The sequence below is a fragment of the Magnolia sinica genome, chromosome 9 (genome assembly GCF_029962835.1).
Source record: "Magnolia sinica isolate HGM2019 chromosome 9, MsV1, whole genome shotgun sequence".
NCBI classification, from domain to species: Eukaryota; Viridiplantae; Streptophyta; class Magnoliopsida; order Magnoliales; family Magnoliaceae; genus Magnolia; species Magnolia sinica.
The window spans coordinates 6,431,996-6,549,093 of record NC_080581.1 but is presented as its reverse complement, the minus strand read 5'-3'; the positions used below and the strand labels follow the sequence as shown (position 1 = coordinate 6,549,093).

At 41.1% G+C, this 117,098-nt stretch overlaps 5 protein-coding genes across 8 annotated transcripts; 2 read left to right on the top strand and 3 right to left on the bottom strand.

Annotated features, from left to right (window-relative positions):
* Nucleotides 1–18,993: 18,993 nt before the first annotated feature.
* LOC131256332 (anthocyanidin 3-O-glucosyltransferase 7-like) lies at nt 18,994–22,310 on the bottom strand. Its single transcript, XM_058257284.1, has 4 exons — nt 22,263–22,310; nt 21,688–21,968; nt 20,244–20,247; nt 18,994–19,566 (listed from the first exon to the last, which is right to left on the bottom strand). The coding sequence occupies exons 1-4, from the start codon at nt 22,308–22,310 to the stop codon at nt 18,994–18,996; spliced, it is 906 nt and encodes a 301-aa protein (XP_058113267.1).
* A 1,527-nt stretch (nt 22,311–23,837) lies between these two features.
* Nucleotides 23,838–26,543, bottom strand: LOC131256770 (anthocyanidin 3-O-glucosyltransferase 7-like). The gene is made up of 2 exons (XM_058257811.1): nt 26,034–26,543; nt 23,838–24,823 (listed from the first exon to the last, which is right to left on the bottom strand). Exons 1-2 carry the CDS (start codon nt 26,506–26,508, stop codon nt 23,955–23,957), a joined length of 1,344 nt encoding a protein of 447 aa, XP_058113794.1. The 5' UTR covers nt 26,509–26,543; the 3' UTR covers nt 23,838–23,954.
* Nucleotides 26,544–51,089: 24,546 nt separating this feature from the next.
* LOC131256769 (serine/threonine-protein phosphatase 2A 65 kDa regulatory subunit A beta isoform) lies at nt 51,090–66,624 on the top strand. Of its 3 annotated transcripts, XM_058257809.1 has the most exons (14): nt 51,112–51,228; nt 51,337–51,578; nt 53,731–54,153; nt 57,371–57,617; nt 58,109–58,221; nt 58,905–58,984; nt 60,096–60,237; nt 60,390–60,470; nt 61,049–61,153; nt 63,849–64,031; nt 64,799–64,891; nt 65,528–65,667; nt 65,781–65,847; nt 66,262–66,624. In XM_058257809.1, exons 3-14 carry the CDS (start codon nt 53,761–53,763, stop codon nt 66,379–66,381), a joined length of 1,764 nt encoding a protein of 587 aa, XP_058113792.1. In that variant the 5' UTR covers nt 51,112–51,228; nt 51,337–51,578; nt 53,731–53,760; the 3' UTR covers nt 66,382–66,624. The 3 variants fall into 3 exon arrangements, with proteins under 3 accessions (XP_058113791.1, XP_058113793.1, XP_058113792.1); XM_058257808.1 differs by lacking the exon at nt 51,337–51,578 and having other exon boundaries at nt 51,090–51,228; XM_058257810.1 differs by lacking the exons at nt 51,337–51,578; nt 63,849–64,031 and having other exon boundaries at nt 51,090–51,228.
* A 3,458-nt stretch (nt 66,625–70,082) lies between these two features.
* On the top strand, nt 70,083–80,912 carry LOC131256768 (26S proteasome regulatory subunit 4 homolog B). 2 transcript variants are annotated; one of them, XM_058257806.1, is made up of 6 exons: nt 70,085–70,614; nt 74,203–74,448; nt 76,953–77,122; nt 77,212–77,428; nt 78,573–78,713; nt 80,682–80,912. In XM_058257806.1, exons 1-6 carry the CDS (start codon nt 70,138–70,140, stop codon nt 80,763–80,765), a joined length of 1,335 nt encoding a protein of 444 aa, XP_058113789.1. In that variant the 5' UTR covers nt 70,085–70,137; the 3' UTR covers nt 80,766–80,912. The 2 variants fall into 2 exon arrangements, with proteins under 2 accessions (XP_058113790.1, XP_058113789.1); XM_058257807.1 differs by lacking the exon at nt 78,573–78,713 and having other exon boundaries at nt 70,083–70,614.
* A 6,546-nt stretch (nt 80,913–87,458) lies between these two features.
* LOC131256767 (F-box protein AFR) lies at nt 87,459–89,182 on the bottom strand. The gene has a single exon (XM_058257805.1). It carries the CDS (start codon nt 88,854–88,856, stop codon nt 87,777–87,779), a length of 1,080 nt encoding a protein of 359 aa, XP_058113788.1. The 5' UTR covers nt 88,857–89,182; the 3' UTR covers nt 87,459–87,776.
* Between the last annotated feature and the right edge of the window lie 27,916 nt (nt 89,183–117,098).

Here is a 117,098-nt window from a genome sequence, read left to right as displayed (position 1 = left end):
GTGTCGTGGTCGGTTGGGAGGGGGTGTGGCCTTACCCGCTCGAGGGTAGGGGGCATTACTAGGCTGAGTTTGACCAGCTCGTGAATGGGTCCGCTATCGACGTGCCGGATAAGTATTGTCAGACTATTGGCCAGGCGGATAGTGAGGTTTCTTACGCTCACTTGGACTGTGCTGCTGGGAGAGAGACAGTGCCATTTGGAGTGTACTAAACCCCGGTGATGATCCCAGAGATGAACTGTACTGATATGTGGATTTAGTGAGCAGGAGTTGCATACTCATTCATGCATTCATTCATTCACTATCCACTCGGGTTGGTGGTGCGCAACTATTTGTTACGTGTGCCCTCGCAATGGCCAGGATTTCGGTTGGGGCGCGCGACTAACCTGAGATCAGGAGTTTACCACATTGAGTCTGACTATCCAAATTTAGGTATGGGACTGGTTTGGATATAAGTCCCTTGTGATGGACCCCATAGCCCGCGATACTACGTATTACCATCCCGACTTCACACTCCAGTATGGTCATTCCATTCGCTCCGCATATTGCATGACATTCGCGGCATACAACATTTTAGGTTATTGTGTCCCTGCATTTGTATGGTCTAGGTACGGCTGACGCTATTTGTGTTACTCATCAGGAATGTATATTGTATTGCACCATCTGCATCTGATATTTGGCTATCTATGATTCCTCGTTTGCATAGTTGTTCTACATTGCATATTCTTACATTGATTGACTCATGGACTTGTCCGTATTTTCGCTTACTCTGTTATCATATGATTTATGATCTTGTCAATATTCTGTCTACTATGATAATTCATGCTCTTGTCAGTATTTCTGCTTATTTCGACATTATACAATTTATGGATTACCAGTACTTTCGATATTGTGTGATTTATGACATTGTATCCTCGGCATCTAATATTTGGCTCGCTTTGACTCCTCATTTGTATAGTTGATTTGTGTTGTGTACCCTGATATTGTATGATCCATGGACTTGTCAGTACTTCCGCTTAATTTGATTACTTTGATATGGAATACTTGGCACTTACCTTGTGCACACACTTACACAACCCTCTAAGCTTTCTATAAGCTTATGCACGATAGATGCGTGCAGGTGATGTTAGGTTGCAACAATGTTGAGCTTGGAGTGTGCGGCGGTCTTCTGGAGCTTAGTTTTTATTTATGTATTTCCTTTTAGCATTGTACTCAACTGATTATATTAGTGGATATGCGATGATGATGTTGCCTTTATGAATTGGGTAATCTTGTGGTTATGCTTATTACGAATTAAATGTAAAAATAAAAAAATAAAAAAATCCTCCTTGTAGGATCCCAGGATCGGAATCTGGCATATGGAGCTGAGAATGGGGTACTACGGAGGCTGTCGGCACCAGATTCGGTGATCGGGATTCCTGTGAATCCGATTTCTGAGTTTGGGGCATGACATGAGGCAAGCGTGAGAATCCTCTGACAGGAGTGGGGAGATGAGGTTGAGTGGGCCCACCGCAAGGCAGCTGCAGAACTTGGACCTGAGGTAGGTTAGGGTGGTGGAATCCAAGCCATTAAAGTTGTTGAGGACCACAGCCGTTGCACGTGCCGATTCCTCACCCATGCGGTGGAGGAGGCGCGAGAAGAAGGAATCTAGGTCGCCGAAGACAATTTCTTTGGTCAGGTCGCCTACTCGCAGCATCGAGAAGCCCGGGACAAAGTATAGTGGATCATCATGCCGTGTCGCCAACACTGCCACTTGTCAGCGCAAGTAAAATGAGAAACGAAAATTTCGCAAACAACTAGCTAATTAATGAATTTCTTTTTTCTTTTTTTGAAAAAGCTATTATTGGTCGGTTGTGTGCGACTGGGAGCAAAATAGCAAATGTTCCTAGTGCTTGCGTGGGCTCATGTTTATGTAAAATCTCCTCACACGTTAGGAATTTAAAAAACAATAGCCCTTAATGGTAGTTTCGAGCTAATCATGGAAGGGATCGTGAATATCGAACGCGGATTCCCTCTAACCCTTGTCTCCGAGAATATCCCTGGAGGAGGACGTGGTCTATGCGGGTACCGTAATATATATATGTTTTATCTAAGCCATCCATCCATTTTATCAGCTCATTTTATATCATAATCTAAAAAATGAGGCTGATCCAAAGGTCAAATGGACCACACCACATGAAAAAGCGGGGATAGTGACATCCACCGTTGATACATTTTTAGGGCTAGCCATGATGTTTATTTTCCATCCAACATGGTCATAAGGTCATACAAACCTGGATAAAGGAAAAAATATATATATCAGATTGATCCAAGACTTCTGTTGTTCCCGAGGAGTTTTTAACGGTGGGCGTTCAATCCACAACTGTTTCCTGTGGTGTGGTCCACTTGATCTTGTGATATGATTAATTTTTTGGATCATGCTATAAATAGATCTGGTAAATGGATGGACGATGTGGATACACATACATCAATGTGGGCCCATTTGCATCGTGGTTTGCATGGGTCGTAGTCATGTGCACGGATCGTAATTGTCATGTTGCATTGATCGTGGTTTGCAACGTGTTCACTTCCTCTTCTACTAATCCTTTAGTACCATTGCGTATGGCCCACAACGGAGTAATCTGAGCCATCCACCTTGTCAGCCAGCTTGTCATGGGCCCAACAAGTCCTGACTTGGGCAGTATCCACTTCTAACAAACATCACAGTGAGCCTGGAAAGTTTAAACAATCAACAATATTTTCTATTTTGTGCCCCACACGAGCGATGGATCAGGCTAATATTTGTGCCCTGCCCCTAAATTGACACTGCAAAAAGGATGGGCGGCATGGATTATTCACATACAACCACAACCCATATAATTGACAACCACGACCCATATAACTTCACAACTATGACCCATATAATATGACAACCTCGACCCTTGCTACATGACAACCACAATCCATATAAAGGGTCATGGTTCACATGCACAATGGATCGTGGTTTTCATTCACAAAGGGTCGTGGTTGATATTTGACCCTACCCCTAAAATGACACAACAAAAAGGATGGGCGGCATGGATTATTCACATACATCAATGTCCAATCATTTGGGTCATGGTTTGCATGGGTCGTAGTTGCCATGTTATATGGGTCGTGGTTGTCATGTTGGATGGATCATGGTTTTCAAAGTATTCATTTCCTTTTCTACTAAACCATTGGTACCATAGCTTAAGGCCCACAATGGGGTGATCCGATCCATCCACCTTGTTGGCCAGATTGCCGTGGGCCCAAAAAATCCTTCCTTTTCCACCAAACCATTGATACCATAACTTAAGGCCCACCATTATTTTCAATTTTGTGGCCCACACGAGCACCAGATCAGACTTATATTTAGGCCCTACCCCTAAAATGACACGACAAAAAGGATGGGCGGCATAGATTATACACACACATCAATGTGGTCCCATTTGGGTCGTGATTTGCATGGGTCATAGTTGCCATGTTATATGGGTCGTGAATGTCATGTTTAATGGATCGTGGTTTTCAACGTGTTCACTTCCTTTTTTACCAAACCATTGGTACCATAGTTTAAGGCCTACATTGGTGTAATCTGATCCATCCACCTTGTTCGCCAGCTCGCCGTGGGCCCAAAAAATCCTGACAGCCATGACCCATATAACATGACAACTACGACCCATGACAATCACGACCCATAGACAACCACGACCCATATAACTTGGTAACTACGACCCATGACAACCACGACCCATATGACTTCACAACCATGACCCATAAAATATGACAACTTCAACCCTTGCTACATGACAACCATGATCCATATAAAGGGTCGTGGTTCATATGCACAATGGATCGTGGTTTTCATCCACAAAGGGTCGTGGTTGATATTTGACCATACCCCTAAAATGACCCAACAAAAAAGGATGGGCAGCATAGATTATACACATACATCAATGTGGGCCCATGGGTCGTAGTTGTCATGTTATATGGGTCGTGATTGTCATGTTGCATGGATCGTGGTATCCACGTGTTCACTTCCTCATCTACCAAACCATTGGTACCATAGCTTAAGGTCCACAATGGGATGATCCGATCCATCCACCTTGTCAGCTAGCTCGTCGTGGGCCCAAAAAATCCTGACATAGGGTGATCTGATCCATCCACCTAGCCATAAAATGACACAACAAAAAGGATGGGCGGCATGGATTATTCACATACATCAATGTAGGCCCCACTAGATAGTCCTTGCCAAGGCCTATAAAATGAAGACTTCGACCCGTATAGCATGACAACCATGAACCTTACCTCATGACAACTACGACCCTTACTTCATGGCAACCACAACCCACACCCGGGTCATGGTTATAATGTGGTAAGGGTCGTGGTTGTAATGTGGTAAGGGTCGTAGTTGTCATGGGTTGTGATTCTCATGTTATATGGGTTGTAGTTCTCATGGGTCGTGGTTTGCACGTTATATGGGTCGTGGTTGTTACATGTTCACTTCCTTTACTACCAAATGAAAGGATAGCCGTTGGTACAATGCCTAAGGCCAACAATGGGGTGATCCATTCCGTCCACCTTGTTGGCTTGCTCATCGTGGGCCCAAGAAGTCCTGACTTGTGTAGTGTGCACTTTTAACAAGCATCATAGCGAGCCTAGAAAGTTTCAACAGTGGGTTCCATTGTCGCCATTATTTTCTATTATGTGGCCCACACGAGCTCTGGCTAAGGCTAATATTTGGGCCCTAACCCTAAAATGACACGACAAAAAGGATGGGTGGCATGGATTATACATAAACATCAATGTGGGCCCCACTAGTTTGGTCCTTGCCCATGCGCAAAAAAAAGGTTCCGTACACATTACTTTCCTGACATTAAATACAACGTAACTTCTTATTCCCTAGAAAACCGTACAACTTCTGAAACAAGGACAAGGGCATTTTCGTTCGAAACAATCTCCAAAAGATATCATAAGACCCTTCTAAGAATATATGGAATGACCTAGCTTTCTAGGTAATTTTTCCAAATTTCGAGGCGAGTACGGTCAATTTCCCTTTCATATATTAAGAAGGAAGAAAAAAAAAAGCCTTTCAACCACCAGGGACTAGTAGTATTCCCAACAACTTATTGAAATTTTCCACCGAACTCCCATTTCCAACAGATTCCTTACCCAACTCTCTCAGCTTACAAGCCCTCTCTCTCATTACCCTCCCTTCATCCTTCCTTAGCACCATCTCGATGGAGTTCACCACCTCATCCCTCATCAGCACCCCACCATCCACTTCCACCCTAATCCGCCACGCATGAGACACCAACCGAGTATTTAGCTTCTAGTCCGCGAGTGTCACGCCCCAAACTCGGAAACCGGGCTCACAAAATTCCCAATCGTCGAATCCGGCGCCGACAGCCTCCGTAGAACCCCATTCTCGGCTCCCAGCGCCCATTCGCCAGGTTCCGATCCTGGGATGCTACAAGGAGGATTTTCAACATTAGTTTGATTCGTAATAAGCATAATCAAAGGCATAACCCACAAACAACAACAAAAAAAACTCCATCAAATATCCACTATGATAAAAAACTTTACAAGTACAATGAGCATAAAGGGAAATACAGTGAAGATGAACAAAACTCCAAAATGATCCGATAAGTGCTCCCGCCTCAGCGCTGCTGCGATCCAATGTCACCTGCACGCAACGGTCGTGCATAAGCTTATAGAAAGTTTAGAGGGTGGTGAAAGTGTATGCTCAAGGTGGTAATGCAGTTATGCAGTATCAGAGTAATGCGGAACATGCTGATGAGTGCCAAGAATACCATTAGCCGTACCAAGGCCATGCGGTGCAAAGAATGATGTCGGCCATACCAAGGCCATGTAATGCGAAATGCAACTCAAGCATACAAATCCTCATCTAAGTCCACATATCGATACAGCTCAAAATCTGAAATATCACCGGGGTCTAGTACACTCCAAGTCAGATTACCGCCCCATCACGCGCAATAAGGTGAGTGAAAAAGACCTCACTATCCGCCTGCCAATATCGGGCTCGGCTCGTCAATAGGAGACCCATTCCTCGAGCTAGTCAGATTCAGCCTAGCATTGCCCCCTACTCTCGGACGGGTAAGGCCGCACCCCCTTCCAACCGACCACGACACAGTGGAAAGCGCAACCGTCTGGTAATCGGCACTCAGCGCTCATGCACTCACTCAGTCTAGACGTTGGAGCAACCTCTTGGTACCATAAGGGTTTAGGGACTTTCACCCAGGGATATCTATCGCACCCCATATAGAACAGTATTTTCGGTATCCAATCCTGCCAACCACGATACACTTGTGGAGGCCACGGCCCTGATATCGCTAGGGCGTACAATAACCATATCACACAATGCGAATGCATGAATCACACTATCCAGTCATACAGCAATCTTGCACATATCATGCGCTTATGTAGGGCAACACCCCCTATCCGGGAGCCCCTAAACAATCTGCCCGAAGGCATATGCTATGATCAGTCACTTCTCATATCAAGCATACATATGATGCGTATGATCGTGAATCATGAAACCATACTAAGCAGGTCATATGGTAATGGATACAGTTCATAACGAAGATGGGCTTAGACAGCCTACACATTACATGTACGAGCCTAACAATGGGCCTTAGGAAAAGTCATAATGCGGACATTTAACCACACTATACTTGCAATATGGACGTCAAACCACCATTACTCCCAAGGCATAGCCCGACGTAAACATCATTACATAACCCATGTTGGGATTGTACATTGCAATGGACCTTAGGTACATCCCATTGGGCCTTAAATACATCAAATGGGCCATATCACATGGGCCTTATATTCATTAAGTGGGCCACATCAATGGGCCGCACTAATGGGCCTTATGTACATTGCAATGGGCCATAGCCCATGGGCCTTACAATACATCACAATGGGCCTAATCACATGGGCCTTATGTGTATCAAATGGGCCACATCAATTGGGCCCCATAAGTACATCAAATGGGCCTCAACCCATAGGCCCCAATACATTTTAATGGGCCTTAACCCATGGGCCCCTAATACATCAAATGGGCCTCGACCCATGGGCCCTACATATATATCAAAGAGGGCCCCAACCATGGGCCACAAGTAAACTGAGGTGGGCCTCCCACCACCAGTGAATCATATATAATATAATATATATATATATATATATATATATATATATATATATATATATATATATATATATATCTTACATACAACATTATATATATATATATATATATATATAAAATACACACACGCATGCACAGATCACACCCACCGTCCCTGGACGGTGGGGATACAACACATTCACAGTGGGCTCCACCACAGCCCACCGTCCGCCTGACGGTGGCCATAAAACACATAAACCACTGTGGGCTCCATGTGGGGCCCACCATAACATTTATACCCCATCCAACCCGTTGATAAGGTCAAGTAGACCTACATGAAGGGTGAAAACAAATTTCACCCTGATCCAAAACTTCTGTGGACCCAAAAAGGGTTTCAAAGGTAGAGGTTCAATCCCACTGTTTCATACGGTGTGGGCCACCTGAGCTTTAGATCATGCTGATTTTTTTGGGTGGGCCCACTTCAGAGAGTGGCCCACCCGATGAACGGGTTAGATGATGGAAAAACATCAAGGTGGGGCCCACGGCTACAGCCGTGGGTTGCTGACCGCCAGCCCGCCCGTCCGTCCGCTGGGCGCTAGCGCGCAGGCAGCGCCTGCTGCCCTTACTGACACAGCAGCAACGCCTGCTTCTGCTGTTGCTATTATTTTTTTTTGATTTCTTGCGGTTTTCACAAGTGGGGTCCACATCTAGCCAATCCACTCCGTCCAATGGCTCTCCATGGCCCCAGACAAGCAAAACAAGTCCAATATTGGGCATATTTCGGCGTATAGATAATCAGGGAAGATTTCAATGGTGAAAACTGCCATTTGGTATGGTATGACCCACCAAGACCTCGAGTTGACACCATCTTTTGGTTCAACGCCTAAAAGAAGGTTGGGGACGGAATGGACGGCGTGTATTGAAGACATACATCAAGGTGGGGCCAAAATAAGTGGGCCTCCTCCATTGTCTTGGAACCAAGCCAACATTTGTGTTTTTCCAGTAAACGTCCAGCGTCCCTGGACGCTGGACTTAACAACTACATTAGAGGTGGGCCCTGCTTAGGTGGGCCACCTCATGGACGGGTGGTGTAGATACTACACACAAAGTGGGCCCCACTTGTGAATGGTTTGGATAGAATACATACCTCGTGGTGGGGTTCATTCAAGTGGGCCATACAATCATATCAAGATCAAAAAAAGAAATGAAAGAGATAGGGAGAGAGATAGAGAGTGGGACACGCTTGATGGAGGGACCCCGGCACTATGGGCCCTCCCTTCGATGATCTACAACATAAATCAAGTGGGCCATTACATGTGGGCCCAAAAAATTGAAATCCAACGGTGGAGATCCCTTCTCCACTAGATTAGACGGTCTAGATGAACTTAAGTATGCAAGAAAAATAAACATCATGATGGGGTCCATGGAGAATGGCCCCATCATGGAATGATCATGATGATCCAAGTGGGCCATCGGCCACATCTTAGGGTTCAAAGTGAGATCCAAACCATTGATCGGTTGGCCTCACTTGGCCCATAAAAAAAAGATTAAAACTACCCTATCAAAGCACCCACCGCTTGATCTTCTTGCTCCCTTGGCTTCCTTAGCTCCTTGTGCTTCTCTTTGATAGAGGAAGATGAGAAATGGATGGCTAGGATGGGAGATCTAGGGATGAAAAGGTGGGCCACACTTGATGCTTGGGAAGCTTGGAGAGGTCATACGTATGGGATTTTTCTTGCTTATGGGAGAGTTTGAAAATGAGAGAGACTTGTAAAGGGAGAGAGAGAGAGAGAGAGAGAGAGAGAGAGAGAGAGAGAGGGAGTGATGGGTGATGGAGTGATGGATGTGGTGGTAATGGGTGTAAGAGGCTCTTTTTGACTTTTTTGGCAAAAGTTGTAAGAGAAGGTATGGGCTTGTATAAGAACTTTTTGACTTTTGGGGCTTGCTTGGGAAAGGGTGAAAGGTGATGTGTACTTGACATGATGGGATTGATGGGTTGATTGATTGATGTGACACCTTGTAGAGATTCTCTCGAAATTTACATGCGCGGCATTTTCCTCGCATCGAACGCTGGCCCACATCTCTCAACCAGGGTATCGCCTCGACACGCAAGTCGCGGCATCGGAACCGCGGCAACGACGCAGTCGCTAAGGGATAAATCCTGGGTTGAGTCGACTCGGGTTGACGGCATGAGAATTAAGGTCGCGCGCAAATACCGGTTAAGGGTCGAAGGTTGCTGGAATTCGACCGGAAAGACCGCGGAAGCCTATGGAACGGTACGGTCTAGGATACGGGGCTTACAGCTCTCCCCTCCTAATAAAAATTTCGTCCTCGAAATTTTCATAATCATCGCAACTAAGCAGAACTCATAAGGAAGAAGAAACATATTCATCATCATATAACATCAGAGATAACATACAAAATACAACACAATCAATCATCAAAAAGATGGGGATAACGCTCTCGAATCTCAGCCTCATGCTCCCAAGAAGCCTCCTCAACAGAATGGTGACCCCACTGAACCTTCACCAACGGAATGACCTTAGTCCGGAGGACCTGCTCCTTCCGATCAAGGATACGGACTGGCTGCTCGATGTAAGAAGCGTCCTCCCGAACCTCTAACGGCTGCCAATCTGTAACAGGAACGATGTCTGACCCACACTTCCTCAACATGGAGACATGAAAAACGTTGTGGACACCAGACAACTGAGACAGCAAGGTAAGCCGATAGGCCACGGCGCCAACGCGCCCAGTGATCTTAAAAGGCCCTATGAAGCTCGGGGCAAGCTTGCCCTTCGCTCCAAATCGAACTACGCCCTTCATGAGCGAGACCTTGAGATACACATGGTCCCCTACATCAAACTCCAAGGGACGACGCCGACGATCAGCAAAACTCTTCTTCCGGCTCTGAGCTGTGCGCATCCTCTACCTGATGATATCAATAGCCTCTAACGTCTCCTGCACAAGCTCGGGACCTAGGAGACGATGCTCTCCAACCTCAGTCCAACAACTCGGTGATCTGCATGGTCTGCCATATAGTGCCTCAAAAGGAGTCATGCCGATGCTTGCCTGATAGCAGTTATTGTATGCGAACTCAGCCAATCGCAGATGCTCATCCCAGCTACCCTCAAAATCAATCGCGCAGGCCCGAAGCATATCCTCAAGGATCTGGTTGACCCTCTCGGTCTGGCCATCGGTCTGCGGATGGTACGCGGTGCTGAGCTGTAAATCAGAACACATCTCTCTCTGGAAGCTTCCCCAAAATTGAAACGTGAACCTCGGGTCTCGGTCAGAAACTATCGAGACTGGAACGCCATGCAGTCTCACAATATCCTCGATGAATAATCTCGCAAGCCGGTCCAAAGGCCAAGTCGCACGAATCGCAATAAAGTGTTCCGACTTCGTCAGACGATCCACAACAACCTAGATGGCATCATGACCGCGCTGAGTCCTTGGCAAGCCCATAATGAAATCTGTCGACAAGTGCTCCCACTTCCACATCGGGACACTCAACGGCTGCAATAGACCAGGGGGTCTTTGATGATCGGCCTTGACACGCTGGCACATGTCACAGTCGGTCACAAAACTGGCGATCTAGAGCTTCATCCCCGCCCAAAAATACTGTCGCCTCATATCGCGGTACATCTTCATCGAGCTAGGATGGATAGAAAACCACGATCGATGTGCCTCGGTCATAAGATCTCTACGTAAATCAGGAATATCCGGGACACATAATCGGCCTCTGAAGCGAAGTCCACCATCTGTACCAATCTGCCAATCTGCCTGACTCTCAGATGCTGCCTCTGCTTGGTAATCCTGTAATGACTCGTCTGCCTGTTAAGCCTCGATCACCCTTGCAACAAGAGAGGGTTGAATCGACAGGCTCGATAACTGCACAATAGAAGACTGCAAGCCAAACTCAAAGTCGTACTCTGCTATATTCTCGAGCATCCGCCACTCCTGAATCATCATATGTGCCACCAGGCCTCGTGGCTGACGGCTGAGGGCATCCGCCACCACGTTCAACTTACCCGGGTGGTACTGAAGATCGAAATCATAGTCCTTCAGGAGTTCCATCCAGCGCCTCTACCTCATGTTCAACTCAGACTGTGAGAAGAGGTACTTCAAGCTCTTGTGGTCAGAAAAGAACTCGAACCTAACCCCATAGAGATAGTGTCTCCACACCTTCAGTGCGAAGACAACTGCAGCCAACTCTAAATCATGCGTGGGGTAGTTCAGCTCATGGACCTTGAGCTGGCGAGACGCGAAGGCCACTGGTCTCCCGTGCTGCATCAGGACAGCACCCAAACCAATATGCGAGGCATCAATAAATACAATAAATCCGCCACTCCCAGAGGGAAGAGTGAGGACAGGAGCGAACGTGAGACGGTTCTTTAACTCCGTAAATGCTCGCTCGCAGGCGTCACTCTAAATAAACTCCGCGCCCTTCTGGGTCAACCTGGTCAACGGGGCTGCAATACGAGAGAAGCCCTCAATAAAACGTCGGTAGTAGCCCGCTAAACCAAGAAAACTGCGGATCTCGGACGCAGTCGTGGGCTGGCCCCACTGACGCACTGCCTCAACCTTCGAGGGGTCCACCGCAACACCCTCCCTCGTCACCACGTGATCGAAGAACTTCACCTCCTCCTGCCAAAACTTGCACTTCTCCAGCTTCGCATACAACTGGTGTGCGTGGAGGGTCTGCAACGTAACCTCCAAATGCTGCTCGTGCTCCTCACGGGTCCTCGAATAGATTAAAATGTTGTCGATGAAGACTGCAACAAACTAATCGAGGTACGGACGGAAGACCTCGTTCATCAACTGCATGAACACTGCTGGCGCATTGGTCAATCCGAATGACATGACCTGAAACTCGAAATGACCATAACGCGTCCAAAATGCTGTCTTCGGAATGTCCTCCTCTCGGACCTGAATCTGATGATAACCGGAACGCAAGTCAATCTTTGAAAAGAACTGTGCACCCTGCAGCTGATCAAACAAATCATCAATCCTCGAGAGCGGGTACTTGTTCTTGATCGTGACCTTGTTGAGCTCGCGGTAATCTACGCAGAGCCTCAACGTGCCATCCTTCTTCTTCACGAAGAGTACCGGCGCTCCCCACGGCCAACTGCTCGGACAGATAAAGCCCAACTCGCGCAACTCGTCCAACTGCTTCTGCAGTTCCCACAACTCTAATGGTGCCATACGATATGGGGCCTTTGAAATAGTCGCAGTACCGGGCATGAGATCAATCTAAAACTCGGTGAGTCGACGAGGCGGTAATCCCAGAATCTCCTGAAACACATCGGGAAAATCGCAAACCACAGGCAACTGGTCGATGCTCACCGCTATGGGCTCCTCTATGGCACAAGACATCAAACAAGATAACGGCTCTCCTCTGGGCTTAGCAATGAACTGGAACTGCGGCAAGCCAGGTATACAAAACGTGACTGTCCTCGCGGAACAATCCAATATGGCGTGGTACTCGAAAGCCAATCCATGCCCAGGATGACGTCGAACTCGGACATAGGCAAAGCAAATAGATCGGCAGGCAAAAAGATATCCCCAACCAAAACGGGGCAAGACGAGCAAAATTGGCCCAACACTGCAGTCTTTTCCAAGGGAGTCGATACTGTCAACCCCTCATGAGCAGACTCCAATGGCAAACCAGTCGATCGGCCCACTGTGAATGTGTTGTATCCCCACCGTCCAGGGACGGTGGGTGTGATCTGTGCATGCGTGTGTGTGTATTATATATATATATATATATATATATATATATATTATATTATATATGATTCACTGGTGGTGGGAGGCCCACCTCAGTTTACTTGTCGCCCATGGTTGGGGCCCTCTTTGATATATATGTAGGGCCCATGGGTCGAGGCCCATGGGTTAAGGCCCATTAAAATGTATTGGGGCCTATGGGTTGAGGCCCATTTGATGTACTTATGGGGCCCAATTGATGTGGCTCATTTGATACACATAAGGCCCATATGATTAGGCCCATTGTGATGTATTGTAAGGCCCATGGGCTATGGCCCATTGTAATGTACATAAGGCCCATTGGTGCGGCCCATTGATGTGGCTCACTTGATGAATATAAGGCCCATGTGATATGGCCCATTTGATGTATTTAAGGCCCAATGGGATGTACCTAAGGTCCATTGCAATGTACAATCCCAACATGGGTTATGTAATGATGTTTACGTCGGGCTATGCCTTGGCAGCAATGGTGGTTTGACGTCCACATTGCAAGTATAGTGTGGTTAAATGTCTGCATTATGACTTTCCCTAAGGCCCATTGTTAGGCTCGTACATGTAATGTGTAGGCTGTCTAAGCCCATCTTCGTTATGAACTGTATCCATTACCATATGACCTGCTTAGTATGGTTCCATGATTCACGATCATATGCATCATATGTATGCTTGATATGAGAAGTGACTGATCATAGCATATGCCTTCGGGCAGATTGTTTAGGGGCTCTCGGATAGGGGATGTTGCCCTACATGAGCGCACGATACGCGCAGGATTGCTGTATGACTGGATAGTGTGATTCATGCATTCGCATTGTGTGATATGGTTACTGTACGCCCTAGCGACATCAGGGTCGTGGCCTCCACAGGCGTATCATGGTTGGCAAGATTGGATACCGAAAATACTGTTCTACATGGGGTGCGATAGATATCCCTGGGTGAAAGTCCCTAAACCCTTATGGTACCAAGAGGTTGCTCCAACGTCTAGACCGAGTGGGTGCATGAGCGCTGAGTGCCGATTACCGGACGGTTGCGCTTTCCACTGTGTCGTAGTCGGTTGGAAGGGAGTGCGGCCTTACCCGCCTGAGAGTAGGGGGCAATGCTAGGTTGAGTCTGACCAGCTCAAGGAATGAGTCCGCTATTGACGAGCCGAGCTCGATATTGGCAGGCGGATAGTGAGATCTTTTTCACTCACCTTATTGCGCGCGATGGGGCGGTAATCTGGCTTGGAGTGTACTAGACCCCAGTGATATTTTAGATTTTGAGCTGTATCGATATGTGGACTTAGATGAGGATTTGTATGCTTGAGTTGCATTTCGCATTGCATGGCCTTGGTATGGCCGACATCATTCTTTGCACCGCATGGCCTTGGTACGGCTAATGGTATTCTTGGCACTCATCAGCATGTTCCGCATTACTCTGATACTGCATAACTGCATTACCACCTTGAGCATACACTTTTACCACCCTCTAAGCTTTCTATAAGCTTATGCACGACCGTTGCCTGCAGGTGACGTTGGATCGCAGCAGCGCTGAGGTGGGAGCACTTATCGGATCATTTTGAAGTTTTATTCATCTTCACTGTATTTCCCTTTATGCTCATTGTACTTGTAAAGTTTTTTATCATAGTGGATATTTGATGGAGTTTTTTTGGTTGTTGTTTGTGGGTTATGCCTTTGGTTATGCTTATTACGAATCAAACTAATGTTGAAAATCCTCCTTGTAGCATCCCAGGATCGGAACCTGGCGAATGGGCGCTGGGAGCCGAGAATGGGGTTCGACGGAGGCTGTCAGCGCCGGATTCGGCGATTGAAAATTTTGTGAGCCCGGTTTTCGAGTTTGGGGTGTGACAGAAGTTGGTATCAGAGCATAACTCGGGAATAACTAAGAACAACATTACATGTCTGCTATGAATGATTAAGTCCTAAGTTCGGATAGCCTAAGCGATTTCTTATTACCGACCCTTAACGAGCGTGTCTTCGAGAGTTTTTAAAGTTGATTGGCGCCATAGCCCACAATGGGGTGATCTGATCCATCCACCTTGTCAGCCAACTTACCGTGGGCCCAAAAAGTCCTAACTTGGATAGTGTCCACTTCTAACAAACATCACAATGAGCATGGAAAGTTTCAACAGTTACCAATATTTTTTAGTTTGTGGCCCACACAAGCGCTAGATCAGGCTGATATTTGCGCCCTGCCCATAAAATGACACGACAAAAAGAATGGGTGGCATAGATTATACATATACATCAAAGTGGGCCCATTTGGGGTCGTGGTTTGCATGGGTCGTAGTTGTCATGTGCATGGATCATGGTTGTCACGTTGCATATGTTGCATGTATCGTAGTTTGTAACGTGTTCACTTCCTCTTCTACTAAATCTTTGGTACCATGGCTTATGGCCCATAGTGGAGTAATCCGAGCCATCCACCTTATCGACCAACTTGTCGTGGGCCCAAAAAGTCCTGACTTGGGTAGTGTCCACTTCTAACAAACATCACAGTGAGCCTGGAAAGTTTTAATAATCACCGATATTTTCTATTTTTTGGCCCACACGAGCGCTGGATCAGGCTGATATTTGTGCCCTGCCCATAAAATGACACGGCAAAAAGGATGGGTGGCATAGATTATACACATACATCAATGTGGGCCCATTTGGGTCGTGGTTTGCATGGGTCGTAGTTGTCATGTGCATGGATCGTGGTTGTCATGTTGCATATGTTGCATGGATCGTGGTTTGCAACGTGTTCACTTCCTCTTCTACTAAATCTTTGGTACCATGGCTTATGGCCCACAATGGAGTAATCCGAGCCATCCACCTTGTCGACCAGCTTGTCATGAGCCCAAAAAATCCTGACTTAGGCAGTGTCCACTTCTAACAAACATCACAATGAGCCTGGAAAGTTTTAACAATCACCAATATTTTCTATTTTGTGGCCCACATGATATTTGTGCCCTGCCCATAAAATGACATGGCAAAAAGGATGGGTGGTATAGATTATACACATACATCAATGTGGGCCCATTTGGGTCGTGGTTTGCATAGGTTGTAGTTGTCATGTGCATGGATCATGGTTGTCATGTTGCGTGGATTGTGGTTTACAACGTGTTCACTTCCTCTTCTACCAAACCATTGGTTCCATAGCTTATAGCCCACAATGGGGTGATCTGATCCATCCACCTTGTCAGCCAACTTGCCGTAAGCCTAAAAAGTCCTAACTTGGGCAGTGTGCACTTCTAACAAACATCACAGTGAGCGTGAAAAGTTTCAACAGTCACCAATATTTTATATTTTGTGGCCCACACGATGCTGGATCAGGCTGATATTTGTGCCCTGCCCATAAAATGACACGACAAAAAGGATGGGTGACATAGATTATACACATACATCAATGTGGGCCCATTTGGGTCGTGGTTTGCATGGGTCGCAGTTATGTGCATGGATCGTAGTTATCATTTTGCATGGATCGTGGTTTGCAACGTGTTCACTTCCTCTTTTACTAATCCTTTAGTACCATTACTTATGGGCCACAACGGAGTAATCTGAGTCATCCACCTTGTCAGCCAGCTTGTCGTGGGCCCAACAAGTCCTGACTTGGGCAGTGTCCACTTCTAACAAACATCACAGTGAGCCTCGAAAGTTTAAACAATCAATAATATTTTCTATTTTGTGGCCCACACAAGCGATGGATCAGGCTAATATTTGTACCCTGCCCCTAAATTGACACTGCAAAAAGGATGGGCGGCATGGATTATTCACATACAACCATGACCTATATAATATGACAACCACGACCCATATAACTTCACAACCACGACCCATGTAATATGACAACCTCGACCCTTGCTACATGACAACCACAATCCATATAAAGGGTCATGGTTCACATGCACAATGAATCGTGGTTTTCATCCACAAAGGGTCATGGTTGATATTTGACCCTATCCCTAAAATGACACAACAAAAAGGATAGACGGCATGGATTATTCACATACATCAATGTACACCCATTTGGGTCATGGTTTGCATGGGTCGTAGTTGCCATGTTATATGGGTCGTGGTTGTCATGTTGAATGGATCATGGCTTTCAAAGTGTTCACTTCCTTTTCTACTAAACCATTGGTACCATAGCTTAAGGCCCACAATAGGGTGATCCGATCCATTCACCTTATTGGCCAGATCACCGTGGGCCCAAAAAATCCTTCCTTTTCCACCAAACCATTGGTACCATAACTTAAGGCCCACCATTATTTTCTATTTTATGGCCCACACGAGCACCGGATCAGATTTATTTTTGGGCCCTACCCCTAAAATGACACGACAAAAAGGATGGGTGGCATAGATTATACACACACATCAATGTGGTCCCATTTGGGTCGTGGTTTGCATGGGTCATAGTTGCCATGTTATATGGGTCGTGGTTGTCATGTTGAATGGATCGTGGTTTTCAACGTGTTCACTTCCTTTTCTACCAAACCATTAGTACCATAGTTTAAGGCCCACAATGGTGTGATCTGATCCATCCACCTTGTTGGTGGGCCCAAAAAATCCTGACAGCCACGACCCATATAACATGACAACTATGACCATGACAATCACGACCTATATAACATGACAACCACAACCCATAAAACTTGGCAACTACGACCCATGACAACCACAACCCATATAACATGACAACCACGACCTATATGACTTCACAACCACGACCCATATAATACGACAACTTCAACCCTTGCTATATGACAACCATGATCCATATAAAGGGTCGTGGTTCATATGCACAATGGATCGTGGTTTTCATTCACAAAGGGTCGTGGTAGATATTTGACCATACCCCTAAAATGACCCAACAAAAAAGGATGGGCGACATAGATTATACACATACATCAATGTGGGCCCATGGGTCGTAGTTGTCATGTTATATGGGTCGTGATTAACATGTTGCATGTATCGTGGTATCCATGTGTTCACTTTCTCTTCTACCAAACCATTGGTACCATAGCTCAAGGCCCACACTGGGGTGATCCGATCCATCCACCTTGTCTGCCAGCTCATCGTGGGCCCAAAAAATCCTGACATGGGGTGATCTAATCCATCCACCTAACCCTAAAATGACACAATAAAAAGGATGGGTGGCATGGATTATTCACATACATCAATGTAGGCCCCACTAGATAGTCCTTGCCAAGGCCCATAAAATGAAGACTTCGACCCGTATAGCATGACAACCACAAACCTTACCTCATGACAACCACGACCCTTACCTCATGGCAACCACGACCCACACCCGGGTCGTGGTTGTAATGCAGTAAGGGTCGTGGTTGTAATGCGGTAAGGGTCGCAGTTGTCATGGGTTGTGGTTCTCATGTTATATGGGTCGTAGTTCTCATGGGTCGTGGTTTGCATGTTATATGGGTTGTGGTTCTCATGTTATATGGGTCGTAGTTCTTATGAGTCTTGGTTTGCACGTTATATGGGTCGCGGTTGTTACATGTTCACTTCCTTTACTACCAAATGAATGGATGGCCGTTGGTACAATAGCCTAAGGGCAACAATGAGGTGATCCGTTCCGTCCACCTTGTTGGTCTGATCATCGTGGGCCCAAAAAGTCCTGACTTGGGCAATGTGCACTTTTAACAAGCATCATAGTGAGCCTGGAAAGTTTCAACAGTGGGTTTCATTGTCACCATTATTTTCTATTATGTGGCCCACACGAGCTCTGGCTAAGGCTGATATTTGGGCCCTAACCCTAAAATGACACGACAAAAAGGATGGACGACATGGATTATACATAAACATCAATGTGGGCCCCACTAGTTTGGTCCTTGCCCATGCGCAAAAAAAAGGTTCCATACACATCACTTTCCTGGCATTAAATACGACGTAACTTCTTATTTCCTAGAAAATCGTACAACTACTAAAACAAGGACAAGAGCATTTTCGTTTGAAACAACCTCCAAAAGATATCAGAAGGCCCTTCTAAGGATATATGGAATGACCTAGCTTTCTAGGTAATTTTCCCAAACTTCGAGGCAAGTACGGTCAATTTCCCTTTCATATATTAAGAAGGAAGGAAAAAAAAAAAGCCTTTCAACCGCCAGGGACTAGAAGTATTCCCAACAACTTATTGAAAATTTCCACCGAACTCCCATTTCCAACAGATTCCTTACCCAACTCTCTCAACTTACAAGCCCTCTCTCTCATTACCCTCCCTTCATCCTTCCTCAGCACCAGCTCGATGGAGTTCACCACCTCATCCCTCGTCAACACCCCACCATCCACCTCCACCCCAATCCGCCACGCGTGAGACACCAACCGATTATTCAGCTTATAGTCCGCAAGAGTCGGGTAACAGATCATCGGCACCGTTCCCGCAATGCTCTCCATCATTGAGTTCCACCCATCGTGCGTCACGTGCACCCCCATAGCCACGTGGCCCAGCACCATTGATTGCAAGGCCCACGGGACAATGAGGCCCTTCCCAGCTGTCTGCTCTAGGAATCCAGCTGGAAAACCTTCCCTCGCTTTCAAGGACCATATGAAGGGGGCCCCACTCGACTCCAGACCCTCGGCCAGTGCCGCTACTTCAACGGGCGTGAACCTCATCACCATGCCAAAGCCAACGTAAGCTATGGAAGCAGGGTTATGGGCAAAGCGGTCGAGCTATGTGAGGTGTTGAGGGTTGAATATTGCATATTAGACCCCAGTTCTTACCTGATTTTACGAACCTGATACCGTTTAACACCCTACTTTAATCGTGTTTGTGATGCAAGGTGCATTTAGGAGCCTGTACTGGAAAAGGGTACTAAAAGCATGGGTTTAACGCTCAGACGTCACTAAGGCAAGAGACGAACCCTAAGGGACCGAGATCGAAGAAATTACACGACAGAAATTCGAGAAAATCAGGCCACTTACGTTAAACGGGCCCGAAAATCATCCAGAATACAAGATCATAGGGTTCCCACCATCTGTTTGGCTCGAAACTTCTTAAATGGCCTGATGCCTATAAATTAACCGTACAAGTCAAATTTCAGTTATTAGATCCTTGTGGAAGTAGCCTAATGGACAGATCAGCCCCTAAAATCCTGATTTGGGGCCCGCCTGGTATCTGGAAATGCTTCAATTTCAGTCTTAACACCTTAAATTATGCGGAGAAACGAATGGACGAAGCAGATATTGGATACACATCACAGTGGACCCCACATGTGTGCACGTGCACTGGCCGTGCACCAAATATCACAAAATCAGTCAGCACACGCTGAGCAACTCTAATCTCCAAAATACAAGAAGCTGTCCAGCGTCCTTACGCACGGAGGTCGTTTTTTGCTAGTGAGCCCCACCCATCTCATATTTTGATGATCTAGACCATTCATTGAGTCTTGGGGTGGGGGGGCACAATCCTCTCCTAGGTGTCCTTTTGGCCCTACACCTACATACACACATGGATCGTCGAAAAATGCATGATGAACGACGAATTGATTCTATACAGTGGATCGCACCAAAACCCAATAAAAACCACTCTTTTCCGACTGAAATTTCGCTAGGAATCCAATGAACATGGTGGATTTCTCAGAAAACATCAATATGGGCCCACCGAACACATCAGCGTATCTTGGATTCAAGATTAAATTGTCCGTCCATTTTTCTGTAGTGGGGCCCATCCATCATGAATTTCCATGATCTAGACCGTCCAACATGTCCAGAGGGTGTTCATGACCCTAGCCAAGAAGCCACAATGGACGGATGGGTGGATCACACGTCCCAAATCACTCCCAAACGCGGCTGTTTCGCTTTCACTGCGCACCTTGTTGCGAATCAGAGTTGGTCCGACTCTAGCACCTTTCAGCCAACCTAAAGCCTGTAAATAGGAAGGTTGGATGTGAGGAAAAAAGATCGAGGGCAGCCGTGAAGGCTGTGCACATGGGAAGAAAGATCAAAGAGAAGAGGAGAGGGAGAGAGATAGCATGGAGGTGGCGATCTTCAAAGAGTTTTTCTTCCGCTTCTCATTTAGTTTTCTTCTTTAATGCTTTTAAGACTTTTTAGCATGTCTATGACAGGCTAAACCTCTTAGCTAGGGCTAAGAGGTGAAGCTTGTAATGTGATGAGATTAGTTCTACGGCTTTAATTCATGTTACTTGAACTCTCTTTGATTATAGTTTGATTAATAGGAATGCTTTCGGTTTTTAATGGTTTATTGTGACTTAAATTACAATGGATCTGCGATAGCTTTGAGCATGTTCTTAACATTATAGGGATTATGACTTTGGGAACCCTGTTGTTCACCATTGTCTCCTGGGCATGGTTGGATGATGGAACCCTTCCTAATGTTTATAATTCCCTTGGATGGATTGTAGATTGGTTAACTTCTGTTGTTTGCTTTGTCTCATGGGCATGATTTTTTGATGTAATTAAGCCGAATTCACACCCTTCTCACCTCTTGAAAACTAGATCAAAAGGAAGTTCATATTTGATTTTTAATATAATATCTTCCAACTATATGAAGATGGGACTCTATATCCAGTTATTTTCTTGAATCAAGCGTAGATCTCCCTAATTGCGACAAGTGGATCCTTGGCACCCTAGTTCCCTACCTTTGAATTTCACGAGTTTTAATTAAATAAATTCACAATTATTCCCCTCATATTCGCCTGATTTAGATTTTATCTTATCCTAGTTCTAGTTCTGGTTATTTTCTGATTACGTACAGGTTTCAGTCCCTGTGAATTCGATCTCAATCTTACCGAGATTATTACAACATCACGACCCTATACTTGAGGGGTGAACATGAGGCAAGCGTGAGAATCCTCTGATAGGAGTGGGGAGATGAGGTTGAGTGAGCCCACCGCAAGGCAGCTACGGAACTTGGACATGAGGCCGGTTAGGGTGGTGGAATCCAAGCCATCAAAGGTGTTGAGGACCACAGCCATTGCACGCGCCGATTCCTCACCCATGCGGTGTAGGAGGCACGAGAAGAAGGATTTTAGGTCACCGAAGACAATTTCTTTGGTCAGGTCCCCTACTCGCAGCACGGAGAAGCCCGCGACAAAGTCTAGCGGATCATCATGCTATGTCACCAACACTACCACATGTCAGTGCAAGTAAAATAAGAAACGGAAATTTCGCAAACAACTAGCTAATTAATGAATTTCTTTTTTCTTTTTTTCTTTTTTTGAAAAAGCTTTTTAAAAGGCTATTAACAGTCGGTTGTGTGCGACTGGGAGCAAATGTTCCCAATGCTTGAGTGAGCTCACGTTTATGTAAAATCTACTTTGACTGAAGGCATGTTACCTGGTTATCACCTCATATTAGGTGAAAGGTGAAAATTCAGTGGCATTTGTGATCAAGTGATTCATGTGTACCACATCATTGGAAACCATGATCCCTGGAAATAGCCTCCCAACTTTCATGTGAATAACTTCCCAATTTTATGTGCGTGTGACATCCGACTTGTCAAATTTGTTTCCTTTGGTACCAAGATCACCTCGTGCAAAAGGGCTGATTTATAATGTACTTGATCCTCATGGGTGGCCAAACCATTATTGGAACGGTTGGATGAAGTTATCCTTCGATGAGCCACACCTTCTGGTCCAGCTGGTTTGATTTCAGATATTTTCAGTGAAAATAGAGAAAATCTTTAATAATTTGATGCAATGTGATGTGATGGATGATAGGATAGCTCAACCGTATAGAATTAATGATGTGTCTGATTTTTCAACTATCTCAGAAAATGAAAGATGGGCAATTAATAATTTACTGAAGGGTGATGTCATTTATATCTAACAATAAAGATAACATGCTTTAATTATTTATTTACTTAATAAAGTATTATAGAAAGCAGATTGCATCACAAGATGTATGGAATCTATATATGCCGTTCATCCATTTTTTTCCGATCATTTTATAATACGAGCTAAAAAATAAAATAGATCCAAGGTTTTGATGGACCACACCATAGGATGCACCTGTAATAATGATGCCCACTATTAAAACTTTCTTATGAGCTCATTATGATGTTTATTTTATATCCAACCTGTTCATAAGTTTGCACGAATCTAAATGAAAGGAAAACAAAAATTGTAACTTAATTTAAAAATTCTATTGGCGATCAATCCCTAATGCATCGACCACTTAGCTTTGGATTTCCTTTTCTTTTTTTACTCATGACCAAAAAATGATACGGAAAAATGGAAGATCCATGCATCACAATGGTCCCACATAGTTTACTCGGTATGCAAACCCACACACTTAAGTAACGGTTGAAAGTAGATCATAGTTACATGGCCCACGCAATGATGTATTTACTGTATGCACTTTGTTCATCCATTTGGCGAGATCATTTTAAATTACAAAAATGAGTCATATCCGAAGTTAAATTGGACCACACCACAAATAGCAGTGGGTTACAATGATTCTCACCATTAAAACCTTTGTAGGGCTCATCATAGCATTTATTTTTCATCTAACCTGTTCATAAGGTCACACATACATGTATGAAGAAGAAAAACAAATATCATATTGATCCAAAACTTCTGTGACCCCAAAATGGTTTAAATGGTAGATGTTCAATCCACCACTACGTTTTGTAGTGTGGTCCACTTTATATTTGGATCTGTTTTATTTTTCTGCCGAAGCATTACCAGAAGCTCGACAAATGGATGGACGGTTTGGATATAACAATTAACTAATGATTGGACCCACAAAACTTGGTTACGTCAACACACCAGCCATATTGGTGGTCTGTGGTACACCAGCCAATCCGCTTCCATCTGGATGGCAAAGAGTTATCAAATCACAGCCACCAATAGGGTGGCCCACCAATATAACGGTCCTGGTAGCCAAAAATAAGGAGAAAAAGAAAGAGCTGGAATCTGATCGATTACCATTAGGTCCAGTCCCTATCTTGCGCCGGAAGAAAAAGAAGAAGAAGAAGACGAAGAAGAAGAAAATTCTTTTTAGTGCAGCTCTTATTTAAAAAGGTCTTATTGAATTACACAAGGATAGCGCAAATGACCCTAATTTTCATATATTAAAAGGGAAGAAAAAAAAGCCTTTCAACCGCCAGGGACTAGTATTCCCAAAAGCTTGGTGAAATTTTCCACCGAACTCCCATTTTCAACAGATTCCTTACCCAACTCTCTCAGCTTACAAGCCCTCTCTCTCATTACCCTCCCTTCATCTTTCCTCAGCACCAGCTCGATAGATCTCACCACCCCATCCCTCGTCAACACCCCACCATCCACCTCCACCCCGATCCGCCACGCGTGAGACACCAACCGAGTATTCAGCTTTTGGTCGGCGAGAGTCGGGTAACAGATCATCGGCACCGTTCCCGCAATGCTCTCCATCACTGAATTCCACCCACCGTGCGTCACGTGCACCCCCACAGCCACGTGGCCCAGCACCATTGATTGCGGGGCCCACGGGACAACGAGACCCCTCCCAGCTGTCTGCTCTAAGAATCCAGCTGGCAAACCTTCCCTCGCTTTCAAGGACCATATGAAGGGGACCCCACTCGACTCCAGACCCTCGGCTAGTGCCGCTACTTGAGCGGGCGTGAGCCTCATCACCGTGCCAAAGCCAACGTAAGCTATGGAAGCAGGGTTATGGGCGAAGCGATCGAGCCATGTGAGGCAAGCGTGAGAATCCTCTGACAGGAGTGGGGAGATGAGGTTGAGTGGGCCCACTGCAAGGCAGCTGCGGAACTTGGACCTGAGATCGGTTAGGATTGTGGAATCCAAGCCATCAAAGGTCTTGAGGACCACAGCCGTTGCACGTGCCGACTCCTCACCCATGCGGTGGAGGAGGCGTGGGAAGAAGGAATCTAGGTCACCGAAGACAACTCCCTCGGGCAGGTCGCCTACTCGCAGCACAAAGAAGCCCGGGACGAAGTCTAGGGGCTCCTCATGCCGTGTCGCCAACACTGCCAGCAAGTTAAGTAAGAAACGGAAATTTCACAAACAACTGCTAAGTAAGGAATTTCTTTGTGTGGATCTATCTAGTTAGGATCTTTGTATGGTCCACTTAAGTCTCAAGTTAGCCTGATGTTTTTTTACTCTGGTCTAAATTGGGACAGTACATATAATGATTAGAGTAGATCTCGCATAAACATCACAATGTGAAGACAGTATTTATAAAAAGTGAAAGAAATTACATGGGAGGCTGCTATTGATTTTGACATGCCCTTCATGATTTGTATGTGATCCACTTTGAGCATTAGATATACCATGTTAGGTCATAGACAAAAATTTAGACCGGCCCGTGAATGTAATGGCTCACATCAAAAGAAACAGTTAAGAGATTAATGTTTACCCTTTATTTTCAGAGAGCCACATGATAATTATTGAAATCCACTTCAATCCTTAGATTCCAAGTGTTTGCCATAAATCATATCCATTCGTAATTCATACCATAATGGAAACAATTTGGAGGGCGAGTATTATTCTATATACTATTTCCAGTGCCCACTTGAATCAACGAGTCATGCGACCGTATCTTAAAATGATCTCTCAAAACGGAAGAACGGGGTGGATTTCTCGCGGACTTCACGGATTGGCCAGTGTACCACACACCACTGATCAGGCTAATGTGATGACAACACCAAGTTCTGTAGGTCCCATCATGAGGTATGTGTTTTATCGAAACCGTCCTTCCATTTGGCAAGCTCGCCGTTAGGCTTGATCCAAAGATCGAAATATTAATTGAACCACATTACAAAAAGCAATAGGGGATTGAACGTCTACCATTGAAACCCTTTTGGGGTCACAGAAATTTTGGGCTAATATGATATTTGTTTTTCCTCTCCATCCATTTCTGTGTGACCTTATAAAGAGATTTGATGGAAAATAAACATTATGTGGGCCTACGATTGTTTTAACGGTCGTCCCACTGATATTTATGGTGTGGCTCACCTGAGCTTTGTATACCAATCATTTTTGGTCTGACGCTCTAAAATGATCTCGCCAAATGCATGAACTGTGTGGATATAATAAATACATCATTGTGGGACCCATATAACTCGTCTTTGCACCAGCGAGATGGGTGGTGTATGGTACACCAGCCAATCCGCTTCCACCAAGATAACTGTCCTCGTACACAGAAACAAGGAAGAATGTTAGAAACTGATCTATTACCATCAGGTCCGGTCCCTATCTTTTTCCGGAAGAGCTCAGTGTAAAAATGTGCCGCGAGACTCCGAGCTCCGCTTACCCAGAACGTAACCCACGGCACGTCTCTCTCCTCCGCCATATGTCCCGCGAACCACAGAAACGAATCAGTTAGCAAGCAGGTAACCTCTCCCATCTCCTTCACCACACCCTCCAACGCATTTGCGAAATTCCCAGGCGTCGCTTTCATGAACAGCTCTACCTCTTCCGGCAGATTACCGAGCAGACCGTCCGACACGTCGTAGAACTTGAGATTGGGTAAGGGTCCGGATGCGGTGGCGATCGACGAAAGAAAGCCGTTGGATTTGGGAGTGCAGAAGAAGGAGAAGCTGGCGTCTGCGGCGTTAGTGGCGAGCTGGCGGGAGAGGGAGAGGAGAGGGGCGGCGTGGCCACCGAAGGGGAATGCGAAGATCGCGACGTGGGGTTTCTTGGGAGTCACCATGGGGTGCGCACGTTATGGAAGGGTGCGTCGGTTTAGCAGGGAAGGTGGGATTGCAGATAGGGCGTACATGGACTATAAAACAGGCCAATCAATGCTTGCTGGAAGCGGATCGGCTGGTGTACCACCAACCACCGATCTGGCTGGTGTGGAGATCAAAGTTATATGGTACTCAAAATGATGTATTTATTATATCCACACTGTTCATCCATTTTTCGAGATCATTATAGAGGATGATATCAAAAATTATTCATATCCAGCACTTAAGTGGACCACACCATAAATAGAAGTAGGATAATGATTCTCACCGTTAAAACATTCATAGGGTCCGTCATAACGTTTATTTTCCATCCAATCTATTCATATGGTCACAAAGACCTCGATGAACAGGAAAAAAATCATATTATCCAAAACTTCCGTGACATCCAATAGGGCTTCAATGGTAGACGTTCAATCACCCACTATTTTGTTCAGTGTGGTCCGCTTGATCATTGGATCTATATTTTTTTTTCCTGAAGTCTTATGACTAGCTCACCGAATGGAAGGACAGTTGGGATATAACACATACCTCATGATAGGATCCACAAAACTTGGTGATGTCAACACATCAGCCAGGTCGGTGGTGTGTGGTACATCACCCAATCCTCTTCCATGCTTTATTATCCCAGTTGTATAATGAAAGTACTGATTTCCACGTTGAAACATTGGTAAGGCACACATTGATATTTATTTGTCATCTAACCTGTTCATAAGATCATTACAGACTGCAGACATGAATGAAGGAAAAACACAAATATCAAGTTAATTTAAAATTTCTGTGGCCCCAAGAACTTTTCAATGGCAGATGATCAATTCAAACTGTTTCCTGTGGTGTAGTCCGCTTGAGCTTTGGATATCCTTCATATTTAGGAAACAGCCCTAAAATTATATGGTAAAATGGATGGACTGAGCGGATAAAATGCATGAATGATGGTAGGATCCACAGAGTTCACTCAGTACGCTAACGGTACTGGGTTACTCAGTACGCAATCCGCTTCCACGGCACGGGGGATTGCGTGGGTGGGAAACGGATTGGCGGATGGTCGGTGCTCTGTGGGCCTCACCATGATGTTTGTATTTCATCCATGCTGTTCATCTATTTTTCTAGATCATTTTATGGTATGAGACCAAAAATGAGGTATATCCCAATCTCAAGTAGACCACGTTACATGAAACAGTGTTGAATGAACGTGGACCATTAAAAACTTTTTAGGGGTTATAAAAGTTTTGGATCGCTAATATTTGTTTTTTCCCTTCATCTGGGTCGGCATGACCTAATCAACATATTGGATGTCAAATAAAAAGTACTGTGGGCCGTAGGAGCATTTAAATGTGGTGGATATCCAATTACTTTTGTTTTCCTGTTGTGTGGTGAACGGAATGGATGAAATACATACATAACGGTGGGGCTCACAGAGAACACTAGCGGGCGGGGAAGGGGGGCGCTCAATGTGATGTATGAATATTAAATCCATGCCGACCATCTATTTTGACGGCTCATTTTGAGGCATGATCCTAAAAAGTGAAGGAGATCCAACTCTGACGGGACTATACCACAAAACAGTGGTGATAGACCATTAAAGACTCCTCATGAGCCGCAAAAGTTCTCGATCAAGTTGATATTTGTGTCAATTACCATCGGGAAACTCCCTAGGTGTGTTCGTGGGTATGCAGGTGTGCAAGTATTGAATTAATTTTTTTTACACACGCACGCACACCCCACACACTCATGCTGGTGGAATTTCACCACCTATGGGTACTCGATGACTGGGAGTTTCCTGGCAGTCTACCACACGAGCAAGGGTAAGGACCCATGCAAGTATTGAATTTTGTTTGAACCAAACAGCTATGACCCTAAGCATCGAGATAAGAAGATACCCAATATATGATCAAGGTCCGATGAGATTGGCTCCTTATTCAATGGCTTGCTCAATGTGTAAACATGGTCAAGCAATATTCAAAGGATAGGGTTCATCCTCTGATGATGGGTTACACCTTTGCCTTCTGTACTAAAAGACTTTTCCACATATATAAAATAGCTGTGAGAAAGGGATTCTTACCATCAGTTGTGAAGGACAGCTATGAAACACCTCTCTTAATGCGGAATTGAATCCAATGTATGAGCTTGGACTCAAATTGTAACTAAGATTACCATCTACTTAATTAATGCTATGGATTACACTACGGACCATAAACAAGCAGAAAGTAAAGGATTATACTAACAAATGTAATTGACTTTTCAGATAGAGTAAAGTGATTTACACTTCAAAATGTAAAAAGGACTGGTAATTAAAAGATAATATTTGGGTTTGATTGGGGTTGGTATGAGACCAAATCTTTCTCTTGCATTCCTCTCCTATTTATACCTTTACCCTGATCATTCATATTCTTCACACATTCTGACAGTTGCCATAATCGTTCAACACTTCATGGCCTACTCTACTCCTATTCTTGCCACCTATCTTATAACTGCTTCTAGAAAGATCACTCCTTCATCGACCGCTTACAACGTTATAACGTCATCTGATGCGTTTTAGCTATATCGTCAACATGATCCTCTCTATATATCTTTGCGGATCTTCAAATACACCACGCGGATCGATCCAAATCGCACGTAACTTGATTTAATTAGTTCCCACGAGAAATGGCGACAATAGGGATGAACATTGCCCCTACGTCGTTTCACCTTCAGAAAAAGGTGAAAGCGACGTGCGACCCCCCAATTAATGTTATATTAATTGTCTGCACGTGGCGACATCCCGATAACTGTCTTCGGCCGATTCATCGCAACACATCAGTGATAACTACCATATTTCAAAGCAAGAGCTGAACCCTATTACGACACGTGTTCTTACATCATTTCTAACAAATAACAATGATGCCCTAATATATGCTCCATCACCTCGACTGATATAAGCATCATTCTTACATTCTTTCATCCCATGCTTTCCTTTTCTTCCCAAAATATTCTGATTTCGTATTACTCTCATCCTCGAGCAATGGTTGCCTCATCATCTTCATCTCCATTATTCTAGCAAGATGATCTAGTACCGTGATGGGCGCTCTCTCCGAAAAGTATTCTAGCAATATAGTCTTTAAAACTCCCATTGGAGATTACTACTGGATGGGTCTAGCATTTTCTCTTGTAACATATGCCAACAAGGTTAGCGTGATGGATTCTCTGTTTCCCATCTGCTTGGGTGAAACTCTATTGATCCATTATGGATCCATCCTCGAGCCTGCTAATGCTTTGAAGAATCCCCGGTCGTGGTCGAGACTGTTACCAAAATGAGATGCCTAGTTCGCTCGTGTCTCTTCTCGATATGAGGTAACATGGAGGCATTCAGGCATCTATGAATACATCAAGCTATCCATCCATGATTATATATCAGATCTCGCTCTTCTTACTACAGCTTCAACATTCTGGAGCTCTTCTACCAACACATTTTTCTTTGGTTGTGGCCACATGAGTCCGACTATCTTGGACAATTCAACCCTAACCTAACTCCTTCCCTTCGATGAGCCTATCTTCCCCAATTTCACTCAAAAGGAACCCAAATGGTTCATAAATAAAGCTGGCAAGGCTTATTCTCACTTCATGCAGACGTACCACAAGCATAGTCAACCGATCTATTACGAAGAGCATACGATTTTCCTATTAATCTAGATCTGCCGACATTTACTCTACGTGAATGCTTTGCAAGTTACAAATGAGAACGTCCATCTGGCTGAGACACTTGCTTAAGGTCGAAAACTTGCTTTAGCACCCTGTATATATAAGTAATTTATTTTTTTCTTTGGATAAAGGCAAATGGAATCGGTCGTTCATTCTGTTTCACAGCGGAGAATACGGCCCTGCCTGGTTCACTGGCTGCTACTACTAAGAGAACGATCAAGAGGTATCTCATATGCATCTCGCATGGGAAAGTTATCTTGTTTATAGGGATCTTCCATATGGTGGTACAACTGATACTGGCAAAAATGTTAAGGCCGGGATCGAACAGCACTGTCCGAATTTACATGCTCGACAATTTGACTTGGTCCAATGCATTCCTTGCTCATTTACTCAAATAATTTATAACCAAACTCCTTTCAGTCGGTCGATCGCTGATAACATCAATCTCTACTACTCCCTCAACTCCACTTTTTAGTCTACCGGTCTGACATGATTCATCAAATCATGCATTGAGATTAAATTAAGTTATCAAAGTGTTAAATCGTTATTTGAATCTTTAGATATACTTAATTAGTGAACTTTTTTAGGTGCCATGGACTAGGTAAGATTTACTTTAATACATCCACACCTATTTATATAGAATACATCCTAACTTTAATTTAGGTTCATTTTTCAATGATCTAGACTAATTATATGATAGACCTTGATTGGATGGGAGAGTAAGAAGATAAAAACTTTTAGACTAAAATATTTCAACCCCCTGGGCCATTTGACTTTTTTTCTTTGAACATGGATGGTCTTCATGACCTTTGAATAAATAAAGGATTAAAAATTTTCAATCTAAGAATTTTTCAGCATCCCCTGTCCATCACAAGACCATTATATTACCAATTAGTTTGGGTCATTAAAAAGGGCACACTCTAATGGTTCAAGTCGCAATATATCAATATGTGGGGATCTATTCTAGCCAACTTGGGCCAAGATTGCTAGCACCAACATTAATATTTCATGCAAAGTCTATCTATCTATATGGGAAATGGTACTATAAGGTCGACCTCAGGGGAACTTCCCATGAGGTCTAGCTGTGTAGGCCCCACCATGATGTGTGTCGAACATCAATACCATGCATTTGATGGTTCCCCTTTAGATTATGGGGTATCTCAAAGATCAGCGGTATATGGAACTCAAGTGAGCCATACCATCTAAAACCATATGAAGATATGCCTAAAACATATGAAAGTACTTGGTGTGGCTCACCTAAGTTTTGCGTGCGGTTGAAACTTAGTCTGACCCCTCATCCAAGTGGGACACACACAATACATAATTTGGATTTGTGAACCACACCTCGGAGGGTCCAATAAATGATTAGGAATGTTTTAATGGGAGGGTAACTCCTCTCAATTGTTGTATGTGGTATGGCCCACCCAAGTCTTAGATTGACTTGATTTTTAAGCCCATGGCCCACCAAATAATGATGCATCTAACTAATGGGATAGATGTTCGACTCACATCATAGTGAGGCTCACATAGCTCGACCTCATGGGAAGTTCCTATGAGGTCAACCTAATAGTACCATTTCCCACACACACATACACACACATATATAAACAACCAATCACTCCCTTATTATATACAGAATATCCAGATTTTGATCCGTTCATCATGTTCACCACCTACAAATATGCTTAATCTACCATCAGAACTACAGTCTGAGGAACTTACACTAATGAAAAAGTCACTTGAATCTAATGGTACCGTGTTCTACCTTTGATCACTCTAGAAACCCACCTTATGTTCTTCCGTTTATGAAACTGAGTGTACATCCACCTATATATAGGGTTAGAGTACCAACCATCAAAGTTTTCATATTTTTAGCATGTCATCTAACCGTCCATCCTATTTGGATTTGCCAAACCGGTTGTCCAAATATTAGAATAAACTACCCAGTTCAAAGATCGTAAGGTATATACCACAACTACCGACTAACTTCTCTATTAGAGGTATGGAAGCATTTATTTAGACCTCGAGGCGGTATAGCCCATTAAAAAGGTATCTTGGTCGTCTATAAGTGATCAAAGTCCAAACTTCACTAATGGAAAGATCACGAAAAATGAGGAATGCCCGCCTAATTTCAAGGTAATTGGATGGTGCGTCCCTACACAATGAACGTCGAAAGTTAGTAGAGAATTGGATGTCAAATTTGTAAATATAGTTAATATCATGCATGACAACCAACTTAAGTCATCTTAGCGGTGAGCGTCGTCCCGCGCTGCGACCAATCATGCGGTCCACTTAGGGCTCGGATCTACTCATATTTAGGCCCATGGCCCAACACATCCTTGCAACCCCGGTGAGAGGCACAGATCTCCGTAAAGTCATCATAATTGGACCCCACCTATTTTGAACAACCCACGTAAGCGAGAGTAGAAATTGTAAGTGGTGAGCAATGTCCCGCACCCTAATTGATCGTGTGGTCCATCCAAAACTAGGATCCACCTTATATTTTGGCCCCTGGGCTAACATGACTCTACAAAATAAATGAACGGAGTGGATCTCCCAAAATAAAATCATAAGTGGTCCACACCGAATTAGCAACCAAACCAAAAATGGCACTCTACTCGTTGTGAAAAAACCCGAACAAGCCATGACCGCGGGAACTTCTCTCACCAAAACTTTGGGGATCGACAGTTCTAACGTGATCCGAACCCTTCAACCTTCATAGAGAGAGACCCAACGACAACTAAAACATTGGGAGGCTGGAAGGATTTCCACAATTTCAAGATCTCCAATGATATGAAGCCAGACCACGAGCAACGTGAGGAAAACAGTCGTTGCGTGTTTTCGTTAGACCCGCCATCGGGAGCAATCTAGACCTTCATTTCCAAGATATCCCAAGCTCCCCTCGACAAATCCGAACCACCTAGAAGAGACAACCTAAAGAAACATAGAATGGGGAGTGATCGGCCATTGAAGAGGGGATCATCTTCCTCATTCAAAACAGTAATCTTAGGTTGTGAACATCTGTGCCACTGCGAGATTCAAGTCGTCCGGATGATGGCCCATCCAGTCACGACTTAATCTCCAAAAGGAGAAGATGAAGAAACCCAAAAAAAAAAAAAAAAAAATAGAAACAAGGAGTTGTGAATAGCACTTATGCTGATTCGCTCTTGCCCAATCTGTCTAGCGTAGAAGTTACCCATGAAGGACCTAGATGTAACACCCCGTGCTTTTCAGTACTTGGGTGTTAGCGTGTCACCCAACTTAGTATGACACTAACCTAGCTTATTTAAATGTTCACCCTCATTCTAATATAAATATGACTGTTGAAAGTAATTCCCATTCACATATCAAACTATCCATTTGATTATTTTTAAAATAGTCCATCATAACTTCTGAGACATCTATTTTGGGATCTAATTACTTTGATAGACCAATTAAACCATTCATCATTGATTGAAAGATCTAAATCCAAAGACCCATTGTTCATCAGGTTTATAACGTCCCGTAGGGCAATCTATCATTAGAAAACACATATCAGATTTTCTGGTTTCATATCCAACTCTCATATCACACTTAGACATTCTTTTGGATCCCAAGGGTTATTAATAATTAAATGATAGTCAATCCAATCATTGGATTGTTTGAATGCTCAGTAAATCGTGATTTGGTAATTAGAGATTCACGTGACGTAGCTCACTTTAATGCAAAGTAACCCTAATATTTTTATGTAGCTAAATGACGCACGACGAGTAGCCCCACATCTTACATATAGGTATAATAATAATAATAATAATAACAACGATAAATAAATAACAATGTATAGGTAATTATAATAACAATAATAGTTAAATATTTAATAATATAAAATCATGAGATGGATAGTCCTAATAACCTACAGAGTGGGACCACAACATGACTATATATATATATATATATATACACATGTAATAATAATAAAATGAAATAAAATTAATATTATTATTGGATAGTAACAAGTCTTGATCATGCAAATGACCCATTATGATCTTCTGACCTTTGATGGTCAGATTCGGATCGATGTAATCGACACCTAAAGACCGTAATTCGGTTAGTATGGCTCACCTAAGCATTGGATCTGCCACATCTCTGGTCAAGATGGCCCAGTTAAGCCATGGAGCATCATGGACGGAGTGGATTTCTTAAAAAAATCACCGTGGGGCCCATTTCAACCACGCATGTGCATCAAGGGTTGTGCACCAGCATTGCATGGGGCAACAGACCTAGTCAGACCTGCTCTGACCCAATGAATTTTTGAAAAAGGAAATCTTCGTCCTTCCTTTTTCACCAACGGACGAATAACTGCTTGAGATTTTGATTGTGGCCCACAAATCAAGGCCCACCTCTAAGATCCAAACCATCCATCGGGTAGAGCGTTCTCACACGACCGAAACCACTCCATCTGTGCGAGTCCATGCACACGTGCATGTACACAACATCAAGTGCAAATGGAGTGCGTTGGTTGGAAGTTATCAAAAATGGAAATTCCGTTTCCTCGTGAGCTAACAATCCGCGTGCGTGGAAATCCTTTGATCTCATCCCTCCACCTGGGAGAATCCAAACCCTCCGACCTAGGGCTTTCTCTCTTGAAAGAGCAAAACCACGGCCGGTATTTGCATTACCGGCCGTATTTGAAAGCAGTTTCTACAAGATCAGATCTGAAGGTTCTAGAACGTTAGGGTAAGTGAATAAAAGGAAGTGGATCGAGCAACAGGACCACACCCTCCATTTCTGCAGCCGCACTCGAAAAACAACCGTTTCTTCCTCCAATCGATCTGATCTGAAAAACCTCCTTGGAGCTTCACTCCGACCATTCCCCGAACTCCCATAGGCATGTTTGCATCGCCCAGAAGCTCCATCTTGAGGAACAAGCACCGGGTCGAGATTTGCCATTAACGCCCAAGATTTCTTCCTCGTTTGGAGATAAGCCGCACCACACCGAGTCTGTCCGAGTCTAGGTTCATCCAGGCCACGTTTAGACGTGAAGTAAGGCTCAAGAGAGAGAGAGAGAGAGAGAGAGAGAGAGGTAGAAGAGCAAGAGAAAGGGAGAGTTGTGGGAGGACGCCATTGTGCCGCACCAATCGGTCTCGGTCCCATTCCGAGTTCAAGTCGAGCCAGACCGAGTCGTGCTTTAAAACAACGGGTGTGAGCTGAGTCTAGGTCCAGATCAGGTCCTCCCAGTGAGGGAAAGTGTCGTTGGTTGGTCACGGCCATGTTGACTCGGTGAGTTCTAAAAAGGCCAAGCTTAAAGTCCTAGAGGAGGGGGGAATAGGACTATGCCAAATTAAAAAATAAATGTGAAATTATAAAGATAAATAGATAGCACAATTATAAGCAACCTTAAATGCACAAGTATTGAGAGGTTGATACAAACTGAGTTCTAAAGACAACCTTACACTAAAAACCAAGGTTTATGGTAGGACAACCTGATTTCTAGAACGTTTGTAAGTATCAAAAACTCAAACTTATAAGGAGGCAAAGGAAATAATCTAAATTATTACAACATTCACCACAAGTGCATAAAAGAAAATTACAACAAATCTTGGACTGGTCGAGAAACTTCTGCTTGAATTAGTCGTACAAGGACTAGGACTAGTCAAAGAAATAACCTATAATCTTATGAAATGACCCAAATAAAATATGCAATGAATATGACCTAACTTATGGTCAATCTAGGGTCATCCATACCTTGTTTGTGAGTTTGAACCATCGAAACATCGATCGCTTTGGTAACTCATTCACTTGAAATACATGAAGCTTGTGTTCCAAATATTGAACTTGAGCTTAAGCTAGGGCTTGAGTTCTTAATTCTTTAAAGTAGTAACAATTAGCTTTCAACTTAAACTTGAGCCTTGAACTTTTGTTCTTGCACTTAAACTTGTAATCCTTGAACTTCAACAATGTTCTTCAACTTGAAATGTAGAAAAGTTTGGCGATGACGAAGATGACTCACAATGCATGAAGTTGATCTATCCATCTCATCAAAATAAGATATAGAATCTAAGTAGTTTTGCACAACAAAATTTGACAACTCCGGGTGCTAGATTTACAATATAACATTTACAAGTTCCACCAAGTTTGGTTCGAGCCATGGGCTCTGCTGGGTCTCCAGAGAGGCAGAGAAACGGATGAAGATAGAAGAAGAGAAGGAAAGGAAGTAGGAGAAGAAGGAGGTGGTGTAGAAGAGAGTCACTGCTCGAGGTGGCTGCCACACCACACTGACTCGCCCGGGTCAGACTCGCTAACTCGCTTATGCGAGTTGCTGGTCAATTTTGGTCCATTCCAGGTATTGAAGAAATCTAAGGAAAGAGAGAGAGAGAGAGAGAGAGAGAGAGAGAGAGAGAGAAAAGAAGTGAGGGAAAGTGAGAAGGGAGAGAGTTTGGGTTGCGGGTTGGTGCTGAGTCAACTTGGCTAAAATCCACCGAGTTGGTCTGAGTTGGGCTGGGTCGTGTCTAGCCAGGCCAGTAGGAAGAGAATGAAGAAGCAGAAAAAGAGTGGGAGAAAAGGGGAGAGGAAGAAGAGAGAAAAGAAGAGAAAGAAGGATGTGTGAGATGTTACTTAGTTTGATTCGAGTCAAGGGACGATGTTCGCCTCCAAGCCACGTTAATCTGCATGGAGTTGAGCTGCCAAACTAACTAATGTAAGCCAACTTTTTTGTCAAAAATAGATTGCTTGAGTTACTATTATCATTATTAATATGATAATAATTGTGATTATTAAGCATGATTAACCATTAGTAAATTATCCATGCTAATTATAATTATTACAAACAAAATTACCGTTATTAAATATTAGTAATGCATTTATCATTCTTAGGTATAATCATTGATAGTGGATCATACTATTTACTACATCGCAATGACTATTAATGTCATATAGCTAATCTTAAGTATATCGTTAATGATAATGGTTATTTTGTAATTGTACTTCGATTAACATTCAAATCCTAAAATCTAAGCCTATAACTAAATCTTAGGATGAAGCCCTAATTTTACATTAAAACCCTAAAAATAAATAATTCAAATCCTAAGCTACGATCATACCCTAGATAATGCGTAGAACTTGGATCTAATTGTATAGGTTCATGATTTGTGGTAGGGTTCGACTTTAAGGGCGCACACATTCCCTAGCAACATTGGGAAGCGATTTGACTCGTAAGGTGATAATTTCTTCCTCTTGAGCTTTCCATTTTTTCATTAGCTTAAGTGATAGTTTATGCTTTAATTTTAGTTGATAATTGATATCTCTATCTTATAATTATTTGTCCCAGTTGTTGGAATTGAATTCTAGATTATGTGCTCAATATTTATCCTGCATGAATATCCATATGTTACACTTGAATATTTTCTCATGCTTATGGATTGCTTGTGAAACTTGAATTGGTACATCGTGGGGAAACCCCACTTATAGATGTACATCCAGACTTGGGATGTAACTAGATTGATTGTGATTATAATGGACCTTCGACTTAGTGGTTACTTGAATGATGGGTTAAATAGAATATTGATGTGGGCTTATTATCCATGGGTTGTTGTGTCTAAGTGGTTTTTGAGAATGGTCTTTTATCGCATAGTTTTGATATATGCCCTATGTGGCTTAGTTTTGATATTTGTCGTATGTGGTTTAGTTTTGGTATTTGCCTTATGAGGGTTCGATGTATTATTTTTATGCAACCATGTGATGGTAAGTCTCATATACTGAATTATGATTAGCCACTAGTCAATGGGTTTCCATTAAACATCCCAACGATGGAGTCTCATGAGTCGGGGATAGTGGTATGAGACATATGCCTGAACTGTCGACCTACGCTGGGTGATAAGCATCCCTTAGTGACCTTTGAGCTTTATTAAAATGGTTAGTTGTAAATGGAATAATAACGGATAGGCTAATCATACATTCATAGCATACGGGCGATGATGGGTGGCTAATTTTGGATGTTGTAGCACGTGCCTATAGAATTTACTTGGGGTATCGTTTCACAAGCTCGCAAACCACTGACTATCGGTCCACTTTCGGTGAGCTTGGCACTACGCATGTATGATGTACTTTCGCTGGTGACCTGCCGCATACATGGGTTTCACCCAAAAGCCAATTGGATGAGCATCCCCAGTTGATGTGCACTCACGCATTCATTCATTTAATAAGACCGCATCGTGTATTGTTTTGAATACTTTTATTTATAACTATGCTTACCTAATACAACGGTGTGTAATTTTGAGGAGAATTCACACCGAGCTGGCCACTCATTCATCAAATATATAACCGTACATATAGTGCAGGTGGTCTAGATGATATTCGTATTCATATTGATGAGGAGCATGGTACAATTGTTAATAATGCATGATTGTATTTACTAAGAGTTATTACATGATTTTACAGCTCAAGATTACTTATAATTTACTTTGTTTCACATGCGATATTATTTCATTTTATAATTGTAAGTATTGGGACATTGGTTTGTATAAGTCATTATGGGTAGTCACTCATATAATTTGAATATATATGCAATTTCTTTTATGTTTGATTTATTCCTATTCCGCCTAAATGCTCACTTTGAAAAAGAAAATAAGAGAAGAAATTAAATATACATGGAATTTGTATTTTTAAATATTAAGACTCGGGTTTTTAAAAAATGAGTCATATATGCAGGTTTCGAAAACACGGGGCGTTCACTAGAACACCTGACAATATATAAATTTCTCCACCCCTCGATGCTAGAGAATGCTCACAGTAAGAGAGAGATAGAGAGAAAGAAACGAGAGAGGGTGAGGAGAAGGAGAAAAGATTGGACGCTGGAATACCATCCAAAATCCACTAAGTTGCTGCCTGAGTACAAGACTGATTCTCATATTCCTCTTTCTTCTTTTCTTTCTTTTCTTTCTTTTTAATATATTTTTTCCAAGCAAAAGAAGTAGAGAATTCCACCGCGTCAACACGAGTGATACGTAACATGTCTAGATTAGCTAAATCCAGTAATAGTTGGGTTCGGTTGAAGTGATCCTGGTCAGCCATCCATCTACAGAGAGAGAGAGAGAGAGAGAGAGAGAGAGAGAGAGAGAGAGAGGAATCGGGTGACGACTCACCCAGTCACAAGCGACATCCAGTCTAGGTCCAAACCTAGGTTAGGTTCCCAACATTAGAAGATGCTTAGGACCGAGTTGAACTGAGTCAACTCAATGGAAATATTCACTGAAATTCGAATTTACACCGGTAAAGAAGAGTTGCTGGACGAGGTAAGTTTCTCATCCAAATAATGTTTGATCTAAGTCCTCTTAACTTGATTAGTTGATGAGTTTTGAACCTAATCCTAAATCTACATTTATAATTTGACCCTAACCATATAAAGCATATAATGTGACAATCTAACCATACGAATCATGTAATTATGCTAGAGTTGGGTACTACATTACATCTATTCAAATCCAGCAACATTGGAGTATGATTGAATTCAAGAGGTGAGGGTTCTTTCTTTAAATTTTGTGATGAGTTTGATTGGATTGTCTTATTATTACATGTTTCAAGTTTATTGTTGTTTATTGTTGTTTATCTTTACTATATGAATTCTTATTACATAATTCCAATCACTACATTATTACCTTACATGCACATATTATGTTAGAAATCTCACTTCTAGTGATCAATATATTATCATGGACGTAATGCGTTTTGGGTAGCGACCCTCTTGGTCAACACATAATCCCGTGGGTTGGGTGGTAGTGCACAATCGATGTAAGTAAATTAATCGTCATGCATGTTACTCACTTCTCGGGGTTGGATGTCTCAAATAGTTGCTCTATAAACACATTGTGTCACGTAAATCTTCCAATTGTGTTGTTGTGTCGCTTTGATACGTTCGCATAAATCCATGTTAACGTTGGTCATGCCGACAAATCTCCGTAGTGTGAGAATGTAGGGCGAGTCAGATATTTTGAACTACTTTCCACATTGTGATCATGATCCTGAGTGTGATGAACCGCACATACTTTGCTAGGCATGCATTTCATATAGAATGTTTGCGCATATCGATACTAGTATTTTTGGAGTATGAGATGTATCGGGACCCTTCTGTTATTCTCATAAATCACTTGAATCATTGTAAACTTCAAATGATCACCACCATTATGAGTAGGGCATTGACCCTCTCCAACCATGCAGATGTTACAGGTGAATTATAAGTTGATGATATGGACAATAATCATTCTATGAAAGATTCTTTCGAATAAAGAAGAAGGATATCACCATGAATTGTTTTATTTATTTTTCGCTGCAAACTTTGATAATATAATAAGCTCCCATTGAGTGGGCATTAAAGAGTTATTTGTATGTTTTTTACTCTGATTGAATAATAAATATAGTCAATTTTATTATCGTGAATAGTTACCTTCCTGAATATAATTAGATGTGATTTCTCTATTTTTTATTTTTTATTTTTTAATAAAAAACAAGGTGCGATTTTGAAATATCCAAATTTTACATTATTAACATTCGAAATTCTCGGGCACAAGTATATACTCGGGCAGTGAAAATTTGAAGCGTTACAGTTTGGTTCAGTGTATTAGGTGGTATTAGATGGGATTGAATTAAAATATCACTAAATTACCCTCGTGTTATGTTTGTTTCCTTCATTCGTTATAATCTTGGCATGCTTTGGAAAATGAGCCCTCATACCATCGAATTAAGAGTGATAACAAGAAACCATTCAAATCCATCTGAGATTCGAGGTATACGGCCTCCATCATCTCTGTTTTTATGCAAATCAAGCAAATGTGGGTGTCACGATGTTGGCAAGATCTATGGGTCCCACCATGATGTATGGATTATATCCACACCATTCATCCACTTTTCAAGATCATTTTAAGGCATTGACCTAAAAATCAGGTAGATCCAAAGCTCAAATGGACCACAACAAGAAAAGAAGTGGGGATTGAATGCCTACAATTGAAAACTTCATGGAGGCCATGGAAGTTTTGGATCAATTTGATATTTGTGTTTTCCCTTCATCCAGGTTTGTCTGACCTTTTGAACCAGGTTGATGGAAAATAGACATCAAAGTGGGCCCTAGGAAGGTTTCAACGATGGGCGTCGCTATACGCACTAATATATGATGTGTGGTCCATGTAAACTTTGGATCTGTCTCATTTTTGGGCCCATCGCATAAAATGATGTTGCTAAATGGATGAATGGTGTGGATATAACACATACATCATGGTGGGGTCCGCATAACTTGGTTATGTTATAAGGGCTGATGAATATGCACAGCTTCCACAATTCAATCCAAACATGTTTAATGTAAAACTAGGGATTTACATTTTCATTGCTTATCTTCCAAACATGAAGTAGGATGGCCTCCAAGCCATGGATTACCCAACAAACCTGACAACACATAATCATTACACTGTGCCAGTTCCATCCCACTTAATCACACCTAATCCCATGCACCAAACCCCGTAAGTTTATAATAAATCTACTCCCTTCATTTGTTTTTATAGCTCATTTTAAAGAACGGGCCCACAAATGAGGTAGACCTGAATCTCAAGTAAGCTAGACGACAGAAAAAGTAAGATTGAATGACTACTATTGAGACATCTCGGGGCCATCGTGAGGCTCATATTCAGCTCCTCGTCTTTTTCATGTTTGGGTTCATGCCCTGAAATGAGTTGGAAAAATAGATGGAATATGTGTATTTCCAAAAGCCATTAATCGTGGCCCAAGCACAGTACGAGTTGGGTTGGGAGGCGGATTAGCTACTACTACTGAAGTGACGTCACCAACTTTTATAGGCCTTACCATCATGTGTGTTTTGTATCCACACCGTCCATACATTTTGAGAGATCATTTTAGGGCATGATACAAAGAATGAGTAAGATCCAAGGCTGGAGTGGACCCACCACAGAAAATAGTGAAGAGAGTGACGAACACCGTTGAAACCTTCCGAAGGTCCACCATGATGTTTATTCGAGATCCAACCTGTTGATGTGTTAACGTAGACATGAAAGAAGGGAAAACAAAAATATCAGCTTGATCGAAAACTTTTGTGGCCCTTAGAACTTTTTAATGGTGGGCGTCACTCTCCCCACTGTTTTATGTGGTAGGGTCCTCTAGAGCTTTGGATCTCACTCATTCTTTGGATGACACCCTAATATGAACTCTCCAAATGGATGGACGATGTGGATACAAAACATACATCATGGCGGGGCCCATAGAAGTTGGTGATGTCACTTTAGTAGTGAGTGGTCCAATTCCATAAAATGCTCTAGAAAAATAGATGGACGGCGTGGATGAAACGCATACATCATGGTGGGGCCCACAGAGCACCGACCATTAGCCATTGGTTAGTGGCAGGGGGAGTAGCCAATCCGTTTCCTCAAATCATAGCCACTAATAGGGGGGCCCAACAAGATAACAGTTCTGTTACCCAGAAATAAGGAGAATAAGAAAGAGCTGGAATTTGATCGATTACCATCAGGTCTAGTCCTTATCTTGCGCCGGAAGAGCTCGGTGTAAAAATGCGCAGCAAGACTCCGAGCTCCGCTTACCTAGAACATCACCCACAACACGCCCCTCTCCTCCACCATATGTCCCGCGAACCATAAAAACGAATCAGTGAGCAAGCTGATAACCTCTCCCATCTCCTTCACCACACCCTCCAACGCCTTTGCGAAATTCCCAGGTGTCTCCTTTAGGAACAGCTCTACCTCCTCCGGCAGATTACTAAAAGGAACGTACTCCTTAGGCAGACCGTCCGACACGTCGTAGAACTTGAGATTGGGGAGGGGCCTAATGGGGCAACAATCGACGAAAGAAAGCCGTTCGATTTGGAGGTGCTGAAGAAAGAGAAGGTGGCGTCTGCGGCGTTAGCTGCGAGCTGGCGGGAGAGGGAGAGGAGAGGGGCAGTGTGGCCACCGAAGGGGAATGCGAAGATGGCGATGTGGAGTTTCTTGGGAGTCACCGTGGGGTGCGCACATTTAGGGAGAGTGCGTAGGTTTAGTGGGATCGAAGAGAGGGCGTAGATGGAGTTGAAGCTAATTTATTTTAAGCCATGCTTTATTGGACGCGGATTGTGTCCTACCCCCGCCCGGACGGTAATCCGTTGGGGCAGGGCTCTGTGGGGCCCACCATAATGTAATTGTTTTATCCACGACATTCATCGCTTTTCTCTTATCATTTTAAGGCATTATCCTACAAATGAAGCAGGTCCACAGCTCTAGTGGACCACAACAAAGGAAGCTGCATTGATAATGACACCCACCATTGAAACCTTTCTTAGGGCCACCGTTATGTTTTTTTTACCATACAATCTATTCATAAGGTCATGTATACTTGGATGAAGTGAAAACATAAGTATCAGTTTGATCCGAAACTTCTCCAGCTCCCAAGAAGTTTTTAATGGTGAACGTTTAATCCTATTTTGTGGTCCACTTAAGCCCTGTACTTACCTCATTTTTTAGATAATAACTTGAAAAGATCTTAGAAAAGCGATGAACGTCGTGGATAAATCACTTAAATCACGGTGGGCCCCGCAGAGCACTGCCCGGACGGATTACTGTCCGGGTGGGGATAGGAGGACGCAATCTGTGTCCTGCTTTATTATCCTAGTTGTATAAAAATCTAATCAGACAACTGTATATTATAACATGTAAGTAGATTGTCTGTGACCCGGGCACAGGGATAAGATTACAATAGGATATGATTCTAAAAATAGAGTAGATCCAAAACTCATGTGGGCCATATCACAAGAAATTGTGGGGATTGAATGCCTGGGTGACAGAAGTTTTCAATGAGGATGATATTTGTTCCTACAGTTTATCTCAGTGGTAATAAGCTTATGAACAGTTTGGATCATGTATAAACATCACAGTCAAATCTAAGAAGGTTTCAACGGTGGATTGTTTTTGTTTCCTTTATTTCTTTGGTATGGCCCACCTGAGCTTTTGATCTCATATATTTTTAGAATCATAGATTTCTGCTAGTCTTTCAAAACAGATGGACAAAGTGAATTTATCACTACATCTCTACGGATCTCACACATCCATGGTGGATCCGGCCCTAACTGTGGTGCTCACCATGATGTATGTATATTATATCCACGCCGTCCATCTATTTTGATAGATCATTTTAAATATGATCCTAACAAATGAAGGAGATCCAACTTGTAGGGAGACTACACTATAGGAAATAGGGGTGATTGACCGTTACAGACTTCTTGTGAGCTACAAAAGTTATGGATGAATCTGATATTTGTGTGGGCACTCTTTGTGACCTTATCAACTGTTTGGATGTAAAATAAAATTTCCAGTGGCCCCAAAAAGTTTTTAATGATGGGTATTCAATCACAATTGTTTCTTCGGGTGTATTCCACTTAAGATTTGGATATGCTTCATTTTAGGATCATGTCTTTAAATGAGCTGTCAAAATAGATGACGGTGTAGATGTAAGGTATATACATCACAATGGGCCCCACAGTCATGATCTACTCACCTCAGTGATCCCGAGATCCATCGAAGCGGGGTTATGTCTGGCCAGTAGGAGGGAGAGAGGGATGGAGAAAGAGAGAGACGAACTGTAGTACAGGTTAAAGACTCATGCATGGAAGCTGATTGCGTTGTGAGTAAACTCTCGAGGGCCCGTTGTGGATGTATGAGTCTTATCTATGTTGGCGAAAATTACAGAATTTATAATTTCTATAAAATGATTAAACCGAAAATATAAGGACAAGTTGAAGCACATATGATCACGCTATCATTAAATCATCAATTTTCCATTCTTAACTGGATCGAGAATGCTGATAGGTTTCAGGAAAACAGCCTCTAGGATACAACGAGCCTGGGTGTGGATTTGCGTTCAACAAATACAAAGATTCACGAATGGAACTCTTTGTACACAATTTTCTAACAGATAAAGAAAAAGAAAAAATTTCATATTAAAAAAGAGAATAAGAAAATTTTAGACCACTGCATTGGTCCGTTTCTTGAGGTCTTCTGGCTAAGGTTCGTATGAACCTTGCTGACTGCTTAGAGTACACTTGTTGATCTTTTCTCTGATTCGTATGTGAGTGTGGTTCAAGTGTTGGTGATGGTCTGTCGAGCCACCTAGGTTGACCGTTTTGGTCCAGGGCCATTAACCAATGTGAATGTTTTCTAGCTGTTGGTGAGAAACTAGCCATTATTGGCAGTTTCCGTTTTATAGTTGTCGGGCTATCCACATGCAGTAGTTTTTGCATGAACCGAATTTATGTCCCACACCTAGTTTCCAACCTCTATAAAAGCCACACAGGTCTCGTTTCAACACTGAGGTCTTGGTATCGATTCCCTAGTGAGGATGGCTAATAGTGAAGTGTGAACTGACAGTGGGTGTACTAACAAGCTAACCAAAAAAAAAAAAAGAAAAAAAAGCCAAGTAGGTCTCATTCAGACCACTAGCTGTCATCTCAGCCATCTGACCCATATTCTCTGTCGCACCGGTTCACATAAGGTCACAAAGGAGCAACGCAACGCGCACATGCAAAGTGTAAAGTACGCCACTAGCGCCTTTATAGTCACGCTGCCTCACATGCCCACGCCCTCACACCAAGCCCGAGACCGTGTGCGCACGCAAGCCCCGATACTCCATAGATCAACCAAAGAAATATATTGATACTCCACACCTCACATAAAAACTCTATTTTTTCTTATCTCCTTTCCGATGTGGGACTATTCCCAAAAATGCCAAAACGTGAATTATTTTCAAAAAAACACTTATTTATAATTATATTTGTTATTTATTTAAAATATTTTTTAATCAATATTTTTCACAACAACCCATGTCATCCATGCATTTTTTTGCTCCTTTAACCACCCCTCTTCTTCTTTAACATATCCATGTCTTGCCAAATCGCCCATGGTTTTGAGACTCGTGACTCGGACAGGCTGGCTCAGTCCTGACTCGAGTCCCGACCAGCTGGGGATTGACATTTTCATATCTTGCCAAGTTGCCGATATTTTAAATGCCGACTTGTGGTACTAAACTGGATCGAACTCGACCGAGTTCGAGTTGACTCGGGTGAGTTCACAATCAGCAATCCTCGTTCACATGCATGTTCAACAATACAATTTCTCGAAATGCAGCACTCCATGGCGGGTCCACTGTACAGGTCGTTGCATGATCTTGAGCTATGATGATCAATCTGGTGGGCCCAACTAAGGATGGCCCACAATGGAGAAACTACATTAGTTGGCTATAGTAGTACATGCCCAAGATATTTTAATTTAAATGGGCAAGTTGTCAAACATACATGAGAAGGATCTGCACATGGATGGTTCCCTTGCATGCCCATGTAGTGGATCGCATGGTGTGCCCGACCTCCGTGGTGTGTTGGCATCACCAAGTTTTGTGGGGGCCACCATGATGTTTATTTTTTATATGCACACCATCCATCCATTTTGCAAGATAATTTTAGAGAATGGACCCAAAAATAAGGTAGATCTAAAACTCAATTGCACCGAACCATAGAAAGCAATGACAATTGAATCCCTATATTGAAAAGTTAGGGAGTTTGTTGAAAGTTTGGATCAAGCTGATATTTGTGTTCTCCCTTGATCCAAGTTTGTGTGACATAATGAACAATTTAGATGACAAACAAACAAACGCCATGGTGGGGCCTAGGAAGGTTTCAACGGTGGGTGTCACGATCTCATGCTTTATGTGGTGTGGTCTACTTGAGGATTGGATTTGCCTTACCCACTGGCCAGTGTCCGTCTCCCCTCGGCCTTAGTTAAGGGCTGGTGTCGTAAGCTCTTATCTCCTCTCCATCTAAGATAAATTAGGGAGAGACTTGATAAGATAAAAGATTGACAATGATAGGAGCTGCTCAATATTTATAGTGCAGACTTTAATCAGGTAATACTAAGTTTTTCTTTTTTAGAAACTTAAAAATATTTGAATGAGATCCTTAGGGTTGTTAAATCTAAATCCAGAGCTTCAAAAGTTTTATATTCCACTGCATTTTGAAAATCCCAAGTAATATCATAGCGGACCCATTTTTCAACATTAGTCAGTTTCTACAAATGGCTAATTTGTGGAGCAGTTCCTAAAAAGATGGGTTGTTTCCTTCCCCCTTCCTCATTTTCTTAGAAATTATGTTTCTTGGGTATAGAAGGAAAATGTCAAGAGATCATTTATGTAAAATCAAAGGAAAATGAAAACAACCTACTTAGAAAATCTAAAAAAACAAACAACATAAATGTTGAGACCATAGAAAAAGTCCAAGTATGGTCCTATGGGCCTATGCTTAACCAGCACTACTAGGTCCAAGTTTAGAGCTTGGCATGGGCTTAGCATAGCATGCCCAAGCCCGAGCAAAAAAATAGATGGGCCCATCTGACAGGCTGGGCCAACCAATGACCAATGGATTTCTTCTTTAACAAGTATGGGAGAGAGAGAGGAAAATCTGGCCTACTCATTTCCCTCCATATCCATGTGCTGACATGACGCCTCTTCATTCCTTCATGTATTTTGGGTATAGAAATATTGGACTCATAAGATTTGAAGTTTACCACAATCCATTGCTTTTGGCTGGGCCAAGTTGTGTAGAGCTATAATGACTTGAACCCAAGCGTGAACCATGGGCCAAGCTAATAAGTCCAAGCCTTGTTTGAGCTTGTGTTGACCTCTCCAAGTTGGGCGAATTGCTCGAGTAATCGTCACCGTTGAAACTTAAACAAGGAGCACGTAAAAACACCCGAGCTTTGTCGAGCCCACCATGTTTTGTACCCTCAATTTTAGGTCGTGCCAAAAGAAATTAAGCAGATCCGCAAACTCAGGTGGCTCAAGTGGGCCACACCATCGAGAACAACAAGGATATGGGATGCCAATGATAGGCTTTGTGTGTAGGGACACCATGGTGTGTCATTCATCAGACCCTTAGTGTAACTCATTAGGATAAGAAATTAGTCTAATCCAAAATTTAAGTAGACTGAGCCATGTGAATTTTGAGGTTTTAGGAGAGCATAAGACTCATTACATCAAGCCTATTTAAGATAAACTTGCAACAACAACAACGAAAAAGGCAATTCCTAGTTTATAAAAGTTGGTCCATTAATTTTGTAATTTAAACTACATCTTTTATCTTTTTTGGATCGGTATGATTTAATAATAAATGCATTGGCTCGATTCCTGGAGCATCTTTATTCCATTGTCATAGTGTGAATGCAATTAAAAATATATATGTGTAAAGTGAATGTAAATAAGAGAGGACAAGATAATAGTTATGAGGGTTGAAAATGACCCAAAATTCTAGATTTTTAAGTTAGAGGTCTTACTTGAAATTCAAAACTTGCTAAGGTGCCAAACGACTTCATTTATACACATTTTAGAATTCAATTTTCAACCGCCCAAATGGGGTTCTCATCGATGGTCAGATTGGATTTACATATACAAACCTTGCTGCATGTCGAAATGTTTATTGAACATCCAACCTGTTGATAAGGTCTCACACAAACTGGATGAAAGGAATAAAAATAAAATATTAGCTCAATCTAAAACTTTTATGGCCTATAAAAAGATTTTAATGGTTAATATCTACTATTTCCTTGTAGTGTGGTCCATTTAAAATTTATATCTGCTTTCATTTTAGAAAAATGGTCTTAAGTAAATTAGAAAAAATAGATGAACGATGTGAATATACAAGGAATACATAGAGGTGGGCCCTATTGTTAGGCTCTCACCTGCGTAGCTGGTTCCAGGTTGCAGCCAAGTTGCACTCGTTTCCTCTAACATGGATTGGGTACTAGCTGGCCTGGTCACTGACGGTGCGGCCCACTTTAATGTACATTTCTTACATGGCCCATTTTAGGCTATAATTCAAAAAAATGAAGTAGATCCAAATGTCAGGTGGACCACACCACAGGAAATAATGGTAATTGACAATTAAAAACATCTTGTGAACCACAAAAGTTTTGTATATATTTGATATTTGTGTGGTCCCTTCATCCCTGTATTTGTGACCTTATAAACAGGGTGGATGGCAAATAAACATTCCGTTAGACAGTAAGAAACTTTTAATGGTGCTTATTCAATCACCACTATTTCCTATGGTATGGTCCACCTAAGATTTGGGTCTTCTTCATTTTTAGCATAATGGCCTAAAATAAACTTTCAAAATATAAGGACGGCGTGGATTTAAGTATGCATCACGGTGGGCCTCACAGGGAGAGGGGCCACCGTATCATGTATCGGTTTTATCCACACCCTCGTCCATATTTCCATGTCATTTAAGAACAGAGTACCTAAAATGAGGAAGATCACGGGCTCAAGTGCAACGTACCAAAAGTAACAGCAGCCATATTGACACCCATGGTTAAAACCTTTTTGGAGTTTAGATTTTTATTTGCTATCCAGCCTCTCCATAAGGTCAAATAGACTTTGATGAAGGGAAAATACAATATCACCTTTGACAGAAACTTCAACAGCTCCCAAGAAATTTTTAATAGTCAGATTTCCAGTATCATTGTGTGGTCGACTTGAGCCTTGGATCTGCATCATTTTTGAGCATATATCCTAGAATGATATAAGAAGATGAATGAACGGTGTGGATAAAATCCATAGATCACTGTAGCCTCTCAGTGCCCCCGTCTATTTCGATCCCGGGCTGGGGTAGTACCCGATTCGCGTCCTGTTTCCTCCCGTTTAGTTTCAATCAATACAGACATGCCTCTTGAGGAACGGGCGCCGATCATGTCCTACCCCATATTCCGAGATTAGGATCAGCTGGGCTCCTAAGCTGGGCTTGCCCTAATGTATTGATTTCATCCATACCGTCAGCTCATTTTTTTCGTACCATTTTAAATTATTAGCTTAAAAATAAAAAGATCCAAGGCTCAAGTAAACCACACCATGAGCATTAAATTCCTACCGTTGAAAATTTGTTGGGTTCACGGAAGTTTTGGATCAAGATCATATTTGTTTTTTGACTTCATCCAGGTGTGTATGAGCATGTGACCATATAAACATGTTGGATAGCAAATAAACAACACGGTGGGCATTAAAATGGTTTCAGAGGTGGTCATCCTTATCACCGCTGATTCCTGTGGTGTGGTCGACTTGAATGTTGGATTAGCTTTATATTTGGGTTAATGATCTAAAATAATATAGAAAAATGGATGTACGGTGTGGATAAAATCCATACATAACGGTGGCCCCTCAGAGCCTCCGCCTGTACCGAGTTCCGAACAGGCGGGGTTGTACCTAATCCACGCCCCTGAGTAGCTCCATCTACCACGGTCCACCATACGAACCGTCGTGATTAACGAGGAGGCGAGTCCCACATGCATAGTTCCTCTTTCTGCAGTATTGGCCATTGACGATGTGGAGCCCGCCGGATGAACGGTTCTGATATGCCCCATGCATATAGGTTCCACCGAACTACAGTTTTGGGTACTCCTTCGAGTTGCATACAATTTTCTCGGAAAGGGTATGGAGCTTTCTTCCAGACGTGTTAGTAGAAACGCGGGTCCCATGCGACCATATCTACTATTGAATACAAAGAAAGTACAAATTTCATTGATGTAACTTAATCCAAACCGTCCAAATATATGGACCCATTGTTAGAGGGGGTCACATAGAAAGTTACACTCATAATACGATAATCTCTTTTAAAGGTCCACATTCGGAAATGAAATATCATAAATCAAAGTCTAGGATCATCCATAAGTATTATACCAGATAGTTATTTTATACAACTTAGATCAACTTGAACGAACGGTTTAGAATAGGTTATATGTTTGCTACGTGTAAAATAACATGGTACACGTGTATGGATCTTCATGCTCCGTCAGTCCACCAATGCTATTCTCTTTCCGAAAGAAAGCAGGGAGGCAACTGTGCTCCCTCCTCCTTTCCTGTCTCTCGATCGCAACTCCATTTCTTCGGAGAGAGAGAGAGTAAAAAGAAAATAAAATAGAAGTCAGGGTGCTTTCTGCAAATATCCGCATTATCAGGTACGAATTCCTTTCCCTCAATCTCTATTTAAATCTTTCTGATTTCGAACCCTAGAAAATTCTCCTCACATTTCCATCTTCTCATCCATCTCCCTTCCAAAACCCTAGATTTCGTTCGAGTTTCTTCTCCCCATATCTCCACAATTCGGATCCGTAACAAACCTCCCGTCGGTTTTGAATCCGGAGCGATTGCTTCGGATTCATCCCTGCGCGATCTTTACAACGATCCGATCTAGATCTTTTGTTAATGCATGATTTCGGCGAATTCCATTTTCGTGGATGAATTTCCGGTAAATGAAGGGTCTTTGAATTCTTCCGTGTATTGCTGCCGCTGAGGGATTGTTTATCAGGTTCTTGTTTCGATTTTCACATCTTTTTTCTAGATCTTTTCAATTTTTGTCTCTGTTTTTCTTGAATTTCGTGTTGGTTAATTACAACTTGCGGATGCGTTTTCTGTAATTGCGCTTCAAATTATGCAAATATGGTTCTTAACAGCATTTATTTGGTAGTTATTTCGGGTTACTTGTGATTGTTGCTTTGGTTATACGTAGGCTGCGTTTGGATGCACTACTGAATCGGATTGCAATAATCACTAGCTAGGCAATGACCAAATTGTTATTACCTTAGAATTCGTACTGAGGAAGTAGCCTACTAGCCTTCAGGTTGCATTAACATTTCCTTCAAGCCCAAAGTAAAATCAAGTAATTGGTACTTTCTGCCTGGTCCCTCAACATGAACTAATTATTGCAATTGAATTCAATAGTGTATCCAAATGCGGATGTAGTTGCATTGTTGTTGGAGGGGTTTCATTAAATATGGCCGTTTTCGGCTTTTGTTACAAGAGTTATATGATATGCAGGCAGCGCATGACGTTTTATACGCAGGCACTCAGAAATTGTACATGTGTCATCCATTAACTCAAGTTAAACCAACTAAATTGTGAAATCCACTGTTGCGAACTCACCATCCCAAATCAGATTGTTGAACAACCAAACCTTTGATTCATGTACACTTGTTTGTTAAAATAGAATCTTTGGATATTTTTCATTTCTAACTTGACAATAAAATGTCCAAAAATGTCCACCAATCTGATAGTCAGATTATCAAATAGGCATAAGTTTTGGTTTATGAAACATCTAAACTGTGACCCATAATTCAAACAGTTTCATTTGCTCTCGTTGTATATGCCACTATGCAAATTTGAAGTAATTTATAAGTTCTTCTGTTTCATCCATCACACTCTGCCAGAGTTTTGAAGTTTTTCTCTTTTTTACAACACTTTCCAAAAGATTAATTAATTAATTTCTTAAGGTAGGTATCGCTGAATCTTCCCACACTTTTTTTCTTTTTTGGCTAATGGTATCAGGGTTTTTGCCGGTGCTCTCAGTTAGAATTGAGATCATAATGTTTTGTACTCGTGAATTGATCGTGTTTGTCAGGTTAGGGAAAATTCATTTTTGTGTGCTCTTTAGCCTTTGCTAATTGGGTTTGTTTCAGTTCTGATTTGGTTTGCATGTTTTTCTGGTGCAATTTCTGTTCAATTGGTGATCTAAATGTTCTATGCTTCTCTGGAGACTTCTAGACTCTTCTTCTGTGTAGAAGTTGCTTTTAAAATGCCTAATTCTATGAGGAACATGGTGTGTCATAAAAGCCATTACGGGGCCGTAAAGGCCGTTACGTAAAGGTGACGGTGGTAACCATTACACGTTACGGGATCATAACGGCTATAACAACCGTTATGGAAAAAATGATCTGTAATTGTTGTTAACAGCACGTTACATCCGCTATAAAGGCCATAATAGCCCCGTAATGGTCTATTACAAGACATATACATGTTTTTCATACTTTTTAATTAACATTACGGGACAGATATAGGTTTTTCGGGGATTTTTTCAATACATAAAAAATAAGAAAGAGAGACCATAATGGCCGTTAGGGGACCGTAACAGCCGTTATGGCCAGTATCATAAAGGTAATTGTGGTGGCCGTTACGGCCACCTTTACCGTTATAGAACACCTTGATGAGGAAAGACCTCGCCCTGTGATACCGTGGGCCCACATCTTGCATTTACTATAGGGTGGAACAGAGAAAGTTCCCTTTGGTGATTTAACCCAAAAGAAGCAAAAGTGCTGTCAAGCTTTTGGTGGAGAGACATAAACACCTCCAAGACCCTTGCAGCCAATCCTTCCCTACAATCTCAAATTCTGAATTGTCTGGCTTCCAGAACTATCTAGGTTGTCGCAGGCCAGGGGCCATGGAATTCAGGCCAGTAAATAAGCAGGAAGCTGTTTACCAATACTACTTTCTTTTCTTTATAGGACTCTACTTGTGGAAGGAAAGCTTTATGCAATTGCCTGCCTTGTTCTTTATTGGCGTTTCTTTTGTCTTGGATTTCTCATGAGATTGTTTATAGCGGCTCATTTTAATCTATGTTGCTTATTTGGGTCAAGGTTGACAATTTATGTTTTTTTTTTTTTAATTTTTTATTCCTTTCTGTGCAGCTGTCAGAAACTTGGAATTTGAGAAATTTAATGGCTATGATTGATGAGCCACTGTATCCAATTGCAATTTTAATAGATGAACTGAAGAATGAAGACATTCAGCTGCGGTTGAACTCCATCCGCAGGCTTTCGACCATTGCACGGGCTCTTGGTGAGGAGAGAACCAGAAAAGAATTGATTCCTTTTCTTAGTGAAAACAATGACGATGATGACGAGGTACTTCTTGCAATGGCTGAAGAATTGGGTGTATTTATTCCATATGTTGGGGGTGTGGAACATGCCCATGTTCTGCTTCCTCCGTTGGAAACTCTATGCACTGTAGAGGAAACTTGTGTAAGGGACAAAGCTGTGGAATCGTTGTGTAGAATTGGGGCTCAGATGAAGGAAAGTGATTTAGTAGACTGGTTTATCCCTCTGGTCAAGGTAATACTTCAACATTTCTCACTTATGGCCTTAGAGTTGCTTTTCCTTAATGGTTGATCAATTCTTTTCTTCGCCCCCATCTTCTGGAGGGGTTTGTTTAGATTCTTAAACACACTGATTTCTCTAAGGATATTGAGTCCTTGACCCGTTTAGTAGTTCATGTATTTGTTTTGCAAACCTGCTAACATGTTGTTTTGTTCACAACAAGTCTGAGACATCTGAGCAGTGGAACCTTTTTCATCAGTCACATGATCTTGCCCTTTAAAGTTTAAACTGTAGAACAGAGGAAATGTAACATAGTTTGTGGTATTTGACATGTTATAGTTTGCTGGATCCAATGTTACTTCAATCGCCAACTTGCTTATGTTTTCCATTCTGAATTATGCAGACTGGATTATGGCTCATTTGCAATCCAGATTGCTGTTTTTACTAACCCAAAATTATGGTTCTGTGCTCTTGATGTTGATTAAGTTGTCATGTAGATTTATATTGGAATGTAGAGATTTATGCAGTAGCATGCATGTCATATTTACTATGATCTACATTAACAAAATTCATCATATCATATATAAAACTGTGTTGCATGTGCCAAATATATGTATTGTAGTGACCTACATGATCCTACACCTAGCGTACCACCTATTAGAGGAAGCAGTGTACCATGTACAACCCATTCACATACTGTGTATGGTGTGCTAGATCTAATTGTGATCCTAGAAACCTTGGTTGGATTGTAGGTATTAGCTTATAGAAACATGAAGTTCCATTTATATTGTATCATACAGTTCTCCATTTCTGTCTGTGATTTTTCTTGAAAGGTCTGGCGTTGACACCTTCATTACTGGTGACCTTACTATGAGAACTGCTGAGAGGTGGAGGCAAGCATATATACATGTTCTAAATGATACCTTTTAAAATTTTTTTAAAAAAAATAAAAAATAAAAAATCTAAGCACGAGTATAGAAAATGACTTTACTCGCATATTTTAGTGTATGCCATTTGGAGTGCTTCCATTTTAACTACAAAAGTATCAACCTTATTCTCTTTTGAAAGATGATGCAATATTATTAAAGGCAAAAGCCAAAAAAGGAAAAACAAAAGAAACCAGAAAAAGAAAAAAGAAAAACCTAAAAACTAAAAACTAAAATACAAGGGGTGCAGCCCCCCACCCAACCAGCACTGGATACAAGCTAAGGAGCCCATTCTATAATAAACAAGCTAACCTGATTACAAACCCCAATCTCAAAGCCCCTCAGATTATGGAAACAATGGTTGTTACGTTTGAGCCAAATGAACTACAAAAGGGGAAGCAGGGCCAACCTTCCATCTAGCAGTCCAAATAGAACCACCTCCTCCAGAATACCAAGAGTGAAATAGGCCTTCAATTGAACTAGGCGCAACCCAACACATGTTCGCAGATCTAAGGATACCTGACTACACTTCCAAGGAGAAAGAACAATGAATGAAGAGGTGGTCAACGGATTCCTCAACTCCTAAACAGAGAAGGCAGGCATTGGGCACCTCCATAGATCTTTTACACAGGTTAATCAACTGGGAGAATCTTATTCCTTCCAGTCAGCCATGCAAATGGCGCAATTATTGGAGGAGCCCCATAGGACCAGAGAAAAGTGGCGTCACTCTAGGAGCTAGAAGATACAGGTCGTGAATGCACTTAGAAAGAACTCATCCTGCTGAACCGCCAAGGAGTCCTTTACCCCCAGAGCAAGTGAAAACCCCTATAAATGAGATAAAAGACTCACTAGATCAAGAAATTCAGAATACTAGCAACTAAAATATCTGCTATTAGGCAAAGATGGGTGAGGGTAGGGAAGGACTTGTGAAGTGGGGAATCACCACACCACGTGTCATCCCAAAACCTAACCCTAGATCCATCCCCAATAGCAAAACACAGGCCTTCAACAATAGACAGGGCAACCTAAGCTACCGATTTCCACAGGAAAGAGGCACTATACAGAGACGAATCTTTGATCCACCAACCCCTGGGAGAGGAGCCATATTTGGCAGCAATGATTCACCTCTAGAGGCTAGACTCCTCTACCCTGAAAAGTCACACCCATTTGCCCAATAGAGTAGAATTGATTGCATTAAGGCGCTTGATCCCAACTCCCCCTTTACTCATAGGATGACAAACTTCTTTCCAGTTAAATGAAACTTCCTAGAGGAGGAATCACCTTGCCAAAGAAAATCCCTCCTAAGCTTGTTGATCCTGGACAAGACCGACTTCCGACACTGAAAAAGAGACAAGAAGTAGATTGGGGGACAGTGAGCTTTGATGAGAGTGATCCTCTTATCCATGGAGAGCAGCTTCCTTTTCCACAGGGACAGCTTTATCTCCAATCTCTTAACTATGCAAAGCTGGCTTTCCCAAGCATAAAGGAAGACCTAAGTAAGAGGATGGAAATGACCCGGATCGACAGCCAAAGGTTTCAGCAAGCGGGACTAACCTCCTCCCGAGGGATATTAATACCCAAAATTTCACTCTTATCTACACTAATTTTAAGACCAGATATCTCCTTGAACCAAAGGATGGCAATCCTTAAGTTGGACAACATGAGCTCAGACGCCTGGTAGAATAATAGTGTATCATTTGCAAACTGAATATGGTTAATCTCCTGCGAGATATCAACCTCATTCTTTCTTTTTATAGCTTGATAACACTGAGAACAAGGAAAGAAAATGATTGTTTTTCTTTCTCTGTCTCGGGTTGCTGCAGTCAAAGCCCATGTTCAATCTCCCTTCCTCAAAGGCAGTCAGTTGGGTTAATCAATCTTAAATTTGATGGCTTCACAGGGGTGGGGATGGGGGCCTTACTCATCTGCAATTCTGGTAAATTTCTGCTGTTCCTCTGATCATAGTGGGAAATTGACCCGACATTATTAATTGGGGAGAGAGGAGAACAGAGCTTGTTCATAGCAATGTGGTTCCTTTTGATCACTAAAAAAAATGTGGCTCCTTTTAAGAAAAAGAAAGGTGATTTCCTGTTCTCTCTAAATGAACAGGAGCTAAACGATGCATTTTGAGTTTTTTTTGGTTGTTCCATCTTGTATACGGCAGGATGCCCATCTACTCCACTTCATTTAAGTAATTACCCTGTCACTGCATTGCTGACTTTCCTACCTTGATTTCTTGTATCGGGTACCTTTCCATTTTCAATCAATTCTTCATCTCTTTACAAGCTACAAATTTGTACTTTCAGAGACTAGCAGCTGGTGAATGGTTTACTGCTCGAGTTTCCTCTTGTGGACTGTTTCATATTGCTTACCCAAGTGCACCAGAGCTGTTGAAGGCAGAACTACGTTCTATTTACAGTCAGTTGTGTCAAGATGATATGCCAATGGTGAGAAGATCTGCTGCATCAAACTTAGGAAAGTTTGCTGCTACGGTCGAACCTAACCATTTGAAGACTGATATCATGTCGATATTTGAGGATCTGACACAAGATGGTATGGATTCTTATAATGTTTGTTGGAGCTTGCAAATACTTCTGATTTATTTTACTCTCTGTAATCAGTTAATATGCTGGTTTTTTTTTTTTTTTTTTTCTTCCAGTAATTTGACTGTATTGTTGTGAAGTTTTATTGAATACTCGCTGAAAATGCTATCTGATTAGTGCTGATCATGACTTCTTCCAATGATGAATGTTATCTGCTTCATATTTTTAGAAGTGTATCTAGTCTTAAATGTTAGTGGACATATTTTATTTGCATTTTTTGTTCTTCGAGCAAATTAATTTTGACTGGAGAAAGGAAAAGAACAGAACAAAGAATGAAAGGAAGGGGGGAAAAAAAGAAAAAAAATTCTGGCCTTTTCAACTCGGTGATTTTTATTCTGTTTTTGCATGCCATCCTGCTTGTACCTTTCGTTGTTGACTTTCTTTCTTTGCATGCGTTATCTGGCTGCTAGCAGCATGACTATCCAATTTGCTGCATTTCAGATCAAGATTCTGTGCGATTGTTGGCTGTTGAGGGTTGTGCAGCACTTGGGAAACTGTTGGAACCGCAGGACTGTGTAGCACACATCCTTCCTGTCATAGTCAACTTCTCTCAGGTATGCCCATTAGGGATGCAGATGCCTCTTATATTTCTAATGGTGGTTTGGCTTATGCATTTTTGGTTGTTCCTCTTTTCTAGTGTCTACTTGCTTGCATAAGCATCTATAAGAACTTAAAATATTACTATATGTTTAGAAAAATAAAGGAATTAGCTTCTTCATGTGTATTTATATTTAACAACAATATAGGAATTAGCTTGTTCAGTGATTTACACTAGAAAGTTGGAATATCTAGAGTCAAAGTTGGCAGAAACTACTACCATTACAGATACAATTGAGTTAACTGTGGTTCGATGGAATCATGATGATGGTAGTTGGTACAACCAAGAAAGAGTTGGAGCAGGAGGGCCATACTAAGTAGAAGATTCCTGTTGCTAAGGTTTTTAAATGATCAGGTTGACTCTTACAAGTCAATCTGAGGATTTTGCAAACAGCAGAAGTATACTTTGGTGCTATGTGTCACATGTAATTTCCATGTTTTCTGCAATATACCATTGCTGAATAGTGTCTGTCTGAGGTAGGCTTATGATGAATGGGTTTTTACTGTTCAATGAAAAGTTTTAATTTAATTTATTAGCTCTTTACTGTGTGTATTTAGGATCTTGAACATCTTTGGACTCTGATCAAGGATTTTGTTGAATACTCTAAAAGTCTACGTCTGTTGTCATTTTCTTGAGTAGGATAAGTCTTGGCGTGTACGCTACATGGTTGCAAATCAATTGTACGAGCTATGTGAAGCTGTTGGCCCTGAGCCCACCAGGTACTTCTGCCCCAGTTCCATTGATTGCTGAACACTTTCCTTCCATGTATAGCCACTTGATCATCTCTCTCTCGCTTCTTGTTAAATGACAAAATTTTTAATATCAAAGAAATTCACAAGATAAGGGCAGAGATTGCCTAATACATTAAGGTTTAGAATACCCTTCTTCAACAAGAGAATCCATGGTTTCATTATCCTCTCAAGGCATACGTAAAGGACACAACCCTATCTTTAGTGAGATTCCATATCTCATCAACAGTGTTCCCAATTCTTTGAGGGTCTGCATTCTTCCTACGTGCCACTCTAACATGCAAGGCGAATTCCCTTTAACTAGTAGCTTTCATAAAAGTGTTAGACCAACAAGAAGAGCATTTGCTTCCTCATTTTAATATATATATATATTATCAATGGGGTCGGAGAACTCCTACTTAACCACACCTCTATAGTCATGTGTCGTACCTCCAGTGCTGGGCAGACCCAGGTTGGTAAACAAACTCCTATTGAAGTAAGTTCTAGGAATTCCATCAGCGATGGCAATGGTTCCTTAATCATATTTGTTACCGGTCCTTTCATTCCCTTGCATTGTTTCTCCTCTAGTTGAAGTATTCAACAATCACTTAGAGAAAGATCAAGTCTTTCTTGAATCTTTTTTTATAATTTTCAATCATTTTAAATTTTGGTTGAGTTCAAAAAAATCTTAACCCAAACGCAAAACCCCCACCCCACCCATACACACTTCTAAAATGTGCCTAGAGAGACGGGGATTGATTGCCTCTCATAAACATGTTCAGATGTCCATGCGTTCGAAAATCTGAACTGTTCATCCAATTTGGCATCATGGAAAACCTATTATGCTGAAATTTCAGGGCCAATGGACACCTGACTGGGTCACATTCGTAAGTTCAAATCCAGCCATTGGTATGATTCCAACAGGTGCTGACATCATTGTTAGTGCCTGTCAGAGAAAATGATTTAGAACTCATTGTCGGTGGCACCCAAACATGCCTGAAATTTCATATGCTAAATGGTAAATTAAAATTTGTGATTATTTGCTGGCATTCTCTTTGTATGAATGTTTTGTTGATGTCAATTAATTGGCTTATTGTTTAAGGGCTGACTTGGTGCCTGCATATGTACGTCTACTTCGAGATAACGAGGCCGAAGTACGTATAGCTGCTGCAGGAAAAGTGACAAAATTTTGCCGGATCTTGAATCCACAACTTGCAATTCAACACATTCTTCCCTGTGTGAAGGTATGCATACTTTGGGGGCAGCTTTTCATTAATTTCCTTGTTTCTATTTTTCAGGTTTCTTCCCCAGGACACAGGTGGTGCTTTATACTTATGATTTTAATTAGTTGCTCACATCATTGTCATTAATTAACGTAAGATGTCACCTTTTGCAGGAATTGTCATCAGATTCTTCGCAGCATGTTCGCTCTGCTTTAGCTTCAGTGATAATGGGAATGGCACCTGTCTTAGGAAAGGTAATAATGCCATTGCAAGTGTACGGTAGTTATTCTAGTAATCAATTGCTACGTATAGTGGTGTATTTGTGTGTAAGTTGTAATGTTAAAAATGTGAACAAAGAGGCTACTATTTTGTTAAGGGCCACTAAGAATTAAGATTCAAGTGAAAACCATTTGGATTCTAAATGGAATGTTCATTCATTACTTTATGTGGGTTATCCAGCTTAGTGCCGGCACTCACTATTACAGATGTGTTTGAGTCACACCTATGAATGCTCAAGTATTCCCTGTGCCTACCTGCAGCTTACCTACTCCAGAAAAGGTCATCAACTTTCTATTTCAAGGAATGTGTTTGTGGATCATATATTCTTGTTCCTGTTGTAAAATGTAATTACAAAACATAAATTCTTCTTATTTTGGAAAATCTCCATTTAAATGACTCCCTGTGTTGGTTTAGTCAAGCCAAAGCGCCAATAGAAACACATTATTAATTTTTTGAAAGATCGGATAGAAGCACATATAAGCAATTAATAAGAAACATATTTTTCCTGCCTTTTTGGTATGGTCGAGCTAAGTGTTATTTGGTGGTTATGCAGGATGCAACGATTGAACAACTTCTTCCCATTTTTCTTTCCCTTCTTAAAGATGAATTCCCTGATGTCCGGCTCAATATCATTAGCAAGCTTGATCAAGTGAATCAGGTTTGCAGTTTCTTTATCACTCATCTAAGTCTTAACTCCTGGTTTTAATGATTATATTTGTTGACGATAACTGCAAGCAGTGTTGCACTCTTATTGGTATTATTTCATTATTAGTTTATTTTGTCAACTTTTTGCTGTTGTCGTGTTTTCCTGGCTAGCATCACTTGTTTTGCTCATCAATCCATCATGGTGTTTGAGTCTCCAAGCTGTATGGCCAGTCTCTTTTGTGGCTTTGATATTTGTCAGTGAATCAGCCCTCAATTAAGGGCTAGCTGTGCAATCTGTGTGTCAGTCTGGGTAACTGTTGTGGTTTTGATATTTGTCAGTGAATCAGTCCTCAATTAAGGGCTAGCTGTGCAATCTGTGTGTCAGTCTGGGAAACTGTTGAACAAGTCACTAAAATGGTTAATAGGAAAGAGAAGTATATGGAGAACTAGATTAAAGATGGCTGTTCAATTATGAGAATGATTTCTTCCATTGGCATTGGGATAAGCTGGCTCAGTTAGTTGGGATAAGGTTTAGTTGATGATAATGATGATGGTTTCTTCTAATTGGCAATTGCCAATTGCCAATTACTTCTCTTGATTGGACCATTCGAGATGGGCCATTATCTCCCAGCATTGTCATTAGGAGGCTCCCATATCCATCAAGTGGGAAGGCTTTGGCTGATAAGGTGGAAAATCAACGTGTCCATTGTAATAATGATCTTTTTGAAATGGGGTCATATTTTGGTTGTATTAGCTTGGTTTTCCCTTTTGTGGGCCTTTATTTATTTATTTTAATGCTAGTTTTCTCAACAGCTTTTCTTCCTGATCCATGTAGAAAGCTACGCACAGTTGCCTTATGAGGCGTGCAAACTTTAATTCCTTAACCTAGCTGGTTTTGAAATAAAGTAATTACAGCTAGGCTCTAAATTTCAGCCAATGGCCATCCTGAGCATATTAAAAAATATAGTAATACCAAATGCATCCTAGGATATTTTATGCATCTATAGCATTTAAGCTTGTGTCTTAAGACAAAGGTTACTTTATGTGATTGTCGTGTACCACTCAAACTGAAAGGGAAATTTTATAGGTTGACTATAAGACAGCCATGCTTTATGGGACAGAATGTTAGGCAATTAAGGAACAACATGTTCATGGGACCAGTGTAGCTGAAAACAATAATGTTGAGATGGATGAGCGACAAGACGAGGAAGGATTGAATTATAAATGAATGCATTGGAGGGAACTTAGTAGTAGCACCAATAGGTAATAAGAGGAGGGAAAGTAGACTTGGTTTAGTCATGTACAATGGAGACCAAGAAATTTACCTGTTAGAAGTGTGTTGGTAAAAGTTGAAGGCTCCAAAAGGGCAAAGGTAAGGTACGAAAGGATGTGGATAGAGGCATTAAGAAAAGACTTGATGACCTATGGTCTAACTGAAGGTATAGCCCTTGATAGAGTGGAAAGGTGGAATAGGATTCATGTAGCTGACCCCAAGTAATTGGGATAAGGCTTAGATGATGACGATGATGATTTCTTTTGGCTCCTGATGTTTATGCAGTGTTTTCAAAAGCTAAACTTAACAAAGAGCTCAACCTTCAAGGAGTTCATAAAAACACACTTTTGGATCTTTACTCCATCTGGTAGTAATGCAGTAATTGCTCTGATAGCAACACTCCAGCCAGCCAGCCCCAAGCCTAAATAATGGAGGGTTTACGTCAGGCAGGAGCTAATCAGTAAACCTATAACAAACAAATCATTGGAATAGATGACCATATATTGCTGGGACAATGTGATGATGATGTTGATGACCCTTTGCAAAGCATGCAACTTCAAAATTATTATGTCTTTTCACGTTGCACTCGAATTGTTTTTTTCTTTTTCCTTTTTTATTTAACTAACTTGAATGATGTGTTTATAAATTATTAATTGTCGTCAAGCTCTTTGAAAAGAATTTCTCAAAATTCATTTTTGAAAGAATTTAGAGAAGTGCCCTTTGACATTATGAAACTCAGTAGGTATCTTGGTCGTTGCATAGTGAAATGATCTTCTTTTTTTTTCTAAATAATTTAAAGGATATCTCTTAGGTGGTCAAAGTACGCTTTGAATGAGTTTCACAAAAATGCTATGATTCGGCAAATAATTCAAATTTCAACACAATCCAACTTGTGTTTTGAGATCAAATGGACTTCATGTTCCAAGAGGTTTTTTGTTAAATCCAAGACATAATAGGGAATTCCTCAAGCCAGTTGGTCTCAATTCGGTGTAAAGGAGGAGGGTAGATATTAGGTGTATTAGCCAAACATACAACTTATGCCAAGCAATCATGATTGGCAAAACAAATATCCATATGGCTAATCCTAATAGTCCGGACACAGCTATAATGATGATGGTGGCAGTGGTGGAGAAGGCTATAGGAGCTTTGGAAGGTGGTCTCCCGTTTGGAGTTCTTTTTGTTGGCCCAAGTCTCCTAGCATGTCTATTGGTGCCAAGATGCCAAGCGTATGCTATAGTGCAGTAATTGCTGCCTCCCTATACCAGCAACTGAGGTCATACTCCAGTCAGTGTTTTGCGGCATGAGTTGGTTGCTAACACTTGGTTATATAGCCATCACCAACACTGACAAACTCAGAAATTGTTCCAATGATAAGATTGTTACTTCTTAATGTCTTTCTTTTTCATAGCATGTTGATATTCAATTTTGCTTGCAGGTAATTGGCATCGATTTATTGTCCCAATCATTGTTACCAGCCATTGTTGAACTTGCAGAAGATAGACATTGGAGGGTTCGGCTAGCGATAATCGAGTACATTCCTCTATTGGCAAGTCAGTTGGGTGTGGGATTTTTTGATGATAAGCTTGGTGCTCTTTGCATGCAGTGGTTGGAGGATAAGGTTTATCACATTCCTTATTGTTGCTTCCTATATGGCTAATTTATGAAAATAGTTTTAGATTTGATTTTTGTAGGAGTAGGCCTGCCAATGGGCCTGTTCTGGGCCTGGATTTTGAACTGGTCGAGTTAGGCCTTCGGACTGGCCCTATTCAAAAATTTGATTTTTCAGGGCCTGAGCCCGGCTCATTACCAGCCTTATGTAGGAGGTAGCTGTGGAAGAGCTTTGTTGCTGATTTGTGCATGTATCAGCCCTTTGTCATGATTTTCTCTTTGGGGTTCTTTTATCACCTTCTGATTGTGGTCACAGAGTCAAAGAGGAAATAGCAGACTTATCCAAAGACAATATCAGCAATCACTGAATTGAACAAGTATTCTAGGCTACCAACAGCCAAGGTTTAAAATGGTCCAAAACCGACATATACTGGTATTGTCCATAAATGATGCTATGGCTGTATCGGCCTGAAACAGGGCGATATGGGGCCATACCAGTGGTGAACAATGTGATACCAGATACACTGATTTTAAACCTCGGCGACAGCACAATGAATAACATAAGGAGCATCTTGCTGGTTGGCCTAGTGTTCTAGTCCGGCATTAGCTCAGATCTCTTTGAAATATGATTGTACATATCCTTGTCCTTTTTCTTTTTTTCTTTTTTTCTTTTTTGTGTGTGTGTGTCTCTTCGATCTCCCTGTCATTTCTCATACCTAGTTATAAGTGATGAAGAAGATAAATAATTAGTGCCTAACTACACGGAATATGTTTCAGGTTTACTCAATTCGTGATGCAGCTGCTAATAACTTGAAGCGTCTTGCGGAGGAATTTGGCCCGGATTGGGCAATGCAGCATATAGTTCCGCAGGTTTGTTTTTATGCTTTATGGACTATAAATGGCTACCAGGCTCCACTTATCTAACTTCCCTCTGCACATTAATAGCTTACAATCTTTCTTTTCGTTGCTATCATTTGCACATGGTTTTCTAGCCTATGCTTTTCCTTTTTCTTTTCTTTTCTTTTTTAATAATGAAGTTACTGTTGAGGAAGACGTACATTCTCACTTCCGGCAGGATAGGTTGCCCCTAAGTAGAAATTCAGAGCCCAGCCCCATATTAGGAACTCTTTAGCAATTAGCAGCTCGGTATTTCCACTTTATTGAACTAACTATCACAATATGACAGTGCATCCAAATGTAGTCGAGTTGTACACTCCCCGAGAATATTTGGTTTAGGGTTCGTTTAGTTGTGACAAGTATCATGAGATTTCTTGATTAACCAGTCCAATTTGGTGCAAAATGTCATGAAATTTCATGATATTTGGTATGTCCAAACACATTCATATGGAGGTAGAAGATTTGTGTTATGGAATAAAATATTGAAATATATAGATTTAAAGGCCATAAGCTGTATATTGAAAAATAGATTTTCATTTGTTGTTGATTTATCTGGAACCTATTTTCTGGACATTCTCTAATGAATTGAATCGGTGCTGCTTATGATAGGTGTTGAGCATGATTAGCAACCCGCACTATTTGTATCGGATGACCATTCTACATGCAATTTCTCTCCTTGCCCCAGTCATGGGCTCAGAAATCACATGCCAGAAGCTATTGCCCGTGGTCATCACTGCTTCAAAGGATAGGTAATGCAGCAACATCTGACGTGTGCTTGATCCAAACGGTGGAATGTTTTCCTTTTCATTTGGTTGCTTGGACTCATCCTAAGTTTCTAAACCACCAATCCCTCATTTTGTAGGGTGCCCAATATCAAGTTCAATGTTGCAAAGGTGTTGCAGTCCCTCATTCCCATACTTGACCAATCTGTAAGTAGGAATATTAATGGGTCCCAGACATGGCTATCATGATTGTGCTTCCCAGACGTTTGAAGCTGCATGCACGGAGAACATCCATGGTGATGTTGGCCACCATATAGACAGGTTATAGGCCACAAAAAAAGAAAAAGAAAAAAGGGATTGGACTACTTCAATCTTTGATCACTGTGAGAACGTTGTTCCATTCCTCTTTTAGGCCACTGCTCAAAGGGCTACCAACAGCCCAATATCTGCTCCTTTTGGCATAATGCCAATGGAGATGTTGGTCCACCAAATTGATGGCCCCAACGCCTTATGAAGGCACCATGTGTACAGTAGAAATGTCTCAGCTTGTGCACATCATTCTGGCATTCCTGTATTAATTTGGCTAAATTTTGAGCCATTGGACTGTTTTTTATGGTGCAGGTGGTGGAGCAGACAATCCGTCCCTGCTTGGTTGAGCTTAGCGAGGATCCAGACGTGGACGTGAGGTTTTTTGCTAACCAAGCCCTTCAGTCAAGTGATCAGGTCATGATGTCCAGCTAGAGACACTGTTCTTTTTTATTTTATTTTATTTTTTTCTTGTACTTTTTGACAGAAGTTTTGATCTGCTGCTAGGTTCTGTAGCTATATATATGTTTTGACTTGGAACTGTAACCTGTGGACTAGAACTTCTCTGGACTGATTGTCCTGACCTCGCATCGTTTTTATCCCAATCTGCTTCCCTGGTTTCTGTTGACGATACCCTATCTGATTCATAAATGCAAAGTTCATGAACTCTCAGATTCATTGATTGGTTTTCCGTGGGTGGTCGCCTTAGTAGATAAAGAGCTCAATACACGACTCTGCTGGTTCTGTGGCCAATGTGAACTGACCGGAAGGCCTGTGGACGGTATCCTTTCCTGTCACGTTAGTAGATAAAGAGCCCAATACACAGCTCTGCTGGTTCTGTGACCAATGAGGACTGATTGATAGGGCCTGTGGACAGTATCCTTTTGCGGAGGGAATACACCAGGCTTGCTTGTGAGAGGAGGAATCACATGATATGCAGCCCTACTGTTATTGCACCATATTTTCAGGTCGTCAATTCCAACTAACATGGTCCCTGGCTACGTAATCTAGAATGTTGTTCTGTTTTCAGCCTACTCCAACTGCGGGCAGACCATGCCCGTAAAATCTGCCCACGGAAGATCCCAGCCTTGGGACTTATTCGGTTGAATGAGGACTGTTGTGGTATTTCTCATGTTAACTGTCTATTGGTAGGTCATGGATCCGAAGGCGTAGATTGCCCCACTTAAACAGGCCTCCCATTAGTGGGCCTGATGAAAAGTGTTTTATGTTTAAAAGAATCATATCTAGTATACCATATTATGTTCTTCTTTCTTTTCAATTTCCTGAACCAAATACCCATTCAACCACTTTTTTCCTACAGTCACCGTGGACTCACATCACATCATCATACGATGTTTGGCTTCCAAGAACTGGGCACTTTGATCCAGACCATTGGTCTGATTGGCCCATTGAGGATCCCAGATCAAGGTGCTTGTGTAGACAAGAACTATGGCACATAGAAGGAATTTATAATCATTACATTTTTATATCTACTATTTTTGCCCTAATTATTGCAGCCCAATGTAGGTGATGTCACCACACCATAATAAGAATAAATAAACATTATTCATTTTCAGCCATTTACCATTTTAATTGGAAAACATACACAACCTTGGATGATTTTTTCTTTTTGCTTGTATATAAGTTGGCTTGCACCAGAGACCTTCACTTTTTGATCATTTTACCATTTGTCTTTTGAATATGCAGTCTCCTCCGGCGATTGTTTTGTGAGCCATTGATAGGAGTTTTCAATCTTGAGGATTTTTGTGGGTGTCACCCATCCACTGTATGGTCCATGGTATAAATGGTTTAGATCATGGAAGCACAAGCCTACATCTTCCAATGGACCCTCAAACAGCCAAATTTTAAAGATGAAAATCTTGCAATTGGTGAGATGTTTAGTACGCAGGCTTTCAAGATCTAGTCCCATCTTATCAATGGCTAGAATCATCCGACAGCAAGCCCCACTTGTAGAAATTGAAAAACATAAACACTCTTGTACAAACTCGCTGCCAAGCATATTGTTAGGATTCATGGTGAAAATCACGGCAGAAGTTTGATGCTGCCAACCTGCAATTGTCTATTACATGGGTGGATTAAAATCAACGTGTTTTAGGAATGATTGACGTACGTTGGAGCTATGTGGGGCACACCCATGATGCTTGAGATGCAATCCAAACCGTGAATAATTTGAGACCCTTATCTTTACCGTGCATCCGAGTGATAATCCTGATCTAGGACAGGTGGTACACATCAAAACAAGCATTGTACAAGTACCCGGGCCTATAGTATCCCGTATTCAAGAAGTTCGTGGCGGGCGCGGCTTCGGTGGATCCCCGAATCCAATGTGGTAGATGGGATCCCTGACCGTGGGGGGCCCATCCGTTTTGAAAACTCATATCAGGACATGATCTAAAAAATGATGCAGATCCAAATCTCAGGTGGACCATGATGGGCGAAACAGTGGTAATTCACAGTAAAAAACGTCTCGTCATCCGTCTGTATGACCTTATTGTCAGGTTGGATGGCAAATAAACATTCCGGTGGCCCCCATGAAGTTTTCAATGGTGGGGATTCAATCACTACTGTTTGCTGTGGTATGGTCCATCTAAGACTTGTATCTGCTTCATTTTTGAGATGATGCTATAAAATGAGCTTTCAAAATGGATGGATGGTGTAGATGTAAGACAGATACATCACAGTCACAGTGGGCCCCATGGCTAGGGATCGAGGTGAATGGATCCGGGGATCCACCCAAACCGCGCCCTTCCAATGTCAAGACCTTTCGTCCGTCCCTTCCTGTTGGGTCTGTACTGATGAATGGGTTGGATGGAATATCACAACATACACGTCATCACATTACATGTGAAAGTATCTACAGTGGGTATCACGTTCCCAGTGTCCAATATCGTTTCCTTTGGGTGTGGCCCACCCGAGCTGCTGATCAAGCAGTGTATTCGAATATAAACTTAACACGAGAAGGCTCATCTAATGGACGGATTAGATGATAATCACAAAATCATAGTGCGCTCGACAAAGCTACCGAACGATCGAACGTATGCAATCATCCACTCGTGGCAAGGGTTCGAGTATCCATAGCTGGTGAAATCCCGCTACTGCGTGAGTGTGTAGAGGTGTGCGTGCGTGTGTGAAAAAAAAAAAAAAAAAAAAAAATCATTCCTCTCCACGTGCATTGCACGTGCCATAGTTACCGGTACAATGCTTCCCTATGGAGGCCAGGTCAACCGCAAGGCTTTTAAGTTACCCGGTGTGGGGCCACTGTCATGTTCAAGTGACATCCAGTCCGTCCATCATCTGTGCCCCCTCAGCTTCTCTCACAAAATTCTGTTCAATCCAGTACCCATGGGGATTGCACCATAGGGAACAGTGACCGAAGACGTCCACCATTAAAAGCCTTCCGGATAGTGTGGGCCCGAAGTTGTTTTACAAGCCGTTCGGCTCATTCAGATGATGATCCCTGCCAGGGTTGACAAGAAAAAAAGGGTTGATTTTTGGTGCGTCCATCTCAGTCGGGGCTCTCCTGATGAATGGATTTGGTGTTAAATACACAACAGTGGGGAGGTTTTTATTGGCAGGGTGTCCCATCCCCATTCCTTGTGGTGCTCTATGGGGTCCGCCTTGATGTATATGTCTTATATCCACGCCGTCCATCCGTTTCTCCATAATATTTCAGCCCATCAGCCTAAAAATGCAGCAGATCTCCAGTGAATCAATCACACTACAGGAAACAGTTGTGATTGGCCATTAAAAACTTTTGATGGCCACAAAAACGTTGGATCAAGCTGATATTTTTGTGGTCCTTTCATCGGTCTTTGTGACCTTATCAACAGGTTGGATGGAGAATAAACATTCCGGTAGCCCCCAGTAAGTTTTTAATGGTAGGTGTTCAATCACCACTGTTTCCTTTGGTGTGGTCCACTTTAGACTTATAATTTCTTTATTTTTGGATTATTCCCTTAAATTGATCTTGTGAAACGGATGGATGGCGTGGATATAAGACACATAAATCAAGGTGGGTCCCACAGTCAGGGATACACACGGAAGCCGCGTCCAAGTTATGGTGGTACCGGTACCAATATACGACCGCACCTCCTCTATAAAAACAAAACAACACCAGCCTCTTTCCCCTCCTTCACGCCATCTCTCTATCTCTCTCTCTCATTTGCAGCGATGGGTCAGGGCTCCCCAGGCGGTCTCAACAAAGGGCTGCCAGGCGATAGAAAGCCAGATCAGGAAAAGAAGGAGAAGAAATTCGATCCCCCGGCCCCACCCGCTCGTGTGGGCCGCAAGCAGCGCAAGCAGAAGGGCCCAGATGCTGCTGCCCGCCTCCCTACCGTAACCCCCCTCACCAAATGCAAGCTCCGCCTCCTCAAGCTCGAGCGAATCAAGGACTACCTCCTCATGGAGGAGGAATTCGTCTCCAATCAGGAGCGCCTCAAACCCCAGGAGGACAAGAACGAGGAGGACCGCTCCAAGGTCGACGATCTCCGTGGCTCCCCCATGAGCGTCGGCAACCTCGAGGAGCTCATCGATGAGAACCACGCTATCGTGTCGTCGTCGGTGGGTCCCGAGTACTACGTTGGGATCCTGTCCTTCGTGGATAAGGACCAGCTCGAGCCGGGGTGCGCAATCCTCATGCACAATAAGGTATGGGGTTGGAATCGCTGGCCGTGCGCTTTTTTATTTTGTCTTTTTTATTCTAGGGTTAGGGTTTCTTGATCTGATTTGGAAGTAGTTTTTTTTTTCCTTCTTGTCTTTTGTGGGTTCTGCTTCACTTGTCAATTGTGCGATTGGGGGAAGTTAGGTTTTTGGATTGAATTATTTGTTAGGGTGATTGGTATGAATGTGGGACTGGGCACTTTGATTGATGGGATTTCAGGGTTTTGTTGTTTGGAGGTAGTTGTGAAATGCTTGGGATTGAGTTAACAGGTGTTTGAATTAGGCCAGATTTCTGTAATGGTGGTGCCCATCTTCCTGTGATCTAGATTGTTTATTTGGTTGTGCCCCTCTATGAATGGAGAATCGATCGAACATCACATGATGCATCTAGGCCACACAAATGGCCGTTTGAAGATCAGGTCCAAGCAAGGGTTCTGATAGAGAATTCATACATCTAACTGTCCAGATGGAAGATGTGGGCAACTTTAAGGTTCCTATTGATCTGGAGGGTCAGTGGTCCTGATGTGCATTCCTGACTAGCTCAGCAGTCAAGAGTTAGTTGAACCAGTTTCCCTTTTGTTTTTTCATCACTTATTTAGGTGCCCCCCACTTTTTTGATAGCCAATGATGTTGCAATATCAAGAAATTGGTCCTGTGGGAAAGCCTATTGAGTTAGCTTTCAAACAAGCCCAAAGGTTATGCAATTCGTATGTTGTTATGACCAAGGTTGTGAATGTCAGTTTCAGGGGACATATTGGTTCTCCAAAAAAATGATACAATGTGGGCTGATACTTCATCGATATGGCCAATATAACCCCATTTTTTCTTAGCAGAAAATTATGAAAACTTGTTGGAACAATAGGGGTATGTAAGACACTGGAATTTATCATTTTTTCCATGTTCTGTTTATAGCATGCATTCAATTGTGTGTTGACTATTCTTTGATTAGACTGTTGTTTGTCATCCTGACTAGGGCTGTAACTTGGGTTCGGGACAACTTTACACCCAACCCAAGTTGACCAGGGTTTGGTTGGGTTTTCAGGCTCCTCAGGTTGGGTTAGGGTTGGAGTTTTCCAACCCAATTAAAAGCGGGTTGGCTTCAGGTTGAGCAAATTCAGGTCCGGTTAGGTCAAGTTGGGAATAATCACATGTATTTGCGTTGGGTTCGCTCTTGTTTTGAGCATAGAGGAATTCAAGTTGGGTTCTGGTTGGGTACCTCGGGTTAGAATTCGGGCCAGGTCAGGTTGTGGGTTGGGTCCTCTTCATGTTGGGTCGGGCTTGGGTTGATCCTCAACACAACCCGACCCAACCTGCCCAAGCTTTACCTGTAGTCCTGACTTGCTGACAGTCAAAGTAAGTAAATAGGCCATAATCAAAACAGAAATCAAGAATGATTTGGTGGATTGTAGCTCATTGCATTGAAATATTGCAAAAGGATGCTGACAAATGGAAAAAGTGATGGTTTATACCTTTTTCTAATTTCCCCAAAATGGTATCGTTCCGCTTCAATTTGTCAACTCCTGATCAAATATTTTGATCCCCAAATATCGGCCTTTATCTAGTCTAAAATGAGTTTTTAAGCATCCTCTAGTGTTGAAATGGGGAACAAAGGGAAAATGAGAGAAAAATCAAGGAAAAAACAAAAGGGACCTTTGTGGCTGTATTGGTTGTATCAGGATTTACTGGCTCTGTATCAGAACCATTTGCCAAACCATGGTTATGATTGATTTATGATAGTCATCTGATGCAACTAGAAGGTCAAGCAAGCTGGGAAGTCAAAGATCCAACCAATCTGACCATTCATATTTTCTTGGTTAATCCAACTGTTCATATTTTCTAATCGATGATATGGACATATACAATTTGATCAAAATTTAGCTTTTAGGAGCCCAAGATCATGTAATTTCGACACTGTTTGAGCGAGTTAGGCCATGTGCTTGTAATGGGATTTGAGGGAATTTCGGTCATTTTCTATTATATTAGGGTTGTCTTTAGTTATCAAAAGTCCATATAAAGGCATCCTTGCTTGTAACAGCTCATTGTCCTATTTTGAATAAAAATAGGCTTTTGGAGTTTTTCTTGGATTATGGGATTTAGTTATTTTATATGGTTGTTAGGGTTAAAGAGTAATACATGGCTTCTACATTAAGTTTCCCGTTGTGTTTTTATCACTTTTTACACCATTACGGAATACCTTGCATGCAACATCACCAAAAGGCACTTCAAATTTGGTTTATGTAATACAAATGGAAGCTTATAATAATTAAGACAAAAATGATGTGAGAATGACAAGCTCTAGGGCTTATTTGCCCACTAAATGTGCGCGGGTGCCATCCATTTAGCTCAAATTTGAAGCAGTCCAAAGCTCAAGCCCAAGATCATGTATTTGTCATTTCGTCACACTGTTTGATTTTCTTAGCCTCATGGAATTTTAGATGAGTTAGGTCCACCTATAATTAGTTTTTGTAAAGCCCTCTTGTAATGGACGAGGGATAAAATTGTAAATCAGACCCCATATAATTTACTCGGCAAACAATTTTGATCATTTTCTATTATATTAGGGGTGTTTGTTTCTTCCACACCGTCCAACCATTGGAAAATTATTTTAACAAAAGTCGTCCATGAAAACCTTATTAGATATCCACCGTTAAAATCCTCCATCCTTGATATTCAATCTTGTAACTAGATGGGGGCAAAAATCATTGTCCAATATTTTAGGAATAATGGTCTAATTATATGTGGCTTGAGATTGGATATACCTCATTTTTGATCTCATACTCTAAAATTGTCTGACGATTGGATACAATACATACATCATTATATGGCCCAACGAATTGTTTAATGTGAAAATCATTTTCCTATTTGTGGTGTGGTCCTTTGGATATGATTCATTGGATAATGCCCTAAAATAATCTCTAAAAATAGATGAACGGTGTGATATAATTTTGGGGCCCACGCTTATCTCCTTTGGTACTCGGAGGAGAGGTGGTGATTGATACACCACCCATTCCAGTTTGATAAACCGACCCGACCATGGCGATTTTAAAGCTCCCAAAAATCTCTTCCCAAACCTTTCAAAGCTATTCCATTCGAAGGAAAAAGGGGATTTTAGGTTTTTCGCTCTTGTGAAAGATCCGACGCTGTTGACCACGATTGGACAACCAAATGGTGTTTGTTTTGCAATACTCTCGTATCTAGTTTGGAAGGGAAATATATGTGTGTGTGTATATATATATGACCTAGCCCATCAACCACCCATTGCATCAAAAATTATGGTTGTAATGAGATTTATGGTTGTTTTAGTGCAATATTTTTACTGAAATAAATGGTTCAGATTATCAGTAATGGATGATTAGGATTATATTAGGGTTTCTTTTGCTCTCAGACCGAGTATAAAGTCATATAAATGCTCTTCTATGAATGAGTCGGTGATTATTTTTAACGAAAGAACATTGTTTCTTTATATTAAGGGTACGGATTTCTGTTATTTGTTGAGAAACTTCTATAGTGAAGGCATTGTTTTAAATCGATACCAAGATACCATGCATGGTTGCTGATGTTATGCTATTACTCCAGGTTCTTTCTGTTGTTGGGCTTCTTCAAGATGAAGTGGATCCCATGGTTTCAGTGATGAAGGTCGAGAAGGCGCCATTGGAATCATATGCTGACATTGGTGGGTTGGATGCTCAAATCCAAGAAATCAAAGAAGCAGTGGAACTTCCTCTTACCCATCCTGAATTGTATGAAGACATTGGTATTAAGCCTCCCAAGGGAGTTATACTCTACGGAGAGCCTGGAACGGGCAAAACCCTACTTGCCAAGGTCAATGCTCATATCCTTTGTTCTTGTTTATTTCTTTCTTTTCTTTCTTCTTCTTGTTGGGTGCACCACATTAGCTATTTTGAACTTGTATTTGCACTCTCCGTCAATCAATTTGGTTTGTCATAGATCCCTCCTTTGTGCTTCATGCTGCAGCACCCACTTAGTGAATGCAATCAATCTCTGCATCCATTCTTCATGTATCCCTCTTTCTTTCTTCTTTTCATTTTCTTTTTTTCTTTTTTTCATTTTCTTGTGTTAAGATTCTCTTGTTTCTTTTTACTGGTAAGTGGTAGCTGAAAGCCAACACAGTGAGCCATGAAAATGAAAAGCTGAAATAGTATGGTCACATTATTCAAAGGGTTAGGGACTCACCAACAAACAATTTCTTTGTTTTTGTATAAGCAACATGACTATTTTCATTTGAGTGGGAAATTGAAACATGAAACTATTGTTGTTCTGCTTCTTCTTTTAAGATGAAGGTAATTTATTAGAAAAGTCCGAAGGGTAGAAAATACAAGAGCACCACTGAACCGTACAAGACAGTCGGGGGGGAGAAGCTAAGCTAACCCCAAGAGATTACATCATTCATTGCCCCCATAAAACACCATTATTTCCTTTCTTAAAAATCTGGCTATTCCTTTCCCTCCAAAAAGCCCAAATAACCGACATTAAGGATAGGTCTCAATTCTTTCTCCTTGGGGTTCCTTCTCTTCCCCCGTGCCATGCTATAAAGAGGCCATCAATCAAACCTGACATAACCCAATGGACATTGAATTGAGTGAAAATTCCTTCCCTAACTTCATGAGCGAAGCAGCAATGGTCAAGTGGTTCACCAATTCCGTGTTTGAAGTGCACACTACAATGTTAAGAATTAGTGAACACCTTTGTATGTATGACAGCATTCCACCATGAAACAAACATTCTTCTGTCTTTGGTTCAATGAATTAAGCAGAATATGTTCATTTTTGTGTAAGATTCTACCAACCGGTATGGTGTGTTTCGCCTACAGTTCCATCACATGTAGGCTACATCCCATACATGTGCAATGAAGTAAAACAAAGTGGGAAGGTAGATAGGAGAAGAGAGGCATTCAATAATATGATACATAAGGTTGTTTGGCTAAACAAAAGGATAGGGATGAAGTTAGAGTCCAATTGAGATGAAGGTACTATTGGACCATGCCATTTATTGGATCGTACATAAAATGTCAACAACAACAACGACATCACCGTCGTTGTCATCATCATCATTTAAGCCTTATCCTAACTAATTGGGTTTGGCTACACAAATCTTGTTTTGCCATTCCAGTCTATCAAGGACCATAACTTCAGAGCTACATGACTATCTTGTTGTCAATCTTGGTGGCATGCTTTTCAATGATTACGAAATATAATAATAGGGCTTGTTCGGATTCGTGGGAAGTAAAGGAAATGAAAGATTGTTTCCCATGAAACTCAATTTTCGTTGTTTGTCGAGCCTTTCTTTGTGGGAATTTCTTCCCACGTTCTTGTCGGAAAATAAACAATGATTTCCCAACCTCCACCCCCCCAGAAAGGCATTTTCTCACGATGGAAGGAAAATGGATTTCTAATGGGTTGAACCCTAATGTTCCACCATCTATCTTCAATCTTCTCACATGTGTCATTTGTGCCAATGTGCCAAATGAGCCATTGTCCATATTTGGTTATGCCCCACACGTGCCACTATACCGCATGTGTGTCCATCTGTCTTCTCTTACAACCCACGTGTAAAGCATCCCACATGTGCCGCCATCCATCTTCTCATGCGCCCCACATTTGCTAATGTGCCACATGTACCTCCATTCATCTTCTTGCGCCCCAAATGTACAAAGCTCTCAACATGTGCTAATGTACCATATCTACCATTGTCCATCTTCCATCTTTCCAAAATATGCCACATGTGCCAATGGTGCCTATTTGCACAAGTGCTACCATATAGCTTCAAGTGCCCATGTGTCAAATGTGCCAATGCATGTCTTATGCTACTAGTGTCACCGTACAGCTTCAAGCGCCTCACATGTACCACATGTGCCACAATTCAGCTTTAAGCGCCCACATATTTTGTGTCTGCCACTTGCGCCACTATCCATCTTCAAGCATCTCACACATGCCATGTGCTAATCCGGCACATGCTAGCGATTACCTAGAAATTTTTTTTTTTTCCCAAGAAACTTTTTTTTTTTTTTTTTTGCCGAACAACAAATTTGAAAATAAATCCTAAATTTCTTTGAAAATATTGTTGAAAAACAAACAAGGAAAACAATGTTTCCTTTCCTACAGTTTCCTGGAAATAAGGTTTCTCAAGAAACACTATTTCCTTTCCTATGGTTTCCATGAATCCAAACAGGCCCTGAATTCTTCGTAGGTCATTTAATAATTTTCTTTGTATTTGGAGCATTTTGGGCCTTTGCCATATAGGTGATTATCTGTAGCATGTGGATTGCATATATTCAAGCATGCAAGTTCCTTCTGTTTCCTTTACAGGCTGTTGCAAACTCCACATCGGCCACTTTCCTGCGAGTTGTTGGTAGTGAGTTGATCCAGAAATACTTGGGTGATGGCCCAAAATTAGTCAGAGAGCTATTTAGAGTTGCTGATGATCTTTCTCCATCAATAGTGTTCATCGATGAAATAGATGCAGTTGGCACGAAAAGGTATACAGATGGGTTATTGTTTATTAACTGAAGAGTTGTACACTTATCTTATTGTCTTCTGTCGAGCAATTAACCAAGTGCTTCTGCAGGTATGATGCCCATTCTGGAGGTGAGCGTGAAATTCAGAGAACAATGTTGGAATTGCTGAACCAGCTGGATGGTTTTGATTCTAGAGGGGATGTTAAAGTGATTCTCGCTACTAACAGAATTGAGAGCCTTGACCCTGCCTTGCTTCGGCCTGGCCGAATTGATAGAAAAATTGAATTCCCTCTTCCAGACATTAAAACAAGGAGGCGCATTTTCCAGGTACACACCAGATGTTGGACGGAGAGAGGATTAAAAATTGGTTTCGGTGGGTGAAGCATTTCGGTCACCATGAAACCTGTACGTATCAGCCGATACATTCCATGTATCGGTGGATACATGCCAATGCATATGACATTCAAAAATTGCACGTGGCATACAAGTAATTCAAATTAAAGTGTTCAAATTATGGGTCTCAATTAGATGTGTCATGAACAAAAAATTATGCTTATTTTGTCATCTGACTATTGGATTGGTGGCATTTACTAGACAGTGGAACGAAAATATCCAATGTATTGGGCGATAAGTACCAGTTTTGGACAACATTTTAAACCTTGGGAAGGAATGCATGGTTTGATTTTGTTTCCTAGTGTGGTCAAAGTCCTGTCCTAAAAACAGTCCTGTCCTAATTGTTTATAAAGAAACATTTGGTTGTTTCTGGATCACAAAGCTGAGAGGATGTCCGTACTGCCAGATCATGGTTGAGAGAAGGGAATTCTTCTGCTCTTATCACGGTTTGATTTTGTTTCCTAGTGTGGTCAAAGTCCTGTCCTAATTGTTAGTATAGTCTTCTGTTATCTTTCGAAGAAAAAACAGTCCTGTCCTAATTGTTTATAAGGAAACATTTGGTTGTTTCTGGATCACAAAGCTGAGAGGATGTCCGTACTGCCAGATCATGGTTGAGAGAAGGGAATTCTCCTGCTCTTATCACGGTTTGATTTTGTTTCCTAGTGTGGTCAAAGTCCTGTCCTAATTGTTAGGATAGTCTTCTGTTATCTTTCGAAGAAAAAACAGTCCTGTCCTAATTGTTTATAAGGAAACATTTGGTTGTTTCTGGATCACAAAGCTGAGAGGATGTCCGTACTGCCAGATCATGGTTGAGAGAAGGGAAGTCTCCTGCTCTTATCACGCTTGCAACTTGGGCAATAAAATCAGGAAAATGCTAGTGGCAGTGCACTTGATGCAGGTTGATTTGCTCCAAATGAGAAGTGTATCAAGTAATGCATGGGAAGTCCTGCCAAACACGACTTGGCATGCACCCAAATGCTGCCTTGGTTTTTTGTTCATTGTTTCGAGACTTGAGAATACTAGACTGCCCCATCAGAATATGCTTTCTTCACTAAAGACCTGTATTTTTGGTGTGCAGATACACACATCAAGGATGACATTGGCGGATGATGTCAACTTGGAAGAATTTGTGATGACTAAGGATGAGTTCTCCGGAGCAGATATCAAAGCTATCTGCACGGAAGCTGGTTTGCTTGCTTTAAGAGAGCGTCGTATGAAGGTGAAGTTTCATATCCACATCCTTGGGGAATTATAAAAACCTATTTTGTGCGTGTGCATGTGAGCATAACAATTTTTTGGTGTCAGTTATCATATATGAACTTTTCCCTGTGCTCTCTCTCTATATAGCAGTTAATGTTTTTACATTTTCAGTTTTTCCATGTGGTTAGTATCTGAAAAAAAATAAAATCTCTGCGTGCACAAATCACACACAAAAAAAAAAAAAACCCTGAAATTGAGGTTTAAATTTTGCTTGAGAGGTGGAACATCATTTTAGAGAATCAAATAGAACATCAAAACAATCAAAACTTATAAACCTGATTTCAAGTCTAGTGCTCTTTTCTTTTTCTTTTATTTTTTGTCTTGCCTTTTTTTTCTTCTTTTTGAGATAATTCCAAAGTGAAACCTCTCAAAGAATTTCAAGTTGACCTTTTGAAACAGAAATTGGGAGTTTTCAGGTCAAAGGCATTTTGGTAGTGTGATTTTTATTTATTTATTTTTCTTTTTAAAGACATTTTGGAAATGTGGAATTAAGGCAAGGAAAAAAATAAACATGCAATGATGATTTCCATGAGAACTATTGAAACATGGATTCCAATTTTAAGTTCTTGTTTAGATAGCAAGTGCAAATCTCATCTGTCTCACAATGCTCACCTAGTTTCTTGTGCCAAGAATTCAAAATATTGAAAAATGCAATGATTGTTTAGTGGAATCCACCATTTTCTTTATTATCTAAACAACACATTGCCACATCAAAGGAAAACTATTTTCCTTTTCCAATGTTTGAAATGGACTCCAAACATGGCCTCAGAGAACTGAGGAAGTATGAAAAAGTGGATCAGGTGTTGGAGAATGACCCCTTTTATTTTTCCATTTTTGAGCTAGAATAAAATAAATAAATAAATTTTTTTTTTAAAAAAAAAAGAGAGAAAAAGAAAAAGAAAGCTATGGCATGTCTCTATCGTCTCATGCAAATGGTTCCTTTTTCTTATCCTTTGATCCATTTTGGTGAATGGTGCATGCAGTGATGTTAGACCAAAATTTGTAAGTTGACATATTGAAATATCTAGGACCCACTTGCGCTTAGGTTGCTTGATTCCTTGAGATTGATGTCTTATTGATAGTTCCTAAAACTGAGTATCAACATGGGGTGTTAACCTTTGGAGAGCCCAGTTTATTCCTACTTATGTTCTTGAGAGTTGTCAGGCCCATTTGCAGAGCTGTATTTGATTTTATGAACACAATCTCTACTATATATAACGGGATCTAGGAACGGCATTGATGAGATGGACGGTGGACTTCCCAGCTTATGGTCCGGATTATTGCCTTTTTAATCAAGGGTAATTATGTCATTTGGTTTTCTATGCGAGTAGCCCACTGCGACCCCATTCTTTCCTCCTTGTGTATGACAAACACCCAATCTCTATTGGAAGCAAATCCTCAGGGAGCCCGGTGCCAGAAAGAAGCTCTATGGGCAGATTGATGTCTGGGGACTTCCACTTTGTACATCAGTTGAGGTAGCTCATGTTATGACGAGAGCCCAAAAACAAAGCTGGTCTAAAACTCAAGCGGACGAAAGCACTGGAAAAGTGGGGATGAAACATCACCATTGAATACTCCCACTCCGTGTGTGTGTGCGCGTTCCCCACCTCGTTTCTGCATGCAGCCGCGCTGTAGAATCAAGGGTCAAAATATTCAATCTGAGAGTGTTCTCAGGAATCCTCCATCCAAGGCGTGCCCTATCACATGAAGAGTTTGGGTCACTGAAAAAGAACCCAAACCCAACAGAGGGATGTATTCTAGCAAAGCTCTTGGTTCCAATCTCTCTCATGTTTTCTATCCCCTCCCACGTGTTACATGTGGCATATTTGCTAGTATATTTTATATAATAGTTAAAATGGATGGGGCTTTCTAATGGCATGATAATGATGATTGTATTTTCTGATGGGCGACTGCTTGGGGGGTGCAGGTAACGCATGTAGACTTCAAGAAGGCAAAGGAAAAGGTGATGTTCAAGAAAAAGGAAGGAGTGCCAGAAGGGCTCTATATGTAAGATGCATACTTAATACATGCATATGCATGTGATTTGAATTTAGCTGCTTCCATTACTGGAGCCTGCTCTTTGCCATGATAGATTTTTTTCTTCATGCTTTCATTTTTAATTGATCAATATATGGAAGACCCACTAGTTCTTTTTCCAGTTGTTTACCAACCACGCCCAACATTATATGTGAGATGTGGACAGATTCATCCTGCCCATTAGAAGAAACAAAAACATGATTGACGGTTGTCTGCATTTTGTGTGCAAGATTGGTGGAATTTTTCATTTTGTTTTTGGCTCTGGCCCACCCTGTACCAGGCAGCAGGTCTTTCAAGTAAACTACATGTGGCATGCATCCTTTGGTCTAGCTATATTACTACATTGCTCGTGGCATGGTTATCTTTCAATCGCGGATTGTATATCTAGTGGAACCCACTACGGATGAAAATTGATTCGAGATGGGTATAGGTAGAGGATGATCCTAGCCATCTAGACAACGGCAACCAAATCAACAGTTGGTAACTTAATGGTCAACATCAATGTGCTGGAGAGTAATGATAAAATTGATGGCTATGATCTTCTGATAAGTATGATTTTGGAACTAAATCATTCACAATGTGGGTTGCTAGTCTTACAGTTAGGATTGGTGGATAAAACCTGGCTGCGTGTATTGTAAAAAGATGGCTTTACCAGATTCCAGCTCTCCCTGCTCTAATGTACCACCTCACTCTCCAGTTTGGAAAGCGGCCGTTTGCAGATGGGGGGCCATGAACACAAAATCATCTTTCATGATTGTTAACTGTTTGTGTTTACTAAATGTGTGAATGGCATTGGCACAAATTTAGAGCTGGGCATCGAGTCGGACGGAATTAGGGCTGACCCAACTTGATCCGGTTTTTAAATAGGCCTGACCTGAACTCGAACCAACTCAGTACTGAGTCCAGCATGCCTGACCCGATCGGAGTCCAGGTCTGGCCTGGACTATTCTGGACCGAGTCCAACCCGGTCACAAGTACTGAACTGGGTCGAGTCGGGTGCAGCGGGTATTCATGGGCTGAAATCACCACTCAAAACCTAGATTCTCAGATCTGAGTTTTTTAAAATATGCATGTATGAATTGAGTCGAGTCAGTATCAAGTTGGATTATGAGGAGAGTTACTGGGTGACTTGAACTCGACTTGGTTTGAGTTTGGATTGGACGAAGTCAACTCGATTTGGATCGACTCACCTACTTGGTTCGGATATGAACGAGTCAGATGAGTCGAGTAGTCCCGTGTCCAGCTCTAGACACCGACCATGCTGGAGCCTCACATCCCATACAGCAATTAATTGCTGTACGTGTGAGGCAAGGCACCATTTGGACGGAATTATATGTGTATTTACAAGCAATGGTTGCGAGGATTTGTTTGTCTTAAGCTGTTCCAGCTGATCCATTGATGTTTGCTTTGCTGCTGTACATGTGGACCGTTAAAACTGATAACATCAAAAGCAAGCGGTTTGGACGACACGTGTGGGGGTGTTATGTTTGAATGAGACACGTGTCTGTCACTAAACGTGCATTTTGATGGGTGATGGGATTTTTTTAAGCCACCAAAAGAACATCTGTGGAGGAGATAGTGAAAATGAGCATGCAATCTTGGCCGCTAAATAAATGGGACTCACATGATGAACGGTTTTAGAGAAACAATAAACATGATTAGATGGTGCTGATGACTAATGAGCAAGCGTACAGTTTGCTGACACGAAGGGCCATTGCTGGGTGGTCAAAATCGCTGACCTCATCCGATTAAATGAGTGGGCTGGGCTGGGCTGATATTAGCCTAAGTTTGAGGCCCATGATATGGTGGGCGTCGTCGAAATTCGGTATCTCCTAAAGAGATGGTTCTCAAGCCATCAGGGATGAAAAGAAGAAATTTCAACCAGTCATTTTCAATTAATGGGAGGACCAGGAGAGATTTTTGGGATGCGGTTTTATGCCAGCTCCACCCACCTCGTCTAAACGTGTCCCACGTGTATGATTGCACCGGATATTCAGGTGATCTCCACCGTGTAAATCCCCGTGCATGTAGAGTCTTGTAAATCGGGCAATGAGTTGGGTCCCACACTTATACAAAGAACCCGACCCAGTGGTCAGTATCAACTAACCGTTCAATTATTTTGTACGGTTCTGATCAAACCAACAATCATATTGATCTGCATTTCATTCTCAGTGGCTCCCATCTGTCACACGTGTGCCTTCGCGCGTGGGAGGCGAGTGCGAGCGAGCAAGTGTAAAATCGCATCGCATCCCTCGCTGTGGATCAGATGAACGTCAAATACGAATCTTGGGTAGATCCGTTGAAAGCGACTTGACTTCAACGCACTCAACTACTGAACGCGCGTGCTGGGAGTTATTTGATACTCTGGCTGACTATCAAGCTTTGATACGCAGTCCCTCAGATAGGCCAAAATTATGATTGTTTGAACCATCCTAGCCTCAAATCCGACCGTTGGATGTTTTATTTTTAACAGTCAAAATGAATTTCCAGAAATACGATAGTCAGATGATCAAACATTCATACTTGTTGGTTCATGAAGCATCGAAGCCCAGGACCCATAATTTCGACGGTTTAATTTGAATTACTTGTATGCCACGAATGCAATTTTAGGTAATTTCTAAGTATCTGTCGATATTTCATTGCACTTTGCCAGAGTATCATAGCTTTTCTCATTCCAACGCCGCCATCTAAGCCTATGTGTATAAGATGAATTTCATTATCCTCCTTTTTCAGTACGTGCAAGTGGGTCTAGGATAATCACAGCCTTTAAAATAGACGGCTAAGAAGAGATGCAACCGCTTCCTGGGGATAACTGCAATCCATTGGGTGATCCAAAAGGCCACCACATGAAAAAAGAAAAAAGAAAAAAAGGCTAAAGATAAGATTGCCACATTGAAGTTCAATAGTTCCGTGAAGTTGCCATTACAAACAACACATTAATTCCCTTGTTTGGTAGGACTCCCAAGTTCCAAAAGAGACTGAATGTATCTGGAGATTGCTGTTCCGGATCTTGAAAACATCAGTTCCACTGGCATTCCACACCTTATGCAAGACAATCCTATGTTTGGATCATTATTTTTATCCATGATTGAAATTCTTTTGCATAACAACCAATGTAACTGCCAAAACCTATTTAAGGCCTGATAGTATTGAATTGCATTAGATGAAATTAGCACCATTATTACACAATTATTACATGTCTGAAAATATTATTTATTTTGACTGTCCAATCCTGCATAAATTCTACCTCTAGGACAAATGCCATATTAAGTGAAACTTGCTAATCTACCGATCAGATTTCACAACAAATGCCTGTCACCTATTCACACAGCATGGGTAAAACAAATGCATCAATGTAGGGCCTACCAATATGATCGATTTTAAAATTTACCATGTTGTATTTACTGTTGGGACCGGATGATATAATAACTAAATTAATCCAATCCTTTCTATTCCCAAACACGGGATGAAAATCGCATGAGATAAAATGCAATTCCATACCTGAAATCATATATTTTTAATGTGACTACCAGAAATTATTTTTGCATTCATGGAAGTCTATTTTCTACCATGATCATGGAAATTATCTTTGCATTAATGAAATTTTATTTTCTACAATGACCACAGAAATTATCCTTCCGTTCTGAAATGAAATACATGACATATAACAGACACAAACAAAAGAAACTTGAACCATAAAATCCAACTTCATTTCCTAATCACAGACGTATGAACATGGAGCAATTTTGTGAGATCCAAACTCTCCGGGAGACAGGCTGCACTGTTTAGTCCTTTTGACTTAAAAACAAGGCATATTCATAGCTAAGGTGGGCCAAACATACCTAACAAATGGATGGCTTGAAATAATTGTTCTGACAATGGATTTGTTTTTTTTAAGGTTGTGGCCCACCTAAAAGTTGAATTGCCTAATTTTTGGGGGCAGAAGATCTAATTATTATCAGATTGAGAGCTCACATCCGACACAAGTATTTCATATTGGCACGCGTGCATATGGCATTTCGGCAGCTTGTCTACCATTTCAGTCCACATTAGTCAATTTGGGAGTCATTTCGGAGGAATTAGTTACACATCTACCCTCAGCCACTTGCCTTGAATGGGAAGTCTAATGAGAAAGATTCCACTGTCCATGTATATATATAGGTGAAAGCATATTGTCTAATAGTCTTACTGACTTAACGTAGCAGGATTTAATTGAATTATATACTTATGGACCATTTAATAGAATACGTATTTGATCATGCTGATCATGCCCAGCATGTGCTCTGATCAAATCATGTCGCACCATATCTTTGGGAATATGGCGTGGTTTCAGTGGATCTCTAATTGTGGGGCCTACTGTGATGTATGTGCCTTAAATCCATGTCGCCCATCGGCTTTGATAGCTCAATTTAGGGCAAGATCCTGAAACAAAACAGATCCAAATCTAAAGTGGACCACACCATAGGGAGTATTAATGATTGATCATTAAAAGCTTATGGTGGGCTCCCAAAGTTTTAAATCAAGTTGATATCTGTGTAGTCCCTTCATTTCACACATCACTGTTAGCCACCCCCCACTAGGGAGTCGATACTAAGACCTTAGTGATGAAATGATGTATCTTTCACTCTGTCTACCACTTGAGCTATGGATCAGGGTGTCATTGAATGGCATATAAACATTCTAATGCCCTCAAAAAGTTTTTAATTATGAGTATTCATTCACCACTTTGCCTGTGGTATAAATGATCTACTTCATTTTTCAAAATATATCTTAAAGCGAAGTGTCAAAATGGATGGACAACTTCAATATCAGGTACATGCATCATAGTGGACCCTATGGTAAGTGATCCACCCACCTTGGTGGATGTGTGATCCACTAAATTAGTGCTTAAATATCCCTAGTGATTTAGTCACCTAGTAATCAATTTTCATCTGGGCAATCAAATCATTGAAAATTTCTAACCTTATTTTTATTTAAGATATATAGTATAATTAATTCCTGATATGATCATGTCAAAACGATGCCAATAATATATAAAAATACTTAAATCCTAACACATCACATCAAAAGGACACTAATACTGTATAATCACACTCATATCATGTCAGGTCAAAAGTTCACTTCACATATGCAAAAAGGGTCATTGAAAATATTATGTACAGAAACCGTGTACACAAAAGGCTTGACTAATTTCAGCCCTTCATTTTTTTTTAGGCCCAACCATGTCTTATCGAAATAGTGATATAGAGAGGGTCGCAGACAGTTACATGGCCAACATGGATCAGAAAAGGCCCGATCGACGACAAAAGTGATCCAAACCATAGGACCTTAAATTAGGCGTATCTTCCAATCCGAAATAAGTTATCAGATGTAAAATATATGATTTTGGAGTAGAACAAGCTACTTTAGCTAACCAACCTCACTATGCCGGGTTGCCCAAGCCGGATTTGCGAAATACTACTAGATCGAAGGTCGCTTTCTTATTTTAATTTCGTTTTTACTATAAATAGTAAGTTTTAGTTTGATTATAACTCTTCACCTGTTGGGTTGAGCTTCGAAAAATTAAGAGAATAACTTGGTGAAGCCAAATAGGACACTTACTATTTTTGGTTAAAAACCTCGCGCACTAGTAGACATCACGACCATCTATAAATAGTAAGTTTACTATTTATAGTAAGTCGCGAATTTTAAGAGTTTTAGTTGTAGTTTGATTCTGATTTCTTTCTCATTGCTTGATACCCCTGTTTAAAAGGTTGTGAACCCGTTTTTATTCATTTGCCTATCAATTTTTAATTTTATTAGAATTTATTTCTATTTTCTTACTTTCTTTCCTCATAGATTCGAGGAGTCTTTGGGAGGAGTTCGGAAAAGCTCTGTGGATTCAGAGTAGTTATTCTTGATGAAGATGGTGATCGACCTCTTTATGTTCATCCCTACGTCAAATAGCATCTGAGCCGTTGAGTAGGTGGGCTCATCTGTCCAAGTGTCATGGCCTGGAAATCCAATGTAACCAGATGGGCCCACGTTAAGTGTGTGCAAGTTCTTTTCTTTTGGTTGTAACTAGGGCTGTCAATGAGCCAGGTAGTCCCAACGGGGGCTTGGCCCAGGGATAGGTTTGGGATGGTCTATTAGGCCTGACGGTTGAGTTCAAGCTTAAAGTAGGAGCCCGATTGTAAATCAAACTAGAGTCGGACTTAGCACCCCAAAAGCCTATAAACCCTAAATCTATTTTTCTTCCATTTTCTTTCATTCTCTCACTCTCCCTCTCTCTCTCTCTCACGTGAGGTACACCAAAATATCATTTATTCGTGTAGATATTCAGGGCTCGGGCTCAGGCCCAAGTGGTTCAAGCTTTGTGTAAATATCCGGGCTGGACTTAAGTTCAAAATTACAGGCTAGGCTTGGAAAGAGGCAGAGCTCGGGGTGGCCCTAGCCCGGCACATTGACAGCCCTAGCTGTAACCTAATCCACACCAGCAGCACAGCTGATTATCCTACTGCCTGGGTTTTCAGTATGAGGCACGTGAGAAGTGAGCCCCACCTGTTGGACAGCCAGGAATGCTTTATTACAAGATCAATTGATCTATAGACCATCCATTGATCGATGTTGATACATCCAACCATTCCTACATCAATCAAGAAGAGGCCCATTAATTTGACGGTTCAGATGACGCCACGCTAACTAACTGGAGATGGATTATTATATTTCATACATCAAAAAGCTTGGTATACAGCATTGAAAGATCATAGCCTTCTATTATGATATATGACATGTCAAACACAACACCATCATCTAAAGTAATTAAAAAAAAAAAAAAACGCTTGATCAAGGGCTGTCAATCAATCACGTACAACCGATCCGACGATCGGACGGCAGTCATGAGCATCTCTAACAATTCGACGGTGGAGATGGTTATACACCGAGCTTCGGTGTATTAAAATCACAACCCCAAGCATTTGGGTTAGGCAAAACAACCCATCCAATCTCAAGCGTAGAGCACCTGAGAATTTGACGGAGCAAAATCCTCAAAAGCGGTGGGGCCCGCCACGACCTCCCAATCTACCGTCCAATCTCCACCGTTTATTTCCACCACCCTCCCAATCGCCACATCCAACCCGCGAGCCACCACGTAAATCCTTCCCTCCACCCCACTAACCGTAAACGGCTTACGCAGCTCGCGTGGCACTCCCTTGCCAATCACGTACCGCCACGTGTCGTCCTCGGGCACGTATACCTTCAACTTCCAATCCCCGTGCTCCGAGATTACGAACAGCCTCCCCTCCAATACAACGCTGACACCTGTCCAACCCTCCCTCAAACCCGCATCCATCTCGTTCCACGTGTCCGCATCGGCGTCGTAGACCGCGCCACGTGGCAAGAAGGTGAACGGCCAGGCCCACCCCTCGGTGACGTACATCTTATTCCCCACCACCGCCGCGTCGTAACGCCCCAACCCGCTGCGCATGTTAGCAGCTGGGGCCCAGCTCCCCTGCTCCGGATCGTAGCGCTCGACCGAAACGAGGTTTTCGGAGACCCCGCTACCACCGACGGCGAAGATCCTCCCTCCAATGCTCCCGGCCGCGAAGAACGACCGCGGCGTTCGCATCGGTGGCCCGACAGACCACGAATTCGTGCTGGCCCGATACGACACGAGGCTATGTAACGGCTTTTCGGTGTCGGACCGCATCCCGCCGAGGACGAAGAGCGCGCCCTGGTGCGGGATCGTAGCGCACGCGAACCCTGGCGGGCAGATGGGCATGGCGCAGGGCATGGGTGGGAGGACGAACCAACGGCGGGATCGAGGGTCGAAGGCTTGCCATTGGATCTTGCCCGTTGGTTTGTGGAAAGCAAAGACGAAGATGAAAGGGAGAGAGACACTGAGATTCTTCTTCGATAGAAGGAAGAGATTCGAGATTGCTCTGTTCCAGGAAACGGAAACAGAGCTAGCGAGTGTCTGGTTCGGGAAGGGAAGATGCAGGAGGCAGAGCTCTGCGATCTCGTTGGGTAGACCGGGGATCAACGGCTGAGATTTCTCTGATTTCTCTGAGATCTCAGAAGTCCTCATTTCCGCGAGCGAGAAAGAAAGAGCAGATCTTTCTATTTAAAGGCGGATCTATGACGGGAGCGAATTCCGTGAAATCTGAAAGGACGGAAACCCGATAAGAATAAAGAAATCAGGTCTGGTGACGTGGCGAACGGAACGGAATTTGGGCTGATACGGAACGGAGTTTCCGCGAGGGACCCCTCTCTCTCTCTCTGCCTTTCGTTTCTCTGCGATAATTGCGTCTGCTTTATATCTGTTTGAGTCTTGGGAAAGTGGACCAGAACCTGTCACATCAAGCGTCAGATTCCGGCACCGGAGTTCTTTAACTGTACATCTGGACATACAAGCTTTGATACTCTGCCAGAGACTGATAGATGATAAGCAGGCACTTTATACTTGGAATACAAGTCATTCAAAATAAACCTTTCGGATTATAGATCCCAGATGAGATGTACGGCTGGCAAAAAATTATGCTTATTAGATCATATGAATATGGGATTGATGGACAGTTATTGGACGGTTAAAATGACATAAATCCAATGGTCGTATTTTAACAGGAAAGTACCTACTAATCAAAGGTTAGGATTGTTCAACTAAATTGATTTTGTGACTCTCACTTAGAGATGGTAAATGCCAGAATTTAAACAGTTCAATTTGAATTAATTCTGTTACGACTATAATTTCTGAGTGCCTGCGTATCAAGCGACAATGCAGCCTGATTATTAAATACCTCACTGGTCTGAAATCGGCGCGCGGATTGAGTGTGGGCTAACTGCTTAGTGGGTGAGTCTCCTGACAGTGGGTCCCACCTTGATGTATATTTTTTTTATATCCACTCCGTCCATCGGCTTTTTCAACTCATTTTAAGTACATGATCCAGAAAAAAGAATCATATATAAATCTCAATTGTATATGGTGGACACTAGGATTTTCTTTTATTGGTGACCGTTCAATGACCACGGTTTCCTGTGATGTGGTCCACATAAAAAACTCAATTGTATACGGTGGACACTAGGATTTTCTTTTATTGGTGACCGTTCAATGATCACTGTTTCCTGTGATGTGGTCCACTTGAGATTTAGATCTGTTTCATTTTTTGGAATCTGCCCTAAATGAGCCGAAAAATCTGTTGGACAGAGTGGAAATCAAAAACATACATCAAGGTAGGCCCAGAGCCGTCTAATCCAAAACATACATCAAGGTAGGCCCAGAGCCGTCTAATCCGCGCACCCTAAAATTGAAGGATTATTCGATGGGTAAAAAAAGTTCATTATCACCATTAAAAGCTGTGGTGCATCCTCTTAACATGCGGCTCAGATATACTGATGTTCATACCATCTAAATCATGAGTCCTATTGTGTATAGATCATATATTTAAAATTGCACTGACCAACCAATTCTATTTGTTGATACGAAAATCTGATCCACCCTTTTTAGACCTTCGAGTACCTGCACAGGAAAAAGACAAAGAAGACCCTGGCTAGAGCAAGGGATCCTCTAATGCCAAAGTTAGGCTAGGAATTTAGGTCTTATAATATTGAGAGGGTTTGGGAGAGAGTTTTTACGTACTTTTCACCCTTGGAGTGTCTTCCATTTATAGGAGAAGGAGGATCCCGCCGTAAAGAGATTATCTCCCCAATATTAGGAGATTTGATTTGATCTACTTACAAATGCGTCTCGATCTCGAGATCCTCAGGGTCCAAAATCCTTTCACAAGATTTTCGGAATAGTATTTAAGCTTAAACCGTTTCTTCCTCGTTCGGATCGGCCTTAACCGACTTAAGTAACAGACGAGTCTCGGTTGGCTGCAAGAATAAAGCTTTTTGTCTCCTGTTGGACGGAACAGGGCCGGCTTATGGCCGAAGTACTTTCTCAATTCAATAGTCGATATATACTATAATCGGCCTAATATGGGTCGGTTTTATAATTGGTCAGGTGACTTCTAGCATTCGGGTCTTAACCAACCCTTCTAGACGTTGATGCCTCGTTAACTGAGCCAACTTTATGCGTCTTATTTTACCTACGACTCCTGACTCTTAAAATCTCGGTTGGGATTCGTTTTCCAGAAATCCAAGCTAAGTCTTTCTTTTAGGCTTTGTCTCGTCTCGATCAAACATGTTGCCTCGGACTCTCGGAGAATGCTAATAGAGTTGATTCATTCTATAACCGAGTCTCCGAACTTCGCGTTTTTCCCCACCACCATTCATCCAATTGAGGGATTCAAATTGATGGATGGTTATAATTTGTAAGGCAAAATCAGACGGTTAATATTATCTTCCAACCGGACTTTTTCTGATATGCTTTATCCACAGTTTTCAGCAATTTGGACGGTCTGAATGGCCGTGAAATGATTCCAGGTATGTGCTTGAAATTCACCACCAGTATTCAAAATGGCGTAAAACTAACACAAAAATCTAACATCAGATTTATAGGATTTACGTGGTACACTGTAAGAGTACGACGGCTCATACGTAGGCACTTGCAGTTGTGCACGTGGCATACGTAAGCCGCACTTATTCCATGTATAGAAATGCTCCAGTGCTCTAGAGAACAATTAAGTTATAGTGATCTTAGTAAGATAGGTTCATTTTTACAGTTCAATCTGTCAATCTGAACCGTCTATTAAATCTAGAACACATTTTTTGTAATGTAGAAAAACAAAATCACAGATAAGATGATCTGATCCATCCTTGATTTGACCCTATTTTTATATCCATCCATTTTCTAAGCTGAGTGTTGAATGAACTACGATCGCCTAATAAGCAATCCATGATGGTCCCTAACAAATAGATGGATCAGATTGTTGATTAGACCTATTTTTGTGTAAACAATCTTGCCCATCCATATTAAAGGCCATGGATCAATGGTTGTTATTAATTGGATTGTTGCATTATTTGCATGGTAGCGGATGAAACATGGGTTAGACCTAATGAACAGTCCGGATAAATGACTTAGATTGAATTATACCATTCAAGTGGACCACAGTACAGCTAAGAGCACTTGTAGTGCTACGAAAATATTGGAGCATTTCTCATCACTATATATATTATGCTTGTAAACATGAAATAATATTAATTGTAGGATTGCAATGGACCGTGATAGGGTTGGCCCAGTCCTAGTCCATTGAGCCCTGGCCCTAATAGGGCTAAACCGGTTTGAAGCTTGGTAATAATCGTGGGTTCGAGGTTTGTGGGACCCACTTGCGATGTTTATGTTGATTACGATATGTGAAAATCTACGGGGACCCTAGGCTTTCAAAGGGTGTGTTTGGATTGCTGTGTCCGACAGTAGACCACTGTTAGATATAATGATTACACCGGATATCTGTAAGGCTGTACAATGAGAAAAGCTCCAAGTTGACGCAAGCTTATCATAGTCAACATGAGAATGCTCCTAATCTAACTCAACATACCCTCGATCGGTATAATTTTCAATTCAAATATTCAAAACTCCAAATTTTAATTTTAAAATTTAAAATTTTTTATTTTAAAATAATTATATGAATACATAAACAAAAATAAAAGAGTAGCTTTAAAGGTACCTTACTATTAAAAGGGAAAGAGAGCTCGAGTCGGCGGATGAGTCGATTTAGGGTTAGTGGCGAGTGGAGAGAGAGAGAGAGAGGAGTACAGCTGCGACCAGTTAAGTTAAGAAAGAAAAATGTAAGAATTGTAAAAAATGTAAAATAAGTATGTGTGTGTGTATATATATATATATATATATATATATATATATATATATATATATATATATATATATATATATATATATATATGATTGATTTGAGTCAAGCACCATTTTGCTCAACCTCTGATTTTCAAAAATAAACTAGGTCATATGAATCCAAAACTTTTGTGGCCACCAAGAAGTTTTTAATGGTGGTCCACTTGAGATTTGGATCTACCTCATTTTTAGATACATATCATAAAATGAAATGAAAAAATGGATGGACGGCAAGGATAAAACATATACATCATGGTAGGGGCTACAGAGCACTGACCACTAGCCAATCTGCGTCCGTATGATCTATGGTATAATTGTGCTGGGGTTTTCCTATGGCTGGATATTTAAAAGATCAGACCGTATCAAAGTATGAGACACTTTTGGTAGGCCCCACTTGATCCACAATTCACATCAAAGGTGGGCCCACTTGTTGGAAGATCTATGCCCTCGGTCCTGTATATAATGGACGGTTCCACCTAGTGGATTGTATTCGACCTGAGATTCATTTGCATGTCTTGGTTTACACTGACAAGATAGCTGAGTAAAAAGAGGCTCCAAATTTTTATTTAGTATATTCAACTGGATGTAACATTTAATACTTATCATTTTGCTTTTCTCCACAGTTGGAATGAGCAATCCAAACACACCCTAATAATCATCTTAATCCATGAATACACAATGCAGAGAATGCTGTACAATCAGCCCTATGTGGCTTATGGTCAAGGGGACATACAAGCTACTGGTGTGGGGCCCACCTAATAAGTGGGCCAACGGGGTTTTCGACCAGGGCATGCTCTGATGACTGGACCAGAAAGATGCAAAAGTGGCCTCTATTTCCGTGGGGTGGAAATGGGTAGGGTTGGGTTGTTTGGTCCTGTCATGTTCAACCTCCATCTTGCCTGTTAGGGATCTGATCAAGGTTGGGTCGTAGTCTAGGTCTAGACTAATAAGACCCAGGTTAACCCATCTATTCATGGTTTGAGTTGGGTCAGTAATAAGTTGAAGTTGGTCTAGCTTTTAATTCCCGATTAATTAAATGCCGCGTTCAACCATAGTGTAGGTTTTTACACAATGTCAATTGCCTTAATTATCTTATTTTATTTTGCATTATAGATACCTACATTATGTACCATTTTTAGGATTATTTCACTTAAATAACCATATAGTTGTGATAAGTAACGATTTATCCTTCACTCATTTACGGTTTGTTTGGGATCGAGCACACTTCTACCTCGGTTAGGCGCATGACTTATACCAGTGGCATTTGTCAAGCAATGGAAATAAGTTTATTGATCACATGTGTGCATTTGCACACTTCTAATTTAACACATGTGGTATATATTAATTTGATGCTTTATATTATATTATGGCACATGTGACACCTAAAAATGTGCAGTAGTGACTTAGCACCAAACATGTGGCACATGTTTGGCCGGTACTTGAAATTGTATTATGGCAATGACACATGCAGGTACCTGAAGATGTGTAGTAGCACATGCAGGTGCTTGAAAACAGCTTATAGAGGAAGTGTGATGACATGACCTAGAATACCGGCATTTGTCAAGCAATGGAGATTTTTAAAAAATAATAATAATCGGTCACATGTGTGCATTTGCATGCTTCTAATTTGATATATGTGGCATATGTTTGGTGCTTGAAAATATATCATGACTCACATGGCACATGTAGGCACTAGAAGATATACAGTAGCCCATGTAGAAAGTGTGATGGTATATATGGCATACATGATGTATTTACAACTTAGCACATATGGTACATGGAGGGCACCCAAAAGTTACATATGACAAATTTATGAAGACTTACGGTGCATTTGCATGTGTAGCAGCACATGTATATCACACCAACTATTCTTGCTTGTGCTTAAGCCTAAATAAACTTTCGGCGCCACCCAAAAGTCCAATTAGGCTTATCATATTAAAATGATGTTTGATTAACGTCAGGAAATCTTCATATAATAAATACAAAAGTACCCATGAGATTACCTTTACCATGTGGAAATATGAAATTGATGTGGTGGTCAGGTGGGCTAAATTTTCCATGGTAAAGGCATCAGTTCCAATTAGATGGCGGCTTGGAGATATTTAGAGCCATCTCTTCATAGACCTTTCATCCAGTGGGTCCTATTATGGATAGAAAAAATTAAGATATATACAGATTAGATGATAGAAGCAATCTAATCAAAGATCCAAAGCAATGGATGAGAATAAAATAGGTGGAAAAAAGTCATTAAAATTGAAAAAGAGGGGCCATGCAAGATTGGTCCCACCATTCGGAGAGACCCCAATATTGAAACATTAACCTACCACATGCAATGTTAGTTTTTCTTCCATTATCTTCATTCATTAATGACATATGGTTATATGCAGAGTTTGAATGTGGTTGAGATGCATATGGAATGAGATGCATTACATCCTCATGGGTCCATGACCTCATATCGACATTTTCATTCATTAATGATAGTTATAAATAGCGTTTGACTGTGATATGGATTGGTATTCATTTTATTTGGAAAGTGTTAACCAACTATCCTTATCTCCTCCAAAGCTTGCTTCATGGATAGCATATGGATCAATGCACATTAAAAAAAAAATTAAATTAAATGTGGATTTATCCAAATATTTGTTGTAATTAAATTTCTATAAATACATTAAGATTTGCAAGGTCCATATGATCGGATTCATTATCACTCGTTATAATTCATTCAGAAAGATGTGCAGAAGAAAATTCTAAGTGACAAAGATGCAAATTACATACACCTTTCATTTGCAAATTACATACACCAACCACCCTTATCTCCTCCAAGGGTCTTGATGCATGGCTTTGTGGTAGATGTTTTGTGTTTCAACATTGAAGTCTTGAGTTCATGCCATGCAGTAGATGTTTTGTATTTCAACATTGAAGTCCTGAGTTCAAGTGCACACGTGGAACGTGTAAAAAAAGAAGAAGAAAAAGAAAGTAGTCATTTTCAATGTCCTCCGTTAGGCAGGGGAGACATATTGTAACACGTGGCTCCAAACTTTGGATAATCTCACTCTTCACTAGACCTGTACACGAACCAAGTTAGCTTAATTAGTTAACTTGCTTGACTCGACTTAAAAAAGTTCGGTTTGAAACTAAGTTTGAGCCGAGTGAGGCTGATTTTTGGAGCTCGAAAAAATTTTGAGCCGAGTTTGAAGTTGGCCAAGCTCGAATCAACTCAGATTGAAACTCAACTCGAATCGAACTCGGATTGAACTAGTTTGCTGACTCGGTTATTTTGATATATATTAATTGATGTTGCTCACCAAGTGTTTGATAAAATGACTCAATGAAGTATTATTTCGAGTGGATACATTTTCCGTGGGATCAGCCGGTGGTGAGGAATGAATGGATATGAAACAAATCACCAACCAAAAAAGACAAACATTACATGATAAAACTATCCTTGCATCTTGTTTTTGATGCTCCCTACTAAGTATTTGATGAAATACCTATAAACTGTTGATATTGTTTTGTAAGCTGTGAGAAATTGAAGATGCACTTGTGTTTGAGAAAATGCCGCACAGCTTGAACTCGGCTTGAATCAGCCCGATATGCTAACTGAACCAAGCCGAGCTGGCCAGTCAAGCTCAAGGACCAAGTCAAGCCGAATTGAGTTTGAGATATGGTCAGCTAGTGGCCGAGCCGAGTCGAGCCGTGCCAAGCTCAACTCAGTTCAACTTGTGTACACCTCTAATCTTCACATGTGCCGATGCAAGGCACATGTGGTGGATGACTAGCAAAGGCCCTACAATTTGCCAGTGGTGTACTCTCTTAATGGATGGAATCGTGGTCCAATATATGATGATCATGAAGGGCTATAGCATACTTAGTAAACTATCTGGCTCCCACTATGGACCACACCAGGGAAATAGTGGGGATAATAATGACCACAGTTAAAAACCTTCCTCATGGCCACAGCACTGCCTATTTGTTATCTAACCTGTTCATAAGATCACACAGACATGGATGAAACTAAAATTAAAATATCAGCTTAATCCAAAATTTCTTTGGCCCTTAAGAAGTTTTCAACAGTCGATGTTCAGTTCAGACTGTTTCGTGTGGTGTGGTCCCCTTGACCTTTAGATATACTTCAATTTTGAGTTCAAGCCCTAAAATCAGATGATTAAACAGATGGACGGCGTGGATAAACACATATACAGTAGGCCCTGCAGAGTTTACTCAGTACGCCCTAGTGCACTAAGTAACGCACTACACAATCCGCGTCATGGTGCAACGCGCTTGGAATGAATAGGTAAAGGAAAGCAAGACACGTGGGCCTCGTGCAATCAAGTGTACATGCGAAATTGAATACATGCATGAGATGGAATTGAAGTGGGACGCGGATTTCCAGCGAAAGCCTTTGCAATGAAGTTCTTGCGCTACGAACCTAGGTGGGGCCACCTTCATATTTTTGAGAAATCCACTCCGTCCATCCTTTATGTGAGATAATTTTAGGACATGTGGCTAAAACTGAGCCTGATCCAATACTCAAGTGGGCTGAAAAGGATTGAACTTCCACAGCTGAAACATCCGCGGGGTCACAGAAGTTTTGACTAAGTCTAATGTTTGTATTCTCAGTTCATCCCAGTCGGAATGACGTTATGAACGGTATGGATGGCCTGTAAACATCACTTTCAACCTAAGGAGGTTTCAACAGTAGGAATTTCCCTACCCACCTTTTCCTATAGTGCGGTCCACTTGAGTCTTGGATCTGCTTAATTTTACTCTCAAGTCTTAAAACGAGCTCATAAAACAGATGGACGGAGTGGATTTCTCAAAAATATGACGGTGGGCTCCACTTAAGTTCCCTGCACAGGAACTAAATGGGAAAGGCGGCTCGACGTGTTTTGTACCGTGCATGGACGCTAGACGTGAGGTGTGAAATGCAGAGGTGTGAGATGAAACGGTCAAGACAATGAGATGAAAAGGTGTAAAGATGTATGAAATGGAAGACCAGACTATTAGAAAACCGGGCTATGACGCGGTGTCAGGCTTCCAATCGCACCTTTGCCATAATCGGCCTAAAAGGAAAGGAAATAGGCAACCCACGTGAACCACATAAGCAATGGATTTCGAAATCCATCAGAAATCCTGTCGCGTGACTGTTATGACCTATCGAAAGAAAGTGTAAAATCCCCTATGTCGTGACCCACGTTGTCTATAAAGTCAATTACACACAAATCGTACACTTGAAAAAAGGGATTTCCTGATATCAACAGGACAAAGGTTCTCAAGAGTAATACTTGAATCACAAGAAAAGAAAAGAGAGAATCTCTAAAATAAGAAAAATAAAATAAAATGAGAAAGTCCTAATTTAACTTCGACTTTGAAACTTCTCAAAATAATTAAAATTAGTAAAATATCTCTAAAATAAGCAAAAGACTTATTTTATTTGATCGTTCTTGATGTAGGGATGAACATGATAAGGTCGATCACCGTCTTTCTCAAGGATAACTACTCTGAATTCACGGAGCTTCTCTTGACTCCTCACAAAGACTTCTCGAATCTACGAGAAAAAGATATAGAAATAATCTTAAGACATATGAAAGAAACTTGTTGATTTATTGATAAAATAAACGAGTCTATAACCCTTTAAATAAGGATACTAAGGTTAGGAAGAAGTTTAAGAATAAAACTATAATTAAAACTCTCAAAAATTTGTAACTTACTATAAATATTAAATTTTCTATTTATAATAAGTGTCATATGTGGCTTAACCACATTATTCTCCTAATTTTTCTAAATGCTTTTATGGCGCAACTCCTAAAGCCAATGGATGAAGAGTTATAATCAAACTAAAGCTTACTATTTATAGTAAAAACGGAATTAAACATGAAATTCAGCCGTCGATATGATGAAATCTCACAAATTTGGCGTGAGGAACCCGGCATAGCGAGGTTGGTTGGTTAAAGTATCTCATCCTACCCCAAAATCATATATGATACATCGAGTAACTCATTCCGGTTTGCAAGATATGCCTGTTTTAAAGTTCCGACGGTTTTGATGACTTCTGTCTCTGATCGGGCCTTCTCTAATCCATCTTGGACATGAAAGTGTTCGCGACCCGCTCTACATCAGATCTCAACCATCCATTTTTTTGCATCCTATGGTTAAGGTTGTCCGATTTGGATGATTCTTTCATGGGACAGCTCATATTGATAAATGGAGGCACCCACATGTCCAAAACAATTGTATTTCATCCTTTCCCCTTATATTTCTTTCTTTCAGTGCCCATTCTAATGCACCTGGAGTCTACATGAGGACTTGGTGGTCCACTCAGTCAGTCAACGGGTTGGATCAGTCTTATATCATTTTTAGTATCCTTTATTATAAAATAATATTAAGTAAATGTGTCCATATTTTCTGTTTGTGATGAACAATGAACTTTCTTGTTGTACATCGAATTTGAACATCTGAGGTCCTGATTGCTTTATCGAGGCCATGGATCCAATCGTCCCCATCACAGATGGACTATGCCCAAAAGATCTCCTAAATTGGGTCGTTTCTCCATTGAATGAAGATTGTTGGTGTATTTGTACGCCAACAATAAAAAGGTTAAAAATGACTAATGGACGTGATTTTTCAGGCTTGGTCCATCCATGATAGGGCCATCAGAACAATGGCCTAGATAAACCAACTATGGCCTCAAATGTACAAATTCATTAAACAACAAGAAGGTTCTCCCTTCAAGCCAATGATAAAAGTATGTTGGGGGACGTGCGAAGCAACCCAAGTTAGAATCAAGCAAACTAAGCATAAAGATAATATAAGGTTTTAAATCAAGAAACCTCTAGGAAAAAAGTAATAACGAATCAACTATGATAATTAACAAATCAAGAGATGGAAGAGCTTATTGATCCAATAATACACCCCAAAAATCACAAAAAAAATAAAATAAAATAAAATAAAATCATATATTTAAACTCTTATTTGCTCACTAAAAAGCCTAAGTACATTTTCAATATCCTAATCCCCTATTACAAATTCTTAAAATGATTTAAATGAATTAAGAAATAAAACTCACAATTTCGCTAAACTACACATGTCGATCGATGGGAGCTTCAATCATATTGAGTGTCATCGAAGACCTATCGATGGGATCAAAGTCACGTTTGATCAGTTCGATTTGGATTCAAAAATAGTCGAGCGAGTGAATGCCAAAAAATGAAATTTTCTCGATAGGATTGAGTGGGCTATCGACGGGATTGACAACTGCTCGATGGGATTAAGTAGTCTATCAATGTCATCGACAAATCTAGATACAGACAAATTTAAAACATTTGATAACAAGTGAAACTCTAACTAAATATATATATAGGGCCAGCATTTTTAGCAAGAAGATGCCAACTGACGCCTTAGTAGACCTAAAAAACCAATGCCGAGTTGCACATAAACCAGCGTAGGCATACAATTTGAGTGGGTTGGGTTGGATTGGGTTGAGAGTCAATTAGGTCTAACCCAACCTCAAGAGGACCCAACACACAACTCAACTTAACCTGAATTCCAACCAAAGGTTCCCAACCCAAACTCTTCTGTACTCAACCCACCCAACCCTACCTATATACATGTGATCATTATTCCCAACTGAACCAATTTCAAATCAGGTTGGAGTTTTCCAACCCCAACCTAACTAGAGCACCCCGACAGCCAACCCGAACGCGGATTGAGTCAGTCAGGTTCGCATTGACCTGAACCCAAGTTGCAGCACTAAACCAGCTTACCTGGTTTTCCTGACCAGTGACTCAGACCATGAGCCATGACCTAGCCGGGTTGACTAGGGCAGATTCCGTAGGTTGGTCACAGACATAACATCACAAGCATTTATTCTGTACAATATTTCTAACAATTCAGAAGCAGACACTCAAAAAAAATCAGAAACATTTATTAGATGGTTAGATGGTCCAATCAAGGCAAGTAATATTGGTTGGTGATCAATCAATTCATGGCACACTGAAGCTTGCCATACACGTGCTACCCACGTGTGTGGCACAAGATATTTGACCCGAGTCGTCTATGCAACACTTGCTGTCCAAAGTGCCTGAATAGTTATGTCTGCTCCACAGGATATGTGTTTGACATCCAATCCATCCATCAGTTGATCCGACTCAGTGATTCTGAAAAAGGTTCCTACGACGGGCATTCCTACTATTCCATATGATGTGCCCCACCTGAGCCTTGGGTCAATCTGATTTTCGGGTTCGAGTTCTAATAGAGGTGGTGCATCTAATAGACGGAGTGGATGTCATATACACATCATGGTTAGCTCACAGAGATGAGAGGTGTTACACGTTCTTACTACAACAGCTGTTGTAGAAGATTCCGGTCCGAGGACATGGGGGGTCCCTTCACGCGGTATTGTCTTGTAGGATTTGAAGTCACCGGATCATTTCCCACTTCCAGTTATTTTGCCAGGACATTGTCATTTTCAAGTAGGAATCTGCTCTAAATGGAATTGACCTACTTTTATAAGGATTCTAAATGGATTGATAAATACAGAAATACACTTAGAAACTTCCCTCTCTCCTTTATTAATGGCAAAAAAAGGAGAAAACAAAAGATTCATACACTGATAATCCATACATATTCCACCAGCTCATCAGACCCGTTTGGATCATGGGCCCATGATAAATGGCTATGATCGACTGTTCAGTGGGATTTTTGGGTTATGATCAAAGGCACAATGGCGCCGATGATCTGAAGAGATCGGATTTGCAGAATAATGGCTAGGATCATGCATATGGATGGTTGAACTCTGTATTGGAGAAGTAATTATATGAAAGTGGCACAAAATCAACTTTTTAGATTATGATAAGTGGGAGATATGGTTTGGTGTCCCACAATGGATGGACTATGCCTAAACAGTCTTCCACATTGCATGATTCCAATTGCCCATGTTATGCATTTTTGGATTTTTATTTTTATTTTTTGCGGTTGAATGTGAACTGTTTTTGTATTTTCCTTCTTAATTATTTATGTGTGAGCCACAAAATAAAAAGGTTAATCTTTTACATCTATATTTTAAAAGAAAGAAAATAAGAAAGCATCATATGCTAACTTCACCAATGTTGGGGGCCTTTGTACAAAACCTTAGGATCTAGCCTCCCTAATACGCTAGAATTATGGGATAATCAATGAAATAAATCAAAGCACAAACCACATGATACAAGAAATTTTTACGTAGAAAACCCTCAAAGAGGTAGAAACCATAGGACCTCTTCCAGATCAACAATCCACTATGAAGTAGAACGTTACAACAGATCACAAGCACAAACCGTTTGGATCAAACCTTCTTCACTCACGCAGGAATGGATGAACAATAAGATAATAATGAAAACTAAGAGATCTCACCGATCACGAGGACGTAGAAGCGCTGAGACGTCGACTGCAAAGTAGATCACCTCTACGAGCAAAATCTCTCTTCCACAAGCTTCCTCTCTCTTTTTTTTTTCTCTCTCACCTTTGATAGCCCTAAACCCTTTAACAAACCCTTACAAAGCTTTAGGAAACTCTCTTGCATTACCTAGAAAAATCCTAGGAACTCCTATTTATAGTTTAGGCAACTCCCTCTCATACCATAGCGAAAAATCGTCTTAAAATTCCGCAGTCCGCACAAAATCCGAACATGAATCTGCGTAACCTCAACTAGTCGATTAAAGTACTTGACCAATCGAGCGAATCATGCCTAAACTGGACTTAAGGCCTAACTATTGCACATTATCTGTAAATAGGGTTGTACATCGAGCCGAGTCGAGTCGAGGTGGGCCAAGCTCGGCTTGACTCGTCCATGCTATACTCGAGTTCGAGCTCGAGCTCGCCCTCGAGCTCAACATTGAAGCTTGGCTTGTTTGCCAAAGCTTTCGAGTCGAGTTCGAGTCGAGCTAGTGGTTCGAGTCGAGTCGAGTTTACCTCAGTAGGGTAAGGGAAAGAAAAAGAGGGAATGGGGACGGGTAGGGTCGGGTAGGATTTTTTAGTAAGAACTTTTAAGTTTTAACTTCTTTTTTTAAACTTAAATATATATATATTATATATTTAATATTAATATAATATATATAATATATATTATTAAAATATATTACTCGAGCCGAGTCAAGCTCGAGCTCGAGCTTCGAGTCGAGTCGAGTTCAAGTCAAGTCGAGTTGAAATACACCATGGTCGAACTTGGCTTGAACTCAACTTGAGCTTTAGTAAACAAGCTTGACTCGCCTCGAGTCGGCCTTTCAAGCCGAGTCAATCCGAGCCGAATCGAGCCGAGTCAAGCGAGCTTTTCGAGCTAGCTTGACTCGTGTACAGCCCTAGTCGAACGTCACCCTCAACCAGTCAAGCCTGAGGAGAAAAAACCCCCGTCAACCAACACATTTTTAGGGGGGTAATGAAGGTGTAAATTGGCCCTCTGATTTTAATGTATGGATGGTAGAGATAGTGATAAGGCTAGTGGGCCATAAAGGGCCAATGGATGATTCATGGCTAGTGTTAATCTTATATGATGTAGATATTTTCATGCTAGTTATGTTGCCAACATATACATGGTTGTATGATGATGTCGAACGCGTCACAAATACGTTCATAGCATGGTTGGCCCAAAAGAAGTGGACCATAAATTAACCGTAACTTTTGATCCGGGTATCATTATGTGGCGCACAACCTATCAATCTTTATTGAAACGGACCATCCAAGATGAACCGACCCATCATTTGTTCATTTCATCAGAAAACGCGCACTTTCAGCTCAAAGATGAATATTTAGGAAAAATTTACTATTTTTAGTAATTTCAATTTTTTTAATATTTTTCTATTTTTAGAGTTTTATATTTTCTCCCTTTTTAGAAATAACTTGTAATTATGCTAGGACTTTTCTAGAAAAAGTTTATTTAGAATTTTTATTTTTAGGAATTAGACTTTGGAAGAGTTTCAATAGAATTAGGATTTTTATTAGGGTTTAGGATAGCTCAAGTGATAAACTGAGTGAACATACCTCGTTTCAACATTGAGGTCTTGGTATTGATGGGGGTGGCTAACAGTGGAGTGTGTTCTACCAGTGAGTGTATACTAACAAGGTAGCTGAAAAAGAAAAAAAAAATTATTAGAGTTAGAAATTTACTATTTTTGGTAATTATGAATTTTGAATTTATATATATATATATATATATATTAATGGTGTAAGGTAGATATATATTAGACAATTATCAATCAAATTATGAATTTTATAAAATTTATTTCTATTTTTCTTACTTTTTCCTCGTGGATTCGAGAAGTCTCCATGAAAAGTCCAGGAAAGCTCCATGGATTCAAAGTAGTTATCCTTGAGGAAGATGGTGATCGACCTCATTAGGTTCATTCCTACGTCATATGGTCTTCTCTTTTTTTAGGTAAGCTAACGTCAAACCTAACACCTTAAATGTAAAAATGCCCCTTCTTCTTACATGAAATCCTTTGAAGGATTTTATAATCAAGTCATGAGTTATGATCTTTGTTGTTGATTTTAACATGGTATTAGAGTTTTTTTTTTATTACAAACAATCTACTTAAGAGTTATCTGAAAGTGTGTAATTAATAATAATATGTGTATTTGAAGTGTATCTATGAATTTGAATCCAATTCACATTACACTCTTTTTTTAATTACAATAAAATCATATGATTTCATTTCTCATAAATTATTGTTATCATTGATTTGTAAGTCACAATCTGCTCTCATACTCTCCACCAATATAAGCATTCTATCAAATAAATTCACACAAATTTCAATAAATTTTAGGGTATTAAATATATTTATACAATTTCAATTTTAACAAATGTTCTCCAGTTTACATGAATTTCATGACAATTGCAAATGAACTACCAAAGAAAATTTATATTGATGGAAGGATGCCAAACTTGCAATATATTGGCCCTTAATGGTAGGTTTGTCCTGCAAAGAATAGATTATAGGATGGTTAAAATCATCTAGTAAAAATGATCAGACTTTATCAGCTAGATCTTTGATGCAAGCCGTCTATTTTTGCATGGTATTGATTGGAAAGAGAAATCCCTTCAATCAGTGTGAATTTTTCAAGGTGGGCTTGGAAAGGTGCAGCTTACCTAATGGACAGTCCAAATTGATGACTTGACCATCTACTTGTCTAAAATAGTGACTAGTGTCTAATTGAGTGGGCCCTATACGACTACTCTCTCTCTCTCTCTCTCTCTCTCTCTCTGCACTGTTGGTAATAAAAGGACAAAATATTATTTGGTTGAATGAATTATTTCATTACTCTTTGTAAGATATATATACACACATATTTACAGATTTTACAGAATCAATCAAATATTATCCTAACTAAATATAGTTACATATAAGCATGGAAGAGATTTGTTGCTAGCTGGACTGATTTACTATACAGGACGAAATCTTGGATAGTGTATTCTCTACAGGTGACACGTGCTACCTCTCCTAATATTTACTAGATTTCTTAATTGAAAAAGATTCCTATGGTGTAGGCTATTGTGGGGTCCATGTGATGTAAATGCAGAAAATTCGCCGATTAGGCGAATGACCCAAAATTTAGCACAACCGGAAACGTAGGTGGACCACGCTACAAGGGAAAGTTATTTGGGACCCAACAAATAAAATCTCCCTGGATATTTGATGGGCCACTTCATAGTGTCTATGTCATCCAAACAATCCATCTCACACAACACACCAAGATGAAGGGAACCCAAAAAAATTCATTCCATCGCAAAGCTCAGCTGGCAAAACCACATGAATTTAGAGGTTGTAAGCATTATTAAACATAGTTCCCAACGGTGTGTCGCATTCGAGTATTATATCAGTCAGATTTTCGGGATCTATTGCAAACACGATATTTCCAACATAATGGACGGAGTGGATCAGATTTAAAAATTCATGTGGGTCCCACAGTAGCCCAGTACCACCACAAGGTATGGTGGTACCTTAAACGGCCATTTTCGTATCTTTTACGGAATTTCCGAGCATAGAAACGTAAAACAGTGGGGCGAAAGTGAGAGACTGGTTATATCAGTCAATGATAAGATTCTAAAAGATGCTTATCATGTCCGAGTAAAAATAGGAAAGAAATCAACCACAATCGGACAAAAGGGCTTCTCACATGATTTTTCATTTTCATACAAGTGGGACCGACCGTTGGTTGATCCAGACCGTTGATGAAACGGGCCTATATACCACACCCCACAACCTCAATGATATCTGAATAATTGAACGGTTGGTCCCACTTGTACAAACTGATTTCCCATCCATTTGTATGCTTGCGTTTTCGATTTCCACCAGTGGGGCCATCCAATGCGTTGCACCATGGACAATAAAAGCTTCCAAATTGAAAAATCTTCACCATCCGGTCATCTGATGTGGACCATCAGTAGTATTCCTTTCTTATCAAGGAAAAATCTCCTAACATGATCCTTCTACGGTGGGTCAGCATCAATCAAACGGTTTTGATCACTGTACGTGGGTCCCACTTGCACAAAATGTAGATCGGAGGATACTATACAAGTTCTCCAGACGAGTATCATATAATTTTCTACTCATTTTCATAGGGGCGTGTGAAATGTGAACAATGGACCCTTAATCAAAGGGTATTTGAAGTCATATCTCAAAACAAGCACTCTATTGTCTGCTAGTGCTTGATTTTGACATGATGTTACGTCCGTGAGACCATGACCGTCAGAATTACAAATTCTTTGATACTCTTGTGAAGTGTGTTGGTTGATACACATGCACTTAGATACTGCTTATGACAAAAAATACCCCCATTTCACCAACTAGCCAGCGGATTAGTGGACCTTTAACGGACGGTTAAAATGAAAAGTATCCAACAGTCATGTTTACACAATTCCTGAATCCTGAGTATCAAGTTATCATACGCAGGCGGAGTATCATATAACTCCTCCATTGTCTACGCAGAGTTATTTGATACTCGGGTACCGTATGAAACTTGATACACAGGCACTTACAAGTTGTAAGCGTGGCATGCATCAACTTAAACTAAACAGGCTAAATCGTGGATCCCACTGTTACTAAGTTAAATTCGCAAGATCGGTTTAGCAAAGCAATCCAACCTCCGATTGGTGGACACTTGTTTGATGAAATAGGACCGTTGGATGATTTTCATTTTCAACCGTCCAATAAATGCTCGCCAATCCTATAGTGAGATGATCTAATAAGAGCAGATTTTGGTTTTATTATACATCTAAACTGGGACCAATAATTTGAACGGTTTAATTTGACTTACTTGTGTGACATATCTGCAAGTTCTAATCAATTTTTAATTGCCTGAGTATCATCTGTCGCACTCCGGGAGTGTATCAAAGTTTTTCCTCTCATTTGACGAATGCTCTCTTCTGTTCTAGATTGCAACGTCTACTAATATCATATTAAGAGATTTGCCAACGCCAGTGGTTGATCGGAGTGGTCCATCAAGTGGACCACACTTTGACTATATTCTGGCCCGAAAATCAGGCTGCTGAGCTCATCAGGTGAGTCACATTTATATTAAACAAATGGACGGCTAGTAAAACTTGTTTTAGCTATCATTTGTTTCATAAGCTGTTGCCCACGTGATGAGTGAGGTAGCCTGATTTTCCGGCCAGAAATGGGTTTTTGGTCCATATGGACCTAGAGTGTGACATGGTCGTCGTGGCAGAAGCCCATACTTATAAAATTTAAGGATTTGTAGTCTTGGATTATTTTTATTTTTATTATTTTTTTTTTAAAGGATGAAAATGACTATATGACACGGCTTAACCTTCCATGGTGGGCTTTGTCTCTAAAAAATGAAAAGCCTTTTGAGAAGGCACAACCCCCACTAAAATTAAAACTCGGCCCACACCTCTTGATCAATTTCATCCGTTCATTTTAATCAGACGGTTATGAACCTGAAGGAAGGTTTTTCTATTTTTCGTTTGAAGTTCTTTGTGGCCTACAACTACACCAATGCTATGCATTAATTATGAATTGTTTTCTCCTATGCGGTCCATATGTGATGAGTTTTGCTATCAAATTTAGTCTAATGATATGAAATTAAAACTCATTACATGTGGAAAGAATGTATTTGCTTCAAGACAACCCATTGGGATCCACTACAACCTTTTTTTTTTAATACACATGCACACACATCCCCACACACTCACGCCATAGTGGAATTTCACCACCTATGAATACTCGAACCCTTGACCGGGTGTTGAAACTCCTAAGAGTCTACCACTGGAGCAAGAGTAAGGATCCCTCCACTACAACCTCGAAGTATAATGAAAATATTCCTTTGCGACAACTGCTCATCGTACGATGTTACTTGTCTCGAAATGAGAAAAGGCTTTGGAATTGATATTTTTGGTGCCATAAAAACAAGAAGGTATGCTCTTTGGTCGATCTAATCCATTCATGTTAATCGAGGCTCCTTAGATCGTCGAATGACGTTGGTTTCATCTTCATCCAATACCATTGTGGTCATCAATAGAGACAATGATCGTCTTTCCTCTTGGAGTTGTTTACTTTGATGTAGTCCACACCTGATATCTTCTTCCCTTATTTTTGGGGTCATTCCCTGATTTCTTCCCTTCAACTAATGGTCATACTAGGTTTCAAAGGAGATATACCATGAATCCCAAAGGAAGGGTCAAAAAAGCTATACGGACTCTAAAAGGGCGAATTTTGTCAGCATCTAAATTTATTTTTGGTAGTTATGTTGGAGAGACATGAGCACCAATCTTGATGGTAGTGTAGACACCCCACCCAGGCTAACATCTAGAAAAGGCAAAAACAATCCAGACCGTGATCAATAACCCAAACCCCAAAACCCTAATCCAGACCCCGAACCCTAATCCAAACCCAAAACCCTAATCCAAACCTTACACCCAAAACCACACAACCTAACTTAAAACCCATTAGAGTCAAATCAGCATGAAATACACCCAATTGAGTCAAAAAAATCCAAAAAGAAGAGTATCGGACGAACCAGAGCACCAAACGAAGTCCATACGCTCGAGCCCGGCCTGAGCAGTAGTCTGACTATCGCCGGCAATACTTGGATTACCTCTGCTCGCAAGGCGCGTGTGTCCTCTGAATAACAGCTGTTACAATATCCGAAAGTCAACTTTCTTTCAGAATTACCCCTCCAGCCGACCCTATTTACCCTTTTACCAACCACCAATGGCCAATGAGAGCATGTCATGTGGCATTCCTCTCCCATTCACCAATCACAAGCTGTCATATCAGTATTTGCCCCCCTCAAACCCAACATTAACCACTCTGCCATTGGATAAGGCTATAAATAGCCCTCTCCTCTTCACATTTTGACACACACTTACACTTTCTAAATCCAAGTGAGGGAGAGAGTGAGAGAGGAAGGAAGAGAGTGAGGGTGAAAGAGAGCTCCCAAGCTCCAAAGTTCATATTTTTCTAGCCATCCCTTAGCCTCCTCCTAACCCTCTCAAACCTAAGTCTAGCCCGAATTGGTCATGGTGCAACCCATGTCTTAGCCTACTCAAGAACAAGTCAAAGATCATCTCATTTACATTACAAGCATTCATCATGACATCTATTCTCTTCTTAACCCCCCTGCTTCTCTAGATCTCTAGTGAACGTATACTCTATGACTTGTTGTACCTCAAATCCTTTCACATTAGAAATTCCTGGTGATCTAGTCCACTTTTCGTTACCCTTTTTGCATCCGCCTTCTAGACACATTGTTGGACGTATGCTATGTAACTTGCTGAAATCTCGGATCTTGCTACATCAGAAATCCACATGCGCTTAGTTTCAATCCAACCATATCATTCATCCCTCGAGATTTTTTTTTACCACATTAAGTAGAGATCGTACATTTGTACGGGCAGAGAAAGTGCCTAACACCTTCCCTCTTTGTAAATGAGGTCCTTTACCCGGAATCTCGAATCGCAGATCAGGAGTCAATCTAAGGTAGGAAAATCTTCGAATTTCCCCAACCTTATGTATTCCGCAGGTTCTAGCCGACTGCGGGATTCTAAGGTTAATTAGCTAGTAGCGACTCTAACATTCACAAATCAGCCTGCATTCAGCCTAATCACCCCCTCCCACAAATACCAAACCTATACCCAAGAAGGGTGGGCGCTGATTTTCAATGTCCATAGGTAGTTAAGACCATTATGACACCCTGTGGGACCCACTTCGGCGAGCATCCGACGTCATTCCGTCCATTCCGTTGAGTTTCCCATGTCTTGTTCAATTTATATTTTTTCATGAAGGGGTGTACTCTCCCACAACAATTGTCCATCCTGTGGGTCTCACCCTCATCATATCCTTTCTTAGACAACATCGACAGAAATGTAGGTTTAACATCTATTATACGTGTTTCTTATCAACCAAAATGGATCTATTCTAACGGGGATCTCGTTAGAGCAACACAACGGACATCTATATAGATTAAGCTTAACAATTATCTTTTTTAAAAAAAAATACAGCATCGGAGGGATATTCACTGTACACCGCCGATATTGACAGTGGGCCACTAATATACATTGTGAACCACTGATTTCAACTTGGACCGTCAATATTCACTATGCTCCGTTGATATTGTTATGGACCACCGATATCCATAGTGAACATCAACGGTTCACAACTAATATCAGCGAAGCGCATTGAATATCGATGGTCTAAGGTGAATATCAACAATCTAGAGTGTATATTACCGGTCCACTATTAATATCTAAGTCCACAGTGAATATCCCTCCGATGGTGTAATTTTTTAGCGGATATCGACGATCCAATGTAGTGATCCTAGTGGAAATGTACAATTTATATCATTTGAAATGGCAACTGAAATATGTTTTGCATTATTATATTGTTATTTTAAATCTACTAGCCCTAAATTTTTCCTTTTCGGTACATCGTGGCTCTCCAACTCATATGTTGCCACTATAATGGAAAGCTAGTATAGGAATGAGGGAATTGGTCGTACAAGGGAGGCGATTCTAAGATGATCATTGTGAACAATGAAATTATATTCGAGGAGCTCGTATCTAATGTGCATAAGATTATGAACACAATACTCGAAGATTACGAAGTTAAAATGAATATTATTTACACTTCGCTTAGCAACATATCACTACGCCCACAAATTATTAAAGACGACGACAATGTCACCGCGTATATAATTATCTATGGACATAACCCCATAGTTCAGCCACTTTTATTTATAAAGAAAGTCAGATGTACAAATATAGTCAGAGAACCCGTCTTCATAGATCTGAATGAGCCAGTAACAAATGTGAATACCTTTGTATATAGAGAACATGACATGAAGGTTACATTATCGGATCGTACAGACAACATTGGCTCATCAAGTAATGCACCCTTTCAAGATCCGAGGCTTAATAGCCTAGACGCTCTTACTTTTCACTCTTCATCTTGTGAAAAGTGCAATGACACCCCCCAGTAGTTACTGCATATGTACGTGGCCCATCAACTAATACACATATTATAATCAAACATGAAGTATGAATATGCTAGCTATTTACAAATCATTCACCACAAAAAATCATTAACTAAGATTCATGCAATTTATCCTAAAAAAAAACTTAGGTTGGGAAGGTTTGTTTCTTACCTACCAATCACGAGTGGGATGGATTCAGCAAAGGAGAATGGTCGAAGCTAGGGCTTGATCGAAGGGAGCTCATCAAGAACACTCAAAGATCTCCCTCCTCTTTTTATCTTTCTCATCTTTCTCTCTTTCTCTTCGCTTTTTCTCTTTTTCTTTCTTTCTAGGGTAAATTCGTATGGGGAGAGAGGGTGTGAAACAAAATGGTATTTATAGTGTTAAATGTTACACAAATGGCCCCAATGACCTTTTATTCATTATATTAACCGTAGAAGTGATTGTTTCCAACAAATGGGACCCACCGGGAGGTGTACGAGTCAATCTAAGCCATGTGATAAGTGATCTATTTTTGAATACAACCATCTAATGATTGGATGTGTCGATTAATCGGGAAGGCCCTAATTTAAATCGACGGTCACTGATGATCAATTAGAGTCGTGGTTATACGGATATGCATAGGGAAATATCTTTAATCGGCACCGCGACTTTGGTCGTGAATTGACGGTCCGAAAGTTACAACTTTATGAAAGAACAAAAGGACTAGTTTCACTTAAGTTACAGGTTTTCGTATAAGGTATTCGCACAACCCAAGCACTCACCTTGCGAGTCTAAGTTGAATGATTCGAGACCCGATCTCAACTCGATGTCCCATGATGGACGTCAAGTATACTGAGAAGAACATCTTTCTATAGTATCAGGTTTAGTGGCCCACTACCGAGCTGTCTAAAGCTTGTTTAGATAATTAGGACATTTCTGAAATGAATTAGATAGTAAGATTTCTTATGCGCGATTATTAGGGTATGAATTAGACAAGTTTAAAGTGTGCCCTATTTGCAATCAACAAAAAAGACGATTTGGTCCTAATCACTTTAAATTGTTGGTTCTTAGGCCAGATGAGTAATTGTGTTAATTTAGTTTGTTAATTAAGATCTGATCCATAATTGTTTTGGCATTAGGTAGGTCTTTATTTAATTATGGTTGTCTCGATTAGCCAGTGATAGATTAGCTAGATTCGGCCCCTTGATGAAAAAATCACGCGGCTAGACTCGATGTTTAAGTAATCGGGCGGATTCGTTTGCTTCTCAGGGTTGATTAATTGGATTTATGCAGTTCTTTACAGTACAACTATTATCTATTACAGAAACTTCAACTTCGTGTGGTCGTAGGAACCAGGAAGTGAAAAAAATGCAGAAAAAATGAAGAAGAAACGGCCAAATGGCCTCGTGCGGCTTAGGCCCCATGTTTTGAACATATCATCATCTTATGTGAAGCTCGCTGGGTTGTCTTAAAGTAAATTCATCCCCTCCATATGTAAAGAGTTTTAATTTTATATCGTCAACCGGAGTTTAAAGTCAAAACTCATCAGAGATGAACCACAAAGAAGAAAACAGTTTAAAAGTAACATAAAACGTTAGTGTAGTTATGGGCCACAAAGAACTTCAAATATTTAAATAAAAAAAATTAAAAATTTAAAAAAAAAAAAAATCCTCCTTCAAATTCACAACCATCTCATTAAAATGAACAAATTGAAACATCTAAAGAGTGGGTCTAATTTTATTTTTTGATGAGCCCTTATGCCTTTTCAGAAGGTATTTCATTTTTTGATTGATCCCCTAGTGGGGGTGGCTAACAGTGAAGTGTGAATTAACAGTGGGTGTGCTAACAAGCGAACCGGAAAAAAAAAAAAAAAGCTATCGAAGCCACCACGTCACAGTACAAGGCCATATGGACAAAAACCTTGCATAGGCGGCATGAAAGTAATTGAAATTAAACTGTCAATTAATGAGCTCTAGTTCAGTTGTCTTGTTAACTAAAATTTAAGATTATTTGATTATCTGATCATCATATTCATGGACATTGACTTGGACGGTTAAAAAGTAAAATATCCAATGGTCTTGTTTCAACAAACAAGTGGACACGAATCAGCGGTTATGGTTTGTTTAAACGATCTGATTTTGGGACTGTGACTTGCGACGGTGGATTCAGCAATTTAGTCATTCGGTTTGAGTTTATGTTTGCCACGTGTACAACTTTCCAGTACCTGACCATCAAAAGCCATACGCTGCCAGAGTATCAACTAACCTCCCCCGAAATAAATGATAGGCAAGATTAGCCGTTCACTGGCAAACAGAATCTCCATGGTACATGGGCCCCACCCTCGATGACAGAACCGTCCATTTATTGAATTATACGGTGGATTTCACGTGCTGCAAAAAGTCCACATTTTGGTCCAACCTAAGCATTTGATTAATGGATATATATACTGGTAGAATATGAACCGTTGGCCGTTTCAGCTCCTGGAGGAATTATATCATACTCTGGCGGTGGCAGAGTATGGTGGAACATAGAACATATACACAAATATACTTGCTATATGTGTGAGATATACACGTGCTTCACCGAAAACATCAAACGGTTAAAAAGAAAATGATCAATGTCAAAACAGGCAAATATCGATGGATGAACGGTGAGGATCCTCCTTTGCACTTTTACAAGACCTATTATTTGTACAGATTGGATTGAGTCCTGCAGATGAATGGATGGTCCACATTACACTATCGTCTTCGGGCCCATCAAATCTCCAACATTAGCATTGTGCGTCTAATGACAAGATTAAAGAAAAATAAAAGCAAGATAAAGGAACTATAATTATTTGGAAGAATAGCTTTGCATGCCCACACGGTGCACATCGCATCCCATCTGCATCACACAACATACGCAAGCGTGGCATACGTGTGTGATCCAAGCCATCCATCAGGTGGGTCATTGCTTTTCCGAGCTGTGGCAAGAAATCAGGCAGGTTTGCTAAACGGGTAGGTCATAACTTATAAATCAATGATGAGATAAAAACAGGCAAGTTTTTTTACAGCATCCAACTATTTCTAACATTGTGGCCCAAATGATAATTATATCAGCCTTATTTCGGGATTATAAGATCTACATTATGAAACCCACGAGATGGATGGCTTGGATTTCATGAATGTGTGGTATGCTGGCATATATGGTGGCTTGTAAATGAATTGCCTTACACGCGTGTGTGCCAAAGCCCTCGCCGTCACACCTAAAAGGAGGAATTACATGACCATCGATCCCAGGAAATGTGCTAATTCGCACGTGTGAGGCCCATATTTCAACGATCCAGATCGTTGATTCGACTTAGCTGGTTGAATCATGCTTCAAAAGTCTCCCAGATCTGAAGATCCCAGTCACGAATCCTGCTAATTTTTCAGTTAAATATGGACCGTTGCTTAGAAGCAATCTATTTGCAGGGCACAAATTCGAACGGTGATGATTGTCCTATCGATAATAATTTTGGACCATAGGTTATCCACTATGAATCAAAATAATCCAACAGTCTGGATCACTGATAAATGGGCCCCACTTGTAGAAGCTAAAACCTGGAGTATACATGCATCCTCGGGCGGCTGATTTTTGTAATGGACGGCTATAAAAACAATAATAACACCTTTAATAATTCTCAGAACATGAGAGGCATCTCCATCATCACTAAGTAGACAGCTGACGCGGTTCCAAAGTAAGTAGTTGGATATAATAAATAAAAGCCGTTCATTCGGCCCGTCCTTCAATCTGTTGGTGGGCCATCTTCTTATCAACTAATCTTTGATCGGTGTATGTTAATTTAGCATGTGGCTTCATTTTTCCTGCTAGCATGTCACTTGTGTAGGAAATCCGATCCATTTAAACGGTGGGCCCCACTATGAAGATCGTCTGTCATGAAAATCAGATCAAATTCACTTATCTCTCGATCCACACCGTCAAACTATTTCGATGGATGATGATGTGACTCGGGTCCAAATACTGAGTGGATCGGCTTGAGTTTCAACAAAGACGATCTTCTTTGTGAGGCCCACCGTTTATATGGGGTGGATGCGATACCCGAGTGACCCTTTGATGGGAAAGATGGAGCTGTATGCTTAGTTAGCATATAGTCGGTTGTAGGTGATTCTCAAATAGAATATCATATTTACAAATTACATGCGCCGCGAGTGGGTTCTAGAAGCTTCGAACGTGAACTGGGCTAAGTTCGCATGAGATTGAGATTAGTGGGAGCGGATTTGGTGAGGCCCAGGTAACAGTTTAGTAGGTGAGGCATTAACCGTGGGGCCCACCTTGATTTACATGTTATATATCCACGCCGTCCATCAGATTAGTAGGGATTGAACGGCTCCCATTAAAATCTTCTTGGAGGCACAAAAGTTTTGGATCAAGCTAATATTTGCTTTCCCATCATCGACCTTAGGGCCCTGGTCCCGGGGAATTTTTAATGGTGGGTGTTCAATCACCACTGTTTCCTTTGGTGTAGTCCAGTTGAAAGTTCCATCTACTCCATTTTTTTAGACCATGCCATAAAATGAGCTGGAAAAACTGATGAATGGCTTGGATATACAACACAAACATCAAGGTGGGCCCACGGTCAGGGGCTCACCCAATCAGCTCCCTCAGCATGCGTGCCCGCGTGGCATATATATATATATATATAAAAGTTCTGGCTCACTCTGTCAGTTAGGGCCCACCATGAAGGAGCACTTCCTGGCATGAGATGGATCGGTATGCTTAGCATGTAGTGGGTTGTAGGTGATTCTCGCATAGAAAATTGTATTTACAAGCGCCGTGAGTGGGCTTCCAGAAGCCAGGAATGTGAACTGGACTAAGCTCGCATGAGATTAAGATTAGTGGGGGCGGCTTCGGTGGGTGAGATGATCCTTGACTGTGGTGCCCACCGTGATTTATGATCCTTATATCCACGCCGTCCATCCATTTTAAAAGTTTATTTTAGGTCATGATACCCAAAAAAAAACAAGTGTTGCGGATCAAATCTCAGTTGGACCATATCACAGGAAATACTAGTGATTGAATACAGACCAATAAAAGCTTCCCGGGGGCAGGCGAATGTTTATTCGCCGTCCAACCTGTTAATAAGATCACAAAGACCTGGGCCTGTTTGATTTAACATGATACAGGTGAATCCAAGTAAATAAGTATTTATTACTTTTTCACCTTGGTTGAAAACGTGAGAGTTAATCCACCTTGAAATCGATACATAAGTGTTAACTTAAATTTATTGTCCCCACCATAATGTATATGATATATCCGCACCGTCCATCTGTTTTATTGGAACATTTTGGGGCATGAGCCGAAAAATGAGGCAGATCCAACACTCAAATGGCCCACACAAAAGGAAACAGTGGCCTTAATTTGTCTACCGTTGAAAGTGGTTTCCTTCACTAGGTCAAGTTGAGGTTTTTTCATCATCTAACCCGTTCATAGGGTCACACAAACATGGATAAGGTGAAAACACAAATATCAACTTGATTATAAAGTTTTAAGGGCCACAAAAAGTTTTTAATGGTAGGCATTTGATTCCCACTGTTTCCTGTGGTGTGGTCCACTTGAGCTTTGGATCTACTTCATTTTTGTGCTCATGCCCTAAATTCTGCTGGCATAACAAATGAACAGTGTGGTTTTGGGGCATGAGCCGAAAAATGAGCCAGATCCAACACTCAAATGGCCCACACAAAAGGAAACTGTGGCCTTAATTTGTCTATCGTTGAAAGTTGTTTCCTTCACTGGGCCAGGTTGAGGTTTTTTCATCATCTAACCCGTTCATAGGGTCACACAAACATGGATAAGGTGAAAACACAAATATCAACTTGATTATAAACTTTTAAGGGCCACAAAAAGTTTTTAATGGTAGGCATTTGATTCCCGCTGTTTCCTGTAGTGTGGTCCACTTGAGCTTTGGATCTGCTTCATTTTTGTGATCATGCCCTAAATTCTGCTGGCATAATAAATGAACAGTGTGGATAGGTCACATACATCATGATGGGCTCCGCACTGTAATTACATAAGTAAATAATTATTACCTGTTTACATGGTAATTAACAAATATCA

Excerpts from the sequence above, each read along its gene's own strand:
- LOC131256770 (XM_058257811.1), bottom strand. The coding sequence starts at position 26,508 with ATGGTGACTCCCAAGAAACCCCACGTCGCGATCTTCGCATTCCCCTTC. Across the intron at positions 24,824-26,033 it reads GATAGGGACCGGACCTGATG|TGTTGGCGACACGGCATGAG; the intron begins GTAATAGATCAG and ends ACTTGCTGGCAG.
- LOC131256768 (XM_058257806.1), top strand. The coding sequence starts at position 70,138 with ATGGGTCAGGGCTCCCCAGGCGGTCTCAACAAAGGGCTGCCAGGCGAT. Across the intron at positions 77,123-77,211 it reads GATGCAGTTGGCACGAAAAG|GTATGATGCCCATTCTGGAG; the intron begins GTATACAGATGG and ends GTGCTTCTGCAG. Across the intron at positions 78,714-80,681 it reads TAAGAGAGCGTCGTATGAAG|GTAACGCATGTAGACTTCAA; the intron begins GTGAAGTTTCAT and ends TGGGGGGTGCAG.
- LOC131256767 (XM_058257805.1), bottom strand. The coding sequence starts at position 88,856 with ATGAGGACTTCTGAGATCTCAGAGAAATCAGAGAAATCTCAGCCGTTG.
- LOC131256769 (XM_058257808.1), top strand. The coding sequence starts at position 53,761 with ATGGCTATGATTGATGAGCCACTGTATCCAATTGCAATTTTAATAGAT. Across the intron at positions 57,618-58,108 it reads TGAGGATCTGACACAAGATG|ATCAAGATTCTGTGCGATTG; the intron begins GTATGGATTCTT and ends GCTGCATTTCAG. Across the intron at positions 58,985-60,095 it reads GTTGGCCCTGAGCCCACCAG|GGCTGACTTGGTGCCTGCAT; the intron begins GTACTTCTGCCC and ends TTATTGTTTAAG.
- LOC131256332 (XM_058257284.1), bottom strand. The coding sequence starts at position 22,310 with ATGAAAGTTGGGAGGCTATTTCCAGGGATCATGGTTTCCAATGATGTG. Across the intron at positions 21,969-22,262 it reads TCATGGTTTCCAATGATGTG|CATGATGATCCGCTAGACTT; the intron begins GTACACATGAAT and ends TTGGTGACATAG.